We start from the raw sequence: 127,402 nt of genomic DNA on the forward strand, positions 1-127,402 counted from the left end.
AAATTGTCGGATGTGTTGCCATGGTGATTTTGCCAAACTTGCTTGAATTATCCTGAGAATTATCCAGCTAACTGCGTTAGCCAGGTACAAGAAATAGGGCCCAGGTTTGCCCATGAGCACACCAGTCTTAGGGAGATCTCTTTCACCCCTGGATGACGTAGAGCTGGCATCTCGCCTGCAGGACTTGTTCGTGAGGTACGAGGCGAGCTGTAAAAAATGTAAATTTTTAAAATGTGTGTATAGCCAGACTAGCCTCAGGCTCTCTATCGCACGCTCCTTACACAACAAAGGCCACCTGTAAACAAACCTGCATGTCTGGATTCCTCCTCCGGGAGGAATGTCAGTATTGCTTACGAGTGGGCTGTCCGAGCGTAGGGACTCATGACCAATGGCGCCGACAAAGCTGCGAGGGTGCTCGGCGGCGATTGGTCAGCGGTCGGATCGACAGTCAGGTGGGTGATCCGGCAGCAGGTGTGGCTCAGTGAGGGTGGGGACTGAGAGAGGGCTGATTACAGGAGGTTGTAAAAGGAGAAGAAAAAAAAGAAGAAAAGTTACACTCCACTACCTCCACACCTTCCTGCCGCTGCCACAGCGTTCTGTTACAGGTAGGAAAAAATAAGGATTCCTCAAACAGTACTGTGAGAAAATGATTTATTTGTAATTGTATCATGTGTTTGTCGGCTTGTTGGGAGTCTTCGTCCATTACGGGTAACGCTTAAAGTCTATATCATTGTTGAGATGAATACGAGTCACGAATAAACCGCCATCAAGTCATTGAACAAACATTTTAATAGAGATGAAGGTTCACGTCAGTTTTCCCTATAGACACAATGTATGTCATGTTATGTTTCCACTGTGCCCTTGTTCCTGTGTGTGTGTTGTGTGTATAATTCACTCTACATCTCCACATGTGTGTGGACCAATAATCTCTTGCAGTTTCGACCATGGACCCCGAGTACTTCCAATCTCATGTGAGTAGACCGTCTCCCGACCGTTATGTCGTGACTCCTTGTTTCCCAAGACTCTGACTACCTGCACGCCTTGAATTCTGCCGCTATCAACACAAGTTGATCAGACGTGGTGGGATGTGAAGCTTAAGACTTACTATGCTGTGTTAATAGTTCTGCACTTATGCTGTCAAACTACTTCTCAAAGCTACTACCCCCCCCCCCCCCATCGTAGTCAAAGCAGGAGAATATTTGACATTCCAACACGACGGAAACTGACTTTTATCTTGTCAACGCCTTCGTGGAATGTCGTGGCACGTCCTCTTCACATCCTCTTCGTCTCGTGTTTCACAACTTATTGTTTAAACATACATATTCTCAAACGGACACTATCTGTGTCTAGTGACGGGATTTATGCAGTCTTAGCTCTTCTTCTTCTTTTGATTCATCGAAATTGTTTTTTCCGCCCCTCCTACCCCCCCATCCATCGAGTAGAACATGTGTTGGGGAACCCTCGGAACGGTGCGACCCTTCCCCAATTTCCACGCCGAGAGGGATGTGGTGGAGATCCAGGCCGCCCTGGACAGTAAAGGTAAAACCGGCTAAAAAAAACACCGTTGTCGACCATCGACATCGCATACGACCGCGCACCGTGCCACTGACTGTTCCACCCCTCTCCCCGTGGTCAAATACGCAGCATGGTAACGTTGTGTGTCCCCCCGGCTCAGATGCGGTGACCCTGGTGAGGATCCTAACCAATCGGACCAACGCTCAGAGGCAAGCGATCGCCGACGCCTTCGAAGAATTGACGCAAAAGGTCAGGACTCTATTACTTTTATTTTGGTTTTATTTTGTTGTGAGTGTTGTATTGGTTTGTGTAGATATAAATGTGTTCGGATGGGTGTAGGTAAACTGTGTAGAGACTGTGTAGATGTATAAATGAAAGGAAACTGAGAGCCATACAAAGGGAGGGGTGGGATGGGGAAAAGTTTGTGTAATGTTTTTGTTTTGTTTTGTCTTTTTTTTGTTTTGTTTTTTCTCTCCTTGTTTTCATCTTATGTAAAAAAAAAAAAAACATCATCCTTGTGTGGGGATTTCTACAAGGTTATACATTTGTATATTTTCTTTTTGTAAAATAATATTTTCAGCAAAACAAAATGTAAATGCTATTTCACTACAAATATTTTGTTAATAAAAAAAAATCTTTAAAAAAAAAAAAAAAGGTCAGGACTCTTACTGGATCTGACCAGATGGGAATGATTCCCTTTAAGAGCAGGAAGCGACTAAAACCTGATGTTCAGAGTAAAGGTTTCAACCCCCGAGAATCCGGGTTGTGCAAGACCACGTTGAGTTGCAATGGCGACGCTGCATGTTGCAAACGTGTGTGAGTCTGCTCATCTGTGACCTCCTGATTGTTTGCTGTCCAAACATCATGGGCACATGTTATTAAAAGGCTTAGGACACACCTTTGTGGAGAGAGGGAGCGGTGTACACTCAAATGATTTCACAGAGCATGAATATAATGATGGTTGTGTTCTACATGCTCTGAGTCAACCTTTTAGCCAACTGTTTATTCTAATGGAGGCGATAGCGTCTGGCACAGTGTCTTTGGGAAGTCCAAAGAAACTAGCGTAACTAATATGGGTGAGGTCATGAGTCCTAAAGCTTGGAAATCAGTCGGCGTCTTTTCACTTCGGGTTCCCTCGTCTTTTTTTTGGCGAGATGTATGAAATAATTAATTAATAATGAAAAGTTTAAAAGATTTTAACATTTTGTTCCACGATATGTCAGTAAACATCGCTTTTGGGAATTTTGAAGCTTTTACTCGTCTTAAAGTGGCCCGTGAGACTAATAAAGGACGAGAATAATCAGACTGAATTGAAATGATTAATTGGAATGTAACTAAGTCGACTATGTTTACTTATATCTTTAACTACCGCTTGATTTATTTTAACATTATTTATTGGCTACTTTGCAGATTTACATAAATAATATAAAAAAACGAAACCAACAAATACATTATGATGCATTATCATAGCTTAAGCTACCCGGCTTTACCATGTGTACACATTAGTGTATAGTTACTTTAACTTGTACTCTATGTTCATTTTGGTCGTCATGTAAGTTTTTTTTAATAAGATTTTAAATGCAGTACTTTAAAGAAGATATATATATATATATATATATTATAATTTTATTATATATATATTTTTTTTAAAGCACTGCATTTAAATTTTATTTTTATTTTTTAAATGCAGTATATATAGATAGATAGATATATACTTTATTAATCCCCAAGGGGAAATTTGTCGTAGCAGTAGCAGCACCAATAAACCAAACACACATGAATAAAAAATAAAATATAAAATATAAAAAACAGGGATGAAAGATATAGAAGCATACAAAGCAAAATATAAATAAATATATATGTATATATACAACATATATGAATACACAATACTAATGACAATTAAACTAAATATAAAAACACCAAATATAGACAGTGTGCAAAGTGTGTGTATGTGTGTAGTGCAAATGAAATGTGTGTGTGTGTGTAGTGTAAATAAATGAATATACAGTATATATATACAGGACTGTCTCAGAAAATTAGAATATTGTGATAAAGTTCTTTATTTTCTGTAATGCAATTAAAAAATTATTAAATATTAAAAGAATAAAAGGCTTGCAATATTTCAGTTGATTTGTAATGAATCCAGAATGCATGACATTTTTGTTTTTTTAATTGCATTACAGAAAATAAAGAACTTTATCACAATATTCCAATTTTCTGAGACAGTCCTGTATATTAAGGGCCTACAGTATCCTACAATGGTTGTTTTGATCCGGTACATCGGATTGAGCAAAGAGTGTATTGTTTACTCTGACTTTGTGGCAGGACCTGGCAGCTGGTCTGAAGAAGGCTCTGTCTGGAGACGTGGAGGTGCTGCTGCTGGAGCTGCTGATGCCGCCTCTGCACTACGAGGCTTACCGCCTGCAGCAGGCCATGGTGGTGAGTGGGGGCATGCATGCATATATATATATATATATATATACACATATAATCTCCTGGGATAGACAGGCAAGGCACACCTATGTGTATGTGGCAACTGTTGAGCAAGACACCCAGTGTGTGTGTGTGTAGGGTTTAGGCACAGATGAGAATACACTGCTGGAGATCCTGTGTACACAATCCGGAGAGAAGCTTCGAGAAATCAACGCCACGTACAAACAACGTAACTATCAATCTTTATCGTTCTTTTCCCATTAAAATGAATAAATAAAACGTTTCGGTTGATTGTTTAAAACCCACTAATCCACATAATCCCTCATTTCAGTGTTCAAGAAGGACCTGGAGAATGAACTGAAAGGAGAAACCAGCGGAGACTTCACAAAGCTTCTTGTGGCTTTGTTGAATGTAATTTAAATATGTATTTACCTTTAACCTCATCAATCAAACTAGTGGCACTAATACTGTCGGGCACTATCAGTAAAGCTTCAAATATGGGCACTAATAAGTAACACCCCACATTTCAGAGTATTTATGCAATGTATCTTGGATATGAAATAGCAGTGGGAAGTAAATGGCAAAAATAGGATTTCTCTCATTCTATTTTTTGTGTGGGATATTCCCATTTCGATTTGTTCTTGAAGTAGCAATTAAATGTGTTTTCTCCCTCCAACAGAAACATGATGTTCCAAGTGCAGTTCAAAGAGATATTGAGGTAATATTTTTCATGATACTGTTCAGTTTTTAGGATAACATTTTAATAGGATAAAGTCGACATGAAACAACATTTTTAACACCACACTATTAAGATACAAGCAACATGTAATGCTTCCTTCAGGTAACATTACATCTATTGCATCTGTCCCTCCTGGAGAGGGATCCTCCTCTGTTTCTCTCCTGAAGGTTTCTTCCCTTTTTTTTCAATGTGAAAGGGTTTCTTTTATTTTTGGGGGGAGTTTTTCCTGATCAGATGTGAGGTCAAAGGTCAGGGATGTCTATGTGTACAGATTGTAAAGCCCTCTGAGGCAGGTTTTTAACTTGTGATATTGGGCCAGACAAATAAAACTGAATTGAATTGAAAAATGTATCACACCTGTGATAAACCTGGGAATAATCTGTCATCCTAAATCAATCTGACGGCTCGCTATGAAATAAAAAATATGTTTCCTGATGTTTTTTATTGTGTTTCCTTGTTTCTATCTAGTCTCTCTGTGCTTCGCTGAATGGGGAAAAAGTAGAAACGGGCCCGTGGATTACCATCCTGACCTCCAGAGACTCAAACCATCTCAACGAAGGTGAGGCTGTAAACGAATGATTCTCACTTAGCTGTTTTGGTGTTTCCGTGTGGTTAAAACTCGTCTCTGTTTTTTAAACTTTAATACGTGGTTCTCCCCGTTGACAGTGCTTGAGGGCCTGGAGCTGCAGAGAGGACACGTGGTGGATCGGGTTCTGGAGAAGAGGTTTAAGGGAGACCTCCAAATGGGTTTGAAGGTTTTAGGTAAATATAGTTTGAGTGACTAAGTATGGACTGATAGTTTTGTGCGGACGCTGATATTTCTTAATATCTGCGCCACGACAGTGCAGTGCATCAGAAACCCCGACCTCTACCTCGCCAGGAGACTAGTGAACACGAAGGTAGGACGCACGAGAGCAAATGATGAATGGATGAAGTGAGTGATCGTTGCACTTTAAGACGTCTCATTAACACACCACTTGACGATTTAATCAAGTAATTGTTCAGGAAGTGTTTTTTTATATTCTTTTTACACGACAGTCATCACAAATACTCTATATATACTTGTACAGATGCAGAATCTTTTTTTTGTAGTTCTTAATTTGTCAAATGTATGTTGTCTAAATGTTCTTTATTGTTGGTAACTGTTGACTGTTTGAAATGTATTCATTACTTTATCACTTTATTACTATCATTTCACTTTATGTCGGACAAAAAGAGACAAACTTATTTTTTATTTTCTGTATATTCAACATTGGAAAAATAAGAATAAAGATAACTTTGAACTTTAAAAATAAATGAACACGATTTGTATTGTCCTGCATACGCTGTGTATAATAATCTAATATAATAAATGAAATCCCTTCCTGTAACTGAGCGGTGTAGATACATCTGCCTCTTGCCTAAGATCAGAGAAAATAACCATGAAGGCATGATGCATTCAGTTTGTAGTTTTTGCTTCTTTTTTTCGCATTATGAGACAGGAATTCACAAAGAAAAGATATCTGCCTTTTTCTTCTAAATTAACGAGATATGTTTAGTTCAATCGAGTAAATGAAAACTTCTCTACATCCTGGAAAACAGGGTAGAATTATAATTGTTTTCACGTAAATACCTTCACAACGAATTTTGAGATAATAATCCTGTTGATTAATAAAAAAACAGAACACATTTTTCTTTATCAAGTGAATGCATTACCTTTAGGAAATCATCAAGCTTCTGAGATTTTTTTTTTAGAAAGAAGTTCACACAGAAAACATTTCACTGTTTCAGACCCCGATACTGCAGGGCGTTATGGTTTCTCACGCGGAGGAAGACCTGCTGTGTATCCGGGCGGCCTACCTCAAATTAACGGGCACGTCTCTCTACACTGCTCTACAGGTGGGTCCCACACAATGTGCAAAACACGCATTAAAATATTTACATAAGTGCTTGGACTACTTTATTTTTTTTAAATGTCCAAATGAAATGTTTCTTATTTCTTTAATCGGAGAAAAAAGTATAATCCTGTTTTACATGTGAACTTTATCTCTTTTCAACAGAAACAATACAAAGGATATCATCTACAGGCTCTGCTGGCCATCTGTCGATCCGAAGATTAAACAAAACCTACACACATTTTGAGTAGCTGTGTATCTTTATAGTTATTTTTTTTTCTCCCTTTACTCAAGTATGTTGTAATAACTGTATGTTCTATTTCATATTTTATGTAATCTCATTTGATTTTTAATGCTTTGCGCATGCTCGTAATAAATTTAACAAATACATTGCAATCAAATGTAAATAAACAAGTGATGTGGGAATTGTTTTTATTACTTTTTTACATCTGCCTTTTTTATCGTTTCACTTTATCATGAACAGTATTTTTTTTCCTATTTTTTTAACAGAGCCACGGTACCCATTTTCACAATATTACTTGTCTTTTTTTAATTAAAGTTATTTTAGATGTATTGTAAATATATTATTACATTTTCACATAGGCAGGATAACAATCAAATTTTTTTCTGAATTAACAAGATACATCAGAATTTTAATCGAGCTCTGAAGTCAATGAAAACTTCTCTATATCCTTAATTCAGAAAAACAGGGTTGAATTCAAAAATAATTTCACGTAAATACTTCCACAAAGAATTGTTAGATAATCTTGTTGATTAATGAAAAAACATAACTCATTTTTCTTTATCAAGTGAATGCATAACCTTGAGGAAATCATCAAGTGTCTGAGATTTGTTTAGAAAGAAGTTCACACAGAAAACATTTCACTCTTTCAGACCCCGATATAGCAGGGGGTTACGGTTTCTCAGGCGGAGGAAGTTCTAATTTTAAATGTAATGTTAATATATTATTACATACATAGGCAGTATAACAATCACAGTTTTGTCTGAACTAACGTGGTCTAACATAAAGCGCTTGTAGCCTTAACCCTCCTGTGACCTTTAGGGTCAATTTGATCCCATTCAATGTTTAACGTCGGTTTTCTTTGGGGTCAATGTGACCCCAGGCTGTTTTTCACTGTGTCAAACCAATAAGAAATATCAACTTTTTTATATATTTAAAGGGATATTTAGGTAGTCAACAAACCAACATAAAGTACCTCACACTTAAACTTGGGAAACAATATTAATTCTAATAAATTTCTGGAGGTTTTAATTGCTGGGGTCAAATTGACCCCGAGGGTAAAATATGTTAGTAAATGTAAAGGTAACAGGAGGGTTAAGACTGAATATGTAGCTCTAAGTGAGCTCTGACTCGCATATCGTACATCAGTGGCCTCAGTTATCACATCCTCTTCTCAAATAACGAGTTATTCCTGATTCCACATCGAGATAAAACACAATCTTAAATTGATTAATATACACACTAACATATTTAGGAACAATCTGGAAATGTTCTACATATTGCGTTGTACATAGATTATATTCAATATTTCAATATTTTCTTACGATTTATTCAGTTGAACTCAAACTTCATTTAAACCCAGAAATATTTTTGGAGTTTTTTGTCCATGTCGGCAAGTTTTGCAACTCATGGGCAGAGCGTGTAGAGCAACAACGGCACGGCAGAAAACAGCAGAGAAGCTCTGACTCCTGAGCCTGTATTCGCGTTAGCAGCACTTGTAGGTTTGGTTGGAGCCGTGGGCTTCGTTATGGGCTTCGTTGTGGGCTTCATTATGGGCTTCGTTGTGGGCTTGGTTACACGTGGAGTGGTGGCTGGAGCCGTGGGCTTCGTTGTGGGCTTCGTTGTGGGCTTCGTTGTGGGCTTCGTTGTGGGCTTCGTTGTGGGCTTCGTTGTGGGCTTCGTTGTGGGCTTGGTTACACGTGCAGGGGTGGTTGTGACAGGGGAGGGAGTTGAAGGCGGAGGAGGTGGAGTTGGAGGAGGCGGAGTTGGAGGAGGCGGAGTTGAAGGCGGAGGAGGTGGAGTTGGAGGAGGCGGAGTTGGAGGCGGAGGAGTTGGAGGAGGCAGAGTTGGAGGAGGCGGAGTTGGAGGAGGCGGAGTTGGAGGCGGAGGAGTTGGAGGAGGCAGAGTTGGAGGAGGCGGAGTTGGAGGAGGCAGAGTTGGAGGAGGCGGAGTTGGAAGCAGAGGAGGCACAAGGGTGGTTCCGACAGGGAAGTGAGGTGGAGGCAGAGGAAGTTCAGTGGTATTCGTGACGATACTTGTTGACGTAGTTGTTGCTGTGGTGGTAGTGGTGGTCGTTTCTTGAGGCTGATGGAGAACAAAGTTGAACAATTATTTCGGTCAGTGTTACAAATAAAAGCCATAACGTATACCAATAATAATTCCCATAGTTGCCATCCACCCATCCATAAACATGATTTAGCAAAGTCATTGTGTTAGGGACTTTTTTTTTAGTTGTCATATTCTGCAATTGTCGTTATTACACTGGCTCTCTGGTCATGTTGCACATTGAGATTAATCTCTGCTTCTTTTCTAAACTCTGATGCAGTGGCTCTTAACCTTAGTGGAGGTACTGAACCCTGCAAGCTTCATCAGTGCGTCAGCCGAACCCTTCGTAATTGGAAAAATAAAATGTGATTTCTTCAAAATATGGGTATATATTTTATTAGTGCACACATAAGTGCACAAAATCACTGTGTTCAACGAACAAAAACAACAAATCCGAATTTCACACGAAAACATAACTTAATGAATATTTACTGCAACTCAATGAGACTTCTGCTGTTGCCTTTCAGATACGAGTTCAGCAATACGCGGCTTCACCCCGGTAAGTGTCGCTCTCGTATAATTTTCACAACAAAGTCTGCTCCTTTTCTTAGTTTTCATGTCCTCGAAATGCATTGGAAAGAAGGAAAATGGCCAAAATTTCGGCAGGCAATTTTACAACCGGACAGACATTTCCCTTGCGTACCGGGCTATACTGTGTGTGTCTTGACCCCTAGTGTGTGTCTTGACCCTTGTGTGTGTCTTGACCCCTGTGTGTGTCTTGACCCCTGTGTGTGTCTTGACCCCTGCCGAAACCCTGAGAGTGACTCACCGAACCCCCGGGGTTCGATCGAAGCCGCAGGTTAAGAACCGCTGCTCTAATGTGTTCTATCAGCACTCAAATAAGTTGTGTTCAACAAATAAGAGCAGTTTTAAAAAGTCAGGCTCCATGACTCTGTTTTGTATCAGACAATTCCTCTTGATCAAACAATGTGCACAACAGTTACATTAAACAGGTTTCTATGACTATTAAAGCCGCTAAATAAATATGTAACGTCTGTACACAACCTGCTGAAAACTTATCAAATATTTTCAGGACAATGGAACAAATATGAGAGCTGACTTAATAACCAGACTGACTTTGCCAAAGGGGTTAAGCAAATATTATTGACCACTTATTGTAAAAAAAATAATAGTTTTTTTGCATTCTCTTTTGAAGAAAATTAAAAAACAATTACCTCAGCTCTGACTCCTGAGCCTGTATTCGCGTTAGCAGCACTTGTAGGTTTGGTTGGAGCCGTGGGCTTCGTTATGGGCTTCGTTGTGGGCTTCATTATGGGCTTCGTTGTGGGCTTCGTTGTGGGCTTGGTTACACGTGGAGTGGTGGCTGGAGCCGTGGGCTTCGTTGTGGGCTTCGTTGTGGGCTTCGTTGTGGGCTTCGTTGTGGGCTTCGTTGTGGGCTTCGTTGTGGGCTTGGTTACACGTGGAGTGGTGGCTGGAGCCGTGGGCTTCGTTGTGGGCTTCGTTGTGGGCTTGGTTACACGTGGAGTGGTGGCTGGAGCCGTGGGCTTCGTTGTGGGCTTCGTTGTGGGCTTCGTTGTGGGCTTCGTTGTGGGCTTGGTTACACGTGCAGGGGTGGTTGTGACAGGGTAGGGAGTTGAAGGCGGAGTTGAAGGCGGTGGAGGTGGAGTTGGAGGAGGCGGAGTTGGAGGAGGTGGAGTTGAAGGCGGAGGAGGTGGAGTTGGAGGAGGCGGAGTTGAAGGCGGAGGAGGTGGAGTTGGAGGAGGCAGAGGAGGCACAAGGGTGGTTCCGACAGGGAAGTGAGGTGGAGGCGGAGGAAGTTCAGTGGTATTCGTGACGATACTTGTTGACGTAGTTGTTGCTGTGGTGGTAGTGGTGGTCGTTTCTTGAGGCTGATGGAGAACAAAGTTGAACAATTATTTCGGTCAGTGTTACAAATAAAAGCCATAACGTATACCAATAATAATTCCCATAGTTGCCATCCACCCATCCATAAACATGATTTAGCAAAGTCATTGTGTTAGGGACTTTTTTTTTAGTTGTCATATTCTGCAATTGTCGTTATTACACTGGCTCTCTGGTCATGTTGCACATTGAGATTAATCTCTGCTTCTTTTCTAAACTCTGATGCAGTGGCTCTTAACCTTAGTGGAGGTACTGAACCCTGCAAGCTTCATCAGTGCGTCAGCCGAACCCTTCGTAATTGGAAAAATAAAATGTGATTTCTTCAAAATATGGGTATATATTTTATTAGTGCACACATAAGTGCACAAAATCACTGTGTTCAACGAACAAAAACAACAAATCCGAATTTCACACGAAAACATAACTTAATGAATATTTACTGCAACTCAATGAGACTTCTGCTGTTGCCTTTCAGATACGAGTTCAGCAATACGCGGCTTCACCCCGGTAAGTGTCGCTCTCGTATAATTTTCACAACAAAGTCTGCTCCTTTTCTTAGTTTTCATGTCCTCGAAATGCATTGGAAAGAAGGAAAATGGCCAAAATTTCGGCAGGCAATTTTACAACCGGACAGACATTTCCCTTGCGTACCGGGCTATACTGTGTGTGTCTTGACCCCTAGTGTGTGTCTTGACCCTTGTGTGTGTCTTGACCCCTGTGTGTGTCTTGACCCCTGTGTGTGTCTTGACCCCTGCCGAAACCCTGAGAGTGACTCACCGAACCCCCGGGGTTCGATCGAAGCCGCAGGTTAAGAACCGCTGCTCTAATGTGTTCTATCAGCACTCAAATAAGTTGTGTTCAACAAATAAGAGCAGTTTTAAAAAGTCAGGCTCCATGACCCTGTTTTGTATCAGACAATTCCTCTTGATCAAACAATGTGCACAACAGTTACATTAAACAGGTTTCTATGACTATTAAAGCCGCTAAATAAATATGTAACGTCTGTACACAACCTGCTGAAAACTTATCAAATATTTTCAGGACAATGGAACAAATATGAGAGCTGACTTAATAACCAGACTGACTTTGCCAAAGGGGTTAAGCAAATATTATTGACCACTTATTGTAAAAAAAATAATAGTTTTTTTGCATTCTCTTTTGAAGAAAATTAAAAAACAATTACCTTTCCTAATGCCAACAGCAACATCAAGCAAAATCCCGGAGCCAATATCTCCATGGTGGAGAGTGAAGAGGAGGCAGAGTTGCACCAGAAATATTATTGAAAAAGTCCCGGAGCGTGGGAGGCTGTTCTCCCACCGGTACCTGGTCTCTTCTTACTTTCTTCTGGGAATCTGAGACGAAACCCTTTGTTCTTGCTTTTATTCAAAAATATCTCTTCCCAGGGGAGGGGTGGGGATGAATTCATGACGAACAGTGTGACCTGGTCAAGGAAGTCGGTTGGGGAGGTGTGTCTGAGATCCATGCATATATGTAACTATATTTGCACAAATTAATAAGTTATCGCCACCGGGATGACACATGGTTTCAAAGTTAAAACATTATCGTTAAGTATTAGCAAGCAAACACTCAAGCTTGACCTTTTTTATGACACTGGTCTGGTTTAAGGAAGTATGAATTCCTATAATATAATAACAAGCCACTTCAGCTAACCCCTCAAAAACTGCTCATTGTCTTTGACTCCAAACTCAATTTAATTTCTTTGAAATTGTAGTGAACATTACATATGAAAAATATTTTTTCATGGGGAAATTATTCATAATGATGGAAAATATTTGGCTCACTACCTCATTGTGATATTGACAAATGGTTTAATGTTTAACTATACACAAATATGAACAGCTTTAGATTTCCCTATACTTATATAGCTTCATGTAGTTGTTATTCAAACCTCTGGTGTTACATTTATGATCATAAAACATATGAATATTCCTCTTTCATCATGGTGGATAATTGACAAAGTTAAAAAAGCATTTCCTCATGTGAGACATTTATTTGGGAGATCATTGATTCCTTTCCCAGATTAATCATTAAGACCATGAGAGTGCTTACTTTTCTGGTCAGAGACAATCTTCAAACTCTGCTACTCAGCATTTGGGTTATTTTATTTATTTTATGGGGTTATTTATTTTATTTTTTGGGGTTATTTTATTTATTTTATTCATTTTTTTTTTTTTTTTTTTTTTTTACTGGAGCCTCTACTGGGAGCAGTGGCACAGAAGCATGAATTACACTTTTTTGATATAGTGTTTCCATCTTTGTCACTGCACTCACATTCATGGGTGTTTATTCTGTCCTTCTGCCGTGGACTCAATAGGCCGTCTCGCCATAAAACGTGTGGTTATGGTATTTAAATATTTAAAGTAAAGATGTAAATGTAAAATCACGCAAATATGAGACGACATCGTCCAGAGTCCAACATGTGGGCGTTGGCTCAGTATCCCTCTTGAGTAATGCCCTCCGATATCATTTTGACAATACAGAGAGATCACCGTCTGTGTGCCATGACACCAGAAACCTGTCCCAGTGGACAGATCAACGTCACACTTTGGTTAAAAAAATATGTCAAGGAAAAGCCTGCATCTGTACACCATCAGTCAAGCGCATGGCAGCAGTTCAATGCATTTAGGCCGATACTAGTGTAGATACGGGGAAGACGATTTTCTTGAGTTCAAACCAAGCATCAGAATGAGGAACAAAGGTGGGTCAGCGGTCCCCAACCGCACAGAGGGTTTTGATTTATTATCAAGGTTTGAAAATATGTTTTATTTTGAAAAATGACCGAATACATCCGTCTATGCTGTGATGTCAAGAGGTCAGGTCACATGATACGTTATGAAACTCACAATCTAGTGACTGACGGTGGCCTTAACCCTCCTGTTACCTTCACATTTACTAACATATTTTACCCTTGGGGTCAATTTGACCCCAGCAATTAAAACCTCCAGAAAATTATTAGAATTAATATTGTTTCCCAAGTTTAAGTGTGAGGTACTTTATATTTGTTTGTTGACTACCTAAATAGCCCTTTACATATATTTTAAAAGTTGATATTACTTCCTCAAAGGTTTGAGCACGTCATCTTTCAAGTCAGCCCTGCCAATTTAACACAGAAGGAAAGGAGGTCAGTACAAGAATGATAAATGATTATCCATTACCAAATCTCACTGGGATGGCTAGACTCCAACTTCTGACTCATACAACCTTCAATCAACCCATGTAATAAACAAGTCGAATAATACAATTTAAAAAAGTGATCTGTTATTATTATTGTATTAGTGTGACTTGTTTATTTAATTTCTCCATTTTGTCATGGGAAACAGACTAACGTGTATTTGATCAATCGAAAAGGCAACAGTGGTACATTTTGAAATACATTATGCGTACGTGTAGCTTTAACCCTCCTGTTACCTTCACATTTACTAACATCTTTTACCCTCGGGGTCAATTTGACCCCAGCAATTAAAACCTCCAGAAAATTATTAGAATTAATATTGTTTCCCAAGTTTAAGTGTGAGGTACTTTATGTTTGTTTGTTGACTACCTAAATAGCCCTTTAAATATATAAAAAAAGTTGATATTTCTTATATGTTTGACACAGTGAAAAACAGCCTGGGGTCAAATTGATCCCAAAGAACACCGACATTAAACATTGAATCGGGTCAAATTGACCCTAAAGGTAACAGGAGGGTTCAAAGTCGTTGTATGGATTAAAATCAAAGCAGAATATCCTGAGATTGCCCAAAAATCACTGAAACCTGCTTCCATTTCCAACATCCTGTCTTTGTGAAGACCAAAAAAGCAGACTGGACATAAAGAACACACTCCGGTGTCATCGTCTGCCTTCACCGCGAGATGCTACCGGCTCGACGCAGAGATACAAACTTAGGGCTCCCGCTAATTTGGTGTAATGGTGAGTTCGAATTTCATGAACTTTATATGTGTTGTTATGCCGGTCGTATCATTTTATTGCATCATATTTATTACGTCATATGTGTTACATCATGTTTATCGGCCACACCGTGAAAATAGTATCTTCCACGAAACCGATCCGCGGCGCAAAAAAGGTTGGAGCCCGTCGTCAAGAACAGGCAAAGACTCCAACTTACATTTTGTACCAATAAATATATAATCTACACACTGTTGATGTCAGAGTTTGGTAATTGTGACTCGATTACTACGTCCGTTGCTGCAAGCTGGATGCACAAGCATGTACACTCACTCAAATGTATTAAACTTAAATGTTACAATACCCCGATAACCTCTCATTGAACGTGCACCGTAACCATTTTCCTGTTGTTTCAGGTCCATTAGATATTTAACAGTGATATAGTTTCCACTTGAATTAAGTTTGCCCTTGTACTACTTGACCCGGAGCGTGACACATGTTCATTATAAGCGCGTCATTAGTCATGAAAAACGAAACAGGGTGGTTCATGACAGACTGAATTTGAATGTGTTGTGATTTGAATACACTGGGGTGTCATTTTCATATCGAAACCGGTGCAAAACCGAGTTAAAACAGGGTTTAAAGTGGGAAAACACACAGGGGACAGTGAGCTATTCCAGTATACCCAGACCTCACCTGTGGGATGCGGCTATCATTAATGCTTTTAAATACAGCCGTGCTTTTCTTACTCTGACATGCCGAAATATCCGCAGTGGCAAAGGTTTATTCCCATTATTTCCCTCCCGGTTTGAAAAATAAATACATTTTATAGTAAAAATGGCAATTTAATTAGCTTGTTTTTTTGTCAAAACATCCAGAGAAATGTCATATCCTGTGTTTATGTAGCTTACATCTGAAGCATGGTATTATACATCATGTATTAGTATGGGTTAGGAGTTAGAGGTACTTTGACATGTCAAAATGTCTGCAGTGGAAAAAGGTTTATTCACACATTATTTCCCTCCCGGTTTGAAAAATAAATACATTTAAGAGCAGAAATGGCAATTTTATCATCATTTTATTTGTCAAAACATCCAGAGAAATGTGTGTGTTTATGTAGCTTACAACTGAAGCGTGGCATTATACATCATGTATTGGTATCGAGTCGTGATCAAAAGCGGAAGAGAGCTCACAAAGCACTTCATGCCATTAACAATAGTGCGACAGTCACGGTTGGAGCCATCGAATTTGAAGGCTGTTTGTCTAAAATCTATCATTTTCCATAAAGGACGGGGGAATCCGCGATGCAATATCAAACCAATGCACCGCAGAGCAGGACGGAGATGGCAGGCACCAGCAGGTGAGCGCAGGGCCCGAGCAAAGAGGCCGACGTCGCAGCTGAAGCCTGGGACCGCCTGGGCTGCCGTGACGTCGTGTTGGTGGCTGCGATTGAGGCGGGGGTCGCCGTAAGGTTGCTGGAGGTCACGCGAGTTGGCGAGGCGGCAACAGTTGGCGAGGAGTCGCTTGGTGTTGGAAAGAGCAGCGCCTGTCGAGCATTGCACAAGAGATGTCAGTCAAACTGTACGGTAAAGCATCTTTGAACTAGAATGGGCACTCGGTAGAGCGCATACCTTCGCATATCACAAGATTGGGCATTGAATTATGAACATGTTGGCATTAGTTGCATGCCAATTGGATACAAATTGACAAAATGATGATCACGGGGCTAACTTCTCCACCCTGCGCAGCATTTGTGCTCTGAGTGGACGGCGTCGATAAAGCTGCAGCCCAGTGCGTCTCTGTGTGGAACGCCAACAAATCATTCCGCACCATGCAAATGTGGAGCTGCTGCTCCCGGTGAGTTCATGAGGCGTGAGCACATACATTTTTGCATATTGCTCCGGTCGATGTCGATGCCTGCAGTGCATCTCTGCACTCGACTCAGTGTCTGCTTACTGCACACAGCAGACATCTGCATCCATCTCTTTGCTGTGATTTCATCTCCCCTGGAGTCCAGTGCCAATACGCTTTATTGTTCCTGATGAGTTGAATTTAGCTGATATGGAAAAAACACTCTGGGCAGACACCAACAAGCTCCCTCCAGCACAAAATGATTGAATTTCACATAATTATAGCAGAAAGAGAGCTATAAATACATTTATTGGTCATAAGTACGCGATGTCGAACAGCTCTGGGATTAAGCAATATGAGTTCCATCCGTTTTCAGAGGAAAATGTACAAACAGTTCATTCAAACCCATCAAATAACCCTCGTGAAGATCGCAGTTCGACATGCTTTTTCCAAATAAAGTTACTAATGAGAAAATTACAAATGAAACTGCTGTTTCCAAGTTCGAGAATGATCTTCATTTTATTATTTTTGCAAGATAGAGCCTTTGGTCATGGGAGAAAAAAAAAATGTAAATCCAAGCAGAAATGTCGTCTCTTTGTACCACCCCTCGCAAAAAAACACGAGTTTTAAATGTAACTCTATTTGCCTCGACTTTGAGATTCATTTAAATGTTTCATTACCATCTGACCAATTTGACTGTGGTCAAAAACAGGACCAGGTGTCTAGAGTGTGCCTTACCTCGGGGCCGCCCAGCAACACAGGGCCAAGCACACAGAGAGGATGAGCATCCTGGTGGTCTCCATCTCGGGCTCTTCAGCGTGAACTTTCTGATAACTCTTAGTCGTAAGAGAGAGAGAGAGAGAGGGCGAGAGAGAAAGAACAAACATGCACTCTGGATATTGCGTGTCCAACTTGACCTGCAGTATTTAAATTAGCATTATGGCACCGGGGGAAAGGTTTGTGCGTATGAGTCTCACACTGGAATCTAATCAAAAATAGAGCTTTCTGAAATGGTCTTTTCTAAAGCTCGGGTTATATTTTGTATTTTTAACAATTCTCAGTGCAATGCCGCAGATTTAGAGCAATCTGATGAAATTCTGCCGGGTATTTTGACACCACGGACCATCCCACGTGAATAGCAAAGTGGCATATTACAGGATATATATCACATTACCACATCTTATCCTGGAGCTCAACAAGCGGCTCAGTTTATGTTTCAGCAGTTATGGATAACACAAACACGTTTTCAGAGGTCACAACTTTTCTGTTTCTGCTCATTCTAAGATGCTCTCGTAGAGACAGGTCACAAAAAAAGTTTGTAACTTCAAATCTAAATTTATTTGGTGTACGCTACCTGTTGGTGTACGCTACCAGTTGACCTGACTTGAAATTGAAAAACACAATAGTCCATATGTCATTGATTATGAGCTTTTACAGTATCGAGGAATCTGTGAGAGGATATTTCCCTCCATTCTACAACTGAAGGGTTAGTTCCAGGGCTTTCTCTGATAACACAGGAATTCCACTTGGCTTACTTTAACCTTTTTTTTCTATTATTTTTATTTTTTCTCTCCCCCAATGAACATAAATCTAACTATAGCAATAAAATGACCACCAGAGAGTCATTACAGAGCCTGCCCTGCTTCGGACATCATATTCAGTACAGGGCCTACATTCAAAAAAATGCAAAAATATAACAATGAGTTGCAAGATTTCACATGAAGCTGGGGTAATGATCTCGGTCCAGTTCACCTTGCCTGTAGTCGATCTGCTAAAGTCTCTGGAACAAGCCCAACGGAAGGTGCCGCTGTAATGTTTAGCTTTTGATATCAGGTCTGTGGAGGGGAACAAAAGAAATACTTGAGGCCTCTTATCACGGTGTGACCGCTTGCAAATACACATTTGATGTGCCACTCAATATGAGCATTTAAAAAATAAAAAAAAGTGGAGTTTGACACATTTGGATACAGCGTTTTACTTTGTCATCTCATGAAAGTTCAAACATGCGGCCTTCTGATCGTCACCGTCACGCTGCAGCCTCAAGGGCAGAAGGGGGAAACAACGCTGGTCCGTGAAACTGCTCCTTCTGGCAGCGGCCGGGTGTTCGTGCTGCTTTATCAGCCGTGTTATCAGCCGTGTTATCACCGCGCTGCGTATTTCCTGGTACGGGGCCTTTGTGATGCCTCTTTGAGATAAACCTTTTGTAAATCAGTGCCGCTGCGTATCATTTGTGACACTAAACTTGTAGGATTGGCCTCAGAAACCCTCCCCGAAGTCTTGCTCCAATATCGAATATGTATTTGAGTACTTTTGATTTGTGTCGTCATGTTTTATTGCCTCCGTAGGAATTCAGCCTCAACGATGAGAGAATTAAAAATGGTGGCATATGAGGAAGGAACACAACATGTTTCCATCTGGAAATGTTATTCTGTATCTGAGTTTTTTTATGTTACTTTATTGGTTTGAAAGTTCAAGTAACACAAGCAAAAAGTGTTTGATATTATTTAATGTGTGTACTAATTACTGTGTTATTATTATTTTCATTGCTGCTTCAAATGGTTTGAAATGAAAGATTCCCTTAAGATGATAGAGATGTTGTCTTGATTTGAACCATGGATGCTTTTTGTTTTGTTGTTGTTTGTTTCTTTGTTTGTTTCCTATAAGCACTCAAGTTCATTTGGATGTTTTTGGTCAAACCAGGCAAAGTATTTCTAATTGTCTTCTGTAAATTCTCACGGCTGCCGATATAAAAAGTCAAATGAAAGGCGCAAAACATTTATTTAAGCCATAAAGTGAAGATGGAGCCGTGCCCACTTCCTGATGAACGAGCTGCTTCTGGTTGTCTGTTTGACTTTCCCTGCTGTTCATTGTCATCAGCGGTTTCCTTCAACGCCCGACTGCCAACCAAATCTCCCTCAGGATACTATTAGGGCTCTAGCTGAAGTATTGCAATGAACACACACGAACATTATGAAAATATAGCTACAAAAACAGAAGGAGGGAGTGTGTCTGTGTGTGTGTGTGTGTGGGGGGGGGGGGGGTCAGAACAGGGTGCAGACGACTTGGCGCACACGACTTAGTGCAGGGAAAAGTTCAATTAGCTCCGCTTTCAGCTTCACAGAAATGTTGCACTTTTTCTTTCTTTCTTCTGCTCTTGCCATTTTCTTTGCACACTGCTCCAAATTGAAATTGTATATGCAAATAATAGAAATAATAATAATGCATTTATTTCATATAGTGCTTTTCATAGTACTCAAAGACTATTACAAAACATTTAAAAATCATCCTAAAAGCTATACAATAAAAAGAAATGAATAAAAACAATAAGAACATAGAGCACACAATCACATATACAAAGCCGTTCTGAAAAGGTGTGTTTTGATTTGTGATTTGAAAATGGAAAGGTCAACATTGATCGAGTTCTGTTTCAGGTATAACTTAAAAGTTACATCAGATAGTTTTACCTGCATGTATTTTTTCCATTGAAAAGGTGAACAAAGGGCATTTTAAACTGTAAGCCACACCACATTAAACCAAACTAATTACTTCCTCAAAGGTTTGAGCACGTCATCTTTGAAGTCAGCCCTGCCAATTTAACAAATAAGGAAAGGAGGTCAGTACAAGAATGATAACTGATTACAAATCTCACTGGGATGGCTGGACTCCAACTTCTGACTCATACAACCTTCAATCAACCCATGTAATAAACAAGTCGCACTAATACAATAAAAAAAGGTGATCTGTTATTATTATTGTATTAGTGTGACTTGTTTATTTAATTTCTCCATTTTGTCATGGGAAACAGACTAACGTGTATTTGATCAATCGAAAAGGCAACAGTGGTACATTTTGAAATACATTATGCGTACGTGTAGCTTTAATCCTCCTGTTACCTTCACATTTACTAACATCTTTTACCCGTGGCGTCAATTTGACCCCAGCAATTAAAACCTCCAGAAAATTATTTGAATTAATATTGTTTCCCAAGTTTAAGTGTGAGGTACTTTATGTTTGTTTGTTGACAACCTAAATAGCTCTTTAAATAAATAAAAAAGTTGATATTTCTTATATGTTTGACACAGTGAAAAACAGCCTGGGGTCAAATTGACCCCAAAGAACACCGATGCGTACAAGTTGTGTACAGGACATTGAAAACATATCATCATGTGAATGCTATGTTTTCACAGTTGTCCCCAATAAATTAGGAAAAGTCAAGAAATATGAAACATAAAATAATTATGTCAATCATTTTTTTAGAGACGTTAAACATTGAATGGGGTCAATTTGACCCCAAAGGTAACAGGAGGGTTAAAGTGATGCATACATGATACATTGAATTACTGGATGACCCAACAGTGCTGTATGTAAAACAGTTCAAATTGGTTCCACCTCAAGGAGCAATAATTTACAAAAAAATACTGCATCAGTGACATATCCGACAATAAGTGATAACAGGGATGATAATAAGCCTCGTAATGTAATTTAACTTAATATGTCGAATGGAGGACTTCACTTGGTTTACCCCGCAGTAGCTACTTCTGCTCACGTAAAGGACCTAAATACACGTGAATGTGTTTGCAGTGCAGGGTTGCCAGGTCTGTGTGACAAAACAAGCCCAATGGCCAATCAAAACCAGCCCAAAACCAGCCCAATGGCCAATAATACCAGCCCAAAAACCAGCCCAATATCAGAACTCAAAATATGCCCATAACTCCTTCATGATGCCCCCCTGAGATAGGAAAGTGACCCACTGCGAGCGTTGTCGACGGGGGGGGGGGGGGGGGGGGGGGGTGAGTGAGAGTGTGCTCAACTGTGTGCGCGGGTGTGTCGGCGTGTACGTGCTGATCTGGAGTCAGTTTGGTAGGATTTGGGTATAAATAAATTATTTCATTTTAAATATGGATTTTTCTTTAAAGATATTCATGTAATTTGCATGCAAAATAGGTCTACCTGAATCAGCGGACACAAAATGCAACCCGCGGCAACACTTAAAAAGTAGCCCAATTCCGCGGGGAAACCGCGGACCTGGCAACACTGTTGCAGTGGGTCGGTGTTTCCGTTTCCTGAAGCTACGCTTGTCTCCATCTAGAGGCGGGAAACGCGTCCTCCTGTGACCGGAAGTGACGCGGGGGGGGGGGAAACAATAATGCGCATGCGCTCTCTGAAAGAAATGAATGGAGCGGTCTCATTACTATGTTTTCAAATGATTAAATAAGCGAGCGTTATTTTTCCAATTTGTTGGCATCTATTAGAGCGAGGTGGAGATTATTTTGGACGGCGACGCTCACCCGGAAATACGTAGTGTTTGGTAAGCGGTGTCATGTGCTAACCGCTAGTTAGCTCGATAGCTAACGGCTAACTAGCTTCACATACTCGCTGTGTGGTTTAGTCGCAGAGATTAGCTTCTGCGTGCCAGCACAAACACGGGATTTCTTCGGTGTCTGGCACATGTTCATAAAACAGACGCGTTGAATCTGCGGAGCGTGTTGTAAATATCTAGGTGTAGTAGATAGCTTTACTTAGCGCTAAGTGCCGGGACTTTATGCAAATGAGATATCTTGAAACCGACATTGGCGCGAGTCAAATTCCGAACACTGTGGTCTCGCGTGACCGTGTCTCTCCTTCCGCCCAGAGGCATGGCGGCCTCGTTGCCTCAGAAGGCGGGGATGGCCGGGATGGCCGGGATGCCCCCTCAGCAGCAGCAGCAGCCCCACCTGCCCCCCAGCGCCGCCTCGGCTGCAGGGCAGCAGCCCCCCCAGGGAGCCCTGAGGGAGATCTCCCCGGTGTTCCTCTGTCGGATCGGACAGGAGACCGTCCAGGACATCGTCACGCGCACCATGGAGATCTTTCAGATCACGAGATCTGCGCAGGTACTGAGATATCGGAAGCTACGAATGTGCATTTAATAAATAGTTCAAGTTGCTGTGGATTGATTGTGTTCCCTTTTTGAAAACTAGCTGGCTAGTTTCCCCCCACCTATCAAAAAGATCATAATTTTAGTTACAAAATACAGTTTAACATTTTCTTCCAGCTACTGTTAGACCACTTCAGTGTAGTGCGACCATCTGGTCCTGGCTGCCTCTTGTCAGCTGTGTGTGAGTGTGAACTGACTGGCTGCTGACAGGCTTCCTCTGTTGTCTGCCCGTCTGCGTTTCTTCCATCCCTCTTTTCTGGCGTATCTGCTTGTCATGCTTGTCAGCATCTGTCTGATTCATCCTGCCATCTCCACCTGATCTGTGTCTCATTATCTCTCACTGTGTGTCGCAGTGGATCACTCGCCTCCCCCGGCTCGTCTTTGCCCATTAAAGTGAGCAATTTTCGTAGTTTTGTTTTTACTCGCACTGAAAACTCAGAGCGAAGGAGCCCCGTCAGGACCGCGTCTGATTATTGCCCTGTGATGCATTTCACATCTTGACACATCCCCGTCTGCACAAATGAAATAATCGACGCAGGGTTCGTACGGTCATGGAAAACCTGGAAAAGTCATGGAATTTTTAAATGGTCATTTCCAGGCCTGGAAAAGTCATGGAAAATACTTAAAGCACAAAAGTTTTGGAAAAGTCATGGAAATTTGTTATATTCACATGTTCATTTACGTCGAGTTTAAAATAATTCATATGTTTTTAAAAGGAAGACTCAAATTATAAGCCGGCATACGCCAAGTCCAAACAGATGGATTTGCACATAAAGGATAATAGTTTGATTAAAAGAATAAACATTTATATAAGTGTTTCTAAGAATAAAAATGTATAGTAATGTTTATTCTTTTAATCAAACTATTGTCTCTCATTCATTTGTTTCATTTAAGGTATATTGTATGCTTTGTAATTCTCATTGTTTGAATACTACATTTTCAAAAAGTTTTCATGTACACACCGAGATTTCAGTTTGGTCATGGAAATGTGGTTTAAAGTCCTTGAATTCGATTGGTCAACATGTGTACATGTCAACGTCTGCTTTCTGAACCGACAAATGTCCCAAAGACCGTTTAACTGACGACTAATGCGTGTGTGTCTTTTGGCGCAGCTCCCCAACGGTGTGACCCAGGGACAGGCGATGTACCAGGACCGCTTCGGGAAGCTCCAGGAACACCTCCGGCAGCTCGCCCTGCTGTTCCGAAAGCTCCGGCTCCTGTACGAACGCTGTGTGGAGATGACCTCTGACCTGCAGGAGGAGCCATCAGAGGTCAGTAAGGTAGCGGTCTATTTCTGCTTAAATATTAGTTTCACGGTTTCTTTTTAAATATTCAGCTCCTAATATTCAGAGGAAATAAATGATAAAAATTTCTTGAAACCAAATTGAATGTGATTTTATCTATTTCCTTGATAAGGGCTTTATTAAAGGCATTTGCAGAACTGTCTGTGTATCCTATGCCACTTGTTACCCTTTTCAGTTTTAACAGGTGGGGTGGAAAAAACCTTTTGCCGTATGCTCTGCCTCTTCAGCTTCTGCCATATGTTGGAGAGGAGCTGGTCACTATCAAAGTGGAGCCCTGCAGCGCCGCTGTCAACCAGGAGAGAAAAGAGGTCCTCCAGGTGTGTTCCCGTTTCCTTTTCGTCACAAGCATTAATTCCCAATAATGATGTCATTATTTGTAATATTGCAATACAATTGGTTGTTATCCTGCAGCAACCCACGCACTAATATATGAAATACAAGCAAGATAATTCCAGATTGTTGGCGCGTGCCTCGTGTTGCCAGATGTTGAAGTGATACCTGCTGCAACTAATGACCCCCCCCCTCCATTAAGCTTTGGATATGTGGCTTTAAAGTCCCCTCCAAATGCCTCTAGATGGCAGCGGTGAGACAGGCCGAGAGTTCACCGTGGTGGTTTGGGTGAAAGTACATTTGAAATCGGGTAATTTTTTTGGAAACATGAGAGCTAATATTCCAGTGGGATGAAGATTTTAGACAAGTGTAGAGATTGAAGAATAGTGAAAAAGTTTACCTCTCTACTGCAATCTTAAAAAAAAAAAAATTCGAACAAAATCCTGCATAAACGATCCTAAATAAGCCTCAACTATTAATCATGTCTTTTAGTGTCCGGTCTTAAGTATGTAAGGACGGTTAACGTGAACGTTTCCCAGGGTCCGTACGGTCATGGAAAACCTGGAAAAGTCATGGAAAATCTTAAATCATAAAAGTTTTGGAAAAGTCATGGAAATGTGTTATAATCACATGTTCATTTACGCCGAGTTTGAAATAATTAATATGTTTTTTAAAGAAAGACGCTCAAAATATAAGCCGGCGTACGCTATCAATACGCACAATGTTCTATATTTTTAATGTTTATACCGAGATTTCAGTTTGGTGATGAAATTTTGTTTTAAAGTCATGGAAATCCACTGGTCAAAATGTGTAAGAACCCTGGTTTCCGCAAAGAGTCTTCCTGATGGATGCCTTGTGTCCCTCTGCTCCGCCCACAGAAGGTACGCCTGAAGAACCAGGAGATGAAGATTCTGATGGATCAGATGAGGAACCTGTTGTGGGACGTCAACGCCATGCTGACGCTCAGGAAGTACTAGTCCCGCTCCAGCCGCACTCTCTTTTCTTTTTGAGAGAGCCATTCCTCCACAGACGTACGGACCAGTTGAACTGAGGGGACATTTCTGTTTGATTTGGATTACGGGACCTTTCTCCTTCGGGTGCACCTCCTTTGTGTCGGCGCTTCATCGCCGAAACTCAGAAGTCACTCGCGGTTCACAGAGCTGCTATTTATTTTTGTATATTGAAGTTGTTGGCGGGGGAAACTATAACAATAGGATAATAATACTTGACGGGCGCTTTGAAAAAAAGGACAACCTGCTACGCTCCAACTGCAACCATCATTCTCTTTTTTATATGTATATATTTTTATAACAAGGCATCTGACAGCCCAGTTAAATGTGTGACCAGCGCTCCACAACTGTTATTGTGTCAGTGTTTATTCTCACCACTTATGGACTTTTGCTCTTTTTATAGAGTTGAAATAATGAGTTGAGACCTGTTTTCCCTCGGCGTGAAAAAAACGTTTAGTCCAAGTTATAACAAAAATAAAATAAAAAGCTTTATTCATGGTGTTTTCTCCCCTGGGTGCTGACTTCACACCAGACAGACCTGAAGTCGCTGCAGTTATTTCTTCCAGGAATCACAGAAGCTGATCTGGTGACGACGGCTTAGAAGACGAACAATTGCCCTTCTGATGTTGTCAGTTGTAAAAGAATTGGCAGCTGTGCGCGTCTTAATGAGATTAGCTTCCTGAGTGCTAGACGGCACACCTGTTTACCCTCGAGGGGTGGAGACTCGATTGCATGTGAATATATGTTTGAAAGCTGTGGGACGGAGTGTCGTCCCGCCGGGTCACTTTCTGTTTCCTGTGAAATAATAAAACAAACCGGTTCCAACGTGTACATTTAAGGCCGCGCTCCCACGCGTCGAGGGGATCAAAATCCCCACAGTCGCCAAAAAAAAAGAAAACGCTGCACAATTTGTGTGTCGAGTATTCTTCTTGTACTGCCAATGCAATCGGCCCGAAGGGTTTCTCCAGTTGATTACTAGGGTAAACAAAAAACAAGAATCCAGTGTATTTCCACCGTGAGGCGCACGCTGCATGGCCACCGCATGGCCACCCGTCGGATAGTTGATGTGTTTACGCAACGTGCACCGGGCTCAAGGGTATTTATTAACGAGCCGGGGAAATATTAAGTAGCATTGCGTTTAGTTGGGAGCAAGAAGTCAAAACGATTAGTCAAGCCACACAGATTAATTTGTAACGGTGTTTTACTGTTTTTTTCACGACCGATAACAGAATCCTGGAATCCTCTTCTTTTTTACCAAAAGCACGTCTCCGATGCTGCTACTGCGGCGGTGGCTGGTTGTCTCGGTATTCTTTGGACAACTTGTACACTTCCTCTCCAAGTCAACCTATGCTTTCTGCTCTTTCCAAGAAAAATGCCAGAAAGTCTCATCCTGCAAGTGTTGCCATGAAATGTAAGATGAGCGATCCGGTAGAAGAAGAGAAACAAAACTGAAACTTGATGCAGCGTCATGCCAGAGGGTTTGCATTTATAAATCTTTTTTTAATTATTATTATTGATTTGACAGTTAGCATTTTTATGTGAAATGATCTCGTTTCCATGGCAACGGGTCGTGCGCAGCAACGCTGGAGGAGCGCGTGCCACGAGGCCGTCATTTCCTTGTCATTGTCACGCCAATAGCTCACACACACACACGGTTCTTTCTTTTCCTTTTGGTTGAAACCGTCCTTTCCCAGTGAGATGCCCAGTCACAGGGACTCTTGTGGAGGCCCCCTACATTTAGCTCCTTGGGGAGGGGGGGGGGATCCTTCAAAGTTTCCGTCAGACATAAATAGGCCCCGTTTCTCTTCCTATGTGTATCGTCCAGAACAGTCCACCAGGGTCTGTCTGATGATTGTACTTTGTCCCACATCCCAGACCGTCCTTGAATGCCCCGCCGATTAATTTTCTGGAAGTCCACCACCGATCAGTCCCAAGAGGCCGGTTACAGACCCCTCGGTGCCCCCCCGCGCTGTCCGTCTCGCCCCGTGGTCGTCTCTACGCCTTCTCCAGGTCCTTGTACTTCTTGCGGAGCACCGACACTTGGTCCTTGAAGAGCACGGGGTCCATGCGGAGCTGGGAGTGGACCAGAGGCATGTAGCCAAACCACCCGGCGAAGGTGTTGACGCACTCCTGCCGCTGGTTGAAGTGCTCCGGGTTGGCCCAGGGGACGCTCTTTGTTCCCTGCGGGGCAGAACAAAGACGCCGTCATTCACAGGGTTCGTACGGTCATGGAAAACCTGGAAAAGTCATGGAATTTTTTAAATGGTCATTTCCAGGCCTGGAAAAGTCATGGGAAAAACTTAAATCATGAAAGTTTTGGAAAAGTCATGAAAATGTGTTATAGTCACATGTTCATTTACACAGAGTTTGAAATATTTACTGAATTTTTTAAAGAAAGACGCTCAAAATATAAGCCGGCGTACGCTATCAATACGCAACATTTTCTAAATTTTTCATGTTTATACCGAGATTTCAGTTTGGTCATGGAAATTTGGTTTAAGGTCAAGGAAAAGACCTGGAAATCCATTGGTCAAAATGTGTAAGAACCCTGCATTCATCAAACTGGGTGATCCGCCCCCCCCCCCACATGGAGAGGGATCCTCCTCTGTTGCTCTCCTGAAGGTTTCTTCCCTTTTTTTCCCCCTGAAGGGTTATTTGGGAGTTTTTCCTGGTCCGATGTGAGGTTTTGGGGCAGGGATGTCTATGTGTACAGATTGTAAAGCACTGAGACACATTTGTAATTTGTGAAATTGGGCTATACAAATAAACTGAATTGAATTGAATTGGACTGTCCCACGCGAGCGGCGGGTCCTACCTGCGGACTGGGCAGCTCCTTGTACTGCTTCCTTTGAGCCACTTTGATGGGCGGCAGGCGGGTCACGGCCGAGACCAGGAAGTTCATGAGGATGTCCTCGCAGTTGGAGGTGCGGTCCACCAGAGTGCGCAGAGACTGGGGCAGGTAGTGGGTGAACAGGTAGTGGTAGTACCTGTGGGGCGAAGAAGGCGTTACACGGGCATTAATAATGTGATTAACGTTCTATATAACACATTAAAAGGTGACATCTGCATCCAGTGGATTCTTGATGAGAGCAAAGAGGCTCGGGTGCTTTGGAGATGAAGAGGGCGTTATTGGATGAGCCTGAGTCGAAGAACACTTGTATAAATAAAAATAGAAATTGGAAGTAAAAAAAGGTTCAAGGTTTTTTATTTGCCATCTGTGCCTAGACCAGCAGTCCAGACACATCGGAATTATTTTTGCAGGGTTCTCCGAGTCAACAGAGGTACAAAACAAATACACTATAATAATAATAATAGTAACAGTACTAATAATAGAAATATGAAAAATATATTTAAAAAAACACTGTACTAAAAACACACTGTACATAGTGGTAAAGTGAATTTGAGTGAATTAGTGAAGCCTCTGAAGACTCATGGGTGACCTCAGCTATTTGGCCGATTCGACGTCTGCTGCAGGTTGGAGGTGGGCCGCTGAGCTTTGATTGGGCGTTCATGAGGTCACACATCTTCCTCTTCCAATGAGAAGGACGAACCCGCCCCTACAGGCTGTCCGGAGTGCTCCTCACCGATTGGTATGCGGAGCAGACCGCCGCTGGCCGCTGTCAACAGCAGAATAACACCAGGCGGAGGGGAAACTGACGCCGCAGGCTTTGCGTATGGATCCCGTTAATAATATTAAGTTAGGACTCCTAATGTTGCCAGGTGCATATCTAAAATCAATTTGCACGTCGTCAGTTCTGTCACATTTGGTGTTAAGAACACTTTTTGGCACCATAATTTTTTATTATTAATATATATATATATTATTATTATTTTTATATATATTATTATTTTTTATATATATATATATAATTATTCTTTATATATATATAATTATATATATATAATTATTATTTATATATATGTGACATTTTCCCACCTCAGTTACACACTGCAGTCTTATTATCACACCTATCGCCGATGTGAAAAACCTGATGTTGGGTCTCTCTAATCCTCCTTTTAGCCTCTTGTATTCACACCCACGGCGAAAGTTAATCCCCCTTTTTTTTAAGCTTAACGCTTGAAATAAAAACGTATCGCACCGCTTGAAGAGACAATGTCCTTTGTCACCGGCGCCTGTACGGCGACGGCGAGCCAGAAGGAGTAGACGAATGTGCGATGTATGTTGATGATATGTATCTGGGACAAGTTGAACCTGTTTTCACCGCCACTGGGATCAGATATTTATAGATACCGACTCGAATGTGAGGATGTTAAATGTGTATTTCATAGAAACTATTGACGAGATGACCACTGTGTCTCACCGCGTGATGATGGATCCATCATCTGCTTTAAAGTCATCGAGTGCACGTCACACGCCGGCTCACACCCTCTGCTTCTTCCTTCTTCTCTCTCGCTCTGCCATACATATTAGATTAGATTACCCTCCTCAAGACGTTTAGGTTTTCATATCGTTATCTCGGCTGCATGAAATTCATAAAGCGTGTTTTCGATGTTGATCTCTGAAAGGCAATCTCCTCTGATCTTGGTTGCACAGTATACACCTGTATACGTCAGAGCGTAGCCATGGAAACGTATCCGAGGGGGAGGGAGAGATATTGATGACCCCCCCTCACCCCTCACCCAATGACTTTTCCCTGAAGAGGGACGGTGGCCATGCGACGGGCCTTGATCGGGCGCACCTGTGGTAGAACGCGGCTCCGGTGAGGACGATGGAGTAGTCGTTGGTCCACTTGGAGGTGTAGCCCCAGGCGCGCTTCAGGGGGTCCCAGAAGTGGCTCCTGGGGGGGTAGCCCACGATGCGCTCGGGGAAGCTGCGCCACACCAAGAAGGCGAAGTTCACCTGCAAGTCCAGACGCGGTTACACGTCGGTGGCACTTTTCTATTCCGAATATTGATTTTGTTCTATACTGTGTGTGCAGTGCTGCTGTGTTTATAAGTAGCGCGTGTCCACACACACACCTCGCTGGTCAGCAGCACCGTGTCCTCGTCCAAGCTCAGCACGGCTTCCGTCTCTATGGCAACGTGGGGTTGGAACCGACTGGTGGTCTGGGAGCAGAAACACAGGAGTGAGTCGATCGCGTTGCACTAAATCAGTCCGAGCGACTTGAGACGAGTGAAGCGCGATGGATTTTTACTCAAAATGAATAAATAAAAAAAAGAGAGGGAGACAGAATAAACGTCGGGGACGGGGTAGTGAAAGAAGGCTTAAAAAAAGGGATTAAAAGAAGATGTATTTCTGTTGTAGGAGTCCAATTATGGAATAATGTTGAAATAGAAGTAAGAATGGTGAACTCCTTTTTGTTTTTTAAGGGAATTATTTATAAAATTCTTGAGAGTTATAAATGTAATTAAAAACGGATTAATATGGAAGATGTATGTGGTAGTATATATAAATATATTTTGTTTTTTATCTTGTTTATTGTTTCTTTTTCTTTTTCATTATTTTATTTTAATTTTCTGATTTATTTTGATTTCAATTTAGGATAGGAATTTATAAGCATTTTTTTGCTTCTATCTATACCTTTTCAGTCTTTCTCTTTTGTATATTTTATAGGATAATATTGTATTGTATTTGATTTGATTGACTGAATAAAAAATACAAACAAACAAACAAACAAAGAAGAGAAGGACCGGAGGGATGGAGCAGCGGGGGGGGGGGGGGGGGGGCTCTGGCTCTCACCTTCCTCCTGCCGTCCGTCACCGTGAGGGGGACGGGCATGGGGGGCCATTTGCTGCGACTGGGTAGCGGCTTCTCGCTGTTCCAGAGGATGATGATCTAGGGGAGGAATAATAATGTGACATCACACGCAGAGACGGAGGCGTCGGAGCAGACCAGGAGACGTGGGTTGGATTATTTACCTGCGAGCAGTATTTTGACTTGGAGACCACCTGGAGCAGCTTCATGATTGGCTGGGACTGGGAGACCAGCGGGGAAATGGCGTGGATGACTGCAGTGAACTCCTGACCCGGGCTGACCCCTGAGAAAGGTCACGGAAACATCATGTGAGGAGAAGAGATGCGTTCACACGTTTATATATATATATATATATATATATATATATATGTTTGAGGCGTTGAAGGACGTACAGAAGTCCATCAAGGATGGATTAAAAGCTGATATATGTCTACGGGGATATTTTAATTTTTAATTTTTTTATTCTTTTAAATTATAAGACAAAAGACAATAAATAGACATAACACCTAGAGGACGACAACACAGTGGACAAAACATCATGAAGTCAGAGTATTGAAAAATGATGTGTGTGTGAGGTTTTTATTTTATTTAAAGAAACAAAACACACAGATGAGGGCAGATGTACATGTATGAGCGTAGGCATGTACGTGGAATTTAATTGGTTTTCAGGCGAGGGAAAATAAAAGATAAAAGAATTAAGATTAATTAACTGATCAATAAGACGAGTGGTGTCATGTTTGTAGAAACATCGTGAACGATGACCCGATGTCGTGGGTTCTGTTGTGTTGTAAATGAAAGATGAGGTGAGTTTTTACATAGAAATATATTCTGACATCACATTTTTCCAGTGTGTGATATGTGTGTTATTCTTGAGTGTTGTTTTCTTGGCGATAGTTAGAGCCACGAGAAGTATCTTGAGTGTCGCTAGCTCGGCGCCGACATTAAGGCCTCGTCAGCGGCCTCCGAGTGCGACCACGTGGCGTTTCAACGAAGAGGCCATTTTACCTAATCCCAGGTAATAGAAGGGGAAATGCGAGAGGTGAGTGGAGTACTCCGGCAGGACCAGCAGACCTCCCGGCAGCGAGTTCCACATGTACTTGTTCCTCGATATGTGGGAGAACACGCGGTCCTTGATGATCTGTGGAGGAGGAGGAGGAGGAGGAGGAGGAGGAGGAGGAAGAAAACCGGATGAGAGAGAGAACAGTGAAGGGTAAGAGCCCTCGCCACGTCGTGATGATCGTTCCCCCTCTTCACTCTAAGCCGCCGGATGAGGAGCCCTGGAGTCTCGCTCCTCAGCGGATGTATTTCCCGCCGTGCGCCGACAGGAGGTGTCCGCATCCCTGAAGCCCCTCCCCTGTCGACCTCTGGCTGACTGCACAGCTGTCTCCCACGAGGGGGGGAGAGAGGTTCCCCCCTCCGCACGCCGTATGTATATAAGCAGCTTATCGTCAACCTCCAGAGCCTCTCCTTTTTTTATTATCTCTGACATAACCGAGGTCTGGTGTTTCCCCAACGTTTTTTTCTTTTCTTCCTCCGTCCACGTTGTGTTAAACTTTACGCCGGCAGTACGATACGAGGGGCCAGTCGGTTCTTTTCATGCATCGCCGAGCCCCCCCCCTCACCCCCCGGGGCTATATAACCTTCAAACGACATTCTTCTCGGCTGGAGCAACTCTACCTTCTTTTTTATTTATTTTTTTGTTTTTTGTTGCCGTTTCTTCTCAGCTTGTTCAAAGGGGGGCGGGAGGGTGAAACAACAAAGACGGACGGAGGGAGTAGAGGCGCATGTATGAGCAAGACTGAAAGATGAAACTTCTCTTCTGAACCTGACCGGCGAGGCAGAATCTGGCAGGTTGAGGCCAATATTTGAACTATAATGATATATAATTTATGTGTGTTGGGGGGTTTTCTCCGGGGACTTCCGGCAGGATCGCGCAGGGCTTGCTTTTTGTAAATATTACAGCGGTAAAAAAAAGAAAAAAGAAGAAAAAAAAGGAGCAGAGAGACGAAGAGCCCCGTAACCATGACGACGGGGTGGTTTGAGGTGAAAGGTCTTTCTGAGAGCGGGCCGGTGGTGGAGAGGGAGCAGCGACCGCAGCACGGCTGGAATAACCTGTGTTTACAGCACAGGCGTCCTATGGGGGGGGGGGGGGGGGGATGTTTCTACTGCACATTCCTCGACGGATTGTTCGGAAGCAGAAGGAAAAAACAGTCTCGATACGCAGCGACCTCATCCAACATGGAGGCGTGGGAGATGGACAGAAGTCTCAGAGGTGACACGAGGGGACGGAGCGGAGATTTTAAAGGATATATACCGAGAATAAATGACTTCATGACTAGCTATGAAAATGTGGAATTCCTCGCAGATTTATCACTTTGACGCTACAGTAAACTTTTCGTGTGCCACGGGTTTGTTGACGCTTCCATAGCGTCAGTCAACAAATGGGAGATGTCACGTAGAGCCGTCCCGATACCTCCGATTAGGAATTGCATTATTTCTGTGCTCTGTTCTGGGAGAGATGGGCAGAGCCTCTATTTGCAATGCAAACAAAGTGAGTTTTGAATGCAGTTTGAATGGTGCGAGGCCGAGGCTCACCTCCAGGGTGGTGAGGACGATCTTATCCACGGAGGAGAAGTAGGCTTCCCACAGCATCTGGGTCCTCTGTCTGAGGGCCAGGACCCGCTCGCTCCCCACCGCTCGCACCGTGGAGGGCACCTGAAGAACAGAAGATGAGACGAGTAAAACAACCAGGCAATGTGTGTGTGTGTGTGTGTGTGTGTGTGTGGGAGGGGGGGAAAGCAATTCAAAATAATTAGTCATACACAAAGCGTTTTATTTTGGTTGGAAATGCAGTGATCAAAACTGAACCGCATCGGGTGGCTGCTTAATCTGGCCCCCTGTCAACAACAACAAACATCTGTCGATCAGATAATGAGCCTTTACGAAATGAGAAATAAATAAATACACGCTTTTTATTCACCCCCGAGGGGAACTTCTTCTTGTTTGACCCGTCCTTAGTCATGAAGCACCCGGGGAGCAACCGGGGGTTAAGTGCCTTGCTCAAGGACACTTCGACAGGCAACTACGAGGCCATCGACCCCTCCGCCGAGCTACGGCCGACAACCACGAAGCCACGCAGGACCGCGTCGGGTTCATATCGACTGACTCGTTTCGGGAGCTGAGCCCAGCGGCTCGATCCCGCAGGAAGAACGCCGCGTCGGAACTGAGACTCCTTTGAAGCCCCGTTTGTCTTCACAGCGAACGCATTTCATAATAAACGCCTCTCACCCCCACCCCTCATCTTGAGCCCTGTGTTTTCTTACTCCAGATCGTTTGCCTCCTGTTTATTTCTCCTCTGTAATCGTTGCAGCCGCCGCCTCCGTTTCCTGTGTGCATTGTTGAGACGATACAGTGCACACTGGGTCAACAGCCACCCAGTCGTCGACTGTAAGCCTGTTCACTGACAATAGACAATAGATTTAAACTGCTCTCTCTCTCTCTCTCCTTCCTCTTCCTTGCTCCAACCTTTCCGACATCTGAATGACAGGTTGCGCCGTACACTCAGCCTCTCAACCTCACGCTCCTTCACCTCCCAGCGTATAGGCGCGGTGAATATCTTTGACGCCGCGGGCTCTGTGCGAGGAGGACGGATAAAGGTTGAGTGGCGGAGAGGGGGGGGGGGGCTTTGTGTCTTTTATGTGTGTGTGTGTGAGAAGAGACACACAGAGGATGTGTGAGTGCTCCTGTACAGGAACTGGACTGACGCCCCCCCTGTGGGGGTCTTAACGTGTTATCCAGGTGACGGAGGGTGATGATGACGCCTCAAAGCGATCTCTCCATCCGTCTCTGTTCTCGTGGTTCACTCTCAAAGGACGAATGGACGTCGCCGCAGCAACAGACGGAGGACACTTTTAAAATAAAAGTGAAGCGTTTACTTTGTGATTGATTTGGGCTCCCGATGTCGTTGGAGCCCTGCGCTGCTGACCCGCATCGTGTGCCCCGTCGTTTATGTAGGAGGATACTGACTCTGCAGAACATAAACTCAAGTGGGGATCAATATCTTTGTCAAATCTGATTTATTTCGACTGTAAAACAGACCTAAAATCAGATTTGGACTTGGAATGATCTCCAAGTTCCGAGAGTCCGAAGCAAAAAAAACATTGTGATAATAAATATACTTTGACAGCAGGGGATCCCAGTTGTGTGTCCGTGTGCGTTTGTTTACCTGGAGCAGTAACCTCTCATCCCCCTCGATGACCGCCTGGTTCCACTGGATGACATCGGAGAACGGCAGCTCCCAACCGTTACTCAGCAGCACCGGGATACACGCCGCCTGGACACACACACACACATACACACACACAAGAATTTAGCGAGTCTTGGAGAGAAACTTTGACTTTGATAAACCAACTGATAACACACTGAAAAAGTCCATAAACATACTTATAATATAATAATAAAATGTAATAAAATTAAACATATATATATATATGACTGCAGTAGACCAATATTACATATACATATATATTTAATTTTATTACATTGTATTTAATTTTGATCCGCTGCATATATATATATATACAGTATATATATATATATATATACAGATAAATATATATATATATATATATATATATGTATATATATTTAATTTTATTACATTTTATTAAATGTTATTTGTATTTAATTTAATTAGTATCTTCTGCATATATATTCATATATATATATATATATATATATATATATAAATACATGTATTTAATTGTGATCTATGGCAGTCTGCCTGGGCTCCTCTCTCCTTTACTGCTCTTCTTTTGCAGTAAACAGAATAACATGACATACTACAGCTGCATGAATAGAATGTAATCAGTGTGAGTTCAGCCACAGCTGCCTGGCACTGCAATGCTGAGCAGACAGTATGGTCCATGTGTGTAAATGTATGTGCGGCTGAGTGTGTGTGTGCATGTGTGTGTGTAGGACCCCTATAGGGTGGCTGCACTGAGTAATACGGCCTATCTCTCCTTTCCCAGGAAGCCCCAGAGGTTTGCTGAAGGCCGTCACTCACAACGCAAACACACAGACGTGGCCGACTGGGCCGACTCTTTGTGTACTAATGAGCTTCAACCTCCGAGGGGACGCATGCGGGGACGGAGCTGAACTGACAACAGAAAAGAGAGGGATGGGAAAGAGGAGGAACCGGCTGACACGTGGAGGCGTCATGCTTTATTCAACAGATTTTGATGTTGCCTCACCCGCTTCTTCTCTGACAGCTTTTTGAAGCTGTTCCACTCCCCAACCCCCATCTTCCCAATCTCTCTTCTCCCATCCCGCCCTCTCCCTCGGTGTATGTGGTCTGGAGTGTTGATAGGTCCCGGGTGTTATTTTGCAACCCCTGACACACTTCTTTTTTTCTTCTTCTAATGAAACCACCAGAGAACAGCAGCAGCAGCAGGATTGGCGCGGATCAAACGCTCTCTCCGGCCCAGCGGGGGCTCCTCCCGCACTACTGCATTACATCCCAGAATAAACCTGCTGAAGGACACTCGAACAAATAGGAGGACGTGTGTGTGTGTGTGTGTGTGTGTGTGTGAGTGTCAGAATGAGCCAAGGGTTAAAACGAGGTCACACAAAGACTCCCAGAGTGATAATCCAAGGCCTCGATATATGAAATGCAGCTTGAGGCTCGCCTGAACCCCCCCCCCCCCCAGAGATGAGGCACTCTGAGGGTGAGTTTTGAACATCAAGCCCTCCTCGCCTGGAGGTCTGGCTGCCATGAAGGCCTGTGTGCTGTGTCGTTGTCTGTGGTCGGTGGTCTGCATTGTGAAAGCGAGAGAGGGAGAAGTGTCAGAGTAAATGTGTCCGTGTGTAATGGAAAGCTGGCAGCACGTTTCCCACCACACTGGTGGTGTCGGTAATTGCCAGTTCGTCTGTTCGGCCGGCACCGAGAGGACAAGAAAGAAACGAAAAGAAATACACGCAAGCGAGAAAAAGATATGGTAAAAAAAAAAGGTGCTAGAATGTGAAAAAGGGAAAGAAAAGACTACGAGAGGAGAAAAGGACCATGACTGCTACCAAGTGGGTTGTGTGTATGTATGTGTGTGTGTGTGTGTGTGTGTGCGTGTGTGTGTATTTGTCCATTAAGCAGACATCAGCGGTGGGGCAGGCTGTCACTCCTATGGATGCTTCCAGACCATTTACATACACACACACACACACACACACACACACACACACACACACACATCCACACACACACACACACACACACACACACACTCTACTGCTTCCTGCACTGTTGTGATTCCACAGAAAGAAAATGGACAGAGTGGAATAAACCTCTGCAGCTCCTACATTGTTTTTTTCCACTGGGACATTTCACTGATGGACTTAAATTAGTGTGTGTGTTTGTGTGTGTGTGTATTAGTGTGTCTGTGTGTGTGTGTGTGGACCCATTTTAATTTAAAAGGCTTCACGAATAGCAAATAAAGCCTTAATGGTTGGATCTGCACTCAACAGAACACAATGGACAGGGAAAAAAAGAAAAGAAACACAGATGTGACCATGACGATGTCCACCGGTCACTGAAAAGACGACATCAACCTAAACGTGAACGTAAACGTTCTGCATCCTGGTGCACGACCTCGTATATTAATGACGGCGTATCGGCGTGTTTATATTTGACCTGCAGAGACTCCAGGAAGCGGAAGGAGCCCAGGCGGCGGCCTCGAGGCACCAGGCAGAAGGTGGAGTTTCGGAGGAGCTCCTGGTAATCGAACCTGAAAGAAAAAAGAGAGGAAACTATTTAAATACACAGATCATTGCTGATGTATGTTATATATTTTCTTTTTTGCAGCATTCAAAGCAGGTATGGGGGGAAAGATACATCATCCAAGCTCTATTGCAGAGTCCAACGTTTTGTTCAATGGTCCAGTATACGTATACCTATATATAAATATAAATATATATATATATACAGTATATAAATATAAATATATATATATATATACTATATCTATATACATATATTTATATATACATAAATAAATATATATTAATATATATATATATATAAATATGTATAAATATATATATATATATATAATTATAAAGAAATATATATAAATAAATATATAGAAATATATATAGAAATATATACAGCATGTGTTGGAAACGGAATAAACTGGATTTGACTGTAAATATAGAGTAATGTCTCTGAATATGCTTTGTTCAGCAGCTGAAAGAACTAAACCTAATAAATCAGCCGCCTTTTGATAAATGATATTCAATAATCTGTCACACAGAAAACCAAAGCTGGACTTTTGTGCATTTCCGATATTTAGTCATAACAGCTCCGATTACGAGCCGCCGTAAATCAAATCAAGTCTCTCTCTCTCTGCTGACATGTTGGAAGAATATATACATATCCATCACCGAGTCAATACACCCGTCTCTCTTTCTCTTTTCCCTCCTCAATTGATTTGTGCTGCAGACGCGGCGGCCCGAGCCGTGACGTTGGCCTACGCTCGAGTTTCAGACCGCCGCCGTATGCAAAACCAGCCCGAGTGGAAAAGCTCTTCATCAATGCTCGCCTTCATCCGCTGAGTGGACGGGCTCGGGCGGTGCACACGGCCTTCTGGTGAACGAGCTGCACAGTGTGGAGGGAGCAGATGGGGGGGGGGGGGACGGGGACAAACGGGCTCTTATGGCAGAGCTCCCCGTGCTACTCTTGGTCTCATTACTACGCCCCCCCCCCCCCCTCCTCTTCTGCATCCAGCCCCCTGCTTGTTTATTTTGCCAGTCATTCGTTAGAGTGAAATATGCCCGCCATGAATCTTCTCGCTCGCTTTAGTTTTTTTTTTTTTACCGCCCGTGAGTGACTCTCTCTTTTTTTGTGTCGGTGGAGATTTCATTGCTGATGTTGGCATCAATTAACACGGTGACACAAACACACACACACACACACACACACACACACACACACACACACACACACACACACACACACACACACACACACACACACACACACACACACACACACACACACACACACACACACACACACACACACACACTCGGCCCATCAAGGTCTGAATGGATGTTCCTGTGTATTCCATATGAATGTAATTTTTTTTTAAATGCACACACAGACACACGCACACACACACACACACACACACACACACATACACACACACACACGCACACATACAGATGTGAGCATCGGCTTACTGAAAGGCAGGCCTTGTTTGGGGTTCGCTACGCTTCCTCTACTTGTTGATGGAGCTTAGCCACGCACACACACACACGCATCAAACACACACACACACACACACACGCACACGCACACACACACACGCATCACACACACACACGCATCACACACACGAACACATGCACACACACACATGTGACGGATCCGTGTAAACCAGAGCGTTGACGTACATTTGTCACGACAGTTTTAGGAGATTTCCACCATGTGTCTGGGTTCTGGAGCTGGTTCTGAGGAGATGGTTCTGAGAATCTGGTTCTGTGGGAGCTGGTTCTGAGGATCTGGTTCTGAGGAGCTGGTTCTGAGAATCTGGTTCTGAGGGAGCTGGTTCTGAGGAGCTGGTTCTGAGTAGCTGGTTCTGAGAATCTGGTTCTGAGGAGCTGGTTCTGAGGAGCTGGTTCTGAGCTCTGGATCCAGGTGAAACTTTTCCTTTAGCTATGCATGAGTAACTGGATTGGTTGATACATCGGTACATTCTGGAGTTGTACATCCTTTCACTTCACGGATGTACAACTCCTCTGTGTGTTCATGCATGTGTGCCAAGGGAGTAGATAACCGAGAGAGAGTGTGTATGTGTGTGTTGCATTCAAAAGCAAATGTATTTTCATCTCCTGGAGTAACGATATTTGCTTCGGCATGTTGTTTTTGTCCAGGAACCACACGGCTTCACTTCAGTGAAACACTGCGGTAACTTTTATTATTAATAATATTTATTTAATGCCCGTAAAGGAACACACAGAGTACACTCAAGCTAACACACACACACACACACACACACACGTCTTCATCTCGTGGATGCATCTTTCCTTTTCCATCTTGTAAACTCCCTCCGTAATTATTGTTGTTTGACCTACATTGGCCCCCATAAGCCATCGCTGTGTCGCATGTGTGTGTGTGTGTGTGTGTGTGTAGGAACAGAGTATCTAGTGGACACAATGGCACCTCGTGCATGTCGCACTCTCTGTTCCTGTCGCTCTGTGCGAGTCCGTGCGTGCACATTTCAGTGAGTTTGACGATGCATAATTAGGAGGGCTTGTGCATGAAGTAGTGTGTGTGTGCGTGTACATGTGTGTGTACATGTGTGTGTACATGTGTGTGCGGGTCTGTCTAGCCGACTAGTCTGCTGGCTGCTGTTCTTTAATACGGGAATGTACTTAAATGCGGCGAGTGAGTCATTTTAACGGCACTTTGTTTCCAACAACTGACGACCAGAACTGCTGGGTCTCCCCCCCTCCCCCGACACACACACACACACACACGGCCCATGCTCCCCCCTCCCATTCTTCTTCTGTTCTTCTCGTCGTTGTCGCGTGTCACACAGATTCCACGGGCAACATATCCCAAAACCCTGCAGTGCGTGTGGATGTGCGTCCTACATTATCACACCATGACAAATGCGTGCGTGGATGTGCGTCGCCGTACGCGAGAGGATCGCCCCCCCACCCCCCAAACACATTATGAAAATAATTATTAGAAATTTTATCGTAATAGTTTCGAAACAAAGGGAATTAGAATCTGCGTGTACGGTATCGGTTCTGAAATGTGAACGTGTTTCCAAGATGGCAAATTTAAATATAGAACTGATTCTGAAGATATTATGCTCGGGCCTTTTTAAAAGCCTCTTTGGCATATCACACACACACACACACACACACACACACACACACACACACACACACACACACACACACACACACACACACACACACACACACACACACACACACGGACGGAAAATCGAAGCATGTGCATGAGCAGAAAAGTGAGTCAGTGTGTCTTTGGTGGGGGGGTATTGCTCGTAGGTAAACCCAGCTAAATAACAGTGACTCACTGTGTATTTGTGTGTGTGTGTGTGTGTGTGTGTGTGTGCGTGTCATTTCGTATCGTGCGGGGCGAGGGATGCACAGCGCTAGTCTCCCTGCATGTTAAAGTGGGATAGCGTGCATACGGTATTACGTCCTGTAATGTTCTGCACTTACACGTGTGTACAACAGGGTGCGTTGTCACGCATCCTGTGTGTGCGCTTCGGGGTCCGCTGTGTGTGGCTCTGGATTACATTTCATTAGATGAGAAAACAGATTATTGTGGTTTCTTTTCGACCAGTAATCTAAATCCCCTGATATTCAATCTGCAATGATATGACGAGCAGCAAATCCTCACATCCAGAATCACTTTTGTAATATGAACAATAGATTAAAAATGTAGAATTAATTCGTTTCATATACATTTAATCATTAAATGTATATGAAACGAACCCACGGAGAATCGCTCCGGCCCGCAGCTTCTTCAGCTCTACCGAGCTTCTTTTGTGTTGTTGTTGTTGTTGTTGTTGTTTTGCTTTTACAGCCCGCAGCCTTAACGAGCCGCGGGCCGGACTCGCGGCGCTCCGTGAGGGACGGAGAGTTCCTCCGAGGCACGACTCTCAAGGAACATTTCTAGAATGATGTTTTCTAAGAATTTGCCCGTAGAGTTGAGAGACGTTTCAGGTCAAATTTGGTCACAAAGCACATTTAGCGCGGGAAAAAAAAATCTAATGCGCGAGCTTAAAGTCAGCTGACAAGTCTTCCACCGCAAAGCTGCTAGTGGACGCGCTCACGTGGTTTTATTCAAAAGAAAAGAAGATCATATTTATTTCAAGCTGTCGCGGGCCACGGAAAATGACGTGGCGGACCGGATGCGGTCCGCGGGCCCTGTGTTTGACACCTGTGGTTTTAGAGCATTGTCCCAAGAGACTTTATTCTCAGTTCACATGTGATACGTGTCGACAGGTGTTCTACATGGAGGTCAAATGTAGCGAAGCTGCTCATATTACAGTAATATTTGTAGGGGGCGCTATCGAGTCGAATCGCCATTTCTAAGCATTACAATCGAAACTGCAGCTTAGACACCAAACTCCTCCTCAATGACACCACACATAATATTATTAAAACAACAGACAATAAGAGATTATAAGAGACTAAAGAGACAATAAGAGACTTTAAGAGACTAAAGAGACAATAAGAGACTTTAAGAGACTATAAGAGACTAAAGAGACAATAAGAGACTTTAAGAGACTAAAGAGACAATAAGAGACTATAAGAGACTAAAGAGACTTTAAGAGACTATAAGAGACTAAAGAGACAATAAGAGACTTTAAGAGACTAAAGAGACTTTAAGAGACAATAAGAGACTTTAAGAGACAATAAGAGACTAAAGAGACTTTAAGAGAATAAAGAGACAATAAGAGACTATAAGAGACTTTTAGAGACAATAAGAGACAACAAGAGACTTTAAGAGACTAAAGAGACTTTAAGAGACTATAAGAGACTTTAAGAGACAATAAGAGACTAAAGAGACAATAATAGACTTTAAGAGACTAAAGAGACAATAATAGACTTTAAGAGACTAAAGAGACAATAATAGACTTTAAGAGACTAAAGAGACTTTAAGAGACTAAAGAGACTTTAAGAGACTAAAGAGACAATAAGAGACTTTAAGAGACTAAAGATACAACAAGAGACAATAAGGAGTGAGGAGGACTTTAAGTGTTTCCTAAGCAGAGGGATTTAAACGCTCTCCACAGAGTGAGTTGAAGATGCTACGGACTGGACCATGAAGGGTTAATGAGATGACTCACTAATTATATCGTTGGCCTACGACTTACAATGTATTTAACAGATCATTACATGAAATAATACTCATAATTACTCCATGGCTCAATTGAGACAATTAAGTCTTTCAATTTTCCTAAATCCATCCAGCAGGAGGATTGTGTGACCAGACCTCCAGGAGGAGGAGGAGGAGGAGGAGGAGACCAAGAAATTAATAGAAACGAGAGGATAAAGAAGAGTGGGCACGCTGCTCCGCCTCCGCTGTGTAAACAAAGCCACCGTTTTGCTGACACCTTCGCCTTATAAAACGTACTGCCGCTTGGTTTGCAGTTTGTGTTTGGCCCTGAGGCCCCCCCCCCACACACACACACACACACAAACACATTTGAGGATGAAATCTGAAATATATTGGGTCATTTTTGGGGCCGAAAAAACCGCTTGAATATGAATCGGCTTTTCTTGTGGTCGACTAATTGTCCGGCGTGTGTCAGTCAGTTAGGGCTGGATCCCGAAAACCGGTGCAGGACATCGATGAGTCCGGCGCAGCCGCCTCCCCACATGCAGATGCCTCCCCATGCGCAGACGCCTCCCCACGCGCAGCCGCCTCCCCACACGCAGCCGCCTCCCCACGCGCAGCCGCCTCCCCACGCGCAGCCGCCTCCCCACACGCAGCCGCCCCCCCACGCAGCCGCCTCCCCACGCGCAGCCGCCTCCCCACACGCAGCCGCCTCCCCACACGCAGCCGCCTCCCCACACGCAGCCGCCTCCCCACACGCAGCCGCCTCCCCACACGCAACCGCCTCCCCACACGCAGCCGCCTCCCCATGCGCAACCGCCTCCCCACACGCAGCCGCCTCCCCATGCGCAACCGCCTCCCCACACGCAGCCGCCTCCCCACATGCGGTTAAATATTAAACATCCAATATGGAGCCAATCTCGGGATAAACAAGCACAGCTGATCGTGTCAGGACCACATTGATTGGCTGTCTCCATATTGCTCTCCTCTATCTTATTTATGTCTCCGATAATCGCCGGCTCTCATAAATAGAGACGGAGAGTTTCTCTCACACACACACACACACACACACACACACACAGACCATCTCCTCAGCTTCTCCCCGACTCGTTCCTCCGTTACATTTCTTCTCGCCCTCCATTTCTTTTTGCTGCCTCTACGTGTGAATGATTCCTCTTATTCTTTTTCACCATAAACAAAATTGCCGTTGAAGTGAACTCATTCCTCATGTAAACAATGACCACTCAATGGATATTGACTGAGTGGAAGCAGGGGAGGTGGGGGATGGATGGAGAGAGGGATGGAGAGAGAGAGAGAGGAGGAGGAGGGGGGGGGGGTTAGGAGGCTGGATGCTCCTTGATCGACAGCAGCTTCTGGTCAGTTGATCTCCGCTCTGCTTCCTGTAAAGGTCAGGTGTCAACAGGGCGTGTGTTTGCGTGCCAGTGTGTGTGTGTGTGTGTGTGTGTGTTCGTGAACACAAGTGTGTGTGTGGTTGACCAAGGTTATGGATTAGCCGCCACAGCGCTAACGAACCACTGTCAATTCTTCTCATTCTCAATGGAAGTGACGGTAACGTCGATACACACACGCGCGCGCACGCACACATACACACACACACACACACACACACACGGCTAATCGTGGCCAATGAGCCTCTTTGGCAACACTGCTACTAAACAATGCAATTAAAATGTGTATCAAGTGGACCATGACGTTGTTTCATTTTCATCTTTAAAATTAAATAATGCAAATGCACAACTTAACATTTTGTAAAACAAAATCCATGAATTTTTTTTTCCCATGAAAGGAGAACCAGAACTCAACCGACCTTTCTTTGGTTCGGACATGGACGGATATTCCTGTACCTGATGGTTTTGTGCAATTGAGAGACATGATGTAGACCTCCCAGCTGGACTGTGGGCCCTTCGTTGAATGGCATTCTCTCACTCTCTCACTCTCTCACTCTCTCATTCTCTCACACTCTCATTCGCTCACACTCTCATTCTCTCACTCTCTCACTCTCTCATTCTCTCACTCTCTCACTCTCTCATTCTCTCACTCTCTCATTCTCTCACACTCTCATTCTCTCACTCTCTCATTCTCTCACTCTCTCATTCTTTCATTCTCTCATACACTCATTCTCTCACTCTCTCATTTTCTCATTCTCTCCTTCTCTCATACACTCCTTCTCTCATTCTCTCATACACTCATTCTCTCACACTCTCATTCTCTCATACTCTCATTCTCTCATTCTCTCACACTCTCATTCTCTCACTCTCATTCTCTCACACTCTCATTCTCATTCTCTCACTCTCATTCTCTCACACTCTCATTCTCTCATTCTTTCATTCTCTCACACTCTCATTCTCTCAAACACTCCTTCTCTCATTCTCTTATTCTCTCACTCTCATTCTCTTATTCTCTCACACTCTCATCCTCTCTCCACGTTTACTCGAACACTCTTCCTCTTTTTTCAGCTTCACGATCACATCATATCTTATTTCTTTCCTCTCATATAAATCCTTCTCACGCGGGTCCTCGTGCTTTCTGCCTCGTGTTTCTGGAATAATGTGAAGCGAATGGAAAACTGAACTCGGTTTCCATTTTCTGTATTTTTACCTTTCTGGTATTTTGAATGATGCAATTATCCAGAAGAGCTTCCAGTGAGTTAGTAATTCGATACTGCTCACGCTCATAATGTGGCCTCGCGTTTCTCCTCCGCTGTACAATAAAAGACCTGCAGGGCACTGCGCTGGGCCCATTACACCACCGCAATGTGCACAGAAACAGCAGACGGGTGACCGGAATGTGTGTGTGTGTGGTGAGTGTGTGTGGGACACCGAGTGAGATGGACGGAGGACAAATGCATTATTTGAGAGAGAGAGGACAAAAAATGGATAAGAGAAAGACACAGAGGGAGATAAATGTGTGTGTAGCCAGCTGCTGCAGGCTGCGGGAGACGGGGCGGCCGAGGGGAGGGTCGGAGGAGAGAGAGAGAGAGAGAGTCACCGAACGGCAGCTCTGTCTGCAGGCGACGGGTCAGGCACCGGGCGGCTGGAACCTACACTAGACACGCCGGCAGGCAGGGGGCACGGGGTAAAAAAAGAAAGATAATAATGTCTCATTGTGTCGTAAGAAACTGACTTGTTTGGACAGAGAGAGAGAGAGAGAGAGAGAGAGAAAGGGAGAGAGAATGAGTGTTGTCTCAACGTAAATCTTCCCTTTTTCCTCCTCCTCATCATCATCCCTTCCTTCTTCACCTTTTGTCCCCTCGGTTCAGTAATCTCCACATCAAGGAAGAAGCAGGCCGGTGGCTGTGCGGAGCTGATGTGTGTGTGTGTGTGTGTGTGTGTGTGAGGCGGGTCAACCCGAGTAAAGAGAGGTATCCAGATGCCAAATCCTATCCTGCAGCTGTTGTCCCGTTATAGAAGGTCTCTGATGCCCCCCTCTCACACACACACACACACACACACACACACACACACACACACACACACAGTTATGCCCCAGCCTTGATCGCAGAGGGTCGATAAGCCTTCTCCTTTAATAACTCCATCTCCTGCGTCTCACTCTCATCACCATCCGGGGAGCGATTGTGTGTCCGTCTCAGAGAAAACTCAAATTAGAGAGAAAACACACACTTTCCTCCCAGCAGTCGCACTTTCAAAACAGCGTTTTTTGAACGGTGGATGACAGAAAGTAAACTCTGCACCGAGGAGCTGGACACACCTCCACCGATGAACAGGATTTGTATTTAGAAAGAAACGAGGAGCAAATTCGGCTTAAAAATCCAGCAAAGATTCAGAAATCCCAAGACCAAGAAGAACCGATTCGAAGAGCAAAACCACACAAATAGTCTCTGTTTCTTTAGTTCTTTCTAGATCTGGGTATCTCTTGACCCCCCCCCCCCCCCCTGAAGAGGAGAGCATTCATCTCTCTTTTTTCTTTCTTTCTCTCTCTCTTTATATACATATTCTTTTTTGACATCCTGATCTACAAGTTGTGTTTCTCTGGTTATGTTGTATGACCTGATCTAAAAACACAATTGTTCATTATTAAACAAGTTATCAAACTATTCTTTTGCGAAGAAAATAGCAATCGTCGTATTTATTTTCCGCAGAGCAAGCTTGTTCATTATGACATAAATAGAAGTTGTTGTTTTCAAGTATTGATCCATAAAACTGGGATTAGAGCATCACTTAAATGGCTCTTACTTATGGTACTTTTGTAGTTCGACTTTCTTGAAGAAATGTTACTAAATTGATTGATAAATAATATTCATTGATTGTGTTGTTACTGTGTTGTAATGTGTGTATAATGATTCCTTCTGGTCACATGACATCTATTGTTCTGTCCATCCTGGAGAGGGATCCTCCTCTGTTGCGCTCCTCAAGGTTTCTTCCTTTTTTCCCCGTGAAGGGTTGTTTGGGAGTTTTTCCTGATCCGATGTGAGGTCAAAGGTCAGGGGTGTCTATGTGTACAGACTGTAAAGCCCTCTGAGACAAATGAGTAATTTGTGAAAATGGGCTATACAAATAAACTGAATTGAATTGAATATCTGAATTCTTGTTGTTGATGCACTTATTGTAAGTCACTTTGGATAAAAGCGTCTGCTAAATGAGATGTGATGTAATAATCACTGCATGGCACACAGAGGCTGATGGAAGGCAGAAAGGTGATGTTAATAATACAGAAATAAACGCAAATAAAGAGGTGGATGCAAAACGGAACTATTTACTGCTTTTTAACAAGCAGCAGGGGGGTGGGGGGTGCATGTTAATGTGGCAACTTTAAACTCAAAACCTCCACCTTTATAAATGATCACTCATTACATCAACACCCTTTACTGCATTAGCAGCACCTTCTCGCTGTGTGAAGCGGTCTCCTCGCTCCCTTTCCTTTTGCCTTCAGAGTGAGGTGAGAGCGAGAGGGGGGAAACGCTTTCTGTTTTCTTCTCTTCCAGGAAACTAAAGTAACTTTAACTCCTGCTCATCTTCCTGGTTCGACGACTTGACCCTTTTTTTTCAACCCATCTTTTTCAACAGTGTCATCAGTGAGACGGTCAAGACTTGATCCCAGACGTTTACAGCTTCCTTTAACTTCAACTTGTCTTCTGTTTCATTTCACTTTATGTGTCTCATTTTGAATGTGTTTTTTTACAGCTGGCCTCAGTGCCTCTTAATCTTCTGGAGAGCCCTCTTGAGCGGCGGTGGCCTTGGCGTGAACTCGCCGCGCCGTGTTGTTCCTCTTTCCGTTCCCCGGAGGGGATGAAGCTCGCAGAATCAGTAACTTCGTTTAAATCACTTCTTAAAACCCATTTTTATAGAACAGCTTTTAAGTGATGTCGTCCTTTTATGCAGTTCTTTGGTTCCCCTAATTTAGTTTGTCTGTTTTTTAATTTTTATTTACTTTTTTAATTTTATATTTGTATCTTACTATTCTATTTGTTTTGCCTTGATTCTCTGTAGAGCACTTTATAAAATTTGTTTTTAAAGGTGCTGTATGAATAAAGTTATTATTATTATTAATATAATTATTATTATTATTATTGTTATTATTATTCATTGTTATGTTGCAAAAACAATCTTTAAACACAAATCGAACATGTTGACAATCCAGCTCACGTTTAAAAAAAAAAATCAAGACTATCTTAAAGAACACTGACCGGTCCAGTTCAGCCCAAACCACTGACCCCGCTGTCTGTTACTGTAAATGTGTTTTCGCTGCTCGTCGGCCCACATGCACATTTCTTGCGGCCGCCATTCCTGCCGTCCTGCACTCCCTGTTGATGTTACAGAGGGTCGCGACCTCTGCGAGACAAACCACACGGACGGTCCATCCCTTTTTATATCCTATCTGTTGTTGGTTCTGGACTCGGTGCTCTGCAGCACACACACACACACACAAACACACACACACACACACACAGACAGACACACACACGCTCATCATGTACACAAATACACTGACCGCCTGGGGACCCTGTCATTACACACCATCCCTCCTCTGATCTGTGTGTGTGTGTGTGTGTGTGTGTGCACCAGTTCCTTTTAAATACCACTCTCCGTGCATACTTACTCTCCTCTTTGGCTCTTTGTCTTTAGCTGCCCCCCCCTCCCCATCTCTATTAATTACACAGAGACGAGGACTAAACTCTCTAATCTGAAGGGATACGACCCCCCGTCAGCTGATCCCTTAACACTGTTATTTATGTACTTTAATCCAGCTCACACACACACACATACACACAGACACACACAGAGCTTTAGCAAAACAGACATGCAAATCTATAAATACTAAATAAATAATTAAAGGGGTAGATCTTAATTTCTTAAATTCCGAGGCCTGTAAGCGACTTCATGATGTGAACGACTTCCAACAGGAGAGAACTATCTCTCCTTTTTTATTTGCTGAGACTCAAAACTATTTTTTTTATGTACCCTGTGTCCATTTTACAACAGCTGCATTAAATACCAAAGTTTAAGTAGTGTCAGCCAGGCTTATCAAAGTGCTATTCACTAAATCTATTTAATGTAGTTTTATTTTTTCATAAAAGGACTAACAATTTGTTTTTTAAAGAAAAAAACCCTGCAGATTACGCGTGGGTATTTAAGGCCCTTGGCGCTCTCGCACGCCGTCCTCCTTCACACGGCGGTCGGCGCCATGTCGCACAGAGACACAGGGTGTGACCGGCCTCATCGTGTGGGGTGGGGTGGTTATATTTAGGAATGGGAGCACAGCTGCGCGTCCATTAGGCTAAAAGCACCGCCGCTCTAGAACCCGGCCGTGAAGTCCGTGGCCTCCGAGGGGCGGGGACGAGGAGCGGGAAGATGGAAAAAGACATCTCAACAAAAAGGGCAAAAGGGAGGACGAGACGCAGGCCGAGGACAGCGGACAGGGTGTGTGACATGTCGAGATGAGGCTCACAGGGGGGGGTGGGGTGTGTGTGTGTGTGTGTGTGTGTGGGGGGGTTTGATGGTTTACATGCTAAATCTGAGGCCGACGGTGGCTCCAGTTATGACGCTCACACCTCACGGGGTTATGCGATGACTTTAAATGCAGACCACGTCTTCCTTTCGGATGGTTTCCGTTCTCCATGCTCTGATTTATAAAAAATTAGATTTAAATGAATGCAACACATCGCCTCGCTTTACAGCATCGCATCATACCCCCCCCCCCTTCCCCCTCCCAGAATGTATTAAGGCAACAAAAACTAAAAAAAGATCCCCTGGTGCTACAAAAGTATTTTTTTTTCTTCATTATTCTGTGGTTATTTGCTTAATTGCACATTTCTTAAGGCCGGTCCTGCATTATGGTCGTGAACAGGGGACACAATGGAGTTTTTAAATGAATACTTAAAACGTCATTTGGCTTTTTTTTGCTGAGATCATAGATGGGGATAATTGATACCACTGATCATGTCGGGGCGGGGAGTATAAAGCTGCAGCCCGCGGCGGGTTAGCCTGGATCCGTTCTTTTCGTAAAGGATTAATCAAACACGATGCAGTGGGTTCATTAGTGAGTTATCGAGGCGGCGGCTGGTGGACCGGGCCGGCCTGGAGAGCTTTGAACAGACGAATGGTCCAACATTAAAAGCAGAAGCACACTTATTGTAGCAGCTCTCTCTTCTGCTTATGTAGCCGAGCGCGTGAGTACCACGACGAAACCTTCTGCAGGAAAATGATGTCATCACGCCGGGCTCACCTCCGCTCATGTGTTTCAAGACAGTCCAGAAAGGGAGTCGATGAGCTGCTTTGCAGGGGGATGAAGGTGCACGCCCTCTGCATCTTTGACATCAAGGTGAATACGGACGCTTAGAAAACGGAGAGAGGGAACGCAAGGGGCTCTGTAAAGGCTCACTGTCGGCCTGCAGTGGGTGTCCGCTGTGATTCTGGCGTGACTGATCTGAAATCTGTTTTTACTTCCCTATAAATATATAGCGGAGCGAGGCGAGGCGACTCCAACGGAGACAGGCGGAGGCTGAAAGCGGCGGCACGTCTGTCGGCTGAGACGCCAGACAAATTATTTATCGGCAAAATTCACACACCAGTGACAGTTTTTCTCCCCCTTGTGATTCCTCTGCTGCACGTTGCAACGAAAAGAGAAGACGCTCGTGCCGGATGGCGGGGGGGGGGGGGGGGGGGGACATACGTGCGTGTGATTGTGTGCTTGTGTCTACATGTATGACGGAGAGAGACCAACAGGTGAGGACGCGTGTTCAATGGTCGACTTTTTAAACACACACCCACACACTTCCACACACACTTACAAACTCTCACACACACACACACACAAACATTCCCGCACACACACACACACACACCCACACACACACACACACTTCCATACACACACTCCCACACACACACACACACTTCCACACACACACACGTCCACTTCCACACACACACGCACACCCACACAAACATTCCCACACACACACACACACACACACTTCTACACACTCCCAAACACACACACACACTACCACACACACACGCACACTCACACACACATTCCCACAAACAAACATTCCAGCACACACGCATGCACACACACTTCCACACACACTTCCATACACTCCCACACACACACACATTCCCACACACACTCCCACACACACACACTCCCACATACAAACACTCCCACACACACACACACACACTTCTACACACTCCCACACACACACACACTTCTACACACTCCCACACACACACTCCCACCCAGGCAGGTATGAAACCCAATCATCTCCCCCACAGTCCTTGCTGAACAGCCGTGGGCCTTGAACCCAAACCGACACCCCCTAAGTGGCGATGGGGGCCGCCGCTGCTGAGCCCCGCCGCTGCTGAGCCCCGCCGCTGCTGAGCCCCGCCGCTGCTGAGCCCCGCCGCGTCAAACGCACCGCCATGAAAGCCTTGAAAGCCGCTTTGAGCTCCGGACAAACACCGCCACATAGAGACAAGCAGCTGTGCTCATAGCGGCTGGTTGAGACGCCCAGACGCCCAGGTGGTGCTACAAAAGGTACGAGCGCCACGCGGGCGGCCTCCTTTGAAGTGAACGAAAGGGAGAGTCAGAGAGAGAGAGAGAGAGAGAGTTTTCACAGATTGTGGCCATCAGTCATATATGTCATCTATATAAATATATACATTCATGTCCTCACAAAGCCACAAATAGCTTCTGTGTTCCCTCTAAAGGCCACGAGACCTGGCTCTACACCCTGAGGTGCTCACGGTGTGTTTCAACGCGCCCGCGCTCACTCTACCACTTATTCGCTACCGTTATTGAAGCTTTGGGTCGCGAGAGAATAACACCACCCGGCAGGAAGTAGAGAACGAACCTCATTTCGGGGCCTCCAGCGACATTGACCTTAGGCTTTACGACGAAAACATAAAACAGTGGAGGGGCCTCCTTGTTTTATGGAGCCTCCTCCAAATAGAGGCGCCATTCATGAAGTGTGCCCATTTATCATAAACCTTCACGGTCAAATGAGTGTGTGTGTGTGTGTGTGGGGGGGGGGGGGGGGGGTGGAGCCTCCCACACTTATGATTGAATGCCACTGGTCGCTGTCCTGCAAAGAGGTTTTTCCTTATTTATTTATTTTTTCACAGACGGGAATGTGTTTCCTGCAAACTATAAATGTCAAAAAGATTTTTTCAATGCTGCGATGAATGAAAATTAAGTGTAAAAACTGCTCTATTCAATATTATTTTACATTAGGAATAGATCACATGGGAGTGCTTAAAAAGGGGGTCTCACGGGGGTCTTCTGCAGGCAGCTCAGACTTGATTATTGGACTTTTAAGACACGCCCACCTGACTATTCATGAGGGGGAAATCACTCTCACGTCTGTCGGACCGAATGAGAAGCTATGCAGCTAGCGGCCGGTTAGCCTAGCTTAGCACCAAAACTAAAAAAAACATGGCGTTCACAGGAAAGAGCGCGGCCTCATTTTGACATTTTAAACCCGGAGCATCTGCAGATTAATTCCGTCTCCCAGACATGTGATGCTCTAAAGGTCGCCACGATACCAGGTGATTAAATTCCTGTTAAAAAAAAAATTTGTATTATCTTCACAGCCATCTTGACTGTCAGGGAGCCGGGAGGCACAGCGGAGCGAGACTCACCGAGTGTGTACTCTGCGTACTGAGAGTGTACTCTTCACCGAGTGTATTTTGCTGTAAATACACTCTGCAGGACAGTAAATATATTCAAATTAAAGACACTGCGCTATATGTGTGGCGATGGAGAGGACGGAGACCTCTCGTTTTCGTACTGCGTATTCGTCTGCTCGCTAAACACCGTAATGAAACATTATGCGCTGTAATTGCTTGATATTAACCCAGATTGTTGCTGTTGTTGTTGGGGGCAGGGTGGGTTGTTTGTGCATTGTTGTTGAGCGGGACTACAAAAGATCGTTGAGGGAAATTATCTGCCGAGGCTCCCCGGTGGGAACATAATCTGTTTCATCTTCTATTAGTCACACGGTTTAGGAGGGGTTTTTTTTGGAGGGGGGGGGGGGGTATTTTTCCCACAGTGCTGCTTTCTGAACCCCCCAAAACTCACGAGTCACAAACACCGACATGTTGATGTGATCCGTCTGACTGATGCACGGCGTGAGGCTGGGATGGAAAAGGGAAAAGGGAAATAACACAATCTGAAGACTTGGAATGAACTTCAGCTGAAACGGTTCTTACAGACGCACAAGAAACACATTTCCTGTTGGAGTAACACACAAATACAACAGGTGTGTATATATATATATATATATATATGCCCTAATACACAGCCCTTATTTTAGAGAGGATTGAGAGGATATTGGAGCTTCTGGTGAACTTTTAACCTGTGAAGCATATTGCTTGGACAGAAGACGACAGACTACAGACAGTCTGAGGCTGCGGACGTGTGCAGACAAGTGCAGCCAGCGGAGCGGAGAGAGGACCAACAACAGGGAAACAGACAGCGTGAGACGGGGAACTTCCTTTGTAAGGGTCATGGAGGAGGAGAAGAAGAACAAGAAGAACATGAAGAACAAGAAGAAGAACAAGAAGAAGAAGGACAAGTACAAGGAGAAGAAGAAGAACATGAAGAAGGAGGAGAAGAATATGAACGAGAACAAGAAGAAAAACAACAAGAAGAACAACAAGAACAAGAAGAAGAAGGAGAAGAACAAAAACAAGAAGAAGAAGAAGAAGGAGAAGTAGGAGAAGAACAAAAAGAAGAACAAAAACAAGAAGAAGAAGAAGGAGGAGAAGAACAAAAACAAGAAGAAGAAGGAGAAGAAGAAGAAGGAGAAGAAGGACAAGAACAAGGAGAAGAAGAAGAACATGAAGAAGGAGGAGAAGAAGAATATGAACGAGAACAAGAAGAAAAACAACAAGAAGAACAACAAGAATAAGAACAAGAAGAAGAACAAAAACAAGAAGAAGAAGGAGAAGGAGGAGAAGAAGAACAAAAAGAAGAACAAAAACAAGAAGAAGAAGAAGGAGGAGAAGAACAAAAACAAGAAGAAGGAGAAGAAGAAGAAGAAGGAGAAGAAGAAGGACAAGGAGAAGAAGAAGAACATGAAGGAGGAGAAGAAGAATATGAACGAGAACAAGAAGAAAAACAACAAGAAGAACAACAAGAATAAGAAGAAGAAGGAGAAGAACAAAAACAAGAAGAAGGAGGAGAAGAAGAAGAAAAAGAAGAACAAAAACAAGAAGAAGAAGGAGGAGAAGAACAAAAACAAGAAGAAGAAGAAGGAGAAGAAGAAGAAGAAGGAGGAGGAGAAGAAGAAGGACAAGAACAATGAGAAGAAGAATAACATGAAGAAGGAGGAGAAGAAGAATATGAACGAGAACAAGAAGAAAAACAACAAGAAGAACAACAAGAATAAGAACAAGAAGAAGAAGAAAAAGGAGGAGAAGAACAAAAACAAGAAGAAGAAGGAGGAGAAGAAGAACAAAAACAAGAAGAAGAAGAAGGAGAAGAAGAAGGAGGAGGAGGAGGAGAAGAAGGACAAGAACAAGGAGAAGAAGAAGAACATGAAGAAGGAGGAGAAGAAGAATATGAACGAGAACAAGAAGAACAACAAGAATAAGAACAAGAAGAAGAAGAAGAAGAAGAAGGAGGAGAAGAACAAAAACAAGAAGAAGAAGAAGGAGAAGGAGGAGAAGAAGAAGAAGAAGGAGGAGAAGAACTAAAACAAGAAGAAGAAGAAGAAGAAGAAGGGAGGCAGACTAAATGGATCTGTTTTCAGCTGTAAATGTGTTTGCGGTGAGATCCATCACCGGCGGCTGGCAGCTCATCTACACTGCATCCTTTGTTTTATGGCGTTGACACGGCGGCTGTGTTTTCATCAGTTAGGGCCCTGACACCTCTACCACCCCCCCCCCCCACCCACACACACACACACCCACACGCACACACACCCGGGGAGTCGCATGAACAGGCAAGCGTGTGGGGGCGAGGAGGAGCTCGGTGCATCTGCATATATCTGTGAGCTCACACTCCGTCTCCACACCTGTGTGTCGGTGTGTGAGCGAGACGCCGCCGCGGAGGACGAGAAAAAAACGAAGCAAACATCGCGGCGTCTCATTAAATCCTTAAAATATTCACTAATCTGCATAAGAACCTCCGTGAGAGGCAACTCAGGGATATTGTTATTTTGTTATTTTTTGGTATTTGTTGTTATTCTCTCTCGTGGGCGATTATGACTCGTGGCCTCGCGGCTCCGAGCCGTTTGTACCTCAAACACTAAATCTTCGTCCTCGAAGGAGAGCGGCGAGATTTTCCCAAAGAAACTCCCATTGGCGTTTATTTAGACCACGAATACACGACGTGGCACTGCAGCGCTACAGCTGAGAGGAGAACGCCTTCCTGGTGCGTTCAAGTACCGAGACGACGTGCGGCGGGACCTCCAGTGGCCAGGAAATTACCTTTTTTTTTCATATTTCCACAAGGTGACAGGACTGAAACTGTAGAAATCATTTCTCCCGCTCTCACCTGCTGGTACGGAGACAAAGAAACCTCGTAGCATATAGATCTCGACAAACTCCCGTGAAACGGCTTCATGTGCTGCAAATCGATGGGAAACACTCCAGATTTAATTTATACCAAGGCCGGCGTTCAAAGTGCCGGTGGCGTGACGACCCCCCCCCCCCCCCCCTCATCTTGAGCCCTGTGTTTTCTTACTCCAGATCGTTTGCCTCCTGTTTATTTCTCCTCTGTAATCGTTGCAGCCGCCGCCTCCGTTTCCTGTGTGCATTGTGGAGACGATACAGTGCACACTGGGTCAACAGCCACCCAGTCGTCGACTGTAAGCCTGTTCACTGACAATAGACAATAGATTTAAACTGCTCTCTCTCTCTCTCTCTCTCTCTCTCTGAGGTGCAGAGCCGGAGGCGGCAGCATATGGTCGCGTTAGCACCAGGCCCGCCGCCGCACGTCCAGGGAGCCGACCTTTGGCCTCCTCCGGGGAGACAACACGCTCAAAACTTTAAAGGCAGAGCACCAGAAACCTCTCTCTCTCGCTCTCTCTCTCTATCTCTCTCTCTCTCTCTCTCTCTCTCTCTCTCTCGTGCCTCTGACCGCGTCGGGCTGATCTCTTGCAACGCCAGGCGAACCAGGAATGAGCAAATATGAATAACTCCGGAGCTTATGCCTGTATTTCCGGACCCTGACAGCGGGTTACGAGGTGATTACGTGTGTTCAGGGGATGAAGGGGGCCGTGACCTTGGGAGGAGGAGAGCTCGCCAACTACGGGGCTTTGTGTGTGTGTGTGTGTGTGGTTGAGACATCACCAACGAGGCATATTGACCGGTGTATTATTGGTCTGATTCTTAGAGGGCCAATAAAAATAAAATAAAATAAAAAAGAGCAAAGGTCAGAGCAACGATGACAAAGAAAGACAGTTGTTTAGCTTTTCTCCTATTTTCCCGTCCTGGTACGCCTTTGTGACCCCTCTATGATTCATCTAGTGACCCCCCTGTGGGGCAGAACCAGTGAAGTAGATGATTGTCAGTAAAGCCAGTGATGCACTTCATCTGGAAAGATTGCAGTTTATCATCATGCACTTCTCTCTCTGTGTGTGTGTGTGTGTGTGTGTGTGTGTCCTTCCCATATCTCAACAACTGTCCATCCGATCGGCTTCACACTCCAGCGGGTGCATTGCTCGCGGGTCCAAGGACAGTGCGGCGTCAACGTCGGTGCAAATTGGACCCGAGTGACGGGTTCAATATTTCAGATTTGAATAAACAAAGGGCGGGGGGGGGGGGGGGGTGAGTATTTCGCCTAGAAAACGGCCATGCCCCCCCCCCCCCCACCCCCAGCAGTCGGCTACAAGCACGGGGCCGTGTATGTGACACCTGCGTAAACACCGATGGCTCAGATAAATAGCAGACACGAGAGGTCATGTCAACGGAGCCAGTTGACTTTGTGTGTGTGTGTGTGTGTGTGTGTGCTGGAGGTATGTGCATGTGTCTAAAGGCATTCATGCTCCCTAAAAACATTGCACTGCCTCCAGGAACAAACAGTAACAACTAGGGACCGTTACAGAGCCTCCAGCTTATCCAAACACACACACAAACACACACACACACACGCACACACACAAACACGCACACGCACACACACACGTTATGAAGGAAACTTGGAAGCCATGACTTCAATTGAGCTGGACACACAGTCCGGTTCTGTGACCTCACTGGTTTTGCAATGACCCAACCGTACCCTCACCTCTCTATCTCACACACACACGCACACACACACACGTTTCTGTGGGAGGCGTTTATGGAATGTCGAGCCTTCGCCTGCAGTCGACATTCGGGTGGAATTCCTCGTAAACTCTCGGTGTAACGAACTCTTTGTGTAATCTGTGAGAGGTTGAACATAACCTTGTTTTCTTTCCAGTAAACTCAAATGAATGACTTGTTTCTCCCACCGGAGATATTACAAAAGGAATAGTGTGACATTTTTGGGAAATAGGCTTTCCGAGTAATCTTTGTCCTTCTCTTGGTCATTACTTTGTCGTCTTTCAGTCTCACCCAGATACATACCCGTAGTCATAAAACAAGTGATTGCTTGATTTGAGAGGGTCGAAAGCCTTTAATCGTTTTCATAGTCGCTGATCTGCCCACACACATAAAGCATGGCGGCCCCTTGATGTGTGTGTGTGAGAGAGAGAGAGAGAGAGAGAGATTCCTGGTGCGACGTGATCGCTCTGCCTTTAAAGTTTCGAGCGTGTTGTCTCCCCGATGGAGGCCAAAGGTCGGCTCCCTGGACTCGTGTGTGGCGGGCCTGGTGCTAACGCCACCATATGCTGCCGCCTCCGGCTCTGCACCTCTGAGAAAAAATCGACAACATCTACAGCTGCCTTATCATTTGAACGTTTCATTTCAAAGAAGATGTATTGATGAGGTTGTATTTGAACAGAAATTCATAATCTGTTTCGCATTTATTAGAATTGAACCCGGTCCTGCCTTTTGGCTTTGTGTGTATATATACATATATATATATATATGTATGTGTTATATATATATATATATATATACACATATATATATTTACACATATATATATATATAAACACATACATATATATATATAAACATACATATATATATATATATATATATATACACATACATATATATATATATAAACACATACATACATATACACATATATATATCTATAAACACATACATACATATATATATACATATATATATATAAACACATACATACATACATATATATATATACATGTATTCTAATTATTATTATTAGATCTGCATCATAGTTGGGGTCGGCTGCAGCTCATGGGGGAGAGTGGTCGTCCCGTAACCACAAGGTCGATCCCCGCTCTCCCCATAGTCGCCATGTTGAAGTGTCCTTGAGCAAGGCACTGAACCCCCAGTTGCTTCACAGCAAACCCCCTGGTCCTTAATAACTACGGATGGGTCAAATGCAGGAGGAATTTCCCCACAGGGATCAATAAAGGATATTTTATCATTATTATTACTACCTTGCTGAAGGCGTATGAGGCTCATCTCTCTCGTCTATTAGCTGTGGAGTAAACACTATTTCTCACTGTGTTGGTCATACACCAGAGGTAATTGTGGTGGAAAAAATAAAAAAAAGTAATTACCTTGTCACAGTGTGACCCGCGCTGCCGAACGGTAAAACAAACCATCAGCCCTGTGCCACTGCGGCTCAGACAGGGTCAGACACTCAGGAATTCACTCTCCTCCATCCAGTCACCTCGGAACAGACCATTCATCTTCTCTGGAGTCAGCTGGAGGCTGAATTACTTTTTGAAGGCACACATAATCTAAACAAAGCGACGTCCATACCTGTGGCCGCCTCCCGCGGTATTGTGGCCTCAGGGTGGACGCGGATCACTCCGGGGGGTCGAGTCACGCCCTATTAGAGACCCTTCTAAGGGTACTCGTCTAAAGAGTGTGTCCTTTTTGCCGACGTGGCGATTTTGAATTTGATCGCAATCAACCAGCGACCTCGATCTCAGGACGCCGCGACACACGTTCACGTATACGGCACCGCGCCGGCTTCCCCGTCGACTCCCTCGCAGCGAAATGTGGAGGCGGCGGGTTCAGCGTGGGGGGAGCGGAGATACTGGCGTCGCTCCAGTGACTCTCCGGAACATTCCATTGAGAGACCGCATGCTGGCGGGCCGGATGGTTGCTGGTAAACGAGCTAAACAACAAACAACAACAACAGCGGCTCGATGTCGTTCCAGCGGGGCTGGAATCCACTCTGAAAGGGGATTAAACATATCATATTATTCCTGTGATCTCTGACAATTTTTTGCCTCAATTTGTTGAGAACAAAAAGAAAGCCCCCCCCCTCGCTCTCAAAGGCTCCATCGTGCAGCTCGGCTGATGCCATTACAGTATTTGGGATCATTTCACAGGGGTAAGTGCTCATTTCATGGCTCCCAACCATAAGCGTTGTAATGAATGTTATGCTCGTTTTAATTATAACCCTCCTCCATCTCCTTTCCACAATACTTGGAGAACGCGCAACTTGACGTGCAGCTGCACTCAGCGAGCCACAGAGAGAGAGAGCACAGGACCAGAGTGGCAGCTGTCCACCAGGCAGCATCTCGAACGTCCTCCATCCCGCCTCTTCCAGAGTCCGATGACTCGATGCCGTCGCAGCGGGGGGCGAATGTGGGAGGCTCCGACTTCGCGGGCTTCTGGGTGAACAACACGAGGTTCACGCGGCATTTCACCAAAACGCCACCAATGAGCGGTCCGCGCGAGCGGAGCGTTGACTTCAAAGCGACGGCTTTTTGCTGCAGAGTCGGCACATTTCCCTCAAACCCCTCAACAGATTAAACTGGAGCCGACGAAGCAGACGGACCCGCGACGTCAAAGGCTTCTTTATTGCGTGTGTTCTGTTTCGCTGACCTCGGCATGATTGACAACGTCTGACTGACTGGAGCTCCACACGCCGAGCCGCTGCCAGTCCACACACACACACACACACACACACACACACACACACACACACACCAGTCATGCCGTTATGTGCTGACAACAGCACACGAGTGGGTCGAGAGTGCCCGGAAGGATAACCTGGAAAGGATAATGTGGCTAAATAGCTGTGCAGCTACTTGAAAATGATCAAATAAGGTTTTATTTGATGTTGACTGTCGACATACTGGGAGCAACACGGGGCGGAAGGACAAAGCCACCGTGTGACATCGCATTCACCTTGTGAGGTAAACAACATCCCAGATGGTTCCTAAGACTCTTGTGTTAATATTTTTTTACGAAAGAAAAATGTTGGGCAATAAACAGACTCAATGTCTGTCCATTAGATATAAAGGTAATGCTAGCAGCTGGTTAGCTTAGTTAGCGTAAGGAAAACAAGAGGTATACAGCTAGCATGTTTAATCGAAGCTAACGCCTAAAGTTTAGGGGGTGAATGGGAAACGGTGTTTGTTAAAGTTCTCTAAAAACATGAATATTAAATAAACAAACGTATTGTTTCCTTAGAAATATAATTCTGGAGCGTAACCCGGATGTTCCGGCTTAACTCCGGCTCTCGATAACGCGGTGATCATTTAGCTCCCCGTCTTTGAGCTAAACTAAGCTAAGCTAAGCTAAATGGCTGCCGGCTGTAGCTTCATGTTCAATGTATAGACATGAGACATGACACTTTACAGGAAATATCGTAAAATAAAATCTCTTCATGTTATTATCAGACACAAGAGTGCAATTAGAACAACGTCGACAGCGATGACAAATCGCCCGCACGCCGCCAGCTGACGCGTCGTGTTTAGCCGTGAGCACGAGACGTCTGCAGAGCTCGGAGAGTCAAACAGCTGCATACCGAGTACATTTATTGAGTCGCCAGCCCCCCGAAGATATGCATTTGTCATTGTATTTGTAAGCGCAGTGATGCGTTGGCCTGTATGTTTGTATTTTTGTGTGCATCTGTCCACACGATGTGTGTATTACACATCGCCGAGTTCATCATGTGATTAATGAGCACAAATACACCAGTGGCAACAGAATAATTTAACCTCGCTGAGTTTTCTGCTGTTAATGTAAAGCCTCTGTGTGTGAGTGTGTGTATGTGTGTGTGTGTGTGTGTGAGTGTGCGTGTGTGTGTGAGTGTGCGCAAGTGAGTAATGTTGAGGATGTAATCCCACTCAGGGTGAGCCCTCCGTCGACAGACATCCCGCTTTGCGCAAGCAGGAGCGCACAAACACGCAAACACTCACGCAAACACGCAAACAAACAAGTGAACACGCAAACAAACACGCAAACACAAGAACACGGAATACACGCAAACACACAAACACGCAAACGAACAAGTGAACATGCAAACACACAAACACGGAATACACCCAAACACGACCGCATCGACCCTCTTCAGACATCTGTCTTCGGCGCCCTGTGGATCGGCGTAATGGAACGAGACGGGAAAGATGAGCGTCTGGGATATTATTGAGAACCTTTTTCTCATGTTGTATTCATACATCTAACAATGTGACCGACGTCTTATTTTATTTAAAGGACGTCAAACAACGCAACGCGGCCGGAGGCACGCGGAAAAATCGTCAAGTTTCCATTTCACCCGTCCTCCTCCTCATGTGACAACAGGATGAGGGAGGTGTGCGTTTGACGGTTTCCATCCTGTCGTAACGTCCAACCCCTCAAATACTCCCCCCCCCCCCCCCCCCCGTCTCAGAACAAAGGCTGTTTAACTTTCTATCCGCCTGTAATCAGGCAACACTGTAATCAGGAAATGAGGCGCCATCAACAATGAGAGGTCCGATGGAATGAGAAACACGACCACTGAGGTTAGCCACACCCATTAGGAAGAGGACGCGGACGCTAAACAACCCCGAGCTGTTCTGGTTCCAGTTTCACCGCGGCCGCCGTAGAATTCGTGCAACGAGGTATTGTTTCACTCACTTCTGTTTTGTTTTACTGCCCCCGAGGTAGTCCGTCTAGAACTGTCAGCTTTTTAATGTTTGTTTTTCATGGGATTACATGTCAGCAAATGTTGCCGCGTTCCCAGAACCAGATAGCACGAGTGTCTCCTGGACCCTTTCACGATGTCTTCCTCGGCGGACGGAACGGTTTCCATCATGTGACCTGAGTGCCGGGTGTTGGTCGGGATGGGTATCATTTGGTTTTTTTCCTATACCGGTGCTAAACTGGTACTTTTAAAACGATACCGGTGCCTAAACGGTGCCTGAACCGATACTTTTAAAAAAAGAAGAAGCACAAAACGACGATTGACAATGAGGACATTAAAAACCTCTTTGGCCATATTCCCTGTAAAAGCCGTTCTCATGGAGCACTGACAGCAAACGGATGTCAGACTGTCGCGCTCGTAGGTTTTCAGTACCCGACCCTATTGGTCACGTGAAAGCAGGTGACCCATTACATTACATAACATGTCATTTAGCTGACGCTTTTATCCAAACCGACTTACAATCCTGTTACATTCATACACCGTAGACGCAGCTACAGGGAGCAATTCAGGGTTAAGTGTGAATTGGACAAGGACACATCGACTAGGGTGTGGATTGACCCTCAAACCCCCTGATTGAAAGACGGACCTGCTGACCATCGACCCATCGAGATCACAGCCCCTTGGAAAGGCTGATACCTCAGAAAGTTCCATTAAACTGGAGAAGGCCGGTGGGCGGGGCGATGCGGTCGAACGCTCCAGCAACAGCCAAGGAAAGTCCAATTCATGCGACATTCAAATTGTTTGTTTGCATGCGCAGACGCGCAATTTGAATGTCAGTTTCGTGTTCGCACGCCAACGAAGAATACGCAACTCCGATTTCATGCTTTCGGACTGTCAGCGTGTACAGCCCGGACTTTACGATCTCCCTCGTGGACAAGGGAGGGCGGCAAAAATGACGTCACGTGGATTCACCGCGTAGTTGCGTGTCACGGAAAAATACCGACTGGGCCAAACAGGCCAACGTGTGAAGCAACAGGACTGCATGCGGGTCCACGGAATATGAAGTTTCTCCTTAAAAGCAAAGACACCGAAAAACTGGTACACCCAAGAATGAGCGGTACACACACACACACACACACACACACACAAAGTGACAGCTTTCATCAGTGATTCCACACAGCTTCACTCTGAGATTCACATCAACATCCAACAAAATAAAAACACCCCAACTCTCTCTCTCTCTCTCTCTCCCCTCTCTCTCTCTCTCTCTGCACCCAGAGGTTCACACACACGTCGCAGCTCTCGCTCCCTTTCCCCCCCCCCCTCTCAATCCCCTCCTCCCACTTTCTGCAGCAATACCCGGCCAATATTTCCATCTCCATTTAAATATTCCACATGCATTTTAAATAATTCGCTCTCATTTTTAGCACAGGCAAAAGCCTCTCAATGCGCAGCCGAGCCCAGACGAGCATGTGCAACGCAAACACGCACGCACACACACACACACACACACACACCCACACACCCAGAGAATGAGGCGTAAAGTTAATTCGACATGGAGCTGAGAGAGAGTCTCTTCCTGCTGGGACACAATCATCTCTGCAGCCCTTCCAGGAGAGAGAGGGGTTGGGAGTGTTTGCGTGTCTCCTTAATATATACACACACAAATGCACCCACACACAAGCTTATACACAACTAAACGCACATTGAGATGCATGCGGAAACGAATATAAATCGAGACGGATAAACAAACCCACAAAAGAGAGAGAGCGCTCAGGGTCTCGGTCACAGTTCGCCGACTGTGAAACTCGAGGGATTACCACGTCATAAGCGACAAAAACATCGCGGTGAGGAGACTAAGGTCCCTCAGAAGGGTTCCTTCTAGGGATCTTCCTCTCGTTTACTTGTTTGCTCTCCTCACAGCTGGGAAAAGGCCAGGTTTGAACTTTATCTTTGGGTTTCAGGCCTTCACGCCGATACCGTGGAGGCATGAATGGACAAAAAGTGTTGGAAAATGACATTAAAATTAAATTCCACAGCGGTGTTTTTTCCCCGGAACATTCTGGTGACTCGGGATAACCCGACGTCTTCTTTGTTTACGGTTTCCAGCGGGAAATTGAAGAATCAGTCCCTACACCTGTCCCTCACTGTCAACTTTAAATAATATAACAGCGACTTATTTGAATAATACAGAGTTACAAGGATCTAGCTTTCTAAAAAAGTGATTTAATTTTTTTTGGATAAAGGTAAACAAGGCAGGTGATTATTGTTATTCATACTAGATAGATGATGTATTATTCATGTGTGAAATCGACCTTCATTGTTAGACAGCCTCCGTGGTTTATTTACGCCGTCTGGTTTTATTTTGTGATTCAAAATGACAACCATGCATATTTGATTATTTTTTCCACATCCTTATTCTTTACTCATCTCTTTTCCAGCACAACCTTTGATGCAACCACTTTGCACGTCAATACGGATAAGTAAACCTTTGAGGAACACACACACACGCAGAAAATATTCGCCAACAAATAAACACAAAGTTATTTGGGTCTTTTTCATGGCCTTTGCTTACAATATAACCAATATGGAATAACACTAAATCTACAATAAAAACAGCATTCGCACATTTGAATAGCATGCACGTCCAGCACTGACACACACATACACACACACACACACACACACACATTCCAGCGGTATCTCATTTTTTTTCCTTCCCTCTCTGGTGCCACCTCTTTATTTCTGTGTCTTTCAACTGTCAGATTCTATATCCACACCGCTCATTCGTTCTGGCCGCCGAGAAACCCAAAACATAACGGAGGAAGGAACACTCGTGTTGTCCGAAGAAGAAGAAGAAGAAGAAGAAGGGAACGGAGCTCAGCGGGGAGATGTCCACATGTTTGTTTTTGCCTAATTGGGCCACGGAGGAGCCGGCGGACGGCTCAGATAGCAGCCTATCAGGAAGGGAGGAGACGAGGAGCACGGGGGGGAGGGGGGGAGAGATAGGGGGGAGCCGCCGTGGAGCCGATGGGGTTCATGAGAAGAATATAGGGGAGGAAGTGAAAGGAGGAAGCGAGTGTGGGCGTAAGGGGGGGGAGGAAATATCAAGGACAGGAATAAAAGCGCGAGGAATTAAAAAGGAGAGTCAGTGGGACCTCTGGGGGGGGGGAGATATCCAGTCATGAAACACCCGGACTGGTGCAGCACTACACAACGTCCTTCCAGTGAAAAAACAACGACGCGTAGCCTCTAATTAGAGCAACACATCGGAGCGTTAATGCTGCCTCGGCCCCGCGGCTCGCAGAGCTGCAGAAGTTGTGTATAATCACGCATTGAAAAAGGCCGCACGCAACGAACATGCAGCGCGTTGCCCGGGGCGACCGAGGACTGACGTGGATGCCGAGGTCAGAGTGGCGTGACGAAGCGGTCGCCGAAGAAAAGTCAAGAGGAGTTTGTGAAGAGGAGGAAAAAAAAAGAAAAAAAAGGAAGCGGTCGCAGGAAATGCTTGAAGTCGGGCGGAGGGAGTTCGCAGTGGAGACAAAGCCCGGGCTGTGAGCGGCAGATACAAGATGTGGGAATGTTCTGCTCTCAATGTGACCTCAAATCAGACCAGTCACTCTGGGGCAGTGGGCTGCTATTGGCCTCCTATGGGCCTCCTATGGGCCTCCTATGGGCCTGCTGTTGGCCTCCTATGGGCCTCCTGTCGGCCTCCTATGGGCCTCCTGGCGGCCTCCTATGGGCCTCCTGTTGGCCTGCTGTTGGCCTCCTATGGGCCTCCTATGGGCCTCCTGTCGGCCTCCTATGGGCCTCCTATGGGCCTCCTGGCGGCCTCCTATTGGCCTCCTATGGGCCTCCTGGCGGCCTCCTATGGGCCTCCTGTTGGTCTGCTGTTGGCCTCCTATGGGCCTCCTGTCGGCCTCCTATGGGCCTCCTATGGGCCTCCTGGCGGCCTCCTATTGGCCTCCTATGGGCCTCCTGTCGGCCTCCTATTGGCCTCCTATGGGCCTCCTGTCGGCCTCCTATTGGCCTCCTATTGGCCTCCTATGGGCCTCCTATGGGCCTCCTATGGGCCTCCTGTCGGCCTCCTATTGGCCTCCTAGCGGCCTGCTGTGGGCCTCCTGGCGGCCTCCTATGGGCCTCCTGTCGACCTCTTATGGGCCTCCTGGCGGCCTCCTATTGGCCTCCTATGGGCCTCCTGTCGGCCTCCTATTGGCCTCCTATTGGCCTCCTATGGGCCTCCTATGGGCCTCCTGTCGGCCTCCTATTGGCCTCCTAGCGGCCTGCTGTGGGCCTCCTGGCGGCCTCCTATGGGCCTCCTGTCGACCTCTTATGGGCCTCCTATTGGCCTCCTATGGGCCTCCTGGCGGCCTCCTATTGGCTTCCTATTGGCCTCCTATGGGCCTCCTGTCGGCCTCCTGTCGGCCTCCTATGGGCCTCCTGGCGGCCTCCTATTGGCCTCCTATGGGCCTCCTATGGGCCTCCTGTCGGCCTCCTATTGGCCTCCTATGGGCCTCCTATGGGCCTCATATGGGCCTCCTGGCGGCCTCCTATTGGCCTCCTATTGGCTTCCTATTGGCCTCCTATGGGCCTCCTGTCGGCCTCCTGTTGGCCTCCTATGGGCCCCCTGTCCACCTGCTATTGGCCTCCTATGGGCCTCCTGGCGGCCTCCTATTGGCCTCCTATTGGCCTCCTATGGGCCTCCTGTCGGCCTCCTGTTGGCCTCCTATGGGCCCCTGTCCACCTGCTGTGGCCTCCTATGGGCCTCCTGTCGGCCTCCTATTGGCCTCCTATGGGCCTCCTGTCGGCCTCCTATTGGCCTCCTATGGGCCTCCTATGGGCCTCCTGTCGGCCTCCTGTGGCCTCCTATTGCCTCCTATGGGCCTCCATGGGCCTCCTATGGGCCTCCTGTCGGCCTGCTGTGGGCCTCCTGGCGGCCTCCTATTGGCCTCCTATGGGCCTCCTGTCGACCTCTTATGGGCCTCCTTGCGGCCTCCTTTTGGCCTCCTATTGGCTTCCTATTGGCCTATGGGCCTCCTGCTATTGGCCTCCTATGGGCCTCCTGTCGGCTTCCTATGAGCCTCCTACGGGCCTCCTGTCGACCTGCTATTGGCCTCCTATGGGCCTCCTGTCGGCCTGCTATTGGCCTCCTATGGGCCTCCTGGCGGCCTCCTATCGACTAATTCGGCTACTTTGACATCGACGTTGTCCAGGCTTTCACGTTTCACTCTCCGTGGTTTTATTTCGTTTATTTATTTAAAATGTATTTAACCAGTATTGGCCTCCTATGGGCCTCCTGTCGGCCTCCTGTTGGCCTCCTATGGGCCCCCTGTCCACCTGCTATTGGCCTCCTATGGGCCTCCTGTCGGCCTCCTATTGGCCTCCTATGGGCCTCCTATGGGCCTCCTGTCGGCCTCCTATTGGCCTCCTATGGGCCTCCTATGGGCCTCCTGTCGGCCTCCTATTGGCCTCCTATTGGCCTCCTATGGGCCTCCTATGGGCCTCCTATGGGCCTCCTGTCGGCCTCCTAGCGGCCTGCTGTGGGCCTCCTGGCGGCCTCCTATTGGCCTCCTATGGGCCTCCTGTCGACCTCTTATGGGCCTCCTTGCGGCCTCCTATTGGCCTCCTATTGGCCTCCTATTGGCTTCCTATTGGCCTCCTATGGGCCTCCTGTCGGCCTCCTGTTGGCCTCCTATGGGCCCCCTGTCCACCTGCTATTGGCCTCCTATGGGCCTCCTGTCGGCTTCCTATGAGCCTCCTACGGGCCTCCTGTCGGCCTGCTATTGGCCTCCTATGGGCCTCCTGGCGGCCTCCTATCGACTAATTCGGCTACTTTGACATCGACGTTGTCCAGGCTTTCACGTTTCACTCTCCGTGGTTTTATTTCGTTTATTTATTTAAAATGTATTTAACCAGTAAAAGCCTTGTTGAGATTAAAAATCTCCTTTACTAGAGGGTCCTATCCAAGACAGCAGCAGCACATTACACAAAGTTTCAGACAATACAACATAAAATAGTGACAGACAATATAAAAAAAGAAAAAGAAAGATAATTGTTTAGATCACAACATGAATAAAACCCAAACTAAGACTCAAGTCATCATAACCCAGTTCACACAGGTGCTCATACCTCAGTCAGAGAAAACATCTCCAACCAGATGAACCGACCTCCATCTTTTTCAATCTATTTTTTAAAAACACACAAAGACCGGTTCCCGTAGACCCAGATCAGTCTGCAGCAAACCCAAAACCTCTTTTTCCCATTTCTAGACAGACGTTATGGACGGATAGCAAGAGGAGGCCTCGTCACATGTCACAGAGCGGAGACGCTAGCTTCCAGGATTTTTCTGATGAATTAACGTACAAAGATAAGATGGAAGTACGCTTAAAAAAAATAGTTTGGCATATTTCTTTCATGTGTTTGATGTATTTCAGGACGGTGTTTGTACAGTGTCTGAAGTCTGGACCCCCCCCCTCCCCCATCCCTACGTCCACCATCGAGAGCAATCAAGTTGAATGTAAACTAAACTTAATCTGAACCGACATTGTGTTGTTGTTTTTTGCCTGAGAGAAACACGTGTGCCGAAAAACACGGCGCGGCGCCTTAATGTAGCCGGCAAAACCTTCAGGAGGAGAAGCGTAACAAATGGCACCTCCTTCGTGCCAGATTCGGGTGAGAAAAACAGAAGAAGAAAAAAGCTACGTGAAGCAGAAACACAGGAAAGTAAAAGGAGAATTTAGGGGACGACGCGTGCTAACGACCGCAAACTCAGTGACAACTTCATTACATTCCACTCCAGCTGCCCATCACCCACTCCCCTCCTGGCGGTGGTGACTCGTCGCTTGCATTTCTTTTTTTCCTTCACCATAGCGGAAAAAAGATTAGGATGCCTCATGTCTCCAAACCCGGCTTCTCTGTTTCCTGTGGGTGGCTGACGTCTGCCTGGCTGTCGGAGCGGCTTTCTTGATGTCGGCGCAGTCTGGGGTGGGGTGGGGGGTTTTGGGGTGTGGTTGCTCTCCACAGGGGCCCTAGAGCTCTTGGGAAAAGGTACAGAGAGGAGCCGGGGATTGAAGTCGCTCCAGCTCCCGCCTCAGAAAGCTGACAGCTGAGAGATTAGTGGTTCATTAAGTCGGACGAGTATGACTGGCGCGCGTGGAACAGCCCCCTCCAGCCAATCAGAGTTCTTCGTCGGAAGAAAAACAAGAGCAGCACCACCGCAGCCTCTGGGGAAGGGGGTGGAGGGGTGGGGTGGGATCACTAACACTTTGAACACTCCCCACTTTGTCATCGCTCTCGCGCACATCTGGAGAGGCGAGATAAGGGACATGTAACGAAAAGCAAAATGGTGGCGCGCCTATTTAAAGCCGCGGCAAGTTTTGTCATCTTCAGGTGCGGAGGAGAGGGGGGGGGGGGCGTGTGGTAACACTCGGGAGGACTGAATGAAAGAGAAGAGGAGAGAACAAGAGGGTAGAGGGGGGGGGGGATTTGCATGAAGCCACATCTACAAACATTGTGCTCTCTGACCGCACTACACACACACACTGGTATTTCACCGGAGCGGGGACCGAGAAAGACGCACACACACGAGACGCACACACACAACGCGTCCCCCTTTGAAAGCTCCATCCAAAGAGAACGTTCTGCTTCTCAAAGACGTGTAAAGAGACCTTCAAGGGCGTCAAACGGGTCACGGGAGTCCCAGATGAATATGGGAAGATGAAGATGGGAGAGTTGCCCGGGGCAACGGCACCACGCCGGGTTCGCCTCGCATTGCACGCCGAAGACAATGAGTTCTCCATCGAACTGTTTTGCAGCTGGAGGAGACCGATGCACACGAGGAACACCTCGGGTTGAAGAACTCTGGCAGAAAAGATATTTGTTCCCACATCTTCGAGCTTGTTTGTGGCCTCCGTCCCTTTTGTGTGCACAATTTAATTTATCTCTAAAACGAATATCAATACCGACCGAACAGATGTTACCCAAAGGTCTCTAGACCTTTATTTCTGATTTGTCCCGTTTCAATAAATGGCTGAATTGAGACCCGAGCATCCTGTTCATCCTCTCCAGCTGTGCTCCCGAGGTCCCCCCCCCCCCACCTGACACCCTGTTGATGAATGAGGGCAGAAATGAGCGTCCTTATGTTGCAGCGAGGGAGCAGGAGACAGGAGACATCACTGAAACACACACACACACACACACATAGACACGATCCAGTAAACTAATACCTGACTCTTTCCCCCTAAAACCTTTTTGTTTATCTATGAAATACATTGTGTTGTTGTTGTTACTGTTTCTCTCTATTTATCGTCTACTCGGTTGTTTTTTATTTGCTTGTGAGTTGCCGCGGTGACAAACCGGCGTGCCAAGTGTACCCTTCTCTATTTCCAGCAAAACGTGTTTTTTCTCCGTCGCAGCCGTCGGATTATAGAGTCAAAGTTTGTCACACGTCCCAGAGTCATCGTATCACACACACACACACACACACACACACACACTGCCGAGAGCGTCGCTCATCAAATCATCCCCTTTTACCAACTCAGTGCTCTCTGCACTTGTAGTCTTGGCGCTGTCATCGTTAGCAACACATGCAGCGGAGGCGGGGACATCCCCCACCCCCCCCCTCCCGGCTGAAGGCCAAAGGGTTAAACGTGTCCGATTGGAACCGAGGGCGCAGAGCAGAAAGCTCGGAGAGAAAAAGGGATGCGGGGACGTGGGGGGGGGGGGGGGGGGTAGATGAACTCGTGCCATCAGCCCCAAGGCAGCGCAGAGAGAGGCTAAGCAGGGTTCAGTGAATTAGCAATATATTTTCCCAGCATAGATCAATGGAGCATTACCGTAAGACAGAAGGGGGAGATGGAGGGAGGGAGGGAGGGATGGCAGAGTGGTGGGAAAAGACAGAGAGAGAGAGAGTAACAAACTAATAACGGTTGCATCTCCAATCACAGAAGGTGAATGACAGCAGCCGGACGCTGCAGCACCAGAACGCCTCTCAGGAGGATGTTGTTGTGTTGTTCTGCAGTTTATCACAAGCACTGGAGTAACATCTCCATATGCACACACACACAGCGATTTGGGCCTCACCAGAGACCACTCCTCTGTAGGATTGTGCCGAGCGTGCTGATCATCTCCTTTTCCAGTTGGAGAAGAAGAAGAAGAAGAAGAAGTAAGAAGGAGAAGAACAAGAACAAGAACAAGAAGAAGACCTTTGCTGTCAAAAGAACAGCAGATAATGAACCGCACTGGATGGTTTATTCAGTCTTGCTGGAGTTTCTATTCTAATTGTGCTGCCAGTGCACCTGGGTGGAGACTGTTAATGTACAAAAGACATCTCACCCACTAATCCTTCACACACACAAATACACACACACACCCACACACACATCTGCCACAAGGGGAAATGCAACTCTATGAAACTGGGAAATAATACCTTATGACCTCAGAAACTCTCAAAAGGATTTACGATTTAAAGTGTGTGTGTGTGTGTGTGTGTGTGTGTGTGTGAGGGGGGGGGGATGTAAGAAGGCAGGTGCCTTGATACAATTGAGGAAGCCCGGAAGGATTCAAGAAAAACTACCCTCATTCACGAGGTGTATTCACGATGTGAATGATGGGCTGAGTTAAACAGCTGTGGGGTTACCGACATGTCAAGACAGCGCCCCCCCCCCCCCCCGCCCCGTCCCGTGGTAAGTGGTTCTCCCTGACCTCTGGATGTACAGGATGTATCTACGGGGATCGATAAAGCCCGTTAACCTACGAGGCGAAGTGGCGGTGAGGGGTGCGCTTTCCCGGGAAGTCACTTTTTTTATTGGACGCGCCGACTCCCCCTCCCCAGCTCGCCGGCCGCAGTTCAACCGATCGCCGCAACACGAGAGGCTCATCATGACCTAATTCATCCCGCCTCCCAACCGGACGCAGAAATAAAAATAAATAAATTCAAAAAGCACACACAGAAGCCTCTCAGAATAAAAGCCAGCCCGCGACCCGGCGGAGTGCCGGACGGCGTTGAAGGGAGGAGGCCTCGATGCATCACGGTGCGTTTATTGGCTCCGTGGATTCCCTGGAGTTCATCAGGCTCCAGAGGACGAAGACGAAGGAGCGCAGAGACTGAATATAGATTGACTCCTCCACCGTCTGCTGAGCAGGCCGCTCCATCAGCCCGGAGCCTATTAGAGGCCATGATGGAGTGTGACAGTGTGTGTGTGAGTGTGTGTGTGTGTGTGTGTAAGTGCTTGCATGTGCATGCTCAGTGAGCAGAGGCGATGGAGCGGACATCGACTCGCAGTCGTTCTGAATTGTGCGAACATGCTTCTTTTTTTCGACGTCGTCCACATTTCCTCTGCTCCGCTCGTCGTTATTGGGAAATCAATAACGTATTTTACCTCGATCAATCACACGTGTTGATGCGGCTTACGTTCGGCGAGATGGACGCGGTAAAGCACTTTTAATCGAGCGCCGGGCTTCAGTATTTTACATGTTTTGAGACTTTATATCATCATTTTAAAATAAGAAAACATGATTTTGGGGAGAAAAGCTAAATTTACTTTGATTGTAACCGGATACTTTCACTTTGCGTTATTTGTACTAAAGTAAAGGATCTGAATGCTGCTCCCACCACTTGAGCCCACTACTCCGCCCGCAAAGAAGGGGTCGAGGAGGAGAGGAAATGACACGAGGGAGAGAGACAAAATGGGGGGGAGAGAGAGAGAGAGAGAGAGACAACATGGGGGGGGGGGGAGAGAGAGAGAGAGAGAGACAAAATGGGGGGGGGGGGAGAGAGAGAGAGACAATCTAATTTGTGAAGTGACTATAATCAAGAGGGTTCACACACACGCACACACACACACGCACTGCACTTGATCCCATTACATCCCTGTAGGAAGAAAAGGCCAGAGGGATGGGGGGGGGCATTCACGAGGACTCGTCTTACGGGCCAGAGAACGAGAGTGAGGCGCGGCGGCGCTCTGGTTACCGGAGAGACAGTGAGGGTGATGACCCGGGGACAGCTGGAGGAGACGAGCTAACAGAAAGGGGGGGGCACACAGCTGGGAAACATGAGGAGGGGGCGCAGGGCGGCGACATGCACGCCGCATCATCGTGTCATTCGGCGTGGAGTGAAGAGCAGCAGCAGAAGACAGGAAGCGGTGGGCGGCTGTGTCGGGGGGGGGGGGGGGGGGGTTACGCGTGGGTGTGATCCCGTGCCGCTCGGCACTGGGTGAAAGGTCGGGAGCGACACTGGACGCCGCGACCTTGGAGAGGTCGTTTTTTCCGTAGATGCGCCCATAATAGTAGTAACGGTATGAACACATCACCGCGGGCAATAAATACAAAAGGAGGAAGATGAACGACTCTCCGGATATTGGCAGAGTGTGAGGTACCGCGTGGGGGAACACGCAATATATCACTTTCATTCAGTTATTTTGTTCTTCTTTTTTCGGACCTCCATGTCTCCCTCTGGATATTTCTTTTTAACCCTCCTGTTGCCTTAGGGTCAATTTGACCCCGTTCAATGTTTAACCCTCCTGTTACCTTAGGGTCAATTTGACCCCGTTCAATGTTTAACCCTCCTGTTACCTTAGGGTCAATTTGACCCCATTCAATGTCTAACCCTCCTGTTACCTTTATATTTACTGACATATTTTACCCTCGGGGTCAATTTGACCCCAGCAATTAAAACCTCCAGAAAATTATTAGAATTAATATTGTTTTCCAAGTTTAAGTGTGAGGTACTTTATGTTTGTTTGTTGACTATCTAAAGAGCCCTTTAAATATATAAAAAAGTTGATATTTCTTATATGTTTGACACAGTGAAAAACAGCCTGGGGTCAAATTGACCCGAAAGAACACCGACATTAAACATTGAATGGGGTCAAATTGACCCGAAAGGTAACAGGAGGGTTAAACATTGAATGGGGTCAAATTGACCCGACGGTAACAGGAGCGTTAAGAAGCCCAGTAAACTTGGCGTGTGTTCACGACTAAAGAGGATTCGTGACCTCGTGAATTCCCATCAGAGCTCCGACTTCACAAGCAGCCTGAATAACTGCGGGTGTGAAGAGGCTTTCATGCTTTTTTTTTTTTATAGACTAGGCTTTGTGTTTACAGCTAATTAGCAAATACCGGCATGCTAACGTAGTAAAGTAAACACCGTTAGCTTTGCCACTTTGGGCGCGTTAGTACGCTCAATTCAATTCAGTTTATTTTATATAGCCCAACATCAAAAATGTGCCTCAGAGGGCTTCACGTTCTGGACACATACGGCGTCACAGGACCTCATGTTGCCGTTTAGCATTTAGAGCCGCCTAGCATGGCTGCACACTCATTTCTCATTTAATTGACTTTTGATATAAATGATATTTTAACCATGTTTTCCCAACCCGGCCCCCTGTAGCACCAGCTCGCCGAAGAACGTAGATGGCAGGCGGTGAACTTTAATATGCTTAACGGCGTGTATAATGTGAAGGAAATGAGGACTGGCGGCCGGGCTGCGACGAGTCGCGTGAAGGCGCTCGGCGTGCCGAGGTTTCCGATCTGCCGGGTCGAGCCGGGCGGAGGCAACGCGGAGACCGTTTCTCACGCCGCCTGACGAAAGTGTGTGTATATTTCGGTGCGGTGCCATTTGGAGGAAAAGCTGTGTTGTCGTGCGCTGTAGGTGAGTCTGACACAGGAAGTGCGGCGGGCCGTACATCAAGCGCTCGGGGGGGGGGGAAAGTGCGACCGTGGGGCTCTCGCGATTCCGCCGTCTCGCCGAGGAACTGCGGCGTCGGCACGGTAAGACATTTTGAGAGCGACTGAGTTGGAGGGGGGAGGGGAGGGGGGGGGGGGTTGGACTCTTTTCCCCCTCGTCTCGTTTCTCATTCATCAAAAGGCGGCGAGGCGTTGAAGACGGGCGCGAGGGTACGGAGCGGTCGCGCCGCGGATATCATTAAAATCGAAAGAGTTCAGCGCCCGGCGCTCATGAGTAATGCATGATCTGCTACACATTCTTCGTTAGCTAGGGAGCGGAATAAAGCACCTCATATCTGGGGCACACGTACCGCATTGTCTGCTGTTGGGCTTGGCACACACACACACACACACACGTTGACACACTTGTGCCTGCACTTTCCCAACCCGTAATGAGTGTATCCCATTTCAAAAGAAGGTAGAAAACAGGTGAGGCTCCAGGAAAGCTTCATCGTTCGTCATTCCCTCACACGATGCACATCACTCAGTGCGATTACATGATGGTATCATTCGAATCTTGCTTTAGTCGGACTATACTATCTTTGGGGGGATCTGCTGTTATCCCAATATACATGGCAGTGAGTAATTGGAATTATTGGCCGAAAGCATGTCATATCCTGTAGTATCTTGACTTCCGGTTCAAGGAAGTGTCGCTTGTCAATTCAATTCAATTCAATTCAGTTTATTTGTATAGCCCAATTTCACAAATTACAAATTTGTCTCGGAGTGCTTTACAATCTGTACACATCCAGGTCAGGGTTCAGATCACGGTCATAAAGATGGACACATGAAGATATGGCGCCGTACGTGATGGCTGCTGTGTTGCGAGCTCCCGGATTTTGTAGTAGTTTTTTGTTATTTATTCTTCTTATTGCGACTATTTTTGCACAAAACGTTAGCAGCCAGTTAACGTACGACAGATGCACACTTCTGGAGATTGGATCGGCAGTTGCTCGCCGCCTACCAGAGTTTTTCAACTCTTACTCGGACGTCCCGCCAGGAACAGTAGCGGAACTATCTCCGTCCATTTTAGGCGCGATCTCACGCAAACATCGCCGACGGAGGGGGAAGCGAGCTGGCGTGCTGGTCAGGCTGAGACGTCGAGCCAATCGACCCCCACTACCCACCATTTTACTGGCAAATGTACAGTCTTTGGACAATAAGCTATGCGAGCTACAGGCTCGTATTCAATTCCACCGGAAACTAAGGACAACTGCATCATCTGCCTTACGGAGACATGGATGTCGGAGGAGGTTACCGACTCAGCCATCGAGCCGGCAGGATTTTCCGTCCACCGCGCGGACAGAACAAAGACTCTCTCTGGTAAAGATCGTGGAGGGGTATATCTCATGATAAACAGATCTTGGTGCAACCAAAGTCATGTACATACTCTCAAGTCGTTCTGTTCCCCGGACCTGGAGTACCTAATGCTCATGTGTCGACCATTCTGGCTAGCGCGGAGTTTACAGCAGTCACCGTAACTGCTGTGTACATTCCGCCTCAAGCTAACACGGACATAGCGCTGAAGGAACTCTACGGGGCGATCAGCGAGCAGGAGTCGGCACACCCCGAGGCTGCTTTCATTGTGGCGGGGGACTTCAACAAAGCGAACCTGAAGAAAGTTCTCCCGAAGTTCTACCAACACATAACAAGCAACACGCGGGGGGAGCGGATTCTCGACCACTGCTACACTCCCTTCCGGGATGAAGGATCCTCACCACCCCAACAACAGACTGTTTCAGCTGCTGCGGTCAGGCAGGCGCCTCCGTAGTCACGCTGCAAGAACAGAGAGACTGAGACGGAGTTTCTTTCCTCAGGCCATCAGGATTGTGAACTCCGACCTCACCAGGACCCCCACATAGACCCACACAACTGCCCCTCTTAGGCACACACACACACACACACACACACACTTACTGTAAATATTGTGTTGTTTTTTATTTGTAAATAGTGTGTACTTGTTGCCCTTGCACATTCCTGCTGAGCATTGCCACTTTCACATTCCTGCTGAGCATTGCCACTTTCATTTCACTGCACACCCTGTGTGTGTATGTGACAAATAAAACATCTTGAATCTTGAATCTTGAATCTTGAATCTTGATACAAAGCCCTCCTCCGCCCACCGTTCGGCAAATCGGACCACCGCTCCATCCAACTACTCCCCGCCTACAGGCAGAGGCTGAAGCAGCAACCAATCGCTGTGAAGGAAGTGCAACGCTGGTCGGACCAATCGGAGTCTATGCTACAGGACTGTTTTGAACGTGCTGACTGGGATGTGTTCAGGGTCGCGTCGGACAACAACGTCAGTGAGTACGCGTCCTCAGTCACCGGGTTCATCAAGAAATGCATAGATGACGTTGTTCCTACCAAGTCGGTTCGGATTTATCCCAACCAGAAACCGTGGATAAATGGCGATGTTCGCGCTGCACTCGCGCGTAACACCGCCTTTGACTCGGGAATATGGCGGAATACAAAGAGCCCGCCACGACCTCCGAAGACCATCGGCTCTGCCAAGCGGGAGTTCAGGAACAAGGTGGAGGAAAAGCTCAAGAGCCATGACGTGAGAGGTGTGTGGAAGGGCTACAGACAATCACGGACTTCAGAGGGAGAACCAGCGGTGAAGAGAACTCCTCTACCTCCCTCCCAGGCGAGCTAAATACATTCTTTGCTCGGTTCGACGTGAACGGCAGCCCGCCAAGGCAGCGCCGCCGAGGAGACCAGCCTGCTGATCATCTCAGAGGCTGACGTGCGCAGAGCCTTCAAGCGGGTGGACATCCGGAAGGCGGCAGGTCCCGACCACATCCCGGGCGCCCTCAGAGCATGTGCAGACCAGTTGGCAGGAGTCTTCGCAGACATCTTCAACCTCTCCTGTCCCAGGCTGTTGTTCCTGAGAGCTTCAAGATGTCCACCATTGTGCCTGTCCCCAAACACCCCAAGGTAACCTGCCTGAATGACTGGAGACCCGTAGCCCTCACCTCGATTGTCAGTAAATGCTTGAGAGGTTGGTCAAGGACTTCATTTGTTCCATGTTGCCTGCCACGCTGGACCCATGGCAATTTGCATATCGTCAAAACAGATCCACCGACGACGCAATTGCCATGGCACTTCACACCGCCCTTTCCCACCTGGAGGGAGGAACTGTTGTGTGCGAATGCTGGTTGTGGACTACAGCTCAGCGTTCAACACTATTGTTCCCGCCAAGCTCGACACCAAGCTCAGAGGTCTAGGCCTGCACTCTACCATGTGCAGCTGGATACTGGACTTCCTGTCGGGCCGCCGCCAGGTGGTGAGGATGGGCGGTACCACCTCAGAGCCGCTGACCCTCAACACGGGAGCCCTCAGGGATGCGTGTTGAGCCCTCTCCTCTACTCCTAGTACACCCACGACTGCACGGCCATGCACAGCTCCAACGTCATCATCAAGTTTGCTGACGACACAACAGTGTTGGGGCTGATCACCGACGACGAGACAGCCTACAGGGAGGAGGTTGGATCACTGGTACAGTGGTGCCAGGAGAACAGCCTCGTCCTCAACGCCAAGAAGACCAAGGAGCTGATCGTGGACTACAGGAAGCGGAGAGGAGAGCACACCCCATCTCCATAGACGGAGTTGCAGTAGAGAGGTCAGCAGCTTCAAGTTCCTCGGCGTGCACATCTCCGAGGACCTCACATGGACCACGCACACCACTCACGTGGTGAAAAGGGCCCAACAACGCCTGTATTTCCTTAGGCGACTGAGGAAATTCAACATGGCCCCCGCATCCTCAGAACATTCTACACCAGTACCATCGAGAGTGTTCTGACAGGTTGCATCACCGTCTGGTACGGGAACTGCACCGCCCTGGGGCGTAGGGCACTACAGAGGGTGGTGCGGTCGGCACAGTACATCGTTGGAGGTGAGCTTCCCTCCATCCTGGACATATACACCAAGCGGTGCGTGGCCAGGGCCAAACGGATGATGAAAGACAATAACCACCCGGCCACAAACTGTTCACCCTTCTACCGTCAGGCAGGCGATACCGCAGTATCAAGTGCCGCACAAACAGACTGAGGGACAGCTTCTTCAGTCAGGCCATCAGGCTGCTGAACAAGGACTGAGACCCTCATTAACACTACACACCAGAACATATTCTGTGAATATCTATGGCCATGGTGTATATTTTATTACATTGTTTATATATATATATATTGTATATATATATTGTATGTATATACATATATATATATATATTGTCTCAAAAAAGTGTATATTTTATTACATTGTTTTATATATATATATTGTCATGATGTATATTCTATTACATTGTTTTATATATATATATTGTTAATACTTTCTTCTTTTTTGTGTGGATATTGTATAGTTTATTCTCATTCTTATTCTTTTTTTAGTCTGCTACTGCTGTCGGGTGTTTTGCACATAAGAATTTCACAAACCGATTATACTTGTATAAAAGGGGATGTGACAATAAAAACTTGAAACTTGAAACTTGAAACATACTGCGCCGTATACGATCACACGAGTACCGAGTGTTTTACTTAGACAATTAAATGTCAGTTCACTCACGTAAATACTACATATCCGATACGATAGGCGGCGCTGATTTCATTACAACTAGTGGTGATACAGCCATTTCCGCTTGACCTCTTCACCACCACCAACAACAACCAACTACAACAACATCAACATTTCGAGAAAGATGGCGAACAGAGAGCAAGGCGAAGCTACATCCCTCTACTATTCTTGCATGATGTTAATAGTGACATTATCGTCTCTTTCGACTTCCGGGTCACGACATGGGAGTGAGGGAGGGAGGAGGGCGGCGGGATCTCAAGCATGCGGAAAGACGCAAAGTCCAGTTCCTAATCCAATTCACCGTTACATGCCGCGATAGTCGAATTATCAACCGGATCGGATCGAGTTATCCAGGGGTGTTAATCGGATCGTAGTCGGACCGCACAGTCGAACAAAGGTGTTTACATGAAACGGATCATTCGATTTCAGTCCGACTAAGCCAGTTATTCGAATGCATGTAAACACGGTCAGTGACGCCACGAGACAAAAGAAATGCGATATGGATTTCTTATCATTCGAGCAGTTCTCCGAGCGACCGCGTCGGACTGAAAAGGTGTTGGCTAAACAAGCGCTAACAGAGGTCTGATTTCAAAAGCTCTCTGACCCTTGCACAGCTCAAGAGGTTAAGGAGCGGTCTACAGACTGCTGCCCCGCGCATTTAAAATAAAAAAGAGTAGAAATCCCACAGTGCGCTCCTTTAATACTCGGATAACAAGTACGATAAGCACTCCTCAGATAACGGCGTTTCAAAGACAGGTCGGGCTCCTCTTAACAATCCGCCATCCGACACTGATGCCATCTCAGGCGGAACTGAACCGCGTGGCGCTCCAGCGACGCGGAGGAAGCAGGAGACGGACCCGTTACCGCCGGCGCCGAAGAGATTGGGAGGAAAGAAGTAGACACAGAAAATAAAAGAACCTCGATCAAGACGTCCCTAATAGAAATGGAAATATCTATGCCTCGGATATGAGAGGAGGCATAAACTCATTAGGGGAGCATAACCCGATAACAGGGAGAGGCGCGAGTGAAATAACGAAGCAATATAGATGCGGGGTTACGACATAGTTCGCCTTAAATAATAACAGAGGTGGCTGAGAGGCGCGCTCATCCAAATCCCAATTTAACCCCAATACGCCGCCGCGTTATTAAAAACCAGGGTGCATAGATCATCTTAACAATGATAGCGTGGCATATATATATATATATACACATATATATATATATATATATATATATATTCAGGAGTCTTTTGAACGCTCCAATGCTGGGGATTATCAATATGTATCAGGCCAATCGGAGGGCTCCTTTCTACATCAAAGAGAGAGAGAGGTAGCAAGAGAAAGAGAGAGAGAGAGAGTGTTACGATTAAAAAGCCTTTTTTTCTGGCTAACTTACTCCACAATATGTTTTGGCCTAATTTTACACCATACAGGTATGTCTCAGGCAATGTAGGGATCCTGAAAGGAAATCCTTAAAGAAAATTACATTATATATGTTTGGGCCGGCCTAATTGAGGCAAAATCTTTTCTGATGGCTTTGTGTCTGTAAGTAATGATCTTCACATTAGAGGTTTAAACCCTCGAGAAACAGCTTCTGCAAATGTCTCTTTCTGCTCAGGTTGTTTGAGAAGAACAAACATCATTTAAAAAAAGGTATTATCCGTGAACAGTTGGTATGATCTCTGGGAAAAAGCGAGAGAGACTCGGAGATATCACAAATCTCTCCTCTCCGCCGGCTCCCTGATCTCTGAGCTATCGACTCTCGCAACATGTGGCGAGGTCAACGGGCAAATAGATGCCCACAAAGACCGGTAAACAAGTGAAATCGAGGCCCCCGTCGAGGTTCGGCTCCTTAACCGCATACGGAATGAGAAGCGCCCCCCGCCCCCCCCCCCTGACTGCATTGTCATTGTCAAAGCCTTTACGCTCCAGTTGGCCCGGACAAAAGCCAGCAAGGTCGCCAGAGGCTTTTCCTGCTCCGATCGCTGTGGTGCTAGCGGGGTTTGATAAAGGGCCCATTAGGGCGCTGAATGGGCTCCCATTAAGGGGACATCCACACTAGTAAGGGAAGCCCGAGGGCCAAACGGCCAGCCTTAAGAAACCAGATAGACACCTGGCAGACTGGAACCGCCCACTCGATATATATATACCGGGGTTTTGAGGAGAAAACAAAGCGTGAGCTGAGGTAATTGAGGAAAAAAAAGAGGAGCTGGAAGGGTTCAAAGCGCTTGCTCTGCCCGTGGGAAACCCGTGTTGCCCACAAGCAGTCGGCAAATAGTCCGGCACAACTTTATCCAGAACCTCAGCCAGAAGGAACAAATGTTCACCGTGTGTGGTCTGGAAGATAAAACCACATTACACCGATTTATTTGAGTCCCATCAACACCATTTATAAATCCCTGTGTGGGGTTGAAGTCTTAGACAAGTCGGAAGTGGTGATGGACAGAATATCAAAAAAGAGAGCTTGAGAGAGAAAAAGTGTCGGATGAAACATTGTCGGATGAAACATTCAGGACTCAGTTCAGGACTCAGTTCAGGACTCAGTTCAGGTTTCAGTTCAGGTCTCAGTTCAGGACTCAGTTCAGGACTCAGTTCAGTATTCAGTTCAGGACTCAATTCAGGACTCAATTCAGGACTCAGCTCAGATCTCAGTTCAGATCTCAGTTCAGATCTTAGTTCAGGACTCAGTTCAGGACTCAGTTCAGATCTCAGTTCAGATCTTAGTTCAGGACTCAGTTCAGGTCTCAGTTCAGGACTCAGTTCAGTATTCAGTTCAGGTCTCAGTTCAGGACTCAGTTCAGATCTCAGTTCAGATCTTAGTTCAGGACTCAGTTCAGGACTCAGTTCAGATCTCAGTTCAGATCTTAGTTCAGGACTCAGTTCAGGACTCAGTTCAGATCTCAGTTCAGGACTCAGTTCAGGACTCAGTTCAGATCTCAGTTCAGATCTTAGTTCAGGACTCAGTTCAGGACTCAGTTCAGGTCTCAGTTCAGTATTCAGTTCAGTATTCAGTTCAGGACTCAATTCAGGACTCAGCTCAGATCTCAGTTCAGATCTCAGTTCAGATCTTAGTTCAGGACTCAGTTCAGGACTCAGTTCAGATCTCAGTTCAGATCTTAGTTCAGGACTCAGTTCAGGTCTCAGTTCAGGACTCAGTTCAGTATTCAGTTCAGGTCTCAGTTCAGGACTCAGTTCAGGACTCAGTTCAGATCTCAGTTCAGATCTTAGTTCAGGACTCAGTTCAGGACTCAGTTCAGATCTCAGTTCAGATCTTAGTTCAGGACTCAGTTCAGGACTCAGTTCAGATCTCAGTTCAGATCTTAGTTCAGGACTCAGTTCAGGACTCAGTTCAGATCTTAGTTCAGGACTCAGTTCAGGACTCAGTTCAGGACTCAGTTCAGATCTCAGTTCAGGACTCAGTTCAGGACTCAGTTCAGATCTCAGTTCAGATCTTAGTTCAGGACTCAGTTCAGGTCTCAGTTCAGGACTCAGTTCAGTATTCAGTTCAGGTCTCAGTTCAGGACTCAGTTCAGGACTCAGTTCAGATCTCAGTTCAGGACTCAGTTCAGGACTCAGTTCAGGACTCAGTTCAGATCTTAGTTCAGGACTCAGTTCAGGACTCAGTTCAGATCTCAGTTCAGGACTCAGTTCAGGACTCAGTTCAGATCTCAGTTCAGATCTTAGTTCAGGACTCAGTTCAGGACTCAGTTCAGGACTCAGTTCAGATCTCAGTTCAGATCTTAGTTCAGGACTCAGTTCAGGACTCAGTTCAGGTCTCAGTTCAGGACTCAGTTCAGATCTCAGTTCAGATCTTAGTTCAGGACTCAGTTCAGGTCTCAGTTCAGATCTTAGTTCAGGACTCAGTTCAGGACTCAGTTCAGGACTCAGTTCAGATCTCAGTTCAGGACTCAGTTCAGGACTCAGTTCAGATCTTAGTTCAGGACTCAGTTCAGGACTCAGTTCAGGTCTCAGTTCAGATCTTAGTTCAGGACTCAGTTCAGGACTCAGTTCAGATCTCAGTTCAGATCTTAGTTCAGGACTCAGTTCAGGACTCAGTTCAGGACTCAGTTCAGGACTCAGTTCAGGTCTCAGTTCAGATCTTAGTTCAGGACTCAGTTCAGGACTCAGTTCAGATCTTAGTTCAGGACTCAGTTCAGGACTCAGTTCAGGACTCAGTTCAGATCTCAGTTCAGGACTCAGTTCAGGACTCAGTTCAGGACTCAGTTCAGATCTCAGTTCAGATCTTAGTTCAGGACTCAGTTCAGGACTCAGTTCAGATCTCAGTTCAGATCTTAGTTCAGGACTCAGTTCAGGACTCAGTTCAGATCTCAGTTCAGGACTCAGTTCAGGACTCAGTTCAGGACTCAGTTCAGGACTCAGTTCAGGTCTCAGTTCAGATCTTAGTTCAGGACTCAGTTCAGGACTCAGTTCAGGTCTCAGTTCAGATCTTAGTTCAGGACTCAGTTCAGATCTCAGTTCAGATCTCAGTTCAGGACTCAGTTCAGGACTCAGTTCAGGACTCAGTTCAGGACTCAGTTCAGGTCTCAGTTCAGATCTTAGTTCAGGACTCAGTTCAGGACTCAGTTCAGATCTCAGTTCAGGACTCAATTCAGGTCTCAGTTCAGGACTCAGTTCAGGTTTCAGTTCAGGACTCAGTTCAGGACTCAGTTCAGGACTCAGTTCGAAATTTAACGAAATTAATTTGGCGCCTCATCAGTCAATACAGCAGCAACAGGTAAAAACACATTAAGACAGGACATTACAAATTAAAACGGGACATTTAAAAATAAATAAAACATCGACACAACAGTGTCGTGTAAATGTGTACTTTGGTCCTCCCGCAGCACTGGCTGGTGTGAGCTGGGTGGGGTGCTGGGTGAGTGTGTGTGTGTGGGGGGGGGGGGGTGATGGAGAAAATCAGCTCTGGGGAAAATGCTGTTCCTCAGCCTGTTAGTCCGGGTTTTAATAGTCCTAAATAAAGAAGGCAGGCAACTCATCCCAAAAATGTACTATGACATAATGACATGTAAGCGTTCGTTGTGGCAATTCAATTATCAGGCCTTAATGGCTCATAAATCATAGTTTGACGCTTAATAGGTGACATAAGAAATAAATGGAGCTGGGTTGCCAGATTGTGCGAAATGGTGTACCTTCAAAAGGATAGTTTTTCATTTTTGGAACTAATCTTACTCACTTTCTGTTGATCACTACCACTCGTGTATCTGTTCATGAAATATGAAGCTGCAGACAGCCAGCCGCAGGTTAGCTTAGCTTAGCTTAGCCTAGAAAGACAGAAGACGAACCAGGCCAACAAAATCCACCTCGCAGCAGCCAAAGCTCACGTTAATGCGTGAGCTCTTCTTCTCCAGACGAACACCAAAGGGTATAAGCCGCAGATCAGCGGTTCACTATCTTTCTCTGAGCGGCAACTTACTGGATTCTCCGCTGGTTGCCCGGCAACAAAGCCCGCAGACTCCGTCCCCCGTTCCCCGAAGATGGTCAAACTATTCCTTCACGCATTTTATTACCGGATTGCCAACAACCCCAACAAAGCCCTCGAGGCAGTGTGAATATCTCTTCATTTTGTAATAACGCAGTAATAAGATGTCGGTAAGCCGTTCAGCCGTTTAACAGTCGGTAAGCGGTTCGGTCAAGGGCTGAAAACCGTTTCACTGATCTATAATGATTTAGAAAACAACGACAGTAACATTAATAAACCCTCTATTAAAAAAGTGCCTTAAATACCATCAATACAGAGACTGAACCAACGGCACAGGGGACTCCAGAGGGCAACAAGCTTCTGTTCAGCCGGTGGTCAAGAGCCCCGCATCACTTAATTATTCACTAAAATACACTTAAATACACGTAACTCTTCTCTTTGAATACACTTAAATACATGTAACCCTTCACTTTAAATACACTTAAATACACATAACTCTTCACTTAAAATACAACGAAATATACGTAACTCTTTCCTTCAAAAACACTTAAATACACGTAATTCTTCAATTTAAATACACTTAAATACACGGAACTCTTCCTTTAAATACATGTCATTCTTCACTTTAAATACACTTAAATAAACGTAACTCTTTCTTTAAATACACTTAATTCTTCACTCTAAATACACTTAAATACATGTATCTCTTCCTTTAAATACACTTTTCACTTTAAACTGACTTACACTGGTTAAAGTTCTGTGCACTTTATCTTATATTTATATTCTTAATTCTCACACTGTGTTGATTGTCACCTTCGCATTGAAAATGCGGAAGGTAATGTTTTGATCGCCGTGTATTTATTTATTTATTTATTTGTATGCGTGTTACTCGCTTAACTCAAAAAGTATTAAACCGAATCGCATGAAATTTGGTGGGATGATTGATTATTATCCGGGGACCATTTGATTAGATTTGGGGATCGATCGGGTCAAAGGTCAAGGTCATGAAAAGGTCACAATCTTCTTTTTTACCATAGCACGGTCAATTTTCATCCAATTGCCATGCAACTAATGCCAAAATGTTCATAATCCAATGCCCAATCTAGTGATATGCGAAGGTATGCGCTCTACCGAGTGCCCGTTCTAGTTGTTAATGTTATTGTCTGTTGTCGCCATGACACATTCCTTGTATGTGAAAACATAAATGGCAATAAAAGGTTCTGATTCTGATCCGAGTAAATTAGTCGCAACCTCGTCCGACACCCTGATGCTCATCTTGGAAACGCGGCGTTGGATCAGGAATGCGTGGAGTCTTAACCGAGAGCAACGTGTGTGCACATGCGTGTGCGTGTCACCGGAACACGCCAGACGGCTGTGTGAGACGCCGCTGGACCAAATCTGCGCTGTCAAGTGAAGTGTTGCCTTCGCGGAGGAGCAGAGTTCTGTTGATACATTATGCATACCGGGCTCAGAAAGATGGAAGGACGCGTGCACTCGACTGGAGGAGGAATATACAGTATATACAAGGGGAAAAAAGAAAGTGAGGAGAAGGGCAAAGAGTTACGGGGTTGTGCAGAGGACACGGGAAGAAGGTGTGACTTGGGGAAAGAGTCATTCTTGGAAGCTGCAAGATGTGTGTGTGTGTGTGTGTGTGTGTTTCAACTGAAAAAAGGAGCGTTTGGAAGGTTCTGCCAATGTGACTCGGGCAGAAGCCTCGGTTGGGAGGAACAACGAGGGGATGAAGCTTGGAGTGGGCATCGGCGAGCTGGAGTCACGACCGACTCGAGTCTGACCAAGAGGATGACATTCCTGGAGGCCGAGGGAAGGAACGCTGCGGCCACGGAAATCCTTCCTCTCGGTCGGAGGGAACGCGCCTTACGGAATTCGTCTCTCTGGTCGATGCGGCTGAAACAATAGTGAATGAACGGTGGAATCCGAACAAATGAATCCTACGCTCCGCCCCCTGAGTATTCTATCTATAAGTCAGACTGAGAAGACCAGATGAGCTCACGGTGCTTTAAAGCTGCGGAAGGATCCGGAGCAGCGTTGACGGTCCTTTAAATCCTGTTTCCTGTCAATCTGAAGACTGCAACTCCATTATTTAGTCCCGGTCTGGTATCCAGCTACTATGCTCACCAGCTAGCTGCAGACGTTCTCTCTTTTTTTATTTCTGTGCTGTAGAGCGAGGAGAGAGGAAACCGAGAGAGAAAAAGCCGCAGGCTGTATTAAAAAAAAGAGGCAAAAACAACGAGCTGAAAGGTGCAACGCAGCCGGGCGAGGGGCGAGGTCAGGGTGACACACGGCGTCCACTTTCCCAGCGCGCGCTCTCGTCTGATCCATCGCTAATCTCAAAGGAACACGAGGAGCACCTCGAAGGAAATGAAAAAACGTCCCAAAGAAACAGCCGCGGGGCAGAAGCCACGCCCCCCCGCCTCGACCTTCGCACGCTCTTTTAACCCTCCTGTTACCTTCAAATTTACTAACATCTTTTACCCCTAATTTGACCCCAGCAATTAAAACCTAGAGAAAATTATTAGAATTTATATTGTTTCCCATGTTTAAGTGTGAGGTATGTTTGTTTGTTTGTTTGTTGACTACCTAAATCGCCCTTTAAATAAATAAAAAAGTTGATATTTCTTATATGTTTTACACAGTGAAAAACAGCCTGGGGTCAAATTGTACAGGACATTGAAAACATATCATCATGTGAATTTTATGTTTTCCCAGTTGTCCCCAATAAATTAGGAAAAGTCATGAAATATGAATCAAAAAAATTATGTCAATAATTTTTTCAGAGACGTTAAACATTGAATGGGGTCAAATTGACCCCAAAGGTAATAGAAGGGTTAAACAAATACGCTTGACTGAAATTCACCAAAGCTCCGGCGGAAGCGAGGAAGACTCGAAGACTGTGTGGCATTTGGGAAAAAAAGATGCACGCTAATAAGAGGAGGGGAAGAAGAAGAAAAAAGATGGGGAGGAGGAGGAGGGGAAGGAGCGTACAAGAATATCACAAGGCCGCCTCTCGCTTCCAAGTATTCTAAACAGAGACGGGGGAACCTCACCAGCCACGCACACACACTCCGACCGCGCACACACACTCTGACCGCAGCATCTCCAGAGGTACCGTGTCACAGGCCCTAATTACAGCGCGCTGCGGCGCCTTCTCACTGGCGCTGCCAAAAAAATCTCCAATTGCACACTCTCGCACGCCGCTCTACAGGCACGCTGTGTGTGTGTGTGTGTGGGGGCAACAATGGTACCGCACTTTTCTGCAAGTTTTCCCTCCTTTCTAGCTTCTCCATCGTGGGCCGGGCGTGTAAATTAAACCGTTAGCCCCGCCCCTCGCAGCCCCTCCGTGGTTGTTTAGGACCGATTGCTATTCTGCGTTCGCCCTGAACTGTTGGAAGCTTGTTTTAAAGTCTCCCTCTCAGCCGCCTGGGGGGGGGGGGGGGGGCACGATGACGAACGGCGCGACGGTTTCCCAGCGGCGGCCCGTGCACACGGAGGCTCGTTTGAGACGAACGCAAGAGGCACGGCGTTTGTCTTTTGCCGATAAGCGGCGTCACTTCGGCCTCTCCCTCGCCATTTCCATCACTCTTAAAAACACACACACACGCACACCAACACACACTCACACACACACACAGACACACACACAAACACACTCACACACAGACACACACACACACCAACACACTCACAAACACATACACACACACACACACACTCGGCTCTGAACTGGTTCCTTGCGTTTTTCTCCCCCCGGTACCTTTTGTATCTCCCGAGCGTCTCTCTCTCTCTCTCTCTCTCTCTCTCTCTCTCTCTCTCTCTCTCTCTCTCTCGCTCTCTCTGTGTTTTTCACACTCTCGCTCATTTGCATTCCCTGTACAAAGCACGTTTCTCTTCCCTTTCTTCAGAGAACTCTCCAAAGTGAGGGGAAAGTAGGCCATTAGGCTGCGGCACAGCTTCTCCCTCGCTCACAGTTCCCTCTTCCTCTTCCTCTCCTCCAGCACCGCTCCCGTTTCTCGGCTTTCTTTCCCCCCCCCCCCCTCCTAACTCGCCCGCGGTACCCCCCGCTTTTTCCCCCTTATTTCCCCGTTGCTGTCATCTTTATCTCGTGACATTCTCCTTTTCTGTCTTCCTGCTCTCGGGTACCACTGTGTCCTCTACCTCCGCCGTGTCTCTTTGCCTCTTCTTTCCGTTTCCTCTCATCCTTAAGCGCACACACACACTCACACACACACACACACACACACACACACACACAGACACACACACCAAATTCAAGTATTCCGGCCGCCTTCTGTTCCTTTTCATGTGTCTCTCTCCCTACGGCTCAGTTTAATGGGATTTTTTAGAGCTATTTACCGATCACTCTGGAATTTAAAAGAGTTAAATTGTGTTAATAGAAATGGCGGTGACAGAGGTATTTAAATGTAGTGCGTTCTTTTTAGACCTACTCATCTTAACAACCATGGAGGCACCCTCATTGTTTCACAGATGCACCGGTGGTCAGTCTACAGTGGTCAGTCTACGTGGGTCAACGCTGGGCGACACATGTCGGCTGCGTTGGGGATGATTCAGGATTAACGGAGTTTATTTTTGGGATTTTTCCACTCTTTTTTTGATTGAAAGAAGGCATCAATTAGACAATTGACATTGCATATGCCGATTCTTAGATGATGCTCATTTTAGTTTGACACATTCAGAGCAAGAAGTGTAAAACACAAGGATAAACAACAACAAAGAGACAGAATGAAACAAAAAAGAAAACAACGTGTAACTAGGGAGTGATCTATTCTCTATTGTTCTCTATTCATTGATTTATGAGAATAAAATCAGGTCTATGAGGTGAATTCTTCCCAATATTCCAAAAACTGTTCCAGTTGGCCGTTGACGGACGCCGTTATCTTCTCCATGTCGTAAATCTCCTTTGTAGAATAGGACTTATTTTGTGATAACCACTTCCTGGTATATATATAGGAGTATAAAAAGAGTTCAACAAAAGAGGAATGCACTGTGAAACCAGCTGACGGCCCGTGGATCTGATACCGCCTTGAATTTCCCGGACACCGGAGACCACACGTCAACACAGCGCCGGGTGTAGACGTGATGAGGTGGAATCCTATCGAGACGCAACCTGGATACGAGACACTTCAACGTGAGGTGTACAGCGTCACGTCGAGCGACTGGGAAGCAGTTTCTAGAAGGATGCTGCTGAATATTTCAGTTGTTCCAGTGCTGTGGGGACAACAACAACATGAACGCTCGCCTCCGTTGTGCTGGAGCGGCAGCGGTGAACACGCGCTGCTCTATCTGCCGGCGGCCAAACGGCAGGTAAGAAACACTCAGGCGATCCGCAGCTGGACGGTTCGGCTTCTGTTGTCGGGCAGCGGAGCGTGAAGGCCTGCTTCTGAGACGGAAGTCTCACTGGCCAGCAGCCAATGGAATGCAATCAGGGAGGGGCTAGTTTGAGGCATTTTTAAATGCCCCATTTTTTTGAGGCATCACTTCAGCGTATGCTAATGCATATGCTAATGTAAAAAGAATATAAAACCTTCCTGGTCACTGATGACGTTTAGGAAAAAGATCTTGACGCCACTTAATTTAAAATAAATGTTGACCCTTTTGGTTTTACACGAGACATCAAAACCACTCCAATTATTACAAATATATATATATATTTTTTATTATTGTTATTATTATTATCATAATTATTAATAATGTTCTTGCTCAATTAAAACATAATGTAATATTCATCATTAATATTGTGTTATTTTTTATGTTTTGCCAGCCTATTGATATTTTTTCAATTATAATTATTATAATAATTAGTTTTATTATTATTGTTATTATTATCATCATAATTATTAATAATTATAATTTTCCAGCTCAAGTAAAAACATAACATAATATTCATCATTAATATTGTGTTATGTATGTTTTTTATTGTCCCCCCCCTTCGCCTTCGTCCGTTGGTTGCCGTGGCGTCCGGGTCCCTCGGGGCTAATCTGCCCGGTGTACCAGATGCATGCGCTCATTAACCTGGTGGCACCTTCTAAGAGCCTCATTGACCGTGAACACACGGCCTCACACACACACACACACACACACACATAAACACACACACACACACACACACACAGACACGGACTTGGCCCGGTGGCACAAACTGTTGTCAGTAGCACACTGGGTGTACAGGTGCAGGGTCTTTTGGTAGAAATAGATCAGAGGAGAGAGTGAAAGGACGGAGGGAGGGGAAGACATTGAGAGAGAGAGAGAGGGGGGGGGGGGGGAGAATATGTCAGCAGGCAGATGGAGAGGAGAGCGTGTGTCACACCGTGCTCATGCAGCTTGTTTATTGTGCTTGTCCCTTTTCTTCTCTTCCCAAAAAGGAGATTCAAAGGATGCCAGAAAAGAGAGATGGGCGCTCACCTTCCCTCCCTCCCTCTACCTCCCCACCCCACCCTCCCTCACACACATCCTTCACACCTCTCTTTCTCTCCGAGGCTAAAAGCCTCCTGTTTCCATAGAAAAGAAGGACTCTTCATACAAAAAAAGGGAGAAAAGAAAACGTCTCCAGCTTTTTGAGTTTTTCTTACAAACGGCAGCTGTCTCTCTCTCTCTCTCTCTCCCACCCCCAGAGCCGTTGCCGTATCCAGATCTACCGCAAAATACCACACGGGACCCCTCCCCCCCCCCCTTCACCCGCCCACCCGGGTGTCTGAGTAGCGGGCCGTGTGGAATAAATGAGCTCATTCATGCGGCTCCATCCCCGGCCCAACGTCAACACGCCGGAGGGCGGCTTGTTTCAGGCCACGGGGGCCCGAGGTGTGCGTGCGCTTGGATCAGGACCATCGTCACCACACTGATGTTCCCGGGCTAAAACGATATTTGAAAAGTGCTGTTGTGTGGACACTCGCTGTGAGCGCTTTCGCTTTGGCAGCACGTGAAAACAGCTTCTGTTCGCCCGGCGGCGTCGGGCCGTTGGATTCTCTTGTCGCCGGACAAGTCGAGTCTGTCCCACATGAGGAGGAGGCGTTCAGAGGAACAGCCGTTTCAAACAACAACAAGAGTGAGCTGGAAGTAAGCTGATCTAAGCTTTAGTTTAACTAAATATTCGTTTAACTTTTACAGTGAATACGTGTTTTTTCTTCTTGTTGCTATTTTAATTCCTGTGATATGAAACTTGAACGCATGTTCTATAGCGCTAAAATAATTAGAGGGAGGGAAACGAATGGAGAACTATTATGACAATCAATGGTCGTTTAATTCACTTTCCGAGCGCTCGGAGATCTCATCATCAGCTGGTTCTGTTATTCAGACAATAAACGGAGCAGAATAAAAGATATTATGAAGTCATCGCTCTGCCGGCTCGGAGTTTTCATTATTTTTTCTTGCCTTAATTGAACTAAACAGTATCTGGTGGAAAGGATCAGCTAATTAATTGATAATCAAAGTCATTCTGAGCTGCAGCCATACGAGCGTGTTCACTTCACTTCCAACCAAATGGATTCGGCTGCCAGGGAATTTTAAACTTTTAGGGCCTAATTTATTTAAATAAGGGGTCCTTAAGCGTGTAGGAAGTGTGTTTGGGCCCAACGGCACCACGCCGCGGACACCGATGTGGAAATGACACGGTCAGTTCAAATAAATAACCGTGGGATGAAGAATCATTACAAATCATGGCAAATGATGTCAAGGTAAAGTTAAGATGGAAAAAGCGCAGGGCTTAACATACAAATCAATTTCACAATCAAAGAATGAACTAGAACGGCCACTCAGTAGAGCGCATACCTTCGCATATCACAAGATTGGGTATTGAATTATGAACATTTTGGCATTAGTTGCATGCCAATTGGATAGAAATTGATGGTAATCTATGGTAAGAAGAAGATTTTGACCTTTTCATGACCTTGACCTTGATCTTTGACCCGATCGATCCCAAAATCTAATCAAATGGTCCCCGGATAATAACCACTCATCCCACCAAATTTCATGCGATTCGGTTTAATACTTTTTGACTTATGCGAATAACACGCACGCATACAAATACACGGCGATCAAAACATTACCTTCCGCATTTTCAATGCAAAGGTAATTATTAGACCGCTAACGTCATGTGACGTCTCGACTTTACTAGTGTGTGTGAGCAGTCTGCTGCGAGGGCATCCTCCACAATGACTTCCTGTAAGTACACACTGAGTATGTAATATTCATATGCAGTGTGTCAGTATGCCGTTCTTCCCCGTGAGCCCACCTGCTATCGCTCCTCTACATCAACTATTTCATGACGACTTTATGGAATCAAATAAAGACCGTGAAACTACACTTCAGTAGTCCTTCTTACTCTGGGTCCTCCACTCCCACACACACAAACATAATCATGTATATCTTTGGAATTAGATACAAAAAAACGAAAGAATTTACATCCATTAAGTCCCTAAAGGATAATTTTACAATACAAAAAGTTCAGATTGTGTGTATGGAGCACCTGCATGTCTTTCCATCTGTTTTAAAATCACTGTCTGAGCTCCAATAGGCCAGCAGGAGCGAAGTACCCAGAGGATGAGACGTGTTCCCCGAGCTGCTGCTGCTGCTGGGTGTGTTTCCTACAGCTCTTTTTATTATTATTAACACAACAATGGTGCTCACATACTTGAAACCCACTCTGTGAAAAAAGGCCAAAGCACACCGGGGTGGAAAAACATATATTGCATAACAGTAAATGCCTTTGTGCAAACGGTTTTCAATCCACCGGCAAAAAGGTCACGTGATTAAATGAGTTGCTTTTAATAATAAATCGGCGCTCTAAGCATGTGCAGATGTCGCGGGAGCCTCATTTTCCGACGTCTTGAACACGCTCTCCACTCCAAAGTGGAAATGGCGAGCGTATCTCCCGCGCGAGAGGCTGACTTTAAGAATATAATTGTCACTCGCGCGTCTCCGCCGGCGGCGGTGTCTTCTCTGAGCTAATCAGCCGTTCCACAACGCCGTTCTCTGCCGTGACCTTTTTGCTTCGGTTCCTTCGTTTCGCTCGTAATTAACCGGCTGCGGCTGTTTATTTATATCCAAATACAAAATGGAGATGACACGTTGTTTACCTGTAAGATTTAAACACGCTCTGGAGGACAGCCGGGCTCGAGCCGAGCCCACTGCAGACACCTTTTACATCGTATTTTACTCAAATAGTGACCTCGATCCAAATTTGTCAAACATCATAAAACCTCACCGGTGAGAACTCGTGGCGCCATAAAAAACGAAGAGACTTAAAATAACCAGAGGGAATATCTGTGAGGACTAAAGACCAATAAAACAGCGTGTAGAGTTCAAGTGGGGCGAAGGGAACATAAAGAAACTAGAACGGGCACTCGGTAGAGCGCATACCTTCGCATATCACAAGATTGGGCATTGAATTATGAACATTTTGGCATTAGTTGCATGCCAATTGGACAAAAATGTATCGTGCTATGGTAAAAAAAAGATTTTGACCTTTCCATGACCTTGACCTTTGACCCGATTGATCCCAAAATCTAATCAAATGGTCCCCGGATAATAACCAATCATCCCACCAAATTCCATGTGATTCAAGAAGATTTGACCTGTTCATGACCTTTGACCTTGACCTTTGACCCGATCGATCCCAAAATCTAATCAACTGGTCCCCGGATAATAAACAATCATCCCACCAAATTGCATGCGATTCGGTTCAATACTTTTTGAGTTTTGCGAATAACACGCATACAAATAAATAAATAAATAAATACACGGCGATCAAAACATAACCTTCCGCATTTTCAATTCGAAGGTAACAACACCCGACGACGCTCTGTTTTCCTATAGATCCTCCGACGCCCCACATCTCACTTCAACATCACGCCCCCCCGTCTTACCTCTCATACTCCAGGTTGTCATGGTCACAGCGGGCGTCCTTGTGCTTCTCCCAGTCCTTCCCGTGGCGGCACGTGGTCAGCGACACGACGTCCTTCCCGTTGTGGATGTGGTGCAGAGCGTTCCTGGTGTCGGAGCCGATGCCCGTCAGGTAGCGCTTGCCCTTGAACATCAGCAGGTACTTCCGGCGCGGCGGCGCGGCGTTCCTCACCAGCCAGCCGCGCTCGCCGCCCTTCTGCGGGTGCTCCTTTGGGAACAGCGGGATGGACACGTCGAAGCCCGGCCGGAAGTGCTCCGCGTTGAGGCTGGCCTTCGCCAGCATGGCCTGGCCGATGTCGAAGCCCAGGTCCTCCGTGTAGTTGGGCCACGTGCCCGAGTACAGGTTGAAGATCAGGTGGTTGCGCCCGTCGTTCCACAGCGGGTAACCCCGGATGCGTTCGTCCACGTCGGGCACGAACTGCCCTGACAGCTGGTCCCGGTCCAACGTGTCGATGCCGAGCACGAACAGGCACGCCTCGCGCGGGTCCGCCGTGTAGTAGCGCGACTCGGCGATGGACGTCAGGATCTTCCGGTAGCTCTCCGACACGCGGTCGTTCTTCTCCGCCGGGTACACGTACACCCGGAAGCCCTCGCGGCCGCGGCGGCGGCACCGCGCGAAGTCGAAGCAGGTCTCCGCGCGGCAGCGGCCGCCCTTGTAGACGGCGGGCCACGACTGGCGGCGGCGGCGGGGCGACTCGGCCGCCCCGGGGTCCGTCTGGGGCTCATGCGGGTGGGCGTAGCGGGGCAGGAAGGCCCCGTCGGTCCAGTTGGGCCACGGGCGCACCGCTTCGCCCCGCTGGCGCGTCAGCAGCCGCAGCAGACGCAGCTGGACCCCCCCGGGGCCCCAGTAGAAGAAGAGCAGCCAGCAGCACGCGCACAAGCCCAGCAGACCGTACTTCTTACGCGCCTGCATGGGGGCCTGTCACTGTCTCTGTCTTTCCTCTCTGTCTCTCTGTCTCTCTCTCTCTCTCTCTCTCTCGCTCTTGTCCTCTGAGGGGGGGGGTTGTGACTTGTGACTTCTAACAAGGAGGCTCTAGCGACGGGCGATGCGTTAGCGAGGGCATCGCTGCCTCTGAGGGTGGCCCGGTGGTCCACTTTGCCATTTTTTTCTTTTCTTCCCGGGGATAAAACCGCAATCTGAGTTACTGACTCCCCTCGCTCCGGCTCCTCCCGCCCTCGCCCATCGGCTCGTCGAGCCGCCTCGCTCTCAGACGTGTGCGTTGGCCCGCGTCTGCTGATGCTGCGGCGGCGGCGGCGTGCGTTTCCTCCGCTGGCCGGCCTGGTCGGGAGTGACGATGACGAAGGAGAAGAAGAAGGGGGACGTCTCCGCTCTCTCGGGCCAACGAGCCCGCTGCCTCATGGTGCCCGGCGCGACCGCCGTCTGCGGGGCCCCTCCTGTGGGGGGGGGGGGACAAACAAGAATGCAGGATCAGTACGCAGAGTCGCTTTTGGATTGTCCGACAAGGTGTGAGCTTTCTTTCTTTCTTTCTTTCTTTTTTCCTCCGGGTCATCTGCACGCCCCAATCACATTTCACACACACATTAAATCAAACAGCAGTGGCGTCGCACCGCTGGGCAACGTTTCCCAGGCAGGGGAGGATTATAAACTGTAGCTGGAGCCCCTAAAGGAGGCCCCCCCCCCGTCCCCACGGCCACCTTCTCTCTGTCCCCGTCCCCGGCGTCCACATTACTGGGAAAATAAAGATGTGACAGGCCAGAGACTTAGGGACGAGGTATCGCCGGGCTCTTCAAGCTCCAGGTTGACCTGCAGGTGAAGTGAAGGAGAAAATAACAGCGTGTGTAGCATCTGAAATGGAGATGTTGGCAACGTGGAGCAGCTTCATGGCTCTGAAACATCCGTTGACCTTGGAGAGAGAGCGGCTGAAGGCTTCTTTTTGTTTCGTTACATCTGCAAACGTTTTTTTCTTCTTCTCAGCCTCATAGTTTTGCCAAACATCCCCCCCCCTTACCTCCCCAACATGTACAGTATACCGGTGAGTGTGTGTGTGTGTGTGTGAGCGTGGAGAACGCCTCACAGTGAAGGGCAGTGTTCGTACTGCCAGCTGCGACACAAAGGCAGCTTTCAGACTCACCTGGCCTCTCTCTCTCTCTCTCTCTCTCTCTCATTCATATTCTCTGATGCACCGCCTCCTCGTGCTCGCAATAAAACAAACAGCACACTGGCGATGTGGGCAAACAATGCATCCACCGATGTACCCACCTCGAAAGGGTCGAAGAAATCCGAAAAAAAAAATGGAAAAAAAAAAACACACATCTAAGCGTTGAGTTTAGACGTAGTGGGTGAGGCAAATGTTTTCATTTTGAGAGCAATTTTCTTTGTTTTTTGCAGGAAAAAATTCTCGTTTTGGCAAAACTCACAATTAATTTACTTCCAGAAGAGAAATTTGCTCTCAAAACCTTTTGTTGTTGTTGTTTGTGTCATAAAGACACAAATCTACCTTCATACCAGTTGACTTCTTGACCTACGTACACACCGGCCATCCCTGACTGCTGTGTTTTTTCGCCCTAAAACCGATACGCCGTATTCCCGAGAGGTGAGAACGCCTCTCGGCGACTTCCCGTCGTGCATGCTCTCCGTGTGCGGCCCCCGGTACTCCAGACTCCGAGTCCTTCCTGTGCCATGAATGCCTCTCAGCCGGTGGCCCGAAACCGCGCCAACATAATTCAGGTCAGCTCCTCTACGCGCTGGAGATGCTCGTGGATGTTTTTCTTGGCACCATCGCCCGTTCTACATTTTCTTGAGCGGCATGCGGTCCAAGTCGGGGCGTAATAGACACTTGGGATCTTATTCCATACTCCTCGTTAATAATTCACGCGCTCCTTTGGTTAAGGCATTGATTTTCTTTTCTATATTTTGTTTCTTCCCCCGTGTCTTGTGTCGCCTCTCCGCCCGGCGCACGCAGTTACACCTCGATCTCATCTCGGGATCCAGAGATGGGCGCCAGCTCCGTCACCATGATTTGTGGTTTGCTGGGGAGAATTGATGATGACGATGGCAAGGGGGTGTAATAGAAACGTGACGGAGGGTATCATTATCACGATGGGCGTGAAGAATTTATTCCCTTAATTTATATAATCTAATGCCTCTGAGCGCCGTCGCTTTTGTTCATCCGCCTGCAGTCGTCGGCAAAAAAAGTGGACATTGATTTAAGTGCAGTGAGTTTCTATTTACACTTATGAACTATCATTTCACAAGAAGACACGATCATATGTTGTTTTTTAAAAAACCTTGACTCCCCGCATTATATTTAACGTATCACACCAGCAGCTCAAGTGAACATTGATTCTACGGGGCACGCCAGGTCTCGAGGAAGATATGCAGATAATAAGTGAGTGGGTACATAATCATTGCCGATGATATGACTGGATATATGCATGAAGCTGCTCATTTGTAGATTATTTCCTCATAGAACTGCCCGACCTGTGAGGAACAAGCGGGTACATTCATCACGCTAACCGTCCTACCGGCCGCACACACACACACACACACACACACTGCGCAGTGGCAGTTTGTGGCCGTGAACAAGGAGCCACGATGATGAATGTAAGGTAGTGTAACTCCGTGGGGCCATGCCTAGGGTTGGTTGGGTACCGAAAACCGGTGCCGATATGGTGACTCCGCCCGGTCAGCAGGTTACGATCGCCTATCATTTCACTGTGAAAGCGGAGGCGTGCACCGTGTCTGACTGCGTGAGCCCTGTGGAGCACACGCCGCGATGGGGAGACGGTTGCCCTAAAAACGTGGAGACCGATGATGACAAGAGCAGCCTGAACTCAGATTAGCACCGTAACGTTGATTGCAAGTCTTGCATTCATAAAAATAGGCCAACAAATACAGAATTAACCATTCCAACCATGTTTAAGCTAGTGCTAGCTATGAGCTACAAGCTAGTGCTAGCTACGAGCTAAACGCTAGCGCGAGCTACGAGCTACAAGCTAGTGCTAGCTACGAGCTAAACGCTAGCGCGAGCTACGAGCTAGCGCGAGCGACGAGCGCGACAGTCTGATGTCCGTTTTCTTTCAGTGCTCCATGAGAACGGCTTTTACAGGGAATATGGCCGAAGAGGTTTTTAATGTTGCCTTTACTTTTTTAAGTATCGGTTCAGGCACCGGTATCGTTTTAAAAGTACCGGTTTAGCACCGGTATCGGGAAGAAAATAAAAATGATACACATCCCTAGCCATGCCCAGACTCGACAACATCCACACACACACACACACACGTACTGGAGGCACACACACAGCTAAGTGGCGCGAGAAGTCCTTCTTTCACGGATCAATGGCGGATCATTACGGTTGGGTGACTGTAGCACTGGGGGGCACAAGGTGAGGACAGAGTTCGAGGAAAGGTGAGGCCGGCATTCAGAGCGCCCACATCTTTTTTTTCGATTCCTACACTCCATCGTTCCTTCCTTCCAGTTTCTCCTCTCACCTCCTCTTCCTCTCTCTTCCTCTCTCAATAACACTTTCTCTCTTTCTTTCCTGTTTTCAATTCCTCCCGCTTCATCCTCAAAAGAGGCGTCTGGTGGGAGGAGGGCCCGGCGTGCACTTCATCACGGAGCGCGAGGAACACACTCGGCGGGGCCGACCGCTCTCTTCATCGCGCTTCGGCCTCAAAGGAAACCAGCGCGGAGGATCACTGAGAGAGGAATTGTGTCAACACTGCAGAAAAAGAAAAGAAGAAAAATAAATTAATAATGCATGCGGCATTAAAAAGCGGCAGGTGGATCACGTACCGAAGAAGAAGTAACCTTTTGGAGTCGCTCACCGTTCCTCCATAAGAATGTTTGGATGAACCCGCTGAGCACGCTCGCGTTTACAGATTAATCGGAAAGAATTTAACGAAATTCAAATCTCGTTTTTTTTATACCGTCTGAGGTTGTTAGCGTCTGCGTGCCCACTTCCTGTTGAGGACACGCTGGGTCAGCACTTAAAGGTGCAGGAAAGAAAGTCGAGGGGAATAAAAGATGGGCGAAGGAAGGAGAGAATGACGAGGGGGGGGGGGGTAATGATCCATATGTATTCTTTTATATATATATATATATACAGGACTGTCTCAGAAAATTAGAATATTGTGATAAAATTCTTTATTTTCTGTAATGCAATAAAAAAAACAAAAATGTCATGCATTCTGGATTCATTACAAATCAACTGAAATATTGCAAGCCTTTTATTCTTTTAATATTGCTGATTATGGCTTACAGCTTAAGAAAACTCAAATATCCTATCTCTAAATATTAGAATATCATGAAAAAGTATACTAGTAGGGTATTAAACAAATCACTTGAATCGTCTAATTAACTCGAAACATCTGGAAACACATTTTCAAATGTTTGATTTTGTTTTGCTGTTATAAATCTTTTTTTTTTACTTGGTCTGAGGAAATATTCAAATTTTATGAGATAGGATTTTAGAGTTTTCTTAAGCTGTAAGCCATAATCAGCAATATTAAAAGAATAAAAGGCTTGCAATATTTCAGTTGATTTGTAATGAATCCAGAATGCATGACATTTTTGTTTTTTTAATTGCATTACAGAAAATAAAGAACTTTATCACAATATTCTAATTTTCTGAGACAGTCCTGTATATATATATTAAATACTGTATTGATAATGCACAATATGGTATACAGTGATCAAATAACAAGTTGTTTTCATTTTGTGTGTGTATGTTTCATTCAGATAACAGTTGTGAAGCGGAAATCAGGATAAATTAATAACTAAAAATAACAAATTGTAGTAATAATGAATAATGACACACCCACCCACAGATCCACCCCACCCATGGCCTTTATATTCGTTCACAGTTTGCGTCGTACAATACAACAAATTGTAAAACTAAAGTTAAGTATTTAGGTTCAAATTAAAATATGTTTCTCATTCAGTCGGCAACACTGGCAGATTAAAAAGATATGAAATCAAAGGTTGCCATTTCGATATTCCATGGATGACAGCCGGACCACTCCCTTTACTTGACGGCCATCGATCTCTTCGCCCCCTCAGAGGGCCAGAAGGGGCTTCCCTCAACCTTTACTCCACGAGAACTACACCATAAACTCAGAACCAAATCCAAATGTGTCGCCCCACCTGTCTCCCCCGTTCAAAGAGTGTGTGCACGGCGGTGGTTACTGCAGGCGTTGGCAGGAAATGAAAACGGAGGCGCTCTGAAATGGGTTTCACCGATGACGGGCGGAGGGGGGGGGGATATGCGTTTGTCAATCTGTGTTCTTCCACAAAAATTGGATGTATTTTACTATTTTTCTTTCAGGGACAGACTGGCTTTTTTTTCTCTTCTCAATTCTCAAAGCCGAGCCCGAGCTATACTTATACACACACACACACACACACACACACACGGGCGCTCACATCTGGCGTGTGTGTTCTTTGCTTGCCCCTAAAGCTGGCAACAATATTAGTTCAGCAAAATAAAGTGTTCTGGACAAAACACACATCTTGTGGTGGGGTGGAGCTAAAATAAAAAATGGAAGAAGAAGAAAAAAAACCAGACTCTGTCATTACGGGAGCCGAGGGACGTGACCAGGAGACGGCCACACTGCAGTCTCCGTGTTGTTGCTCGTGGTTACACATCTTTTTGGAGTCAAGTGCAGTTTAATACGACGGTTCCCTGAGTCCAGCAGCAACGGGCCGCTACCAGAGGAGCAACGGTGTGCTACACTCACAATGGTGTCGATGGATAAATAGTATGAGGACATGGGGGGGCATGAAAACCTGAAGGATGATCAGTTTTAAACAGCTATACATCACAACAGCGTCAGAAGTACATGAGGGCAAAGGGCAAAACTGCCCCTAAGAAATATAATCGTGTCCCTGATATCACTAAGAGGGGCAACAAATGCCCCCTTAATATCCTCTTAGAATTATGATCATTAAATAGCGTTCTGTTTCTGTTCTTTGTCGTCTGTATTGCCTGTACTGTACACACACAAAATCAATAAATATAATTTTTAATTATAAAAAACAAAGAAATAAGTCATAATTTTTTAAAAAGTATTAACAAGATACAACCACAAAGAAATACAATGAAATATGATTGTCTGATTTATCTTTTCTGTTGGTTTTTTTTGTTCAAAAAATCTAAGATTGCACTTTGAATCTGCCTAAAAGTCTTATTATTGCCATTTGTATGACAATTGCTCATACACTGTAAGTCTAAATAATTATATTTATTTATTTATTTATAAATATATATTTATTTATTTATAAAGGTTTAATGTTATTTCAAAAGGTTAAACATTTCCTCCAATTTCTCCCCTGGATTTCAGTCAAATAATCTATAAATGCATCACAAGGGAGAAGCAGATATCAGGAAAGCATGAACCTAACTCCTCATGACCCCTCAGATTGGGAACCCCTGTGTCCTTGTGTTGGGTACCATCGTAGCGAGGCGGCCTTCCTCTCTCTCTGTGACCTGAGCAGGAGTCACTGAGGTGTGAAGTGTGTCTGTGGTCGTCTCCGTCTGAGGCAACCAGGGAACTAAATCCTGCTGTGGTTCAGATAAAAAGAGTCCGTCTCCCCGGACCGACCCGCATTAAAGGCTTACAACTGGGAACCGGTCCAGGTTCTATTTTCCGTCCTCACCTCCTAGTTGCCCTTTGAATCATCCGAGGGCCGCTGTGCATTCCCCCACGCCACATTGTGCGCATGGGAGCGGACACGTGTGCTGAGGAAATAGATGTTCACTGGATGAAAAAAACTAACAAAAAACACAATATTTCCTTCCTTCCATCGGATCGACTCCCTCGGAAACCGTAATGGCCAGAAGATTTGTTTTTTTTACTGGTCCCATTTACATAATGTGGTTTACAGCACGTTCTCCTTCCACAATAAAATAGTTGTTCTGGGTGGGGGGGTTGGGCCTCGGGGGGACTCTGGCGCGGTTAATAAGATGTTTACCTCAAGCAGCACGCCCCGCGACGCGACCAGCCTCCCGACCGCGCTCACATTCCAGCAGAAACCCGGCGTAATTACAAGCCGGGTTGATTAATTATGTCCCCCCCCCCCCCCCAACCACCCCACCACCACCATACGCTTCACTCGAGCGCCACAAGTACTAATTAGCAGAAAGAAACAGGATGGGTAAGGAGCGGTTATCAAGTTATACATTTTTTTTTTTAAAGCTCAGGGCTCAGAATTTGGCATAGCTGTTTGTGTGTGTGTGTGTGTGTGTGTGTGTGTGTGTGTGTGCGGGGACATGGGAAAGCGGGACATGGGATGGGGGGCACGGGGGGGCCGTGTCACATCGGTCAGAGGGCCGAGATCGCAGCTAATGGGCAACACCGGCACACGGCGCCGAGCTAAAGACAGTGGAGACGCCCACGCTGAGGTCACCGATACGGCAAGTGCACACAGCTCCTCATACGCTCCGGGTCCCCGCGAGGGCACCTAAGAAAACACACACACACACACACCTGCAACTCATCTTATCTCTGCAGCTCCGGGCTGGAGGCCTCCCTTTTCGCTGGACTCGGATCAGATCGACATAAAAGGCAATCTGACCTTGGCAACACGGGGATGATATACGAACTGACCCCGAGATGAGGAAGAAGGGGGGGGGGGGGGGGGCAATTATTAGACGGGCCCTGACATCTGAGGTTGAAGCTTTTGGAGTGATCTTGTTCAGTCACAACACGGGTATACAGTACAAAGAACATTTTTTAAAAGTGCATGTGAACACTTTGCACCCGTCGGGGTTGATCGCGGTTTAAAAGGTCGAGCCTGAGAACTCGCAGCCCCCTCTAATGACCGCCTTGATTATGTAAATGCTCCACCACATCTGGAATATGAATATCTCTCCGTCTTGGCCGATGCTTCGGCGAGACGGGATTTGTGTTCCCCTTTATCCCCGGGGAGGTTATTAAAGAGAGCAGCGTGAATGCAGAATCCCATGAAGACGAAGGACGAGAGAGTTGTGATTAATCGCTGCCGTGAACTCCTGCAGCCTCGTGTTGTTTCTTTGGGGTATTCACGAATACGAGGAGCACTTAGCAGCCAGTGAAAGGAGGGAATTGCTCATATTTATTGAATTCCCCTTTTTTTTTTTAAGCGCATCCAAGACACACACAGAAGATAGAGCTGCTTAGTGTTGTGTTCACTGTCTGCATCTGTGTGCTACATGTGTGTGTAGACGGATACAGATTAAGGCTTAAATACAATAAGAGTATTTTCGTGATTCTGATGTTCTAGCCCAACCCTGCACTAAAAAACTGTAGGACACACACACACACACACACATACAACCACCACCACAGTTAAAGTGAGTGGACGTGAGGTTTATTTTGGAGCCCCAAATTGACGCGCAATTATCTAAAGCAGCAGCAATATCATGGCAGGTAACCATTGAGGTCCGTGAGGTCCGTGAATGCATCGGGCACACAGTGACACAGCGCGGACGCCTCTCTATCCAGGGTCCCCCCCCCCACACACACACACACACACAACCCTCACCTCTAGTCAGCCTACCTGTTACCGGGACCCGTTGCAGGTGGTGGCCGTGGGTTCACCCGGTTCTGAGGCGGCCGGGTTCGGACTCCACGCGAAGCGGAGGAAACAATCCGAACTGTTGAGCTCTGTCCCGCTCCGGCCGGCTCAACACAAACACACACCAACTTCTCCCTTCCTTCGCGGTGCTGCCTCCTTCCTCCCTCTGCTCTCGATCCGCGATGCCTCCTCCTCCTCTTCCTCCTCCTGCTCCTCCTCTTCCTCCTCCGCCTCCTTATCCTCCGATTAAGTTGCGGGGCTAAAGGGAAGAGCGTGAACGCAACGCAGCGTCCGGGCGCGTCCACACGAATGAACTAGCGAGGCGGAGTCTCTCTCTCTCTCTCTCTCGCGCTCTCGCTCTCTCTCTCTCTCTCGCTCTCTCTCTGTCTGTCTGTCTCTCTCTCTCTCTGTCTCTCTCTCTCTCTCGCGCGCGTTCAGAGCTCCGCTGAGCGCATCATCATCATCATCATCATCATCATCACCCCAGCCGTCACCATGGGCTACAGACCTGCGGCGTGGTGGTAGTAATTCATGGTGGTAGTAATTCATGCTGAATTAAAGAGTTCCCCTGTTGCACCAACAACAGACCGTCTGCCATGAGGGGGGGGGGGGGGGGGGGCAACACCTGTGATGCTCAATGTCTGGGCAGCGGCACAAAGGTGCGTGCGCCGACGAGACAACAACAAGAGCGGACCGGAGTGCGTGTGGCACTTCATGGACGCACGCTTTCTTTTTTTCATTCCCCATTCGCCCCCTCGTGTCTTGAGCGCGTGTCGTGGTCTCGTCGCGATGCCTCCGGACAATGAGCGAGGTGTGGGGAACCTCTGGAACTCTGAACGCGGCTGTTACATCCCCGGTCCCAGCAGACAGCACATCGGTCCATCCCACAAAGAACACAGCACAACACAGACAGAAAAAATCACCTACTGTACGATCCCCGCGGCGCTCCGACTTCTCCCCCGGCGGAGAGCTTCGCGTTTACCGGGTGGCGAACCGGCCTCGTCCCCTCGCTGGTGGTTTTCCTTTTCACCCCACGGCCGGGCATTGGCGGCGGCAGATCAGCGTGCGTGCGCAGACCTCCCCGTCGGGGTATGAATGATGAATGTGCGCCTTAAATTGTCCATTTTTCTATAAGCACAACAGTCTACACACGACACGCCTCCCCCGGGCGGCAGCGATTGGCGCAGAGGCTCCTCGACGTCTTCGTCCCGCGCCGTGAAACGCACACACACACACACGCGCGCGCGCACATCTGGATGCGACTACCTCCGCACAACTGGAGCGCTTTTGGGGATAAAGGCCAAATTACGCACGGGCACTGAACCGACATGGGGAGGGGGCGTGACATGTCTTATTATCCCGTCACCTCTGCGGAAACTATGGTTGCACATGCATCGGCGTAAACACCACCATGATGAGGGCGAAGAGGATGATTGATGATGATGATGATGAAGGTGGTGGTTGTTGTGTCTATGAGGGATACGCACATAAATGCTCAGACTTAATATATTGCGCTGATATAATGAGTGTTTTTCCTAATGTCATGTGACATGTGCACGTTTAAAGGGGCACGACACCACCACTGCATGTATGAGAGTCGAGCGCCGCCTTGTGCCCGGATGATGTCATCGCTCCACCGGACCGAGTCGCGTGCGCAGACAGGCAGGGAGACGTCGGGGCGAGGCGGCGGGGCTGTAACCAGCCGTGCAGAGGCTCTCTGAGGGGTTCAGGGGCGGCTGTCACAGTAGGAATGCGGGGATTCCGCCACATGGTTACATGCAAAGGGAAAAGGATAACAAAAAGTGCACCAAGAATCAAAATGCCATGAGTCTAAAAAGTATTTATTAGTAAATAATAATAATAATAATAATAATATTCAAATGATTTCATGAAACTGCTCGGATGATTCATAATGGGACAACTGGACGTGTGGTTGGAAGTTAGGGCTTTCCTTTATATATATCGTTATATTATTTGTCTTTGAACTATGAGGATTCAAAAACATGGCACAAACGCTAAAATTACTTATGGGTGACAATGTTATTAAAGTCCTATTTCCTGTATATGGTTCGATACCATGGATGGGTGATTGTAAAACCTTAAAGGCTTCAAAATGCGTCAAAAGAAGTTGAATTAATAATAATAGTGATAACAATAACAATGTAATATTGCATTCGACACAGCTCGATCAAGAAGGAAAGATCTATTCCTGTTCTCCTGTTATATATATTTAGAATTTTATTTCATTTATTATATAATAAATATAATAAATAAATAAAAATAAATATTTATATATAAAGTTGCCGTGGTCAAGAATTAACCCTCAAGTTCAATCAGGTCAATGTGGATAAATCATTAAATTTGAATTATGCGTGATTTTAACACGTATAAGGACCGTTACAAACTATTGCTAGTTCCCACTGAGCAGATACAAGGAAGCATCTTTACTCATTAGTGGGTCAACACTTTTTTCTTCATTGGCCACCAGTGTGTTTATAGTGTACAACAGGGCTATTCAACTTCAGTAGCAAGTGGGCCGAATAAGAAAATCACGGGGGGTGTGAGGGCCGCACAGAATATTGATCAAATAATGGCTAAAAATGAAAAACAGTAATGTATATTTCCACAGGTAAACAGTCACACACGAAAATGCGTCGGTATTGTATGGCAAAAGTGTTGCGAACAAGCATCACTATAAACATGTTTCAAAGTGTAAATATCCGCTCAAGGTAACCAGTTGTTTCAGATCCCTTCGACCAAACTGTTCCCATGAAAACATAAGAAATGTGACTTCATGGATCAAAATATAAATTACTTGGGCTGAAACTAAGATCTGGTGGCGCAGTGCACAGACTGCATGTCTTTGAGTGCAGACTCCTTTTGCGTCAAAGAGATCGAAACCAAGTCGGGCGATCTTTTTATTTTTATTTTTTCTAAAATGTATTTCTTCATCCGTGGCTGTGATGCGCTGCTCACTTATACAATCGTAATCACCGAAATGGATATGAAGGGTGGCTTGAAGATCTCCAGCAATATGTTTGTGAATGTGCGACGAATCTGGTGCGCGAGACAGAGCCCCGCTGCAGATGTGAAGAGAACACAACGCACGCACGCGCAGGGAAACCAGTAGGTTTGAAAACCAGTAGGGGTGTAACACCAGCAACCAACACGGTGCGTAACATAAAGATGTAACCCAGGGGTGCTCACACTTTTTCAGCATGCGAGCTACTTATTATGTGACCAAGTCAAGGCGATCGACCGACGGGGACGGGGGGGGGGGGGCTAGTGACTTTTTCTTTGCTCCGTCCCGATGCCCGCAAACCGGTGTCAGAGCTCTGCGGCGCACGAGACGGCGGGCAGAAGACTGTTAACGCGACACGTAGAGACAGAAATGAAATGCTGCTGCTGTAATGTGGCGCTATAGAGAAAGTGACAGGGGGGCGGGCCAATTTTTTTTAATGTCATGCGATCTACCATACTACGCCGCGATCGACTGGCAGGTCGCCGCGATCGACGTATTGAGCACCTCTGATGTAACCATACAGGTTTGGTTGAGGCAACAGTGAAACTCGATGGCTCTGGGTTAGATGTCTCAATGTATAAAAGAGGCGTGTCCGTCAGTTTTATTTTTTCTTACCAAGCTATAGTGATTTGCAGGCAGTCTTGCGGGCCAGAGTTAAACTCAAACGGGCCGCTAGTTGAATAGGCCTGGACTGTACAATAACCGTGAGGACCCCAGGGGTGAGCTCGTGTTTAGTCGGATGCTGGTGTCTCCCATTCTTTCCGCGACATAGAACGCAGCACCAGGCTCCTCCCAAACCAAAAGTGAGTGTGTTCACTAAACCCTGGGTCTTGCCTTGTCAGGCAACGCTGTTCCTGGATCCTCGGGCGCCTGTACTTCCGTCACACCGGCGACCACACGCGCAGGACACTTAACACGCGCAGGTCAGCTAACACGCGCAGGTCACCTGACACGCTCTCTCCAGGACAAACCCCCGCGGGAGTCCCTCTCGTATCGATAGGAACGGCTCGGCTGCGCTGTCAACACTGCTGCGCCGTGTGCGGCTGAACAAACGTCGGCTGTCTTAAAGGTAACGTGACGCTCTCTTGGTTACAACCGACGTACGACGGAAACAAACGTGGGAGTCACGTTTTATCTGGCTGCTGTTGGGAAAGGGCGCGTGCTCATATCGGACCTTTACGTTGCGCAAGGCCTTCAGGCGCGTCCTCCCCCTGAAGAGACGGGCTTTTTTTATTTCTTCTTCCTTACGAAGCTGGGCCAGTTGTTCCTGATGTGTTATGCACGCGCTTAGTCTTTTGCAAAGTCGTAGAGCGCAGATGACTCGACATTTATCTGTGCGTGACCTTTGACCTCAGCCCCGTGTGCTCTGATTATATAACGTTCATTGTCTCCCAGAATTGTCTCGGACTAATATAACGACCCTGCAAGCTTCTTACCCCCCCCCCCCCCCATCACCATGATGTTTTTGTGACTGTCTGAAAACGAAGACTTTATGTTATTTTTTTGGACTTGCTGTCTGAAAACGTAGTTGAAAAAAAGTTTTTACTTTTTTGTGACTATCTGAAAACGTAGAGTTTTGTCATTGTCTTTGACTTCCTGTCTGTAAACGTATGACTGTCTTGCAGCTCTTTCTATGCCGTAATGTGCACCAAGGTGTGTCCGTGTCAGGTGCACCTCCCCCACTCCCCCCCTGTCGTGTGTCCGTGTCAGGTGCACCTCCCCCCCCTCCCCCCCTGTCTCCAGCTACATGAATGCTGCTCCCTCCATTAATGTCCGTCTCTGCTCCGTTTTCTCCTCCTTCTAGTTGTGGACGGGTCAAACAAACATGCTGGCACCGCAGGCGGATCGGGTCATGGCGCTCGGAGAATGGGAGGAGCGCTGGGAGGAGGACCGAACAGGCTTCCATCAGCTTCACGTGCACAAGTAAAGCCCCCCCCCACCCCCATTGTGAACTGCCAATGTACATTAGCTCCACTGAGAGGGGAGAGGAGACGCTGTGTGACCACACTGGGAGGAGCTTCAGCTCGTCATCTCACTCAGAGATCAGATGTTTCTAAGTCTGAGTTTTTTTTTTTTACAGAGACGTTTAAGAAGTAACCTGAACAATTAAAAATGCACATAAGCACTAATATCCGTCGTCGTCGTGTTTTTACAGGATCCTGGAGGACAACATCGATAAAGTTCTCTGTGGGCGGACGGGAGTTTGCTTCTTCTTCCCTCTCTGTGGGAAAGCGGTAGATATGAAGTGGTATGAACTACTATAAGTCATACGAAGTCATGTTATTATATACTAAGTCATGATTAAGAGATACTAAGTCATGGTTATTATATACTAAGTCATGATTAAGAGATATTAAGTCATGTTATTAGATACCAAGTCATGATTATGAGATATTAAGTCATGATTATGAGATATTAGGTCATGCTAAGTCATGATTATAAGATACTAAGTCATGATTATAAGATACTAAGTCATGGCTATTAGATATTAAGTCATGATTATGAGATATTAGGTCATGATTATGAGATGCTAAGTCATGATTATTAGATACCAAGTCATGATTATGAGATACTAAGTCATGATTATGAGATGCTAAGTCATGATTATAAGATACTAAGTCATGATTATAAGATACTAAGTCATGGCTATTAGATACTAAGTCATGGCTATTAGATACTAAGTCATGATTATGAGATGCTAAGTCATGGCTATTAGATACTAAGTCATGGCTATTAGATATTAAGTCATGATTATGAGATACTAAGTCATGGCTATTAGATACTAAGTCATGGCTATTAGATACTAAGTCATGATTATGAGATGCTAAGTCATGATTATGAGATGCTAAGTCATGATTATGAGATGCTAAGTCATGGCTATTAGATACTAAGTCATGGCTATTAGATACTAAGTCATGATTATGAGATGCTAAGTCATGATTGAGATACTAAGTCATGATTATGAGATATTAGGTCATGATTAAGAGATATTAGGTCATGATTATTAGATACTAAGTCATGGATTTTCCCAGCTGCTCCTGAACGCATCATCTCACTCTTCCGGTAAGCTCTGGTTGCCAGCTCAACAGCGAGCATGACTTCTTCTTCTCTCCCTCCCGCTCCCTCTTGCTCAGTGTGTCTCATGTATAGTTATCCCCCTGCCTCCCTTAATGATAACGATACATGCAACAAGTGTAGTTTATTTGCTAGGTTGGAGGCAGGTCTAAGTGGGTTAGATGCACGGCTCCGCGCTATCGAAGCTCAGACAGCTATGCTAGTTAGCCCGCCCTCTCCCGTAGTCGGCGGAGCTACAGTCAGCTGATAGCTGTTCCCGCGGTAACCGTGCAGCCGGATGGTTGGGTAACTGTTCGCAGGAGTAGTAAGTCTACACAGAAGCCCGCTGTGCACCAACCACTTCACGTTTCAAACCAGTTTTCCTGCTCAGCGACACACCCGCTGAGGAACACACCCTGGTTATCGGGAGCGCTATAGTCAGGAGCGTGAAAATAGCGAAGCCGCGGACCAGAGTCGTGTGCCTCCGGGGGCCAGAGCGGGCGACGTGGAGTCTTGTTTGAAGCTGCTGGCTAAGGATAAGCGGAGATACAGTCAGATTGTAATACACGCCGGTGGTAATGGCGCCGAGCCCGTCGGTCGGAAGTCACTAAAATTAATGTGGAATCGGTGTGTGCTTATGCCAAGACGTTGTCGGACACCGTAATTTTCTCTGGCCCTCTCCCAAATTTGCAGACAGACGAATTGTATAGCGAATGTCGTCTTTCAACCGCTGGCTGTCGGTGGTGCCCAGCGAATAATGTGGGCTACGTAGACAACTGGAAGACTTTCTGGGAAAACCTGATCTGATGAGGAGAGCGGCATCCATCCCACGTTGGACGGAGCGCATCTCATTTCTGCGAATATGACCAAGTTGATCACCGGACTTAATCTATGACAACCCAGGGTTCAGATCAGGAACCGGGAGCAGAGTTGTAGTTTAACACCCTTCTCTGCTCTTCCATTCGAGCAGTTACCCACCCATGACTTTAGAGTAGAGACTGTGTCTGTCCCACGGCCACTTCAATTAAATAAATCAAAAGTAAGCAGAAGAGGAGTCATACACAATAACCTTATACAAGTTAACACCATTATTTCAGCAGTGCAACAAAATAGGTCTATTAAATGTGGTCTCCTAAATATTCGATCTCTGTCATCTAAAGCTGTGTTACTAAATGATTTAATATCAGATAATCACATTGATTTATGTTGCCTAACTGAAACCTGGCTGAGCCATGAAGAATATGTCTGCCTGAATGAATCGACTCCTCCAAGTCATATTAATACTCACATTCCTCCAGGCACCGGTCGAGGAGAGTAGGCAGCCATCTTTTGAATGAGCCTGCCTATTAATCCTCAAAACCAAAATTACACATTTCATTTGAAAGCCTTTTTCTTAGTCTTCCAACCTGGACCACTACAGCCAATTCGATTTGTGATTCTGTACCGCCACCAGGTCCATATTCAGAGTTTATATCTGAATTCTCAGAATTTATATCAAGTTTGGTTCTTAAAACCGATAAAGTTATTATTGTTGGAGATTTTAATATCCATGTGGATGTTGATAATGATTGCCTTAGTGCTGCATTCATCTCCTTGTTGGACTCGATTGGCTTCGAAAAATTGGTTCACGTTCTCACATTTCCGAGACTGGATTACACTCTCTCCTATTTAGCAGGCTGCTCTAATATTCTTTAGGTCCCTCAGTTGATCTCCAGCTGCAGCAGTCGTGTTCTCACTAAACTAGAAAGAGATCACACATCACTCCTGCACTGCTCTGCTGGCTCCCCAGTAAATAAACTGAATTGAATTGAATTGTCAGAGAGTACAGAAACACACTCACAGCTTTGGCCACACGCTTGATCTTGTTCTTACTTATGGCGTTGACATTGAGCATTTGAACGTCTTCCCACAGAATCCTCTTCTGTCAGACCACAACCTCATAACTTTTGAATTTATACTACCGGAGTGTACTCCGTTAGTCAAAAGTTTCTACACCAGATGTCTAACTGACAGTGCTATAGCTAAATTTAAAGAAGCGATTCCTTCTGTATTTGATTCGATACCACGTCTCAATATAACAGAGGACTCCTGGTCTAACTTTAGTCCGTCCCAGATTGATCATCTTGTTGACAGTGCCACAGGCTCTTTGAGAATGACACTGGACTCGATAGCCCTCTGAAGAAGAAGACAGTGAGGAAGAGGAGGTTTGCTCCTGGTATAACCCTCAGACCCGCAAACTGAAGCAAACGTCACGAAAGCTTGAACGCATATGGCGTTCAACTAATCTCGAAGAATCCCGCTTAGTTTGGCGAGATAGTCTTAAAACATATAAGAAGGCCCTCCGTAATGCCAGAGCAGCCTATTACTCATCAGTAATAGAAAAAATAAGACAACCCCAGGTTTCTCTTCAGCACTGTAGCCAGGCTGACAGAGAGTCACAGCTCTGTGGAGCCGAGCATTCCTATAAACCTCAGTGGTAATGACTTTATGAACTTCTTTAATGAAAAGATTTTAACTATTAGGGACAAGATTAATATTCTCTTGCCCATAACCAGTGCCAATCTGTCCTCAAGTGGAATGGCCTTGGAAACCGCTGTATGCCCTGGTGTATATTTGGAGGCTTTTCTCCCATCAACCGTGACCAATTATCTTCAACGGTTTCTACTTCGAACACGTCTACCTGTCTCTTGGACCCCATCCCGACGAGGCTGCTTAAAGACGTTTTGCCTTTAATTGGCGGCTCTCTATTAGATATTATCAATGTGTCTCTGCTAACAGGCCACGTACCACACTCCTTCAAAGTGGCTGTTATTAAACCTCTCCTGAAGAAGCCCACTCTGGATCCAGAGGTGTTGGCTAACTACAGACCGATCTCTAACCTCCCTTCCTCTCCAAGATCCTTGAGAAAGTGGTCGCAAATCAGTTGTGCGACTTTCTACATCATAATAGTTTATTTGAGAAATTTCAATCAGGATTTAGAAAACACCACAGCACCGAGACGGCACTGGTGAAAATTACAAATGACCTCTTAATGGCAGCAAATAAAGGACTCCTCTCTGTCCTGGTCTTGTTAGACCTTAGTGCTGCATTCGACACCATTGACCATGACATCCTGTTACAGAGACTGGAGCAGTCGATTGGCATTTCAGGCACGGCACTAATTTGGTTTAAATCCTATTTATCAGATCGATCTCAGTTTGTATTTGTAAACGATGACGCCACGATAACCACCAACGTTAATCACGGAGTTCCACAAGGTTCTGTGCTTGGACCAATTTTATTTACCTTATACATGCTTCCTTTGGGCAATATTATCAGGAAACACTCCATAAACTTTCATTGTTATGCAGATGATACTCAACTATATTTATCGATAAAACCAGAGGAGAGCAACCAACTCGGTAAAATTCAAGCATGTCTTAAAGACATAAAAACATGGATGACCTGCAACTTCTTGATGTTAAACTCAGACAAAACCGAAGTAATTTTAATCGGCCCTGAGCACCTCAGAGATCAATTATCTGGTGATGTGGATTCTGTAGACGGCATTGCCCTGACATCCAACACCACTGTAAAGAATCTTGCCGTTATCTTTGATCGGGACTTGTCCTTTAACTCCCACGTAAAGCAAATCTCAAGGACTGCATTCTTTCATCTACGTAATATTTCAAAAATCAGGCACATCTTGTCTCAAAAAGATGCAGAAAAATTGGTTCACGCGTTCGTTACTTCGAGACTGGATTACTGCAACTCCTTATTAGCAGGCTGCTCTAATAAATCTCTTAGGTCCCTCCAGTTGATCCAGAATGCTGCAGCTCGTGTTCTCACTAAAACTAAGAAAAGAGATCACATCACTCCTGCACTAGCTGCTCTGCACTGGCTCCCAGTAAAATCAAGAATCACTTTTAAAATTCTTCTCTTAACGTACAAAGCCTTGATTGGTGATGCTCCATCATATCTTAAGGAGCTTGTAGTACCATATTGCCCACTAGAGAGCTACGCTCACTAAATGCGGGACTACTTGTAGTTCCTAGAGTCTTAAAAAGTAGAATGGGAGCCAGAGCCTTTAGTTATCAAGCTCCTCTTTTATGGAACCAGCTTCCAATTTCAGTCCGGGAGGCAGACACAGTCACCTCGTTTAAGAGTAGACTTAAGACCTTCCTCTTTGACAGAGCTTATAGTTAGGGCTGAATCAGGTTCACCTGGTCCAGCCCCTTGATATGCTGCTATAGGCTTATAGCTGCCGGGGACGTTAGGATGCACTGAGTACCTATCTCCTCTTTTTCTCTCCTTAAGGATGAATTTTCATCTCTCAATCACACGTTACTAACTCTGCTTTCTCCCCGGAGTCCTTTTGACTTCACGTCTCATGGGGTCATCGGACCCTATGAGACGGCATAGATCCTATCTGCCTGATGGATCATCGAGGTCTGGGTCGTGGAATTCCTGCTCCTGACTACGCCACTGTCCTGTTGAGACTCCGCCCACTGTTGAGACTCCGCCCACTCCTCCTCCCAACCGCCATCTGCCTGATGGATCGTGGAGGTCTCCATTGTGGAATATGCCTACTATGAACTATTCATACACTCTGTCATATTCATTGAATGTATTTTAACTCTAAATCTGTCCTTCTGGTCACATTACATCTATTATTCTGTCCATCCTGGAGAGGGATCCTCCTCTGTTGCTCTCCTGCAGGTTTCTTCCCTTTTTTTCCCCCTGAAAGGTTATTTGGGAGTTTTTCCTGGTCCGATGTGAGGTTTTGGGGCAGGGATGTCTATGTGTACAGATTGTAAAGCACTCCGAGACAAATTTGTAATTTGTGAAATTGGGCTATACAAATAAACTGAATTGAATTGAATTGAATTGAATTGATTATGAGATATTAGGTCATGATTATTAGATACTAAGTCATGAGATATTAGGTCATGATTAAGAGATATTAGGTCATGCTAAGTCATGGCTATTAGATATTAAGTCATGATTATAAGATACTAAGTCATGATTATTAGATACTAAGTCATGATTATGAGATGCTACGTCATGATTATGAGATATTAAGTCATGATTATGAGATGCTATGGCATAATGATGAGATGCAAAGTCCTGGTTATTGGGTAGTGTCTCATTATACTGACCTCACAGTGATGGAAATGGGCTTCCATAAAAATGTCGATGGTGAATCCTCTGCCGTGTGAATCCCAGGCTCGCAGACCAGGGCCATTCCGTGGTTGGAGTGGAGATATCTGAGAAGGCCATCAAACAATTCTTTGTGGAGAACAACATGACCTACAAGGAGGAGCCTGTCCCTTCCTTACCCGGAGCCACGGTTTACAAGGTACTCGCAGTCCGCCCGGCAACAGTGAGAATACTCGAGCCGTGTCTGTGCGGCGTCACTCGATAAAGAGACTTTGACAAAAAATAAATACAAACATGGCTTAAAAAAAAGCCGAGTAAGACAAAGAATCATGGTAAAATTATTAATTTCTGCCATCACAAACTGTACGAATGGTAAATTCAAATTCAAATTAGTGTGGGTCCTGCATCTCGGTTGTATTCCCACAGATAAGGACACAAAATGTGACCCCACGTTGTTTCTCGGTCCCACAGAGCTCCGAGGGAAACATCTCCCTGTATCAATGTGACCTGTTCACCTTCTCCAGGTCGGTGAGCTGACTGTGTTTTTATCATTTAATTAAAACATGTTCACCAGGACTCTTTTTCACAGCAGCCATGTTGACACGTCACAGCAGGGAGAACACGGTGAAAAAAATTCAAATCATGACCCCTCTTCTATTAGAGAGTCGACAAGGACCAATGAAACGGGGCGATTACACCTGTGTTCGCCCCGCAATGACCGGGTAACAAAACCAGGGTATTACTTTGCACAGGTAAATGTTTAACACAAACTTCTTTTTTTCTTCCATTTCACAGTTCCATTGAGGGTCAGTTCGGGGCCATTTGGGACAGAGGGTCTCTCGTGGCCATCAACCCACGAGACAGAGAAAAGTAGGAAGTTAAAAACAGAACCTTCATTTGAATGCAATGACCCCCAAATCAACTTAAAGTTACATTTTAACTGTTCTAAACAATATAAATGTGCAGTTTACATAATTCGAATGAAAGTATCGGGCACAGGTTTGGTGACATTCTGGAATAAATGCGTCATCTCCATTCTCTCTTCTTTCTTTTAACACCACAGGTACGCTGCTCTCATCACTTCTCTCATGGCCAAAGACTGCAGATACCTTTTGGACACTTTTTTGTACAATCCTGAATTATACCAAGGTACACACACATCCCTGGTTTTACAAACAAAATATATATATATTATTTTTTCCTGCAGTTTAAAATGTCAAATTGGGTTGTTGCATACATGTGTGTCTGCATTGGTCTTCCAGGTCCCCCCTTCATGGTGCCCGACGAGCAGGTGGCCAGCCTGTTTGGTGAGTGATGCTGAGGAGAGTCCCGGCTGAGCGGGTTTACAATGACGAACGCCACCGAGCGGCTCGAGGATGTGAGAGGACGGAGGCTGAGTTTGAGTTTCCTTTGTCGTTTCCTTCAGGGAGCGAGTGTGACGTGGCAGCGCTGCACTCGCACGACGCCCTGACGGAGAGACAGCGAGCCTGGAACCTGGACTACATGACGGAAAATGTGCACCTCATCACCCTCAAGAGCGCTTAGAAACCAGCGTTTAGGGAGCTCGGGAAGGCAGATTTTGGGGCATTGCTGATCCCCTTTTTTTAGGATTAAACATCTTTTTGATACAGTTCTCCAGTGGTGATTTGAGCTTGAAATTTCTGGTGGGGCAATTTTGTATGACGTCATGTCACCATCAGAGAAATGGGGGTATCTGATTATCACAGTAGGCCTATATAGACAGTCAGATATACTATGGGCTGCATTTTGAGTGCCAGCAGGGAGCAGAAATCCTATTTCAAATACATTTCACATGCTTCAGCGCTCAGCACGACACAAAGATGTTGCCTATAATAATAATAATATTGCATTCTGTTTTTAACGCACTCTTCATTCCAAAGAATCTTAGAGTGCCAACATAGTACGCACTATAATACAACAACAAAGTAAAAAGATTAGACAGACACATAGCTTCAATAACTTGCATAATTTATTCATCAAAACTTTTTAAAAAAAGACTATGTCCTTCAGCTCCAAAAAAAACTTGTTTTGACTCACCAATGCCGATCACTTTAAAAGGAAGTTGGCACGGCGGTTCTTTGTTTGAGCAAACCTCTCGATGACTTTGCTGTTAAAATCCAGCATTCATTCTGATAACGTTATTCATATTACTTAAAAAACTCTTCCGACGTTGTCGAAATCTAGCGATGGCTAACTAACCTGTAGCTGGCATTGATCTGACTGTGTTTTTTTTCTTAGTCACGGGTTACAGGTCTCGCGGTTTTCACATTATTCCAGTCTAGTTGCCGGGCAGATTTCACGGGGCAGATCTGAAAGTGCCCCACCGCTCAATGTTAACTTTGGCCTGTGTGGTTCACGCTCATTGGTGTTTCCATGGTAACGGTGGGGCAGCGTGAGAAGGGGCAGCGGAGAGCAGCATTTAACAGAGCACCCAGACAGAAAAACACACAAAACTCCAAACTCCAAAACAAGACTCCAATGCTTGTGAGTCAAGTTTATTCACACACATATTCACTCTACTTTGCATTAAAAAAAATATATATATATATTTTCCGTGAAGTACGAATGTATTGAGCTTTCTGCACAACAGCATCATCTGGTGGAACTGTTGGGGCGGTGCCCCACCTGCCCCTAATGTAGAAACGCCACTGGAGTTCTCCATGTTGGGAGGATAATGAAGATGCTTGGAAATAAAATGACGAGAACTCCTAAAAAACTGTTGTGAACTTGTGTCTTTTTATTTAATTTCGAAGATCTGGAACATAAAGCTTTGCAAGTGTGGCACTTTATTTGTAATAAAATACCTAAAAAAAGGAAAATAAACTGAATTCACAACAAAGAAATGCAGAAAAAACTAATGTGAGATATAAAATTTGAAGCAAAATGCTCAATAGTTGATTTCATTAGAATAATTTTTGTATATGGAAAGTTTCTATGGCCTCACAATTCTGACTAAGCTTCTGGGTATTCACGTATATTTGTTTTGGGAATATGCTGGTGTGAATATGGCATACTGTATACATTATTAACCTTCTTTTCAATATTTATAAAGATATCGCAGTCTTTCCTCCAAAAGGCAACAGAACAGGCCCAAAAAAGACCCAACAAAGAGGAACTTCAGTTTCACTTTGTAAAAAAAAAGGATAGTATCAAAGTATGAGGTGTGAGTATAATGCTGATGCTTGGAGAAAAATAAAAGTACAAAAATAAACATGTCAAAGTGTATTTTGGAGGTTATGGTTCCACGAGTCTGAAAGCAGACGTTATTGAAGCATCGTGCCTGGAGTGTCCCGCCTTCGACTATAATACAGCTCAAACATCTTCACACGAGGCGGTTCAGAGGAAGCAGGAGGGGAATCACCTCAACTTCAAAGGTGGGCTCAGACGGCTGATTCAAAACTTTTCAAGTATCTCGTTATTCTCCTGAGTTTATGATTAGATTAGATGAGATAATCCTTTATTAGTCCCACAGTGGGGACATTGCAGGATCACAGCAGCGGGTGCACATTAGAGCATTAATAAAAAACAAAACACAATAACAATACTAAATACTAATACTTGATTATTTAAAAAGGCTGAATAAATGTAGCCCTATAATACAAAATGTTATAATATAGGGCAGAGGGCAGGAACCTTTTTGACTGGGAGAGCCATAAAAGCCAAATATTTCTAAATATATTTCATTGAGAGCCATATAGTATTTTTAACATAAAATAAATTAAATATGTCTTGCTTTTAATGCGACTTCTGGTGCTGCATGATGCTAGGGGGGGGGTGACTTTCTTTGCTCCGCTCCGATGCGCGCGCACACGCCGGCATCGGAGCTGTGTGGCGCGCGAGACGGAGAGCCGAGAAGTGTTAACGCGACACGTAGAGGCAGAATGACATGCTGCTGTGTAGAGACGATCAATAACAGACGTTTAGTTTAATAAAAGAACAAAGATGTCTTTAAGAAAAGGACCTTAAATTACTTCTGCTGTAATCTGGCGCGATAGAGAAAATTACTGGGGGGCGGGCGGAGATTTCTTTTTTTTTCAACTCAAAATTGTCTGGAAGCCATATGCCGTCACCGGAAGAGCCATGGCTCACGAGCCATAGGTTCGATATAGGGCAAATGTTCCTGAGATGCGCATTTGACCCACAGAGGGCGCCAAAGCCCCAGAAAGGGCCCGAGCCCTGGATCCAGTGGCGCTGATGAGTCAGACGGGTCCTCACGAGAAGAGTCCTCTGCTCCATTCTTTAAGTGCATGAGTTGCATTCCTGATATTCAGAAACCCTGCATGTGACCGACAGTTTGTATGTTCAGCACACGTGACGTTCATACGTGTCACAGTGTGATTATTGAGCCTCACATCTTAGTACTCAAGATCCGAAACAGAGCGGCATCAACACGACTCACAAGTATCACATGTATCGGTTCAGATTGGGAACAGATGGGAAAACTGAGAACGGACTATTCCTTCTGCAGTATGTTGGCTGTATAGTAGGATGGAGATTACATGTATGCTGGAAGTCACAAATAAGATGTGGATTCATATGAATTGGTTGAGGTTTGTTTGTTTTGCGGTAATTGTCAGGGGAGTCTTTATGACGAATATGCTTTTGAAGGGTCGCGATCACCTGAATCAAACACACAGCTGTCATCCTAAAGCCAAGAGGGATCTGCAATGATCCCTCTCAGACTTGTGTTTGTGGAATACAAAGCACTAAAAAAGGCCCCTAACTCAGAGGTAGAGTCATTAATGAATGCTCTGAGTGTTAACAACCTTTGACCTTTGGGATTGGACAGCAAACAGCGTCGCACACAAGATGCTTTCATTTGTTTCTCATCGTTTCTTCACATGGTTGCCATGGTTTCCTCGTACGCCGGCTGTGCAGCTGTGTCCCCGGTCTGACTCTTCAGTGTGCGTTTTGTTCTCAATAAAGGACACAACCTGTTGAAACGTTGAAAAACAGACGGGATCTGAATAGAAATGTTAGATCTAGCTCGCTGCGCGTGATCACAGGATCCTACAATGTCCTTCACGTGATCACAGGATCCTACGATGTCCTTCACGTGATCACAGGATCCTACGATGTCCTTCACGTGATCACAGGATCCTATGATGTTCTTCACGTGATCACAGGATCCCACAAAGTCCTTCACGTGATCACAGGATCCTACGATGTGCTTCACGTGATCACAGGATCCCACGATGTCCTTCACGTGATCCTACGATGTCCTACACGTGATCACAGGATCCTACGATGTCCTTCACGTGATCACAGGATCCTACGATGTCCTTCACGTGATCACAGGATCCTACGATGTCCTTCACGTGATCACAGGATCCTACGATGTTCTTCACGTGATCACAGGATCCCACAAAGTCCTTCACGTGATCACAGGATCCTATGATGTGCTTCACGTGATCACAGGATCCCACGATGTCCTTCACGTGATCCTACGATGTCCTACACGTGATCACAGGATCCTACGATGTCCTTCACGTGATCACAGGATCCCACGAAGTCCTTCACGTGATCACAGGATCCTACGATGTGCTTCACGTGATCACAGGATCCCACGATGTCCTTCACGTGATCCTACGATGTTCTTCACGTGATCACAGGATCCTACGATGTCCTTCACGTGATCACAGGATCCTACGATGTTCTTCACGTGATCACAGGATCCTACGATGTCCTTCACGTGATCACAGGATCCCACGATGTCCTTCACGTGATCACAGGATCCTACGATGTCCTTCACGTGATCACAGGATCCCACAATGTCCTTCACGTGATCACAGGATCCTACGATGTCCTTCACGTGATCACAGGATCCCACGATGTCCTTCACATGATCACAGGATCCTACGATGTCCTTCACGTGATCACAGGATCCTACGATGTTCTTCACGTGATCACAGGATCCCACGATGTCCTTCACGTGATCACAGGATCCCACGATGTGCTACACGTGTGTGAGTGGAACAGAACTACATTGAGATCTGGTTCTGGTCCCAATGAATGAGATGTTGACTCAACACAGGTGCTTTGCTTTGACAGCTCTCTTATTCTGCCAGGTGGGTGGAGAGGGAGAGACATTTCATTGGCTGCTCTGTGGATGTGACCTTTTTCTTTTCAGGACCAAAATAGCCGTCGTGACCTTTTACGAAACACTGAAGAAGACAACGTGAGGAAGAGCGCTTGTTGAGCGTTCATTCAGCGGACGCTTCAACCAAGAGGAGGAACGCGTAGTTATGGAATGAGGGAAATAATTGACCAAACAATAAGATGGCGACGACTGTAACGCTCCAGAGAGCTGAGGGCCGCGACAGACTGAGGTAATGATTGTTCATCACGACACCTTCTCATTAACACCACGCAACACTCTTGTACTACGAATTGAAAAATAAGATCCAAGACTTTCGCGACGCACACAGAAAGCTTGTTTCTCTCAAATTGTGTGGACCAAGAACATAATCAGTTTCCCCGAGAGGTCTTAATAAACAGCGTGATTGTAACACAGGTGGGTTGTGTTATTATTATTCTCACACAACACAATGTCACAGATGTTATGAAGGGGGCTAGCCCCCCCACCCCCCTCCTGAACAGACCCTCTTTCAGGAGTCATTACAGGGTAAACACAGGTGTGATTCATCACGGCCCTGCTCCATTGAGGGGAGCCAGGGGCCCGGCGCTGTGCACGCGGTGACACGGTGAAGAGAAAGGGCCCGATGAATGTTGCTCATATCTTTCTTCATACATGAGAGCGTGATGAACTGGAGGAGTGCTATCTCACTCTGCAGTGGCCCTCACTCTGCAGTGGCCCTCAGTCTGCAGTGGCCCTCACTCTGCAGTGGCCCTCAGTCTGCAGTGGCCCTCACTCTGCAGTGGCCCTCACTCTGCAGTGGCCCTCACTCTGCAGTGGCCCTCACCCTGCAGTGGCCCTCACTCTGCAGTGGCCCTCACCCTGCAGTGGCCCTCACTCTGCAGTGGCCCTCACCCTGCAGTGGCCCTCAGTCTGCAGTGGCCCTCACTCTGCAGTGGCCCTCACCCTGCAGTGGCCCTCACTCTGCAGTGGCCCTCACCCTGCAGTGGCCCTCAGTCTGCAGTGGCCCTCACTCTGCAGTGGCCCTCACCCTGCAGTGGCCCTCAGTCTGCAGTGGCCCTCACTCTGCAGTGGCCCTCACTCTGCAGTGGCCCTCAGCTCTCGGAGCTTCACAGCTTCGTCCAGGTTGCAGCGTCACTGTGTTCCTCAGAGTGGGCTGTGGTCACACGATCCCTCATATTACAACATATTGATTCTAGAAGCTTCAACTTATATTATAATATATCAATATTATCTATTGTCTCATCGATGTGTTCAACCGCCATTTGTTATCGTAAACAACTCAATAACTCAGGCGGTAAAGTCTTCAGCCTCCAGCTGTCTCACATTGAACTGATCATAACAGAGATGAATAAGAAACATTTCATTTTATATATATATATATACACACACACACACAGTATATTTGTAATTTTAACTTAACATTTTTTTATTTGTACCTGGATAATGAGGATTTGGATATTTAAGTTTCCACCATGAGGACTGTAGGCATGTATGACACAATATATACAGTGTATATATTAATATATATATATATTAATATATATATATATACTCAGTATAATATTTGCAATTTTAACTTTTTTAAATTTGTACCTGGATATTGAGGATTTGGATATTTGAGTATCCACCATGAGGAATGTATGACATATATATACACACATATATATACATATATATATACATGTATACATATATCCATGTATATACATATATACATATATATACATATATATATATATATATAAATAATATGTATTTATCTGTTGTGTCTGTGTGATTGCATTAACAGATCTTTACGATAAACATATTCTAATGAAGTCCAATGAAGTTCATAAAGTCATTACGGCTCTTATTGGATACTCTCTGTGTTTCATATATATCTTTGCATGTTTCCTTTTGGGTGTTCATAAACAATAAATTCATTGAAATCATTTGAGTCCTGCTCCTCAATCTGACTTCTATTGTTTGTCCTTGTTTTCCTGTGCCCCAGAACGTCCCAGAGGCGTATTTATTCAGACACAACGTGAGGGGCCCAGAACCCGCCCCCCCCCCCCTCACAAAAACACAGCACTGATAAACTACAGACTTCTCAAGTGGGTCATCACATTACTGCTGGACTTCTTCACCAGCCTATGAGCTTATTATATATACTGTATATATACAGGACTGTCTCAGAAAATTAGAATATTGTGATAAAGTTCTTTATTTTCTGTAATGCAATTAAAAAAACAAAAATGTCATGCATTCTGGATTCATTACAAATCAACTGAAATATTGCAATCCTTTTATTCTTTTAATATTGCTGATTATGGCTTACAGCTTAAGAAAACTCTAAAATCCTATCTCATAAAATTTGAATATTTCCTCAGACCAAGTAAAAAAAAAGATTTATAACAGCAAAACAAAATCAAACATTTCAAAATGTGTTTCCAGGTGTTTCGAGTTAATTAGACGATTCAAGTGATTTGTTTAATACCCTACTAGTATACTTTTTCATGATATTCTAATATTTAGAGATAGGATATTTGAGTTTTCTTAAGCTGTAAGCCATAATCAGCAATATTAAAAGAATAAAAGGCTTGCAATATTTCAGTTGATTTGTAATGAATCCAGAATGCATGACATTTTTGTTTTTTTAATTGCATTACAGAAAATAAAGAACTTTATCACAATATTCTAATTTTCGGAGACAGTCCTGTATATGATGATGGGAGCCATAATAATCCTCCGTACCATCTCCTGTGTATGAGGCTGCATTGTCCCTGCATTGTGACCCGTGTGTGATTCTGTGTTAATGAAAATAATTATATTTGTGAGTTTTGTTTTACTATTGCCCTCTTGCGCAATACTGCCGGCTCCCCTGGGGTCACATTGTGTTGAGGAACACTATGTCTGGTTTCTAGCCGCCTCAGATTTCACCCGACATGGGACTCTGTATTGCCGTCCAACCGGGTCGTTAATCAACTGAAGGAGTCGGATGAAACCACACGTGTGATTGTGCTTATTGCTTGTGTGTGTGTGTGTGGGTGTGTGTGTGGAAGAGAAGAAAATGACTTTGGGCGGTCTGTCTTTCTCTTTAAAATACATCAGAGCCATCGAGACGGTTGAGCGGCAGTACCCTGACACACACACACACACACACACACACACACACACACACACACACACACACACACACACACACACACACACACACACACACACACACACACACACACACACACACACACACACACACACACACACACACACACACACACACACACACACACACACCGTATTTGTTGGGATATGCTTCTGAATTTAAATCAGTTTATTATTTGCCAGCTGGTGGTGCTGTTGAATACAATACAACAAAATGCATAACAACTTTGAAGGTCTGCAATTTCTAAAGAGTCTATATATATGTGTGTGTGTTTTAAATTCAAATATAAAATGAAAGAAGCTCACTGCATTGAATAATTCCCATTGGATTCAATGTATTTGGGGAATAAAATGCACGGTGTTCACGCAGGTCGTCGTCCATATCAGTGGACCTTTATTCTAAATTTAGATTGTTGAATGTGTCCCTTTGGACCACTGAGTCAGTGTGTGTCCTTGTGCTGCTTCACAAGAGGCTGACAATAACACACAACACACACACACCACTCTCCAGCAGAAGGGGCTTTGCCTTCACCCTAATTGGCTGCATAATCTGGGACACCAGGAGTAGAGTTAAGCCTTCAGAGGAGGAGGAGAGAGGAGGAGACCTGGGAATCTCTGGTGGGGGGATGGGTCACACGATATATATATAGTCTAAATAGGTTTATAAAAAATAAAAAAGGTCCAAATGTGCACTATTCCACGCACCAAAACTGTTAAACATAGCTCTCTCGTTTGGTTCGAGTCTTTCTGGCGTCAACCTTGAGGAGATCGTTTGGGGACATTTGCACATTGACGAGAACTTTAAGAAAGATAGATACGCTCACGAGGTTGTATGCTCATAAATATTTTAACGTGTGGTTCAGCATGAACACCGGAGAGATCCTTCTGCAGTTTTCAGGGGCCTCTGACTACCTGCTGGCCCTCGTGGGGACCTTAAAAGAAGAGGATGCCCCACACACGTTCCCTCACGATGCTTCATACCTCGATAGCTTTTGGACACATCTGACGCGCGTCGTGAGCTTTAGAAGGAGGTCAGTGGATTTAGTGACCTCTTGGACCCGTTTTAGTCGACTAACGACGACATATCTACCCAAACACAGGACGATAGCGTTGACCTTTTTGGATACCTCTGTATTTAAAAGCGCGTGACTTCAATCACCTGTGTAGATGTCTCAAAAGGAGTTAATACAGCTGGATTCTATTCCTTGTAAATTCTCAACGGACCGTTCCCAAATGACGATTCGCTCTCTCGCGCGCATAAGATTCCTGTTGATCGGTCGGAAAGATTTTAAGTTGCCTAAAAGCAAACCCCCCCCCCCCCAAAGGGATGAGCAAAGCTTGTGGTTGAACTCAGCGGGTCGGCGGCGCGTGACGTCGGTCGGAGAGCAGCGCTCTGCCAACCGTCGACGTGACACGCGTTGAGATTGTTTATCAGAAACAATCACTGGACCGACTCGCAATATGTGTGGCGGAGGAATTTAAGCTTGGCAGTGTACTTGTGATCGGGTGGGGTCAGGGAGGGGGGTCACCGTGCACAAAGGGCAGACTGTTATTGGGTGGGATTAGCGGTTCTGGGAAAAAATGCTGTTTGCACTGTTCCGGATGGATTTTTTTTTTTTTGTGATGTGGAAATTCACTGCGAGATGGAAGACATAGAGGGGCTACAGCAGGTCAGAGAGGGAGCGTATAAGAGGCTGCAAACACACCTTTTTCTACCCTTAAATTAATTGAATAATTACTAAATGACCACTCAAATCCAGGCACTAGTTACACATGTTTAAAGGGGGGGGGGGCGACCTTACAGGCTTGTTACACACACTTTGGAGACAGGGGGATTCTCCAGAGGGAAGACATTGGTCAGTGTGTGAAAGGTTGTATTGAACCAGTCAAGCCCATGATGCTGTAGAAGCCCCGAAAACTGAGATAGAAGGCGGGCCCACGGTAAAGGTCCAACTCAGGGTTAAACTAATCCTGCATGGTCACACCTGAGTACAATTTGCATTTTTGCAATTATAAATCAAACAAATACAAAGTAATAACATGAATATTATGGATGAGGGGGAGGTCTTCGTTTACACCAGCAGGGGGAGACTTAGCCCATGCATAGCTCAGTGGGACCGGTGGGTGGGCTCCCCATAGTCATACAACTGATATATGACTCTTTTCAGTGCTACACTCACCTCTGTCGCGCGGCGTGTTGCTAACAGGATGTTGTGCGGTTTATCTGGGAGCATGTTTACAGGCCGGCGCATTGATTTTACGTCATACCTAACACCGACTAATCAGACGTACTGGAGCTGCAAGATAAACGCGAGACTTGATTGTAATGCCGTGTGTGTGTGTGTGTGTGTGTGTGGGGGGGGGATGCAATTAATGATCGTTATCCAAACGTGGAGATAAATGTCCCAATTAGTCTGTTATCCGACCTCCCCGAGGAGCAACACACACAAAACATAATCCATGCGGGCTCACAGCACGCCAATACACGTAATTGGCTGGTTATGATTACTATGTAATTATGTACTTCCTTTCGTGTGTGTGTGTGTATGTCCGTGTGTGTGTGTGCGTGTGCGTGGGGGGCTACTTTGTCGCAAGTTCTCTCTCCGTCTCGCGGTGA

At 45.7% G+C, this 127,402-nt stretch overlaps 5 protein-coding genes and 1 long non-coding RNA gene across 11 annotated transcripts; 3 read left to right on the forward strand and 3 right to left on the reverse strand.

The window, feature by feature from the left end:
• Nucleotides 1-539: 539 nt before the first annotated feature.
• Nucleotides 540-7,223, forward strand: anxa14 (annexin A14). Of its 2 annotated transcripts, XM_056419274.1 has the most exons (12): nt 864-971; nt 1,443-1,539; nt 1,676-1,764; nt 3,844-3,957; nt 4,090-4,180; nt 4,283-4,362; nt 4,631-4,669; nt 5,159-5,249; nt 5,357-5,452; nt 5,534-5,589; nt 6,461-6,568; nt 6,730-7,223. In XM_056419274.1, the coding sequence occupies exons 1-12, from the start codon at nt 945-947 to the stop codon at nt 6,787-6,789; spliced, it is 948 nt and encodes a 315-aa protein (XP_056275249.1). In that variant the 5' UTR covers nt 864-944; the 3' UTR covers nt 6,790-7,223. The 2 variants fall into 2 exon arrangements, with proteins under 2 accessions (XP_056275241.1, XP_056275249.1); XM_056419266.1 differs by adding an exon at nt 540-605 and having other exon boundaries at nt 937-971; nt 5,534-7,223.
• Nucleotides 6,980-12,114, reverse strand: LOC130196863 (uncharacterized). The gene is made up of 3 exons (XM_056419254.1): nt 11,958-12,114; nt 10,087-10,761; nt 6,980-8,890 (listed from the first exon to the last, which is right to left on the reverse strand). The coding sequence occupies exons 1-3, from the start codon at nt 12,009-12,011 to the stop codon at nt 8,213-8,215; spliced, it is 1,407 nt and encodes a 468-aa protein (XP_056275229.1). The 5' UTR covers nt 12,012-12,114; the 3' UTR covers nt 6,980-8,212.
• A 3,628-nt stretch (nt 12,115-15,742) lies between these two features.
• On the reverse strand, nt 15,743-18,278 carry LOC130195021 (uncharacterized). The gene is made up of 2 exons (XR_008831996.1): nt 17,271-18,278; nt 15,743-16,227 (listed from the first exon to the last, which is right to left on the reverse strand). It is a non-coding gene; the product is annotated as an uncharacterized LOC130195021 (long non-coding RNA).
• Nucleotides 18,279-21,688: 3,410 nt separating this feature from the next.
• zgc:114119 (Mediator of RNA polymerase II transcription subunit 30-like) lies at nt 21,689-25,591 on the forward strand. Of its 3 annotated transcripts, XM_056420903.1 has the most exons (5): nt 21,689-21,840; nt 22,165-22,402; nt 23,559-23,726; nt 23,978-24,067; nt 24,959-25,591. In XM_056420903.1, exons 2-5 carry the CDS (start codon nt 22,169-22,171, stop codon nt 25,055-25,057), a joined length of 591 nt encoding a protein of 196 aa, XP_056276878.1. In that variant the 5' UTR covers nt 21,689-21,840; nt 22,165-22,168; the 3' UTR covers nt 25,058-25,591. The 3 variants fall into 3 exon arrangements, with proteins under 3 accessions (XP_056276878.1, XP_056276800.1, XP_056276956.1); XM_056420825.1 differs by having other exon boundaries at nt 21,689-22,402; XM_056420981.1 differs by having other exon boundaries at nt 21,689-22,402; nt 23,559-23,717.
• Nucleotides 25,592-26,569: 978 nt separating this feature from the next.
• On the reverse strand, nt 26,570-105,571 carry LOC130197680 (exostosin-1c-like). 3 transcript variants are annotated; one of them, XM_056420529.1, is made up of 12 exons: nt 105,233-105,571; nt 94,752-96,183; nt 37,489-37,582; nt 35,032-35,139; nt 33,402-33,521; nt 31,812-31,944; nt 30,971-31,089; nt 30,792-30,887; nt 30,071-30,157; nt 29,791-29,951; nt 27,906-28,077; nt 26,570-27,271 (listed from the first exon to the last, which is right to left on the reverse strand). In XM_056420529.1, exons 2-12 carry the CDS (start codon nt 95,699-95,701, stop codon nt 27,086-27,088), a joined length of 2,226 nt encoding a protein of 741 aa, XP_056276504.1. In that variant the 5' UTR covers nt 95,702-96,183; nt 105,233-105,571; the 3' UTR covers nt 26,570-27,085. The 3 variants fall into 3 exon arrangements, with proteins under 3 accessions (XP_056276504.1, XP_056276669.1, XP_056276588.1); XM_056420694.1 differs by having other exon boundaries at nt 105,229-105,571; XM_056420613.1 differs by lacking the exon at nt 105,233-105,571 and adding an exon at nt 104,273-104,606.
• Nucleotides 105,572-108,141: 2,570 nt separating this feature from the next.
• LOC130193627 (probable thiopurine S-methyltransferase) lies at nt 108,142-117,153 on the forward strand. The gene is made up of 9 exons (XM_056414235.1): nt 108,142-108,396; nt 109,132-109,250; nt 109,483-109,575; nt 115,587-115,719; nt 115,992-116,044; nt 116,316-116,390; nt 116,584-116,669; nt 116,783-116,827; nt 116,947-117,153. Exons 2-9 carry the CDS (start codon nt 109,153-109,155, stop codon nt 117,063-117,065), a joined length of 702 nt encoding a protein of 233 aa, XP_056270210.1. The 5' UTR covers nt 108,142-108,396; nt 109,132-109,152; the 3' UTR covers nt 117,066-117,153.
• The last annotated feature ends 10,249 nt before the right edge of the window (nt 117,154-127,402 follow it).

Source organism: Pseudoliparis swirei, chromosome 1 (assembly GCF_029220125.1).
Source record: "Pseudoliparis swirei isolate HS2019 ecotype Mariana Trench chromosome 1, NWPU_hadal_v1, whole genome shotgun sequence".
In the NCBI taxonomy this organism is placed as follows: Eukaryota; Metazoa; Chordata; class Actinopteri; order Perciformes; family Liparidae; genus Pseudoliparis; species Pseudoliparis swirei.

Bases quoted from the DNA above. Each gene is read 5' to 3' on its own strand.
- LOC130193627 (XM_056414235.1), top strand. From the start codon at position 109,153: ATGCTGGCACCGCAGGCGGATCGGGTCATGGCGCTCGGAGAATGGGAG. The intron at 109,251-109,482 runs GTAAAGCCCCCC...GTGTTTTTACAG, and splicing joins CATCAGCTTCACGTGCACAA to GATCCTGGAGGACAACATCG. The intron at 116,391-116,583 runs GTAGGAAGTTAA...TTAACACCACAG, and splicing joins AACCCACGAGACAGAGAAAA to GTACGCTGCTCTCATCACTT.
- anxa14 (XM_056419274.1), top strand. From the start codon at position 945: ATGGACCCCGAGTACTTCCAATCTCAT. The intron at 1,765-3,843 runs GTCAGGACTCTA...ACTTTGTGGCAG, and splicing joins TCGAAGAATTGACGCAAAAG to GACCTGGCAGCTGGTCTGAA. The intron at 4,181-4,282 runs GTAACTATCAAT...CCCTCATTTCAG, and splicing joins CAACGCCACGTACAAACAAC to TGTTCAAGAAGGACCTGGAG.
- LOC130197680 (XM_056420529.1), bottom strand. From the start codon at position 95,701: ATGCAGGCGCGTAAGAAGTACGGTCTGCTGGGCTTGTGCGCGTGCTGC. The intron at 33,522-35,031 runs GTAAACAAACGC...TCTGTTCTTCAG, and splicing joins ATGAGAGGTTACTGCTCCAG to GTGCCCTCCACGGTGCGAGC. The intron at 31,945-33,401 runs GTGAGCCTCGGC...CCTCCTCCACAG, and splicing joins TCGTCCTCACCACCCTGGAG to ATCATCAAGGACCGCGTGTT.
- zgc:114119 (XM_056420825.1), top strand. From the start codon at position 22,169: ATGGCGGCCTCGTTGCCTCAGAAGGCGGGGATGGCCGGGATGGCCGGG. The intron at 22,403-23,558 runs GTACTGAGATAT...CTTTTGGCGCAG, and splicing joins AGATCACGAGATCTGCGCAG to CTCCCCAACGGTGTGACCCA. The intron at 23,727-23,977 runs GTAGCGGTCTAT...CTGCCTCTTCAG, and splicing joins AGCCATCAGAGGTCAGTAAG to CTTCTGCCATATGTTGGAGA.
- LOC130196863 (XM_056419254.1), bottom strand. From the start codon at position 12,011: ATGGAGATATTGGCTCCGGGATTTTGCTTGATGTTGCTGTTGGCATTA. The intron at 10,762-11,957 runs GTAATTGTTTTT...GTTCTCCATCAG, and splicing joins TGCTGTTGGCATTAGGAAAG to CCTCAAGAAACGACCACCAC. The intron at 8,891-10,086 runs GTAATTGTTTTT...GTTCTCCATCAG, and splicing joins GCTCAGGAGTCAGAGCTGAG to CCTCAAGAAACGACCACCAC.